The sequence below is a fragment of the Mesoplodon bidens genome (genome assembly GCF_964165515.1).
Source record: "Mesoplodon bidens genome assembly, chromosome: 11".
In the NCBI taxonomy this organism is placed as follows: Eukaryota; Metazoa; Chordata; class Mammalia; order Artiodactyla; family Ziphiidae; genus Mesoplodon; species Mesoplodon bidens.
The window spans coordinates 11,932,987-12,077,165 of NC_138167.1; the positions used below are offsets into that span (position 1 = coordinate 11,932,987).

At 39.8% G+C, this 144,179-nt stretch overlaps 1 protein-coding gene across 1 annotated transcript; it reads left to right on the forward strand.

The window, feature by feature from the left end:
- Positions 1 to 8,070: 8,070 nt before the first annotated feature.
- DERA (deoxyribose-phosphate aldolase) lies at positions 8,071 to 116,140 on the forward strand. Its single transcript, XM_081248833.1, has 9 exons — positions 8,071 to 8,177; positions 40,878 to 40,975; positions 42,105 to 42,252; positions 45,746 to 45,841; positions 48,063 to 48,197; positions 64,954 to 65,082; positions 110,190 to 110,302; positions 114,768 to 114,917; positions 115,224 to 116,140. Exons 1-9 carry the CDS (start codon positions 8,147 to 8,149, stop codon positions 115,278 to 115,280), a joined length of 957 nt encoding a protein of 318 aa, XP_081104959.1. The 5' UTR covers positions 8,071 to 8,146; the 3' UTR covers positions 115,281 to 116,140.
- Positions 116,141 to 144,179: the final 28,039 nt, after the last annotated feature.

Sequence of the window (144,179 nt, forward strand, 5' to 3'; positions counted from 1 at the left end):
TGTAAGGCAACATTAGCAGGTTCCAGGGATTAGGATATGGACATCTTTGGGGGGCCATTAGTCTGTTTACCAGACCTTCTAATGGTAGAATCCTATAGTAGAAATTTAACAAAAAGTTCAAGTATATACTTACGAAAATTGCATTTGTCAAAGTCTCAAGTGTCCTGCGTGTTTCTAACCCAGTGGTCACTTTTCTCATCTTACCAAACCTTCAGCAGCATCCAATAGTTGTCTACTTCCTTGTTTTTGAAATACTTTATTTTTTTCACTTCTCTGCAACTTCTATCACACTCCTGGTTTTACTTAAATCTTTGTGACTGCTTCTGAATTTGCCAGTTCCTCCTTTTCAGCTTCAGGTCTGGTCTATACTTTCTAGCTCTGCTCTCCAAAGGGAAAACTCACTGTGGGATTCATTGTTTTCTGAAATCTTTCAAATTCATAGATCCAGCCTGCTGCCCTGAGCACCAGAGTTTAATGGCATAGTTGATGTTCTACCTTAACCTTTAGTAAGCGTCTCAGACTTAGCTGTGGAAAACAGATCTTAATTTCTCAACCAAACCTATTTCCCCCTCAACTTGTTACCCATTCTGATGACGGGCACTGCCTAAACTGAAAGACCTAAAGTCCTTGAGTCTGTTCTCTTATCCCTATTTTTAGTCTATATGTAAGTCCTGTGGGTTCTCCTGAGTCTGTACTTGCCTCATGTCCACTGTTACCACCCTAGGCCAGGCTCCCTCTATTTCTCACGTCACGTAGACGGCTGCAGTGCCTTCCTAACTGTTCCCTCTTGCCCCTACTCCCTCACCCTGCCCTCATACCATCCATTTTCTACACAGTAGGAAAGGTAATTGCTTTAGGACTTGAAGAGGCTGGGTGACTCTTGTTTAAATCCATAGTGTCTTCCTATTATACCATGTTTTTACTGTTTTCTGACTCTTGCTGCCTTTATGACTTTTTATTTTTCCCTTGCTTGTACTGCTCTAGCCTCAGTGGCTTCATTTCACAAGGCCTTTTCACTTGGCTTGCTATTTCTGCTACTTGAGCCACTCTTACTTAAATATATGCATGGCTGACCCTTTCTTGGGATTCAGGTCTCAAGTCCTGTGACCCTCTTGTCACTTGCTATTTTGCCCTGTTTTATTCAGAGTTCTTACCAGTCTGAAATTACCTCGTATATTTTTTGTCTCCACCAATAATGCTTTGCTTAGAAAGGTGGCTGGTACATCATAAGTGCTCAGTAGATGTTGCAACAAGTCCCTAAAGGAGCACCAGATCTTACCAGACCAGTAAGATTATTTTTCAGTTATGCAGCAGACCATCCTCTCCACTGAAGACTCAGAGATGTGGCCGGAACCTACTCAAAGCACTTGCCTCTCCAGTGAATTCATGTACAGCTTCATCGGACTTGAGATCCAGTAACCTAGGAGGACTTCAGCTTGTGTGATGCAGTCTCCCCATCTCCACCCTGCTTCCCATTCCATTCTTGCTCTGGCGCTTCCTCTCTATGTCCTAACGTCATGGTAGCTCAAATCCTGCCTGAGTTTTAGTAATTTATCCTACGAATCATTGCATCTCTGTGTCATCCAGAGGTTTTTCTTCTGAGAAACCAGGATTGAGTGCAGTCAGTTCCCTTGAGAATTTTTCACGTCAGTAAAGTTCAACACATTCGTTTTAATGTCTACAAAATAGTAAAGATGTACCATAATAACTGAAAGGTTACATGTTTTCATACTTCAAATTCAGTGGAATTATTAATTTAGCTGCCTGTTTTTGAGACAAAGGTGGAGGCAGATGGATGTAACTGTTCAGGATGGAGCAACAGAATGGGGAATTGAAAATGCAGACCAAGGGAAAATATTTCTCTTGTAGGAACCTTATGTTTGACACCTGAATATTATCAGACAAACAGTGATTCTGTCGAGTTACATGTGGGTCTCACGCTAGGGGGATTCCTGAAGAAAAAGAATTACTGGAGCAAGAACATTCTCAGATAGGCTTAGCTTTGCTTAGCTATAGGGATGCACAATTGCCAGTGTGACAGTGTCAGCTAGATCAATGTGACTTTAAAATCAGCAGAGTTCTTGAAGAAACAAATGAGGCCTCTAACAAATTTACCTGTGGAAACAAGGCCGGAGTATGCATCTAAATGATAGCTAGTGAACAGTAACCATACTTTATAGGTTGAATCACTTTATATAATTAATGAGAGAATGGAACTTGGTCAAGTGGAAAATAACTGGTTAAAGTTTACAGATGTGTATAGAAATAGTATTTATTAAGTGCCTTATGTTAGATTTTCTGCTTGGTTTTAAAATACTGTTACTTTTTAATCTCTCCAATAACCCAGTGGAGATAGGTAGTATCTCCATTATACATATGGGAAACTATTTCAGAGGTTAAATGACTTGTCTAATGAGTTTGGCTTCAAAGAAATAGTTGGAACAGTAAGTGTGTGGTCTGTAGGTTATATTGCCTGGGTTTGAACAGATTTGGTGGGGAGGGATCAAATAATTGATGGAATGGGCTTAACTCATACGAAGCACTTATTAGCTAGTGTTATGTATTTATCAGTGATTCCCCAACTTTGGGATTTGGTGGAAAAATAGATTAAAAAGGCGGGGGGAGGGGTTAGGTGGGGGTCGGTGGCAAGACTGAGTAGTCTGCCTCTAATTTTGCCACGTGAGGCTATGGAAACATCTACCAGCACAATATTCATGAAAGCTCATTTTAAAATCCAAGTTTGTAGTGAAGGGCATAGTGTCAGGACTGTTCTTTAAATTGAATAAAACGTCATAAAAGACTCAGTATAATTCTTATTTTTCTTATTTCACCATGAAGTAGGAACTAGATGTTCTAGAAGTCTCTCTGCAGTTCTGAAATATTTTGATTCTAATATTCATACTCTCCCCTAGTCCTCCCTGTTTCTACACTTTACCCCATCCGATTTAGAAATACTGTCGACAGTCCATAATCTAAGTGAATTTTTACCTAAGGAACCTGTGAAGGACTGCTCTAAGAAATCATAAAGACTACAGTCGAATAAAATTGGACTTGTTAAAACAGTGGGCATTATAAGAAAGTAGCACAAACAGTAATATACGATCATTCATCTAACAAATACTGTAGTAGGCCCTGGGCGTATGACCAAGCGAACACAAGTATTGGGTTGGCCAAAAAGTGCCTTCGGTTTTTAAGTAAAAATAAAAGACACAGCCTTCATTTTCACCAAGAACTTCATTGAACAACGTATTCACCCTTTTGTTCTACTACCTTCTGCCATTTTCCAGGCAACTTTGTAATTCCATCTTCCCAAAACTTCTTATCTTTTTGAGCAAAGAACTGTTCCAGGTGCCTTTTACAGTCTTCCAGGGAATTGGAGTCTTTTCCATTAAGAGAATTTTGTAAAGACCAAAATAAATGGAAATCCGAAGATGTAACATCTGGTGAATACGGCAGATGAATCAGAACTTCTCAGCCTAGCTGTAACAGTTTTTGCCTGATCATCAAAGAAACATGCAGTCTTGCATTATCCTGATGGAAGATTATGCGTTTTCTGTTGACTAATTCTGGACGCTTTTTGTCGAGTGCTGCTTTAAGTTGGTCTAACTGGAAGCAGTACTTGTTGGAATTAATCGTTTGGTTTTCCGGAAGCAACTCATAATAGAGGGCTCCCTTCTAATCCCACCATATATGCAATATCACCTTCTTTGGATGAAGACCAGCCTTTGGTGTGGTTGGTGGTGTTTCATTTCACTTGCCCCACGAGCTCTTCCGTTCTACATAATTGTACAGTATCCACTTTTCATCGCCTGCACAATTTGTTTTAAAAATGGAACATTTTCATTACGTTTAAGTAGAGAATCGCGTGCAGAAATATGGTCAAGAGGTTTTTTTTTTTTTGCTTAACTTACGTGGAAACTAAGCATCAAAGCGATCGACATAACCAAGCTGGTGCAAATGATTTTCAGTGCTTGATATGGATATTTTGAGTATGCCAGCTATCTCCCACATGGTATAACGTTGATTGTTCTCAGTTAATGTCTCGATTTGATCACTATCAACTTCAACTGGTCTACCCGACTGTGGAACATAGACCAGGGAGAAATTCACAAACTACTTTTGACGCGTTCCATCAGTCACAGCACCTTCTCCACACACTGCACAAATCTTTTTTTTGCATTTCAGTTGCATTTTACCTTTCTTGAAATGATAAAGCATATTATGCCAAAAATGTTGCTTTTTTTCTTCCATCTTTAATATTAAAATAGGTATACAAAAATTCACCAATTTTGGAGCTTCCCTGGTGGCGTAGTGGTTGAGAATCTGCCTGCCAATGCAGGGGACACGGGTTCGAGCCCTGGTCTGGGAAGATCCCACATGCCGCGGAGCAACTAGGCCTATGAGCCACAACTACTGAGCCTGTGCATCTGGAGCTTGTGCTCCACAACAACAGAGGCCGCGACAGTGAGAGGCCCGCGCACCGCGATGAAGAGTGGTCTCCGCTTGCCACAACTAGGGGAAGCCCTTGTACAGAAATGAAGACCCAACACAGCAAAAATAAATACATTAATTAATAAAAATTCCTACCCCCAACATCTTTAAAAAAATATTCACCAATTTTGATGTCTTTTTTTAAATGCATGCTGATAGGACAGCTGTCACATACAATCTAAAATGTGTTTTTTTTAAATTAATTAATTAATTTTGGCTGCATTGGGTCTTTGTTGCTGTGCGCAGGCTTTCTCTAGTTATGGCGAGCGGGGGTTACTCTTCGTTGCAGCGTGCAGGCTCTAGATGCGCAGGCTTCAGTAGTTGTGGCTCACAGGCTCTAGAGCACAGGCTCAGTAGTTGTGGCGCACGGGCTTATTTGCTCCACGGCATGTGGGGTCTTCCTGGACCAGGGCTCGCACTCATGTCCCCTGCATTGGCAGGCGGATTCTTAACCACTGCGCCACCAGGGAAGTCCCACAAAATTGTATTGCATGAAGTTAAAGACAACTAAGTGCTACTAGAGCCATCTTATGGAAAAAACTGAATGAACATTTTGGCCAACCCAATAGTTCAGGCCCTTTGGCCTTTAACTTTTGGATTATTCCTGTCTCCCAGGCCAGGTATGTTCTTGAGGTTTCAAGATAAATATGACATATCCTTAGAGCTTTAGTTTTCACTGAAGGAGAAGCAGGGGTGGGAAGATAAGTAATTTATCCGGTAACTTTTTATTTAAAAACATACCCACAAAAAGGAATGGCATGCCAAATGGGTTAAAAGAATACAATAAAGACAATTTTACTCTTGTAAGAGCCAGTTTGGTCTTTAGCTCCAGATTGCATGCATAGTTTCTCTGCCTCTAGGTCGGTGATTCTTTGCATTTAGCTTGCATAAACATCATCTGAGGGAATCTGTTAAGAATACAGATTCCAAGGTCCTAGAGATTCTGATTCAGTAGGGCTGTGGTGAAGCCTAGAATCTGTTTCAGGAGAAAAACTTTTGGGTGATTCCAATGTAGTAGTGGTCCAAAGAGCTGAGAGGCCTTACCTTAAGGATGGCTACTTCAGAAGTTTCAGAAAGCAATAAATTTAAAAGGGAAGTCCACAAAGTGAAACTTAGCAACATTTCTTCATTAAAAAAAACCCCTCACTTTTTGCATTCCATCCCTAGTGTCTCTGAATGCTGCCAATTTGACATACGTTCAAACTGTAGAGATTAATTCCAGATTAGTACTGTGCAGCAGGCCAGTTTTAGAAAAAGTCCTTGAGAAATTCTTGTCAGATATATTGCAAAAATGTTTGCTAGAGGAGGCTGTCCTGATTCTGGTTTTCCAACTAAATTAGGATCTCACAGCTTTTTTTAGTTTGTTTTAATACATTTACATTATCCATGAATGCATAATGAATGGCTTGGAATCTGGCTTAGAGTTGTTATCTGCCTCTAAGAAATAGAATTCCATTTATTGTCTTTGTATCTTTTAGGGATTTCAGGCCTCTCCAGCCAAAGATCACCAGGAATAAATTTGGGTTTACTGACTTGCTGCAATAAGGAAGAATACTCACCAGGGGAACTGTGAGATGTCTCAGAGGGTGTCAGAAATGACATAGGATTTGGGCTTGTGTTTGGTGATTTGGGGAAAGTTCAAGGAGGTGGGCCATTGCTCTGCACTGATGCTGGCAGGAAGGGGTGATAATTCCGACAGGGCATTTTAATTCTTATCTAAAATACAAGAAGAATGGGGTGAGGCTAAAACTGACAAGTAAAGAGGTGACAGTCACTTATAACAGCCAGGATTAGGGGGCTGTTTGGTCATTTTTGTGGTTTGGACAATGTTCATTTTTTGTGTTCAGACGTGATTACAAGGGGGCTTGTTTTTGTTGATTTATCAGGGGCACAATGGCCTTGGCTGATGTTGGTGTTCTGTGAAATTGTTTTACGTTCTACTGGGGAACACGGTGGTCTAGCTGTGAATGCTAGGCCAGCTCGGGGCTTTCAGGGTGAAGACAGAAATAGGTAAAATGCTATTATATAAATGAATGGGATGTAGACACTTCCAAAATGTTTGGCAATGGCTTTGTGCTGACAAGGCTGAGAGGCAGCTACGTGTGGGGGGAAAAGACTGGGATTACCTTTCCTATGTAGCCTATAATTGCTGTGTGAAGCTGACAGTAACATTCGTAGCTTCCATTTGTTGAGCACCTACTATGTGCCATGATGTGTGTTGTACTAGATGCTTTACACATGTACAGCACCTTTGCAAGTCAAATCTATTTTGAACATCCCCATTTTACAGGCAGGAACATTCCTGGAACCAGCTAGTCATTAGGTGGAATTGCTGGTGTATTGAGTTGGACCCGTTTAGAGTCTGTTCCAGTACACCAGGATGCCTCTGTTCATAACTTTGGTGTCTGTAGGGAGAGCAATGGAGATACAGTACATACTTGGCAGGATTGTTCTGGGATTCGAATGCTATCATCTCTCTGAAAGTACCTAGCATAGTAACTGGCTCATGGTAAACAAGGCGTAACTAAGAGATTTCCTTCTTTCAGCAGAGTGGCGCTGTCTCTGACCGTGAGTACAGAGTTGATTAGTAGCCTGTGTTGAGTGACTCCAGACAACTTTAACCTCCTGCTCACAAAAAAAGTCAGGCTGAAAAAATTCTTAGTATCACAGAATCAGAATTTTAGAGCTCCAAGATGTTGTCAAGGGACTTCCCTGGTGGCGCAGTGGTTAAGAATCCGCCTGCCAACACAGGGGACACAGGTTCGAGCCCTGATCAGGGAAGATCCCACATGTCGCGGAGCAACTAAGCCCGTGAGCCATAACTACTGAGCCTGCGCTCTAGAGCCCGCGAGCCACAACTACTGAAGCACGCGCGCCTAGAGCCCGTGCTCCGCAACAAGAGAAGCCACCGCAACGAGAAGCCAGCGCACTGCAACGAAGCGCAGCTTGCCGGAACTAGAGAAAGCCCGCGCACAGCCACGAAGACCCAACGCAGCCAAAAATAAATAAATAATTAAAAAAAAAAATGTTGTCAAGGTGCTTGCTTACAGATAAGGAAAATGAAGCTTAGAAGGGCAGTTGATGGCCCAGTGTCACACTTAATCGCTGCCAGCGCAAAGCTGAGACCCCAGTTCTTCCCACTCCTAGGCCCCCTGGTTTTTCAGGCCACAGAGTCTTCAGGAAGCCAAGCGTAGAAGTCACAGGGCACCGGGCCCCAGTTTGCTGGTTGGCCGCCCTTACCAGGCTAAGGGATCACCGCTCCCGGTTCAGGTGTCGGGTCCTCGAGCTCTGGTCTCAGGCAGTAATTGGAAGGATCCTCTCCCTTCTTGTTCTGTAATCCTACTGTGAAAAGTCTCCAAATTCTTTTATTCAGTACAGTCAGCAACTTAAGGGTTTCACCACGAGTTCTGGCAGCATGATTTACGGGAGTTAGTATGCGAGCTCCGCACCTCGCGGAGAAGACCGAGGAATGCGCGTAACGGATTTTCCCGGCAGAGAAAAGGACCCGGGATCCCGCCTCCGCGGCCCGGCCGGGGGCTCCGCCCCCAGAGCGGAGAGGGCGGGGCGTGCGGCGCGCGCGTGCGCGCGGAAGCAGGAAGGGCAGAACTAAAGCGGGCGGGCGCGCGGGAGCCGGCGGTGCAGTGGTGGCTCTGCCATGTCGGCGCACCAGCGGGGCACGGAGCTCGGTAAGGGCCTGCGGTCGCTCCCTCCCCTCTCCGTTGCTCCCGGTCCCCTGTCTCTTCGAGCCTCGCGCCGCCCGGTGCCCTGGCCAGGGGTCCCCGGGGCGCGTGCTCCCCGGGGCGGGAGGCGCAGGCTTGGCGGCCGCACCTGGGAGACGCCGCACTTGGGAGACAGCCCCTGCGCACCTGGACCCCGCAAACCTTGACTCCCAAGCCTTATATTTATAAGCGGAAGGAATAGGAAAGGATTAGACTCTTATCTCCCAACTCATTGCGAAAACAAAAACAAACAAACAAACAAAAAACCCCCAAAGACCCCCGGACAAACCAGATGAAAACCTCCCTTCCACGCTCCTAATAGAATTATCTTGTGCGATTTAATGCCGGGTTTCCATAGGTAATTGTTAACACAGCCGTATCCCCAGAGTGAGCGTGCTGTTGGAAAAGTTGTCTCTGGACTATATAACTTAATGTAAATTGTATGATTTTTAGAAGTACAGCGACTTCTAAAAGTGCTTGGATTATTTCCTCATTTATTTCATTTCATTGATGTTCTAAAATATTTCTGGCAAGAAAACTTAGTTTTGATTTCCCAAAATGTGAAAAATTCGCAATTCAAACATAGCAAAAGCATGATGGAGCCAAAGGTTAAGGATCTCAGATTAAGTATTATAGCTTCCATATCGGTATCCTGGATCTTCAGTTTAGCTCTGTGACATCGGGCAAATAACTTAATCACTCTGTGCTTAAATTTCTTAATCTGTAAAATGATTATAATAGTAGCACTTACCTCATAAACTGGTTTGGAGATTAAATGAGAGGATGTTAATTGTTTGGCACATTGTGAGTACGTAGTAAGTATATAATAGTATTATATATATATATATATATATATATAGTAAGTATATAATAGTTTACTAGGTACTCACAATGTACCAGGTAAGTATGTACAGTAATAGTATTAAAAGGAGAATTCTGTTTTTAGGGGCCAGTTTTGAGAAAATTAGCTATAAATTGTATGTAAGTCATACGGGTACACTTTTTTCTTTAGAAGTGACTGTTCTAACTAGAAGTCTAGGCTTCATGAGATGGTCCAGAACTTTTGTCGAATGGTAAGAGCTTGTCTTTATACAGGCAGGTGATTTCCTCACCGAACTGATTCTCCTTTACTCACTGCCCTTTAGCAGGTTATATTTTAAACTCTAGTTCTATCTTTGGAATGTGGACTTTAGTAATAAAGGAGTTCCCTAGATTGGAAGATCCAGAAAGATGATGTATGGGGGATAGGGATGGGCTGTGAGTCTTAGTCACCTTGGTATCTTCAGGGTATGGCTGCGTGACTTTGTTTGCCATTTGATGCACTGTTATTTCCCCAAAACTTAGCAGTTTATTTTTCTTTCAAGAAACACAATTCTCTTTCTCTTTCTTATTGAGGTATAGTTGACATAGAACTTTTTAAACTTTATTTGCAAGAATTAGAATCACATCCATTCATTTGTTGAAAAGTAACAGTATAGACAAAAGTCAATTGCTATGTAGAATAATAGTAAATGTGATTTTTATGCAGCTATTTAAATGATCATAGTTTTGTTTTATTCTCTTTGTTTAAATAACATCAGATATATTTCAAGGGTGTTTTTCCTTCACTGGTATTAATCATTAATCCAGACAGAGATTTGGCCTAAAATAAATTATTTGAAATATTTATGTACTAGGAAAAAAAATCATTCAGTATTAATTTATGCAGTTTATTAGTTGATGCCTTTTATAGTTTTCTAATTAAAAGTTTTTTAAAATAAACACTTTTTTAAAGAAATAAACTTTTATTCCCTTATTACGAAGGAATTCATGTTTAATGTAAAAATTTTAGAAAATACAATTAGAACAAAAAACTAAAATTATTACTGATACAGTCACTAATTTATATTGTAGTGCATGTATATACTTCTAGTTAATAGACTTTTTTTTTAAATAAATAGGTTCATTTGAGACTGAATCTGACCCTCATGATAAAACCTTCAAGGAAAACATTCTTTTATGGACTCATTGGACCTGAGAAAGAAAGAACAGACCCTCTAATGTTCATTTTTATGTCAGTGTTTAGTGATCAATCCTATGTTTAAGATATTTTCTACTTAAAACATTAATTTCTCATTTTCTCCAACTTATACATAAAGCTAAGAACCTCTTTGGGCAGTGTTTGCCGTTAAGTGGGTAGGTGACAGCTGTGTCCTCCTATGGAGAAGGCTTGACCAGTTTGGAATCAGAAGGAAAAAGAACCCTAAATCTGGTCTAGCTCCAGCCTGTGGCTTTGGCCAGGCTACTCGCTTTCTTTGAACAGTAGATCAGCGGTTCTCAGAGTGTGGTTCTGGGACCTACAGCATTAACATTAGGTGACAGCTCATTAGAAATGCAAATTCTCAGGCCACATTGATCTCTTAATGAGTCAGAAACTGGGGGTGGGGCCTGGCATTCTGGTGGTTTTAAAGTGGTTCTGAAATGCACTCAGATTTGAGAACCACTGGCTTAAAGATCTTTATGGCTCTATGGAGTGCTTCTGGCCCTTTGCATTCTATTAAAATGGACCGATGATGTTCTTTTCCTTATTCTGCTAGATGCCTGTTAAGTTTTGCTAAAATGTAGGTGCAGCAGGGGCAGCGATCTTTCTTTTCTTTATTGATGTATCCCAGGCAGTTAGGATAGTGTCCGGTACACGGAAGGCCCACAAACATGCCTGCTGAATGCAGGAGTGAATTTAGAACTACTCCTTGCTTGGGAGCACTGGGGTGTCCACCTGGGCCCTTGTGTGTGGACAGGTGCTGTGCAGTCTCTACCTTCTCCCTCTTTTCTGAATAACGTTACAATTCAATTTTGTTACTTCTGTCTTGAAAGAGATCTCAAGAGGCTTACGAAGCATGTTGGCAGTGTGGCTTCCTTTCAAATGTGATTTTCTTTGGAGGCATCTGGAAAATGGGGGTGTTGTATTAGGTGACTTCTAAGGGTCTCTGCTCTGTATCTGTCTGTATATCTGTAAGGTCTTGTGTTCAGAAAGGAAATTTACAAAGATATCTGAAAAACAGAAAAAACCTAATTGAAAACTGATTTTTAACTGGGACGGGATGGGGACAATTCTACGAGTTTCCTGTGTTGCAGTAAAAAGAGATTGTTTTAGGCATATATCCACAATTGGAATGATCAGGGACCAGGATTACTGAGGATTGTTTTGCTCTGTAGGGGCATTTTTTGTAATCCAAGTCAGAACAAACAGAAAGGGCAGTTTATTTGCTTAAAATACAGATAAACGAGATCAGTTTTGGATTAGTTGCCAAACCAAGAAGCAAAACGGGGATTTTGTATTTTACGAAAGCACTGTTACGCATCCAAAAAGTAGTTATTGAGTACCGATTGTGAACTGGATAGTATTACCCTGGGCTCTGGGGATACAAGATGGACAAGGGTAGTCCCTGCCTTCACAGAGCTAGGTCCGATCCCTAGCTGGGCATCGAGCCAAAACTACAATTAAAATAAGTGCAAATGTGATATGCAGTTACTTTGCATTTAGTTTTGTCTATTTAAGAAATTAGATAGTTGTGCCTAAACTGTACCTTAAATGAGTTGCCATAACAGAGTTCTGGCCCTCTTGGCCTTATAACTTTTATTTTCCCTTTAAGAACTTAGATGAGAATCAAAATGTAAGTAGCTCATTTCTGCCACTTGTGCTAAGGCATAACTTTGGTGTAGAATGCTTCAGATTTTGGTGGTGGTGATTTTTCCACTGCAAAGTTATCTTAGAAAAGTTAAAAAAATTTTTTTTTTGACTGGAATCTTAAACTTTCAAGTTAGGCAAAGCATGGGTTGCTTGCACAATAATTCTTTATTTAACACTAGACACTATGCCTAGGTGCTGGGTATAATGATGGTGGTTACCATAGAGCTTTAGTTTTGTGCCAGGCACTATACTGAGTGCTTTTTGCATTATCTCATTTAGTCTTCACAACAGCCCTGTGAAGATTTTATTATGATCTCTGTTCTACAGATGTGCAAACTGAGGTATAGAGAGTTTGAAGTAACTTGCCAAAAGCCAGTTAGGCAGAGCTAATGTGGCAGAGCCAGAATTCACACCTAGATGGTTTGGTGCTAACACTACATGCTTCCCCACTGCAATTGGTCTATTGGTGCTGCCTGGGGCACTTGATCTGTGATGTAAGAGAAGGCAAGTCGATAGCTAGTGAGTAATTTTACTGTGACTTTCTTAGCTTTGATTTGCCTGTGTCTATGTGAAAGATTTTTGTTTTATTACCATAACCTATATCTTTTTTTAAATTTTTAATTTGATATTGGAGTATAGTTGGTTAACAATGTTGTGTTAGTTTCAGGTGTACAGCAAAGTGATTCAGTTACATATATATATATATATATATATATATATATATATATATATATATATATACATGTATCTATTCTTTTTCAAATTCTTTTCCCATTTAGGTTGTTACATAATATTGAGCAGAGTTCCCTGTGCTATACAGTAGGTCTTGTTGCATAACCCACATCTTAACCATTGCAATTTGTTTGGGGGAAGATGAAGTTTATCCTGAGGGAGAATGGAAATATCCAAACTTTGGTGGATTATGAGAGTAAGCTTAGATGTAACTGAATAAGAAATTTTCTGGGGTGGCATCTTAAAGCCAGCCTTCCTCTGGGATTTCTTCAGGTAGGTGCGCTGATGTGCCTCAGAGCATCATGGGGTGGGGACCTGGGAGTGAGCTCCAAGTGGTCAGGGTTTTTTTTTATTGGTTGGATTGTTTTCTTTTTCTTGTCTCTTTGTATTTTTGAAAACCCCAGCTCTCATACTTATGAAATGCCTGCATTAGTACCTGTTTTCACTAACGGAAAGAAATTCAAAAGAATTTTTGCTTTTACGAAAAGTTATTAGACCTACTAATATAGGTCTTCCATAAAAGCGAAATGGCATAATGAGAACTTTCGGAAAGTGGGTGATACTTTTCACTTTGTGCCAGTTCGGCTGACCGAAGTTTTCCTAGGAGCCTTCTACTTTCAGATAGTAGGGGAAACCTGTATTGATTATAAACCTGAATAACAAAACTTTTTTGCTGTACTTTTTTTTTTTTTTTTTGTCCATGGCTCATGGTCCTAACCGCTTCGTGGCATGTGGGATCTTCCCGGACCGGGGCACGAACCCGCGTCCCCTGCATCGGGAGGCGGACTCTCAACCACTGCGCCACCAGGGAAGCCCTTTTTTTTTTTTTTTAAACTTTAAAGCAATGTCAAACTTTTAGGAAAGTTGTAAGTGCAGTAGAAAGAACTTTTTCCTTTGAACCACCTGATGAACACGGTTGACTGACATGATGCATCACCACCCCTGGATACTTGAGTATTTCCTATGGGTAAGGACAGTTTCCTCAAAGGCTGCAACAACCCTGCAGTCCTCAAAGTGAGACCTTTAACATGGATACATTACTACCATCCAATCCACCAACTTCATTCACGTTTGGCCAGTTGTCCAAACAGGTTTTTATTTCAAAAAGATCCGTTTCACAATCATATGTTGCCTTTAATTGTCGTGTCTTTTTAGTCTTCAGGCTGAAATGATTGCTCAGTGTTTCACTGACTTTTGCAGCATACGGGCCAGTTATTTTATAGGATGTTCCTCCGTTTCTGTCTGCAGTGTTTTTTTCGTGGTTAGATTCAGATTATGCATCTCTGGCAGGAATTTCACAGAAATGCTGCTGTGTTCTTCTCATTGCATCCTGTTAGGTAGCACATGGTATTGATTTGTCTCATTATTGATGGTGTTCATTTTGATTATTCGATTAAGGTGCTGTCTCCTAGGCTTCACCACTGTAAAGTTACTTTTTAACCTTTGTAATTCACATGTATTTTGTGTGGTGGCACTTTGAAACTATTTAAGTACCCTGTTTCTCTGCAGATTTTCAATTTATTTATGTTTGTTTATATTAGTATATATTTGAGGTTTCCTATTTTTTCCAAATGGGTTGTTATTGTTACTATTATTATTTAATATTCAAATTGTTTAGATTTTGCTAAGGGGAGCCCGTTCAGCCTAGCTTCTCTCGCTGTCTGACGTGTACCATTATTTTTGAAGTACTTCATTCTTTTTTGGCTTAACAGGGTGTCCCAGGCTCATCTTATACTTTCCCTGCCCCAGCACTAGAGTCAGCTCTTTCTGCAAGGAAGGTTTCTTTCAGTGGATAATGGTATTTAGATGCCATGATCTGGGCGGTAGGTATGCGCATGGTGATTGGAATGTCTCTGCTCCGAATCCCCTTACTTGGTAGAGCTAGAGAATGTGTACACACACACACGCACACATGTTTACTTCTGTAACTGTCTACTTACCATCTATCTATATCTCTCTATATAGTGAAAACCAGGAGTTCAGACTGATTCCTCCAATTCCAGTAGAATACCACGGATATGTTCCATTTTTCTCTCTTTGCATATTTGAATCCCTTCACATGCTGGGCTGTACATACTCCATGGCCAGTAGACATTCTTCTGGACTTACTCAGGTTCTGACACTCTGAGCTGGCTACCTTCATCCAGCCTGGGCTCCAACTGCTTGCATCAGGCTGCTGCCCACACTGATACCCCCCAGCAGGTCTATGGCTCTCTGGGCCAGGCTGCCCATCCATGTAGATAGCCTCCTTTTCCTGCTTGTCTCGACTTCCATGTCTGGCTCCCCCTTCCCTTTGTGCAGACACCCTCTGTGTTGCGATTGGACTCTGACCTACCCCCCGTGCTTAAGTGCCCCCCTAGCTTGCTGGGCTCCCATAGCCCACTGTGGGCCATAGTGAGTCCCCCTCCTGACCTGGCTCAAATGACTCCCACCCTCCCGGGGTGGGGGGTTAGGACAGTTGTTTAGGAGGGGAGGGGACCAGAATGCATTTAAAAAATTTATTCTTATGTATTATAAACTTATACACATTTAAAAAAAAAAAACCCCAAACGAAGTAGGGTTCCTGCTATTCCTGGCACTGGTTACTTGTTGCTCATGGTAATGGCTGGGATACCAGAGTGACCATAGCCTGGTCTCTGCTTTCCTGAAGCTCACAGTCAGCGAAGGGACACTGTCATGTACATCATCACAGGAGGATACAGGTGACCATATAGAAGTAATCAGATTGGAAACTAATGGAGGAATTTACAGATAGTCCAGGGGAGGTTTTTGGAAAGGATGTTTTTGACAGGGAGTAGTTTCTGCAAAGGAACTTACCCAAAACAGCCTGGCATGTTTCATTAACTATAGGAACCCAATTTTCAGATTTCTGATGTAATCTCATTCTGTAATGGCTAACAGTGATATTTTAGTGAAGAAAGAAGAAAAAAACTCTTCGTATTCTATGTATGAAATTCATCCACAGAGTCAATATAACGATCGTCTACGCTTTTAGGTTTTAAATTGGGCATCCTTTTCTGAACTCAAACTTTGATTTTACCTTAGACGTCTTTTACCATTTGCTTATAAGCATGAGTGATGAGTCTGTGTTTTATTATTCTGATACTGTTTTGGTAAACAGAAAGAACTATAATCATTTGGGTTTGTTGTATAATTAAATAATTAAAAGTTTTCCATGGTGCTTGCTAATTAAAAAAAAAACAAACAAATTTTTTTTTTTTTAAAGCATCTGAGCTCTGTGGATTTTAATTGTTAGGAGGGAACACGAAGTTCAGGCGCTCATTTGAAATGGGATACCTCTGCCGGGAAAGAAAGATTAGTCAACGAGACGGCGGAGAGAGCCCTGGAGGATGCGATTTAGACGTGTCACTAGAAATTGTTTAAGTGGAGAGCGCTGACCCCTTTAAAACGCTGCCTGTCACTGGAGGATTGGGTCACCTTGAAATGTGTTCATCTTTGAGTTAAAGGCATAAAAAGGCACTTTGAAATTTTTCAGTTAACTTTGGTGTGTGGTGTGTGTGCATCTGTGGATGTACCTCTCCTCTGCCTGCCGCAGCCATGAATAGTCATTTCCCTGGAAACCGAAGTGGTCGCACAAGAAGGATAAATGTTTCATCTCCGCTCCAGCAAACTATACAGATTTGTAAGTGTTGAGACTCTCCCGGGCTGCAACTTCTGTCTTTGTAGAGTCAGGCCTACTTCCCCTAAAGCAAAGTCTGAGATAAGAGCAGCCTCTGGTAATTACTTCCTAAAAAGGTGCCACTTAAGTGGTGCTTTGGTTCTCCTGGAATGTGGTTAATAATGTCAAGATTGTGGTGTTTAATGTCTGGTAAAAATATTCAAATTAACCGCTCTTGTAATTCAGATTCAGGTAAGCTTTGCAACTGAACACCTAGTGGACACAACTCCTGCCCCATGGCCACAGCATAGAGGTGTGTTTGTGTGTGTGTAAGTGTGTGATTTCATTCAGTGTCTAACATTTGGCATTGAACTAGGTGTCTGGCATGTTTAAAGTCTACAGACTATTATCTCTGATGTAGAGATCCTTGTATAAACATTACTTAGGAATATGTCAAACACTGTTTCCTAGGGAAATAAATAGTGTCCGCATTTATAAAGCTACCTTTTTTTTTTTTTTTTTTTAAAACATGTCACAGTTTCACAGCAGGAAGACATCTTAGGTATCAGTCTCACAGATAATACCTTGTATTACAGACAAGTAAATGGGGACCTAAGGAAGGTAAAGCTATGGTCACAGGGCTGGTTAGAGGCAGTACTGGACTTGAGACTCAGTCTCTGTCTTTGCTGATTTATTCCAATACATTTGCGTTACCTCCATTTACCGTTAGCTTTGTAGGAGCTCGGCTGGGCTCTGGCCCTGAATCAGGATCACCTGAGACGCTTGTTAAAAATGCAGATTCCTGAGCTCCACAATAGCTTGCGTTACTCGTATGAGAGGAGGAGCCCAGGAATCTACATTTCACAAGCTCCCCAGATGGTTCTCATGAACACTGCAGATTGAGAACCCTGCAGTAAGCCAGAGTGACCCACATCAATTAGAGTTTCAGGGAATCTTCCGTTACTGTATTCAGTTGGCTTGTATCCGCGGGTTCCGCATCCCTAAAGGGCTGATTGTACTGTGCCATTTTCTGTAAGGTATTTGAGCATCTGTAGATTTTGGTATCCGTGGGACTCCCGGGACGAATCCTGTGGATACCGAGGGACGACTGGATTACTTTGTTGAGAAATCCTTTCTCTGTCACTTTCACCTTTACGTTAATATCTTTTATATGTCATAGTTTTTTATATTTCGTTACCAAAGCTTCTGCAAGCAAATTTGGGGACAATTTAGCCTTTTATTTTCTAGTCGAAATATGTCACCAAACGTGCAAAGCATATTGTGAAGGCATGTTGGAAAAATCAGGAGTGTAAGGCAGGTGTAGGTGTATATATCTGAAAAGTGCATTGTATCTGAAATGGAGCATATTTTATTCAAATAATGCCAGTGGCTAAATGGAAAAATATAGTCAAACAGTGGTCCTGATGATGATTTTGGAAACTTATCCGAGAGTATCTTCTCCATGGTCTCAGAGACTGGAGGGGGCAGACCCTGAAGATGCCAATGCCCGCAGATGTGATGTTGTCCACCAGAAAGAGTAATTTAGTTAGTTTTCTGGTGGGAGAAAACATATTCATATTTCCTTGGAGATTATTAAGTTTGTATTGTGGACTCAGGGAGGAAGGGGACAATCCTCTATATATTTGTATTTGGCAACGTAGCTCCAACTCTGTATATTTTGGCGTTTTGGGGGGAGAGTTTCTTTTTTCTTCAGTATTTAGGGAGAAACTGAAATGCTTCTGATAATTTTCCAAAGAAACAAGAAATGTATTTTAGTCTTGTATCTTTATAAGCAGAGTTTATTTTCCTTTTTCAAAAAGTTTTGACTCTCAGGAGGTAATTATTATTATACTCTCAAACCCTTCCATCCAGCACATATATGTAGAGTACCTAGTGCGTACTCGGCACTATCCAGACGAGGGCCACAGAAGTTGGGAGGCCCCGCCCTTGAGAAGCTTCTCTTCATCAAACTTTGAAGTGTCACTGGGAAAGCACAGAGCTTTACTCTTGCCAGGGAAAGCAGACTTTGCTCATCCTTGGGATATGCAGTTGCCCTGTTTCAAACAATGAACCCGTCAACATTGTATTGATATTTATTACTAACATTTAAAAATACTGTGGGGGGCTTCCCTGGTGGCGCAGTGGTTGAGAGTCCGCCTGCCGATGCAGGGGACACGGGTTCGTGCCCCGGTCCGGGAAGATCCCACATGCCGCGGAGTGGCTGGGCCCGTGAGCCATGGCCGCTGAGCCTGCGTGTCCGGCCGCAACGGGAGAGGCCACAACAGTGAGAGGCCTGCGTACCGCAAAAAAAAAAAAAAAAAAAAAAATACTGTGGGAAATCTCTTGCATGAGGCAGAGATCTCGTATGGGTTTTATCAGTGAAAACACCTCATGGATCTGGCTCCAGGAAGAAAAAAATCACAGTTTCATTCTGCAGATGAATATTGTTTGACTGGTTGTAATATTATGCCAGTAACTACATAAAATAGAGAAGCTGTGGGACTTAGTGATTAGCATGTAGAGTCTAGACATTAGGCATTGGTGCTGATAATATGGAAGATGCCTCAGAGAAAAAGCAGACTTCTCTCTGCTTCTGAAAGAGAGTTAAATTGTTTTGGTGCCGACAAGAGTACGTTTACAGGTCAAGTGAAGTCAGGCATCCTGTGTAGTGAATGTCAGGGGATCTGTACTTGGCCATGTATGCTTCACCCAGTGCATTGTGGTTTATCAGGAGAGGATACAGGATTGGGACCCAGGCATTTTGGTCCTTTCTCTGACAGCATCTGGCCATGTGACCTTGGGTAGGGGACTCCAGTGCCCTGGCTTGTGCTTTCCGAATTGGTGAAACAGACATATGACAATGTTCGTTGATCTGTTGTAACAGATGTGCCACTCTGGCGGGGGACATGGATAATGGGGAGGGTATGCCTGTGTGGGGCGGGGGGTAAATGGGAAGTCTCTGTACCTTCCACTCAGTTTTGCTGGGAACCTCAAACTTCTTCAAAGAATGAAGTCTATTGAGAAAACAAAACAAAATACAGGCACATGATCTCTGAGAGTCCTTCTGGTTCTGAAGTTCTTTGAGTCTTCTGGTCATTACTTAGAGTTACCATTCTGTGGAACTGTAGATCTGCGATGGTCTCTGTGCTTGGAATTCATACCTGTCCCCCCTTCTCTGGTCATCACAGTCCTCCCGGGCTTTCAAGGCTCTAAGTTCCAGTGATCAGTTTTTATACCCCACCCCCCACATTCTGTGATGATTAGACATAAAGAAATACATTATTATGTATTTTCTTTCTCTCTAGATGTTTCATGAATGTGCATCTGGACTTCACAAGTCTTTCATGCAAGCAGAGCCTTTTATTTTGTATTCATTCCTCTGCATGGCAGAGTATTGATCATAGTCTTAGTGTTTCATTCATAAAAAGTACCTTGTAGATTGACCTCTTCCTCTTTTCTTCTGTTCCTACACTTTGCTCATTCTATCGCATATCCAAGTCATGACAGTGGTCTTTCTCATCTGCCCCAGGAAAATCCATATTTGATTAAACTTTTCCTTATAGATTTTTGTTCAAATAGAACAAATTACGCTTATGTTCTCATATTTGCTATTTTGATGATTTGGCTCCTTTAAGATGTATTTCCATTTCATGAAAAATATAAAATCTGACTTAGTCAAATTAATGTAGTTGCAGTCTTTAGTAGAAAGGCGTATTTGAATTGGGGGGACAGTCAAATAGTCCTGTCACCTACTGTATGGCTCAGGGAACTCTGCTCAATATTATATAACAACGTAAATGGGAAAAGAATTGGAAAAAGAATAGATACATGTATATGTATAACTGAATCACTTTGCTGAAACTAACACAACATTGTTAATCAACTATACTCCAATATAAAATTTTTTTTTTTTTTTTTTTTTTTTTTTTTTTGCGGTATGCGGGCCTCTCACTGTTGTGGCCTCTCCCGTTGCGGAGCACAGGCTCCGGACGCGCAGGCTCAGCGCCATGGCTCACGGGCCCAGCTGCTCCGCGGCATGTGGGATCTTCCCGGACTGGGGCACGAACCCGTGTCCCCTGCATCGGCAGGCAGACTCTCAACCACTGCGCCACCAGGGAAGCCCCAATATAAAATTTAAAAAAAAGAATGAATCCTTTTAAGTAACTGAACCATATATTAAAAAAAAAAAATAGTGCTGTCAGGAGGTCATGAATGGGTTTAGCCACATAGGAATTCTTGCAAGACTGGAAGTGGAAATGTCTGTTAAAATCTGTTAAAGTTGCATGTCAAATAGTTGAATTAAGTAAATATGCTTTTCACTCTAAAGATTTTATATACAGCATCGTAGAAATAGCTTGAGTTTGGAATCATAGAGACCTGTTTGAATCTTAGCCCTGACATGTGCTGTGTGACCTTGGATAAGTACTTTAATCTCTAAGGTTCAGTTTCCTTATCTATAAAATGGACCTGATGTCTTCGTGGCAGAATTAGTGTGAATATTCAATGAGAAATATAGTTACCTCATGCTTAACTTGATGAGTGACCAATAAATGGTAGCCATTATTCCAGTAATCTTCCGAAAATACAGCTTTCATTATTTCACCTCCTCTGTTAAAGGCTTGCTTCATTTCCTCTGCTGTTCACTACTCATCTCCCGAGGTCCTTTGCCTTGTCTTACGGCACCTACTGATTTCTGTCCTGTGTTTGCATGTTGTAGTGATGCTTTATATAATAAGCTGCTTGAGGGTAGCATCTGTGTTTGTTGGGTCTCTGTGTCCCTCATATTACATAGAACAGTAGTTTTCATGGTGCCTGTAATTGTTTGTATTAGTGTTAAGTGAATGAATAAAGAAGCATTAGTGCCTTTTCTAGCAACTTACAATGCCTGTTGTGCGAAGCCCAGACATTTTGCTCTCTCTCTTTGAGGATCCTGGATCATTTGGCCTGTTCCTGTTACCCACACCTTCCCCCTTGGAGGTCAAGCTTAAATCCCTCCACTCTCCTGAAACCTTCTCTTATTCCTCTTGTTTAGTAGATGTCTTTTAAATTATTTAGATTTTCTTTTTTTCTCTGTAACTTTGCTTCTCACCATGTTGATTACTTGTTCCTTAACACCAAAGATGATAACTCCTACATAACAGGCATACCTACCTGAAAACTTTGGAAAATGAATCAGTATGGAGGTTTTACTCTTTCAAAGTATGAAATGTTTAAAATTTATGCCATTTAGGATGAAATTTTCCTAAACTTAAGTATCTTTAAAAAGATGTTTTTGCCTAATAGGTAGTATATAGGCATCATAGTAATTTAAAAAAAACGTATAAATAGAATGAAATTAAACTTGCCCACTATCATACCGTGGAGAAGCAGAACTCTGAAGGTTTAGCCTCTGTGTGAAGTAGAGTGCACTAGGTAAAATTTAATTGTTTTTTGGCGACTTGGAGGATCATCATTACAAGCATGTTAAGTCCTTGTAAGTACTCTGTATCGTAAGTACTCAGTAAATATTAGCTTTCAGTAATAAAAGGTATAAATGGACTCCTGAGGCTTTTAGAGCCACTTTTCTCTAAAGTGCCTGGGCTGCTCTGCTTTTTTGGTTCACTGAGTGTATTTTTATTTTATTTTTTTGTGGTACGCGGGCCTCTCACCGTTGTCGACTCTCCCGTTGTGGAGCACAGGCTCCGGACGCGCAGGCTCAGCGGCCATGGCTCATGGGCCCAGCCGCTCCGCGGCAGGTGGGATCCTCCCGGACCGGGGCACGAACGCGTGTCCCCTGCATCAGCAGGCGGACTCTCAACCACTGAGCCACCAGAGAAGCCCTGAGTGTATTTTTAATAAGTTTTTGATTCCTCTCGTGTGATCAGGATGTCACTCTTCTGCTATGGAGATCTCCACCTTCTGATTTGCTGTTTTGAATATGCACTAGGCTAGAAACAAGAGCATCGAAGTTTCTAGAATTGTGAGAAAACTAAGAGCAAGAGGGTTCTGAGTGGAGGTTCCAGCGGCCTTCCACAGTTGGGGTCTGCAAGAGAATTAAGCCTTAATGCCCTAAGGCATTAAGCCTTAATGCCTAAGGCATCATGTATAATGAAACAGTTTTTCTCTGGTGCATTTAGAAGGGTACTAGTTCTCTCCTGGGAGGAATGAGAAAGTCACTCAGATTTATTATTTGTTCTCTGGTTCAGATGAGGAACTGTGGTTAAGAAAGACTGAGGCTCTCCAGTAAGTCGGGTGCATAAACGCCATCTGTGATGCTGTGAAATCTCTATTCACAGATCAGAGCCCTTCTCTTTACTTAGCCTATGCTTCTTGGTGACATGCCAGAAAGGAACAGTTGCTGCTTGCCTGATTTTTTTTTTTTTAAACAATAGTTAGTTTGTCTCATGGCACCAGTTCTGTGTTGAGCTCCTGGAGTGTTCTTAATAAGTATCTGTTGACAAACCAATTGACTGTTTTTTACCTTTTTATTATGAAGGTTTTCAAACATTCATAGAGATGGAGAGATTGTGGTAATGAACCATATACCTATCCCCTAGATTCAACAGTCATAGTTTGCCGCACTTGCTTTACTAGTCCCCCTCTTTGCTATAGTATTTGAAAGTAAATCCAAACTGACGTCATACTATTTTGCCCCTACTACTTTGATATTTATCTCTAGAACACTGTATTGTTACAGAACTACTTGATCATTATCATGCTGACAAAGTTAAACTTGATTTGCTTAGAATATTTTGAAAGGGAGATGCTCTTGCTTTCATGAAGATGGTACTATGAATACCATTACAATAAAAGTTAATATTGATTGAGTCCTTAAAATACACAAAGTCATATAGCTAAGTACATGCATTAGCCTGTACTTTCTTCCTCCCAACAATTTTATATAGTCAATACCATTTTTATCCTGATTTTACAAAGTGAGGGGGCTGGGTTTTGAGAGGTAAGGCATCTTACCTATAATCGTATAGCTGGCAACAGTGGTGGGCTGGGACTCAGCCCTAGTCTGTGTGACTTGGGAGACTGCTCTTAACCTCAGAACTACCTTGCCTCTTTATATACTTATTTTTAATTTTTCATACTTACGTTTGTTATTCTTCATATAACCTCACATTCCATATATGACCAACTGCTAATTACCAGTCTTAATTGGAAACCAATGAAGGTAGACAGGAAATCTATAGATAATCTCCAAATGTTATTATTTATTTATTTATTTATTATTTTTGTTTTTGCGGACGCGGGCCTCTCACCATTGTGGCGTCTCCCGTTGCGGGGCCATGGCTCACGGGCCCAGCTGCTCCGCAGCATGTGGGATCTTCCCGGAGTGGGACACGAACCCATGTACCCTGCATCAGCAGGCGGACTCTCAACCACTGCGCCACCAGGGAAGCCCCGGGAAGCAGTGTTTTGAATCAGCACGTGGTGATTGCCACTCGAGTTCAGTTTTGAACAGAGGTTCCCAGGCATTGTTGGCAGTCACGGTGCTCCATAATGTGACGGGGTTGGTTTGTTGGTTTTGGAAGGCTGTGTCAACTGGAGTCCTGTCTGCTACAGCCAGGGTGTTTTATTTTATTTTTTTAACATCTTTATTGGAGTATAGTTGCTTTACAATGGTGTATTAGTTTCTGCTGTATAACAAAGTGAATCAGTTATACATATACATACATCCCCATATCTCCTCCCTCTTACGTCTCCCTCCCACCCTCCCTATCCCACACCTCTAGGTGGTCATAAAGCATTGAGCTGATCTCCCTGTGCTATGCGGCTGCTTCCCACTAGCTATCTGTTTTACATTTGGTAGTGTATATGTGCCCATACCACTCTCTCACTTCATCCCAGCTTACCCTTTCCCCTCCCCGTGTCCTCAAGTCCATTCTCTAGTAGGTCTGCATCTTTATTCCTGTCCTGCCCCTAGGTTCTTCAGAAGCTTTTTTTTTTTTTTCTTAAATTCCATATCTATGTGTTAGCATACGGTATTTGTTTTTCTCTTTCTGACTTACTTCACTCTGTATGACAGACTCTAGGTCCATCCACCTCACTACAAATAACTCAATTTCATTTCCTTTTATGACTGAGTAATATTCCGTTATATATATGTGCTACATCTTCTTTATCCATATTTTAGCCCATGTTAGATGCCTGCTGTTTTAGGGGTACACCTACATCCCAAGCTCCTCCTGCATGTGTTTAAATATATGTATTTAAACACAGATAAAGATATTATTGGAGAGCGGGCGACTGTGGTATGCAGGGATATGGAAAGCGTTTGATATTTTCTGTAAATAAGAAGGTAGTGAGAAGGTGATAGAAGGCATGTATGGTACGTACAGTAGCTATGCAATAAATGTTTATTTTTTATTTTTCTTTCAAAACTTAGTTCACTTTGGGTTCAAAGGTTGATCTCTTGTCCCAGTTTGAGAATTTGGGTATGTAGTTCGAGACCACCCAGATTAAACTTTTCTGCAAATAAATATATATGTTGTGAAGTATAGCTTTTTATTTATTTTTTAAATTTTTTTCTGTTTGCGCCGCATGACATGTGGGACCTTAGTTCCCCAACCAGTGATCAAACCTGGGCCCCCTGCAGTGGAAGTGTGGAGTCCTAACCACTGGACTGCTAGGGAAGTCCAGTATAGCCACTTTTTTGAAAGGAAATTGGCCTTTGAAGTCAGACTGCCTGGGATTCAAATCCTGATTCTTCTACCCGTGATGTTTGAGTTTTCACACCTAAAAAAACATGGTGAATAAAAGCTAGGCCACAGGGTGAAGATTAAATGAGTCATTACATGTAGAGCAGCAGGCATGGTGCCTGGAACGTTGTGAGCTACAATAAGGATTACTTACCCTTCTCTTTACACAGGATATAATAGGAATGTTGGAAAGTTCTGACCTCAGCGCCGAAGAATAACTGATTGTGAACAAGGATATTTGCCAACTGGAATATAATGCCGGAATGCCAGAATGTCAGAATGCCAGTGTATGCTAGAGTGTAATGGGGTTGAAGTTTGTACTCAGTACTACCTTTATAGTGATTTGCTTCCCTTCATATGGAAGTTTTAAAGGTAGTTATCATTAGGGGCTTTCCCCACCCAATGGGAATTTATCCATCCTAAGTTCTTTTATTTTTTAAATTTTTATTTATTTATTTATTTATTTTGGTGATCAGCGTTTTTGAAAACTGATAAATAGCCAGACTGTAGAGTGTTTATTGGATAAGTCTCATTGGTGCCATCCAATGACTATTTTAGGTAACTAATCACAGACAAGTGCTCATACACTATTACTTGAGAGCGGCGATATTTTTTGGTAAAAGTGGACATTGGTTTCAAAATTGAAATAAACAAATTTTAATAGCAAAATTGTAGTGATTCTCCAGAGGTCATTTAAAAAGTATTTGCCTAAAAGGTGAAGTGTCAGGAATAATATGAACTCATAAACTTCCATTAACATATTTATTCGTTCTTTTTTGGGGGGAGATTAACATACTTATTTAAATTTAAATGAAGTAGTTTTTATTATTATTTTTAGTTCTATCATGTAGCCTTTAAATTATGCTTATGATATTTTGATAGGATTAGTCATGTGCAGGTCTGTCCTAGCATGTAAGAATCCTTGCAGACTCTAGCTTGTGTGACTAGCACGATGTCCAGCATGGGTAGCAGCTTTATGAATAATGTTTTCTATTAAAAAAAAAATGCCCAGAGCGTTTTGGGATGCTTTCAGATTTTAATTTAGGAAAGTCTGTAATCAAGTCTGTCATCGAGAGGAAAGAGTTAAATAGGTTTTCTCTGAGGCTCTTAGCTCCTAGAGTAATTAATCAGATCTTCTCAAAGGACTGAGAGATGGATCTTTACCAATAGGGGGCCAAAGTTTTCCAGCTGCTTGATGAATTTCTCTGAGGTCTAACGATTGCTTCTGAACATTAGGCACACTTAGGGGCTTGGAGAAACTGTTTAGAAGTTTTCTCAGAGTACATTGAATTGAAAGGCTAAGTATTTGGAAATCCAAATGTGGTTTAGTAAGTTTTATGATGTGTCTTTACGAGAGTGTACAGTAGAGTGGTAAAACCAAGATCTTGGCAATGGAGTGTCTTGTATTATGGGAAACTATTAACAAATTTATTTAAGATGTTAATTTGTCTGAAAAACATGTGGTTTCCAAATTCGACAAGCATATATGAGCCCATGAAGCTTCCTAACTTGCTTTGCATGGAAAAGTAACAGGTATAGAGACTGAAGAACCAATGCTTGATTTAGGCTGATAGAGTGAATCTGTTTTATAAAGGCAAAAAATAGGCTAGGTAGAGTGTAAAAGAAAATGTAAAGGACTTTTTGTCTTCTTGCTTCTTAGATTTTTTTCTGCTGTCCTTACAAAGCAAAGCGTCTGGGATATGGTGAAATGTCAGTTATATTGTAAGTCCATATGTTAAGTCTGAGTCCAGAATGTAAGTTCTGGTGGTCTATAGAAGGGAGATGTTGTGCCTTTTAGGAGTATAATGGTATACTTTCTAATGACATTTCTGAAATAGAGGGAAAATGAAATATAGGAATGCCTTGTTTTATTGCACTTTAGTGTACTTGGCAGAAGTTGTGCTTTTTACAAATTGAAGGTTTGTGGCAACCCTGCGTCGAGCAAGTCTATCCCCATCATTTTCCAACAGCGTTTGCTCATTTCTTGTCTCTCTGTCACGTTTTGGTAACCCTTGCAATATTTCAAACTTTTTCATTGTTATTATATTTGTTATGGTAATCTGTGACTTGGGATCTTTGATGTTACTGTTGTAATTGTTTTGGGGCGCCACGAACCACACTCATATAAGATGGCAAACTTAATCAATAATCGTTGTGTGTGTTCTGACTGCTCTACCAACCTGCCGTTCCCCCATCTCTCTCCCTCTCCTCAGGCCTTCCTATTCCCTGTGGCTCAACAGTATTGAAATCAGGCCAATTAATAACTCTACAATGGCCTGTAAGCGTTCAAGTGAAAGGAAGAGTTGCACATCTCTCATTTTAAATCAAAAGCTAGAAATGATTAAGCTTAGTGAGAGAGGAATGCTGATAGGCCTCTTGCACCGAACAATCAAGTTGTGAATGCCAAAGAAAAGTTCTTGAAGGAACTTAAAAGTGCTACTCCAGTGAATACACAAACGATAAGACAGCGAAGCAGCCTTATTGCTGATATGGAGAAGATTGTAGTGATCTGGATAGAAGATCAAACCAGCCACAACATTGCCTTAAGTGAAATTCTAATCCAGAACTAGGCCCTAGCTCTCTTCAATTCTGTGAAGGCTGAGAGAGGTGAGGAAGCTGCAGAAGAGAAGTTTGAAGCTAGCAAAGGTTGGTTCATGAGGTTTAAGGAAAGAATCCATCTCCAAAACATCAAAGTGCAAGGTGAAGCAGCAAGTGCTGATGTAGAAGCTGCAGCAAGTTATCCAGAAGGTCTAGTTCAAAGAATGCAGGTGGCTACACTAAACAACAGATTTTCAGTGTAGATGAAATAGCTCTATTTTGGAAGAAGATGCTGTGTAGGACTTCCATAACTAGAGAGGAAAAGTCAGTGCCTGGCTTCAAAGTGTCAAAGGGCAGGCTAATTAACTGTCTTGTTAGGAGCTAATGCAGCTGGTGACTTTAGTTTGAAGCCAGTGCTCATTTACCATTCTGAAATCCTGAGAATTATGCAAAATCTACTTTGCCTGTGCTCTATAAATGAAACAACAAAGCCTGGATGACAGCACATCTGTTTATAATACGGTTTACTGACTATTTCAAATCCACAGTGAGACCTACCGCTCAGAAGAAGAAAATATTCCTTTCAAAATATTACTGCTCATTGACAATGCACCTGGTCACCCAAGGGCTCTGATGGAGGCGTACAATGAGATTAATGTTGTTTTCATGCCTGCTGACAACAACATCCATCCTGCAGCACATGGATTAAGGAGTAATTTTGATTTTCAATTCTTATTATTCAAGAAACACATTTTGTAAGGCTGCCATGTGATTCCTATGATGGATCTGGGCAAAGTAAATTGAAAACCTTCTGGAAAGTATTCACCATTCTAGATGTCACTAAGAACATTCATGATTCATGGGAAGAGGTCAAAATAGCAACATAAACAGGAGTTTGGAAGAAGATGATTCCAACCCCCATGGATGACTTTGAGGGGCCTAAGACTTCGGTGGGGGGGGAAGTAACTGCAGATGTGGTGGAAACAGCAAGAGAACTAGAAGTGGAGCCTGAAGATGTGACTGAATTGCTGCAGTCTCATGATAAAACTTGAACGAATGAGGAGTTGCTTCTTACGGATGAGCAAAGACAGTGGTTTCCTGAGATGGAATCTACTCCTGGTGAATATACTGTGAAGAGTCTTGAAATGACAACAGAAGATCTAGAATATTACATAAGCTTAGTTGATAAAGGCGCGGCAGGGTTTAAGAAGATTGAGTCCAATTTTGAAAGAAGTTCTTCTGTGGGTCAAATGCTGTCAAACAGCGTTGCATGCTACAGAGAAATTGTTGGTGAAAGGAAGAGTCAACTGATGTGGCAGACTTCACTGTGGTCTTATTTTAGGAAATTCCCACAGCCACTGCAACCTTCAGCAACCACGACCCTGATCAGTCAGCAGCCATCAGCTTCATGGCAGGACCCTTCACCAGCAAAAAACATTACGATTCACTAAAGGTTCAGATGATGGTTAGCATTTTTTAGCAATAGTTATTTTTTAATTAAGGCATATACATTTTTTTAGAAATAGTGCTATTGCACGCTTAATAGATTACAGTACAGTATAAGCATAACTTTTATATACACTGGGAAACCAAAAAATTGTTTGACTTTATCGCGATATTCACTTTATTGCAGTGGTCTGGAACTACACCTGTAGGATCTCTGAGGTCGGCCTGTAACAGGGTGGAACTTAGAGAATTACTAGAGAGAATTTAGTCTTATCTAAAGAGAGTTCTAGGGGCTTCCCTGGTGGCGCAGTGGTTGAGAGTCTGCCTGCCGATGCAGTGGACACGGGTTCATGCCCCGGTCCGGGAGGATCCCACATGCCGCGGAGCGGCTGGGCCCGTGAGCCATGGCTGCTGAGCCTGCGCGTCCGGAGCCTGTGCTCCGCAACGGGAGAGGCCACATCAGTGAGAGGCCCGTGTACCCGCAAAAAAAAAAAAAAAAAAAAAAAGAGAGAGTTCTAGTTTTTGCCTTTGGCTTTGGGAGGTAATATCGAAGTCCTTGAAACGTCCTGCCTGATAAGAGTGGTTTGGGGCCACACCAGATGACCTAACAATGTGGTTCATGGTGAATGCTTTGGGTCATGGGTATCAGGGCATGGTAACCATGTCTTTGTGACCAAACCCTCATAAAAACTCTGGATGCCGAGGCCCAGATGAGCTTCCTTTGTTGGCAGTACTCTGCATATTACCATGCATTGCTGCCAAGAGGAGTTAAAGCTGGTCATTATTCCACTGAGAGGGGACAGCTGGAATCTCTGTGTTTGGAACTCTCCTGGACTCTGCCTTGTATGTCTCTTCCTTGGCTGATTTTAATCCATATTCTTTTGCTGTGATAAACCGTAACTGTGAGTATAATATTGACAGCTTTTTAGCTTTCAGTGAGTTCTAGAAGTCCTTTTAGTAAATTATCAAACCCGACGGTGGTCTTGGGGGCCTCCCCACCCCACTACTTATAATTGATGTGAGAAATGAGTGCCGTCCTTGGAAAATTCCTCCAATTTTTGTGTCAGTAAAAAGCTCATTAGATGCTCTTTGGGCATGAGTGGGGCTTATCAACTATAGGATGATCCTGCTGGGACATTTCATGGAAAGACTCCCAGCTGTTCATTAACTTTGGGTCTTCCTTGGCCTGGTCCGTTTCTGCAGAGTTGAATCCTTCAGTCTTTTGCCTGGGGGAACAGAGGCTAGACTGCTAGTGTTCTGAGGGTAGAGGAAGGGAAGGGTGGTAGCTCTGGATTTCAACTTTCACTGTGTTTTCTCTATGATAATCTTGACCACAGAAGTAGTACAGGGTGTTGAGAGAGCATGTTATTAGAGGCACCTAATGTATACGGGGTGTCAGGGAAAGCTTCATAGAGAATGATTAAACTGATATCTGAAGGATGAGAAAGGAGCTTGCCAGGTGAGAATGAGGGAATAGTATTCTGGGCAGAGGGCTTATAAATTTGAGTAGATATATCAGTATTACTTGGGAAAGGGGAGCAAGTAAGTGGTCAATTTGTTAACAACCGTCTATATAATCAGAAAAATAGCACCAGGGATGTAATACCAAAGGCGATTTTTAGATTGAAGGGAATCCCTCTTTTGGTGGTTAGTTATATTAACTAATTAATACCATGTCTTTTTCAGATATGTAAATAAAGGCAGTGAGGTTCTAAATGAAATTCTTGCTTAGGAGTCAGGATTTAAACCTACCACATTGGGTGTGAGAAGTTGGACTTTGTGAAGAGCTGAATGTTTACATTAGTCCTAAGTTTTCTTGTTAATTTGTCTGAAGTTGCTTGTTGACTTTGTCTTCTAGATGTCACTTGAGGTTTGTTTGTTTTTTGTAGTGGTAATATGACCAATTAGAGTAGTTTTAAGTAGATGCTGAAATTTAGATTAACGATTACTTGTACCTAACTATTCAGATGGCAAACTAATGGTTTGCAAGAACTTTTGAATTTGCCTTTAGAATCCTAGGGCAGATTATAATGACACTTCCCAGGTTTAAAACTTTGAAATGTCTCCCGTTTTTCTGTTGAGTTAGATATAATTGTCTCAATCTTCATCTTTCAGGCTTTGTTTCTGTTTCTCTCTGATATGTACTTGATTCTTCAGAAAAGAAAGAAAAGTTTGATTTTTCCTGAACTAAATTTGAGTTCTTCCACCTTAGGGTCTTGCTTCAGATTCTGCTCTTTGCCTTCTCAGCTACCCGCCACCTCCATCGCTACCTCTTCATAGCCGTTGGTGCAGTTCTTCCAATGTGACTTTTTTTTTAGTTCCCCCACCAGCAAACCGTCACTTTTTCTTAAACTTCCATAGCACCGTGCCCCTTGTTTGCTCATTAAAAAGGCAGAATAAGACTTAAGGTCCTTATTTCTACTCTTATTTTCACATCTCTTGGTTGCAAGTTATCTAACTAATTTTGGCACCTGGTGTGATAAGACTTACTAAATCTGTTTATAGCTGACTTGAATTCAGATTCCTATTTATTTTCCCGATGATCTGTTTTCAAGTGTTCTCAGTCTGCTTTAGAGAATGCGTATGTGTTCTAAGTTATCCTTGTTCTGAGTATCTCTTCAGAATATCCCCATTTTATTTACATCTGTATTTGACATTGTAATTTGATATCAAAGGCAAAAGAGCCCACCCATTTGGCCCTGTTGTTTTTTTTCCTTTTAACTATTTCTTTCAACTGTTTTAAACTAACTTATTTTTTTCCTCCCAGGTTTTGAAAGAAGTAAATGTTCGTTATACAGAATTGGCAGAAACTGGGCTGTAGTTTTCCCCCCTTTCCATTCTGTCTTACATACCAGCTGGTCAAATCAATTAACAGGGGTTCTCCAGAATCTCACATGTGGGGTCCTCTGTCTAAATTTCAAGATTCTCTGTGACCTGCTACCACCTTATGCCACCTTATGCCACCATATCTTTACTCCCAAACACAACTTTGGTCATTGTTATTGTTCTGTGAACAGACCATCACCATTCCTATATTGGTCTTTATTCATATTATACCCATTTGAAATGTCTTCCCTCTCCTTGACTTGCAGTTAATTTCTGCTCATCTATCAGGGCAAGTAGGATTGTTGAAAGCTTCCCTGGCCGGCCTAGCCTTCTCAGAGTGACGGAGTTGGAGCCAGAACCCAGTGTCCTGCCCTTTTCTGTACTGTCATGCCCTCTGTTTACCACTCCTGCTCAGATCCATTGAATGATGACTGTCACACCAAGCTGGCTGGTTCTTTCCTCCTTGGCAATGATGGCTTTCTAACCTGGTGGGTAAGTTAATCAGCGAAGACCTATATCATCACACCAGCTGTACTATAAAAACATTGTAAAAGTGCCTAGCACAGTCAGTGCTCCATAAACAGCTGTCTGTGGTTTTCCAACTCCAAATCCAATAATGCCCATAGCACAGAACCAGAATCTGGAATTCCTTTCTTCCAGGGCAGTGCTGTGTATCCAGAGCTGGTGCCCGTCATGCTCCTCTGAAGCTCCTAACGTGGCAGCCTAGTACAAGGCCTCAGTAGATGGCCTGTGGGTTCAGTCATGTTACCACTGTGCTGTTAAAAGTTTTACAGTAAATTCACTTGGAACTCTAGTAAATTAAAAACAAAATGGGTGGGAACTATTGAATATTTTAACCGCCTCTGTCTTTTACTTTTTGGTTCAAGCCAAGAGTACATTTCTCAAACAGCTTTGATAAGTGGACTGCTGAGAAAAACTATACAGTCCCAACCTGGCAGGTTAACAGTTCTTTGAACTAGTTAATGAAATGCTTCCTACTGGAAACCTGGAGAAATACTTAGTTTCTGAAAAACCTTTTGATAATGCTTCCCCTAAGAGTTTAAGAAAAATGCCAACAGAGTAAAAAGTACTGCTTTTTTCATAGATTTCAACATGTTTAAACAATAGCAGAAAAGAATACAAGGGAAATAGCTGCTGTTTGTTCCCCAGGGAGGTCAGTCATTGGTTGACACCAGTTTTATAATGGCAAATAATATTTTCAGTGCTAACAGAACTCTTTGCAGGAGAGCTTAGAAAAATAACTGATGGACATCAAGTTAAAGGTAATTTTGAAAAGTGAAAAATATGTTAGCTTTGTAATAAATTGAGGTGAATTTAAAAACATGGGCACCCATTGCTATGCTATTTTAACCTACAGAGTTTCACTGTGTTTTTTAAAAACATTTAATTGAGGTATGTCTTAGTCTATTCAGGCTGCTGTAGCAGAAATATCATAGAATGTGCAGCTTATAAGAAACAGGAATTTATTTCTCACACTTCTGGAGGCTGGGAAGTCCAAGATCAAGGTGCCGGCAGATTCGATGTTTCATGAGGACCAGCTTCCTCGTTGGTGGCTGTGTTTTCACTGTAACCTGACAAGGGAAAGGGGCAGGGGACCTCTCTGGGGCCTTTTTTATAAGGGCAGTAATCCCATTCATGAGGGCTCCATCCTCATGACCTGTTCACCTCCTAGGGGCCCCAACCTCCAAATACAATTACTTGGGGAATTAGGTTTCAACATATGAATCGGGGCAGAGGGAGGGCACAAACATGCAGAGCTAGCAGGGCATAATGTATACAGTAAAGTGTTCTAATCATAAATGTATTGTTTAGTTTTTACATACCTATATAAGTGAGTTTCAGTGTAATTTGATTTACATATTTGTGTTAGTGGAATGTCAAATCTTTACATTTTAAAGTTTGAGAAGGAGAAAAATAGTTCTTAGTCTGCCATTTTGTACTTGTGAAGCAGTTTGCTATTACAAGCTTTTCATATTGGTTTCTGTATGTTATTTATCGCTATAAAGTAAATTACTGCAAAACTTAATGACCTAAAACAACAATAAACATTTATCATGTCACACAGTTTCTGTGGGTCAGAAATTTGGGAGTGGTTTAGCCGTGTGGTTCTGGTGTGGGGTCTCTCAGGAGGCTGCAGTCACCTGCAGGTTTGACTGGACCTGGGGATCCACTTCCAAAGCGTCTGCCTCCAGTGTTTGCAGTTAGTGTTGGCAACTGGTGAGAGCCCTCAGTTCTTGGCCATGTGGACCTCTCCTTAGGGCTGCTCGAGTGTCCTTATGACATGGCCTCTGACTTCTCCTAGATCCTAGATAGTAAGGCAAAAGCCTCAATGTGTTTTATTACCAATTGTTAGAAGTCACACACTGATATTTCTACAATATCTTATTGGTCGCAGAGGTCAGTCCTATTCATTGTGGAAGGAGCGTGAATATTGGGAGATAAGAATCACAGAGGGTGATTTTGGAGGCTGACTACATTGGTTTCCCTTATTCATTGTGTTATTTATTTAGCTTTTTTTTTTTTTTTTGCGGTACGCGGGCCTCTCACCATTGTGGAGCACAGGCTCTGGATGCGCAGGCTCAGCGGCCATGGCTCACGGGCCCAGCTGCTCCGCAGCATGTGGGATCTTCCCGGAGCGGGGCACGAACCCGCGTCCCCTGCATTGGCAGGTGGACTCTCACCCCCTGCGCCACCAGGGAAGCCCTTTAGCTTGTTTTTGTATATAGTTTCTTTCTTTTTTTTTTTTTTTAAGATTTCAAACATTCAAAAAAGCAGAAGGTCTAATATAAAGAACACCCATATATACCAATCACCTAGACTTAAGAGCTGCTAATAATTTGCTGTGTACTTCGGCAGTTTTTTTTCTGAAACATTTTAAATTAAAAGTACAGACATCGTGACATTTCACTTATAGTTTTTGCATCTTTAAGAAATAAAGGTATTTTCTTGCAATACCATAATACCATTGTGACAATAACCAAATTTTTTAAAAAATTATTTATTATTTATTTATTTTTATTTTTGGCTATGTTGGGTCTTCGTTGCTGCACCGGGCTTTCTCTGGTTGCGGCGAGTGGGGGCTACCCTTCGTTGTGGTGCCCGGGCTTCTCATTGCAGTGGCTTCTCTTGTTGTGGAGCACGGGCTCTAGGCGCGTGGGCTTCAGTAGTTGTGGCTCGCAGGCTCTAGGCACGTGGGCTTCAGTAGTTGTGGCTCGCAGGCTCTAGAGTGCAAGCTCGGTAGTTGTGGCGCACGGGCTTAGTTGCTCTGCGGCATGTGGGATATTCCCGGGCCGGGGGCACGAACCCGCGTCCCCTGCATTGGCAGGCGGACTCTCAACCACTGCGCCACCAGGGAAGCCCAGTTTTCATCATTTTTCAACTGAAAGATTCCTAACGGATGGAACCTGTGGGATCAGTTGGGAACCGCTGGTTGAAAGCATTGCTTTTTGCTCTCATGTGTGGGCTTACATTTTGTATTATTCACTTCCTTTCCTCCCCAAGCTTTTTCAGGAGAGGAACAACCTATTTACTGCCATTGCATTCCTCACACCGTTTAGCACAGTGCCTGTACTGAGGAAACGCTAAGTGGAGAGGCCGTAGGACTTGCATGGGGGCACTTCGTTCCACCAAGGATTTATGTTCATCTAGCTACGTAACTGCAGCCACCAACTGCTGCTAAGCTTTTGAGGCTGATAACCAAGTGATTATGGGCATCCTGGGAACAAGTGGAGCTGAAATAGCCAACTGAGGACTGGACCAAACAGTATTTTAGGTGCCACAATAAACGATTGGGTTCTCCTTTCAGTGTCCAGAGTAACCTGCTGACAATAGCTAACAGATCGAGGAGTATAATTGACAGAAATAGCAGCTGATTACTAAAGAGCAGCAATAGTTGAGAAATGGCTGATGTCTCAAGGAGGGATGAAGGATAAAAAGAAAGTGAGGAAGCTTTAAAATCCTGATGTGACACTGCTGTGCGAAGCCAGGTGCAGGAACGCACACACCTTGTCACATGAACCCGAACTATCTTCCTCTGTGATGATGTATTCTGAAAGAGTGTATAACCCATGTAACTGGGGATTCAAGACCGCCTGATGGAAGAGGAGTGTAAGCAGAGAATAGACAAGACTGGTGCAGAGGAAACCAACTGGCAGATCAAGTTGGCCTTCAACTTGGTGCCAGCAGTCTAACTGAAGTATTTCAGAGGGTGTAGTAAACTCATCACTCACCTGGGCTTGGATCGGTAACCTTAAGAATGGTCTGGTTGGTGAATGTATGTGGGTTGGGACTTAGAGATTTAGGAGCAGGGTTGCTGTGGGGAGATAACATAGTAGCAAGGCTTTGTGGGCTGTGGCAGTATAAGCTGCTAGGTTGCTGCTGTTTTAGTTTCTGGACTGTCCATCTGGATTCTAAGGACTGCGCTTACACAGTAGAATGTTAGAAGAGTTGGCTAATGTCCAGTGGGGACATGGATGCCCTGGAGGGCTCACCCAGGGTTTATTGGATGCTAGACTAGACCTTGGGAAGAAGACTCATTCCAGACCCCACCTGCTGGAAAAGATGAGGCTCCCAGCACAGTCTCTATCTTGTATCTTTATGGCTTAGGACCTGGGCAAGGCTGAGTCTCCTCACTTATGTAAATTGCGTATCTTCTTAGCTTGGCTGGATCTGGCATATACTGACCTTCAGGGTTCCTTTTTTTTTTTTTTTTTTTTTTTTTTAAACAAAGTTAACCAAGGCTAAGGTTGAAAGACTAGACATGATGAAGTTGATACTTCACCAGTTTCAGTGTCTGTGGTAAAAAATAAATTTCCTGTGATGCAAGGGGTTTATTGAGCACCTATTTCTGTGCTAGGCACTTGTAACTGATTCCTGGGAAGTTGCAAATTAGAATTGAAAATAAACAACACAGAAATAATAGACATCTGGGTGCCTACAATAGGAAGGGGTTCTCAGTAATAGACTCTGGGATTAAAAATGTACTGCACAAGAAAGGGGTGGGGTGGGAGGAATTGGGAGACTGGGATTGACACATATACATTATTGATACTATGTATAAAATAGACAACTGATGGGAACATACTGTATAGCACAGGGAACTCTACCTTATGCACTGTGGTAATCTAAATGGGAGGGAAGTCCAAAAGGGAGGTCGATATCTGTATGTTTATGGCTGATTCATTGTGTTGTGCGGTAGAGGCTAACACAGCCTTGTAAAGCAACCATACTCCAATAGAAATTAATTAAAAAAATGTACTGCACAAGTGCATATGAAGAAATGACTGGAGACAACACTAAGGCACAAATTTGGGTGGTACAATTAAATGTAAAAACCCAGAAAGAATGAGAAGTAAAAACATGGGAGGTTTAATTTTTCTTTTCCAAATTTGGGCAAGTCTTGATGAATTATCACAATTGATTTTTCTCCATTGAGAACAAAGGTGAAATCAAAGTACAACATAAACCTCCTATCATGGAGTTGTCATTGGTGTTACACATTTTAGGAATATTGTACAGAAGTACAGGAATGTCCCTGAAGACAAATGGAAGTGATGGAAAGGCTACGAAGTAGGTTTGCAGGGAAAATGATCTCTGTCCCCACTGAGACTTAAATAGGAAAAAAAATAATAATAAAAAATTGTGAGAGGAGTATTTGAGAACAAATTTATAACTGAAAGAAGGGCCTGAAAGCCACCAAAATGGCATACTAAGAGGAACACTGGGATTTTCTTCTTGGGAGAGTTTTCAGAAAGGAGTATCATCACCTTCCAATTGTGGCTTCACGTCTTTTCTCCCCAAAGGCCCGTGTACTTGAAACCCCTCCTGGCCCCATAAGAGAAGCTTCTATGATCCTGATGAGATTGTGTGCCTTAGAATCACTTCTCCTGGAAAAAAAGACGCTAAAGGGTACTCGAATAAAATATTAAAAATGGTGAAGGACATAACAAAGGCCAGTCAGTTCTTTCTTTTCCCCAGACCCCATAATAGGAGAACAAGGGTTATTTGGTGAAATTAAGGAGTAGCAAATTCAGTGCTAATAAAATGGGATAGTCCTTTATATAATTCATTACCATAGGAGATCACAGAGGCAAATTCTGTGGCTGGATTAACTATGGGGCTGGATGATTTTGTGACCACTAAAGATATTTTTAGCAGTGATACTGTCGAGAAGTAATCCTGTTACATTCTCCCAGAGATGGTTTGCAGGGACCTCTCTGTCACGTGGTGTCTGAAACGTGTGAGGGCAGGCCTTGTGGGCTCTAACCTTTGGTGAGGAGTTGTACTAAAAATTAGTTTTTAAGGGGAATGTCCTCAGGTATTCCATTCCTGTCTCAGTCCCACCTTCTCTTGTGGAGATCCAAAAGCCTTTAATCAGAAGCAATTGGGGTACAGAGTTTCATTATACAAGATGAGGAATTCCTGGAGATCTTTTGTATAGCAATGTGACTATAGTTAACAGTGCTCTGTTGTATACTTTAAATTTGCTAAGAGAGTAGATCTTAAATGTTCTCAGTGTACATAAAAAAACAAAAAGAAAAAAGGATACAGTAAATGTGTGAAGCAATAGATAATGTTAATTAGCTTGACTGTGGTGATTATTTCACCGTGTGTACATTTATCAGGACATACACCTTAGATATATACTATTTTTATTTGTCAGCTATACCTCAACCAGGCTGGGGGGGAAAAGTAAGCAGTAAAAAAAAACAAAAATAAGAAGAAGCAATTTGGAAAGACATCACCCAGATCATTTCTGGTCTTTGGGAACCCTTAGTTTATTTCTTGAATGCCACCCGTGTGTCAGGTACCTTGCTTGGAGTTTTAAAAATCTGTTGGGGGGCTTCCCTGGTGGCGCAGTGGTTGAGAGTCCGTGGAGCGGCTGGGCGTGTGAGCCATGGCCGCTGAGCCTGGGCGTCCGGAGCCTGTGTTCCACAATGGGAGAGGCCACAACAGTGAGAGGCCCGCGTACCGCAAAAAAAAAAAAAAAAAAAAAAAAAAAATCTGTTGGGAATACGAACATCTGGACAAATCAGTGCTATTCAGAATGCACTAAAGATGGACTGTAAGTATTGAAAGCATGGAAGCACAAAGAAGCAAAGGAATAGCTCAACCTGTGTAGTTCAGGGAAGGTTCACAGAGAAGGTGGCAAAGGAACTGTCAGGATAACAGAGGGCATTCCAGGCGGAGGGAGCAAACAGCACGCACAGGTCCAGAGACAGAACACGATGTGACGTGTCAGTGAACTCCCAGGAGTTTAGGAAGGCTGTGCCTCAGGGTTGGGGGTGGTGGAGAGGGAGAAAATGGCACGTGAGAGAGGATGGAGCCCGATGGTGAAGAGTCCGGGGGTGGCCTGAGACCTCCCTCCTGCAGCAGGGTCTGGGGATGGGGAGGGGAGCTTCTAGGAGGTGTCATGTGACTGATTAAGGACCACCCCTCAAAGCCTTGCCCTACCGCCTAGGCTTCCCTCTTTTGGCCACTGTCAGCAGTGGCTTGGCGGTCAGCCTTGTATTTCACGCCACTCCTTCAGTAATTTTGACTGTTGGCAGGGAAACAATCTTTACCAGGAACCTAATCACCATTATTAGTAGTTAAAAAAAAAAAGACCTCTCCAGCCTTTGGGTAGAGAGGGGTTGTTACAGGTCTTAGATAAATTGGGAAGAGTCTAGCGTGTCTGTCTGGTCTGACTCTCTTGGGCTCTACCTAGACGCAAATCAGTCTTTGGGTGGAGAAGCAGCAGATTTCATGTCCCTGACCATAGACTCCCATTTCCTCTGTGAAGCTGGGTCAGCAGACAAGCTGGAAAGCATACAGTGTCTTCAAGGAGCAGATGGATTGAAACATTAAAAACCTGTTTTGTTACAAGATTTTGACTAACAAAATAATTTAACCAGAAAAAAAAGCGCTCAAACTTTGTTCCTTCTTCAGTGATATTTATTTATTTAATTTTTAAAAATTCTTTTTTTTTGGCCCCACTGCCCAGCTTGTGGGATCTCAGTTCCTTGACCAGGGATTGAACCTGGGCCATGGCAGTGAAAGCTGGGAATCCTAACCACTAGGCCACCGGGGAACTCCCATTCTTCAGTGATACAAGAATATCATTATTAATCACTCAGACTCTAATTTGGAATTTCTATACTGTTAATATTGATAAGAAGAATTGAATGAAAATGAGAGAATGTCTTTGTAGAAACTGGTTTTCTTGGTGGTCTTATCTTTGAGGTGGATGCAAATACTTTATTACTATTATGATATGTGTTGTTACATAGTACAGTATGCATTCAGCAGTTTTCTCCATCACATTGTAAAGAACTGTGTAATTGTGACATGTTTCCTAATGAATCACCTTTCCCACAGCAGTCTTTTTTTTTCTTTTTTTTTAAATAAATAATTTATTTATTTTTGGCTGCATTGGGTCTTCGCTGTGGTGCATGGGCTTCTCATTGCAGTGGCTTCTCTTGTTGCAGAGCACGGGCTCTAGGCACGTGGTCTTCAGTAGCTGTGGCTCACGGGCTCTAGAGCGCACGCTCAGTAGTTGTGGCGCACGGGCTTAGTTGCTCCACGGCATGTGGGATCTTCCCGGACCAGGGTTTGAACCCGTGTCCTCTGCCTTGGCAGGTGGATTCTTAACCACTGTGCCACCAGGGAAGCCCCACCTGGAAGAATTCTCCTTTGAGGAAAGAATGGGCTGTGTCCTATCAGCATCTAGTAGTTATTAATTTTATCAGCAAGGAGGTAGTGATCAAGGATTCCTTTAAGCCCCAATATTAATTCACCTATGTGTTTATTAACCGTTCATTCTCCTGGACTGGACACTCACAAATAAGTCTCTGCTGGCAGAAGTGAGGCCCGTGGCATGAGTAGCACATTTTCCTCCACGGTTAGACGTATCTGTGTAATGAATCAGTACAGGTTCTTCTAGTTCCAAATGTACTTGATTGTACACGAAGTAGGCCTTTTCATGGCTGGGCTTCCTTCAACGAGGTTAGTTATTTGTAGTTCAGCAAAAAAGAAATAGAAGGCTTAAAAGAGCTTTGCTACTTAGTGATAAATCTATCCTTTCAAGGACCATGTAAAAGCAGGTGAATATGTTTAATAAAACTTTTAAAGTGTTCTTCTTTTGCCTTTAGACCTTAGCTGGATCTCCAAAATACAGGTGAATCAACCGGCAGTTCTGAGGCGTGCAGAACAAATCCAGGCCCGCAGACCCGTGAAAAAGGAGTGGCAAGTAAGGGCTCTTCCTGAGAATTCTCTCCCTGTAGTTTACAGCCCTGGTCCCTTCCCTTCCCTCAACGCCACGAGATTGAATTTTGCTCAAGATGCATCTAAACTTAAAAGATTGCAGCTGTCCATGACTTATTTTAATAATTCATATATGATGATGATGGGTTGGAGAAAGATAACACATTTATCCAAACAAGTTAAAAATCTTATCACTCTTGAGTGGCAAAGCCACAAATGAATTTGAGGCATCTTTATTCATGAGTGAATTAAATGGCATATTTTCTCAACGTATTTATTCAGTTTCTTAGACATACCTTCTTTGGTTGGCTTCTATTTTAATTTTAAAACCGTAACACCTAAACCTGGTGTGTCCGCTGTTGAGGCCCTGAGGTATGAGTTGACCTTCTTTGACCATCATGTTTACCATACTAATTAATTTTCCTAAATCATTTTTCAAAATTCGAAAAGTGATGTTTCATAGAGTACTTGTGGTCAGCATATTGTTCAGTGTGTACCAGCGAAAGACGTGCTATGCATCTCAGGACTAAAAGGAATTCAGAGTCTGTTTCACAAGTGATTGAATCCTTTAGGATGACAGGTCACATTTTGCTCATCCTTAGAAATAATCTGATTGAAAAGATAAAAGGCATTCATCAGAATGAGTTGTGAAATATGAATATTGTTTAAAAATTATAATTGGATTAAATTGAAAAAACACAAAAAACAAAGAAGATGGAGACTCTTTTTACAGTGTCTCATTCCAGACCCCAGGCTGGAGGTAAAATGTACGATAGAAAATCTTGTTCCCAAGTGCTCCCCTAGCGGGTGGCCCTCTGAGGCTCCTTGTGAATGAAATGGAAAAGTCACATGTGGGGAGACTTGATCTATTAGGGATTTCAATTTGGGTTATCTATGGGAGAAAAACATTTATAAGCTATTTTCTCCCCTTTTATTTTATTCTATGTAACATTCATTTTTTTGGTCACTCTTGAGCATATATCAGAGCATATGCCTTAGAACAGCATAGACAAGAGATTTTAGCACCCATATGTGCCTAATGGTTCTTTACTAACTAACTGGGTTGGAGATTAATTATTTTTTTAAACCTTGTTTTTAACTTTTCTTCAAACCAGGCTGCTTGGCTCCTGAAAGCTGTTACCTTTATAGATCTTACTACACTTTCGGGCGATGACACAGCTTCCAACATTCAAAGGCTCTGTTATAAAGCCAAGTATCCAATCCGGGAAGATCTCTTAAAAGCTTTAAATATGCACGATAAAGGTAATGTGTACAGTCTGTCTGGTGTTTACCTTTTTTACAATAACAGTCACTAAATCTAAGAGGGCTTAAGATTCAGCTGTTAAAATGATGGTAGCAATAAAATCCATGATAGAATTGTGTATATAGAGAAATAATTGAGATTCTTCTCTGAAAAGCAGCAGAGGAAGAATCTGAGTCTCATTTTTAGGTCAGTTCTTTCCCATCATGGGTTAAAGTTGCCAATATTGAGTTTCTTTATTTTTCTTTCTAGTTCTTCAGTTTTGGAAGTTTTCTATCTAGTGACTCTCAAGTACTGATTCTGATTCCCTAGCCACATATGAAAAACCAGGCTCATTACTTAATAATCACACCTCATACATAAAGTATTTTCTGTGGGTAAATGAAATGCTTTTGAGAATAAAATACAAATGGGAAATATTGCAAGCTTGTATATGAGGTTAGATCTTTTGAAAAAAAGTTACACTCACTCTCTTCGTTTACATGAAAGAAAAGACTTTCTAAAGTTGCCGTAAGTTTAGAACCTTAACATTTTAGAAATGGAGGAGATTTTAAGAGTCGATGCCCTTGTTTCTAAATGAGGAAACTTGAGACCTGGAGGGAGAAGTGGTATTTCCAGGACAATGTGTGTTGTTACTCAATGGGCTGGTTTTAGGAACCAGATCTAAACCATGAAGGGATCCTTCGTGGTTCCCAGGTGCCTGTCTATAATGAATGCAGCTAGAGATGCTGCATTGGCCCAATGCAGGTATTTTATCCCAAATAGTTTGTAGATAACTTATAGACCTAAACAAACCTACAGCTTTTGAAAAGTAGTATTTTTCTTTTGAGTTGACAATAAAACACCTACCATTTATACCACTTAAAAGCAACAGCTTTATATGAGTCTTATGCTATTGTTTTACAGTGGCTATTTGATTTTTCAATTTAAGATCTTATTCCTCAAAATGAGGGCTTCAGATCCAGATTTTATTATTTTCTGCAAAAGAGGGAATAGAATTAGTTAAATGTCATTTTGCTAAACAGGTGTAACTTGTTTTATTGCACTTTGCAGATACTATGTGTTTTACAAATTGAAGGTTTGTGGCACCCCTGCATTGAGCAAGTTTATCGGCGCTGTTTTTCCAACAGCATTTGCTCACTTCATGTCTCTGTCACATATTGATAATTCTTGCAGTATTTCAGACTTTTTTTTTTTTTTTTTGCTGTACGCGGGCCTCTCACTGTTGTGGCCTCTCCCGTTGCGGAGCACAGGCTCTGGATGCGCAGGCTCAGCGGCCATGGCCCACGGGCCCAGCCGCTCTGCGGCATGTGGGATCTTCCCAGACCGGGGCACGAACCCATATCCCCTGCATCGGCAGGCGGACTCCCAACCACTGTGCCACCAGGGAAGCCCCTCAGACTTTTTCATCATTGTTATATTTGTTATGGTGATCTGTGATCAGTGATGTTTGATGTTACCATTGTAATTCTTTGGCATTTTTTAGCAATAAAATATTTTTAAATTAAGGTATGTATGTTTTTTAGACATAATGCTATTGCACAGTTAATGGGCTACAGTATAGTATAAACGTAACTTTTATATGCACTAGGAAACCAAAAAATTCCCGTGACTCACTTTATTGTGATATTCGCTTTATTGCGGTGGTCTGGAACTGAACCTGCACTATCTCCAGGGTCTGCCTGTACTACCCTGTAAGGTTCACTTACATTTTTCTTCATCTGCTGTCCTGAATGCTGTAAAAACCTGGATTTTATTATCTGCATGAAATAAAACAGTTTCATTGGATCAAGGCCACCAAGTTTACTATTTAGGAATTTTTTTACAAACGGCACTATGTTAACCTCCAAGAACAATGTATCAAAAATATTTTATTCTAGTGCTTGCTTTGGCAGCACATATACTAAAATTGGAACGATACAGAGATTAGGATGGCCTCTGTGCAACGATGACACGCAAATTCGTGAAGCGTTGCATATTTTTTTTAAAAAAGAGTTAAACATAAAACATGACACCGTAAAACTCCTAGAAGAGAGCATAGGCAAAATATTTTCTGACATAAACTGTACCAATGTTTTCTTAGGGCAGTCTCCCAAGGCAATAGAAATAAAAACAAAAATAGACAAATGGGACCTGATCAAACTTGCAGGCTTTTGCACAGCAAAAGAAACCATAAAAACGACAACAACAACAAAAACAAAAACAAAAAGACAACGTATGGAATGAGAGAAAGTATTTTCAAATGATGTAACAGACAGGGGTTTAATCTCCAAGGTATACAAACAACTCATACAACCCAACAACAGAAAAACAAACAACCCAATTGAAAAATGGGCAGAAGACCTTAATAGACATTTCTCCAAAGAAGACATACAGATAGCCAGTAGGCAATGAAAAGATGCACACCATCACTAATTATTAGAGAAATGCAAATCAGAACTACAATGAGGTATCACCTCACACCAGTCAGAATGGCCTTCTTCAAAAAGTCTACACATAACAAATGCTAGAGAGAGTGTGGAGAAAAGGGAACACACCTACACTGTTGGTGGGAATGTAAGTTGGTGCAGCCACTATGGAAAACAGTGTGGAGGTTCCTCAGAAAACTAAAAATAGAATTATTGTATGATCCAGCAATCCCACCCCTGGGCATATACCCAGACAAAACTATAATTCAAAAAGGTACATGCATCCCTATGTTCATAGCAGCACTATTCACAATAACCAAAACATGGAAACAACCAAAATGTCCATTGACGGATGAATGGATAAAGAAGATGTGGTACATACATACAATGGAACACTACTCAGCCATAAAAAGAACAAAATAATGCCATTTGCAGCAACATGGATGCAACAAGAGATTATCATTCTAAGTTAGAAAGACAAGTATTACATGACATCACTTATATGTGGAATCTAAAATATGGTACAGATGAACCTATCTACAGAACAGAAACAGACTCATGGACATAGAGAACAGACTTGTGGTTGCCAAGGGGGAGGGGATGGGGGAGGGAAGGACTGGGAGTTTGGGATTAGCAGATGCAAACTATGAATATATAGGATGGATAAACAACAAGGTCCTACTTTATAACACAGGGAACTTTATTCAATATACTGTGATAAACCATAATGGAAAAGAATATTAAAAAAAGAATGTCTATATGTGTATAACTGAGTCACTTTGCTGTGCAGCAGAGATGGGCACAACATTGTAAGTCAACTATACTTCAATTAAAAAGTATAATAGAATTAAAAAATATATATATATTTTATTCTGTAACCGTGATGATGAGAAAATGATCCATGTTGTCAAGAGCCAGAAGGGAATGTGGAAAGTAAAAACCTTTTAATTTGTTGCAGCATCGTAGGGGAATTATTTTTTCTCTCATTTTGATTTCTGCCAATGTTGAAGTATAAATAATAATTAAAAGCATATTGTGTGACTTGAACTTCACATAAACTAGGCTGTTATGATTTCTTTCTTCATAGGCATTACTACAGCTGCCGTTTGTGTTTATCCTGCCCGGGTATGTGATGCAGTAAAAGCACTGAAGGCTGCAGGCTGTGATATCCCAGTGGCATCAGGTAAAATTTGTGGCTTCTGTTGTCGTTTTATCAACATGTTTCCAGTTCTTCAACTCAGACACTTCGGAGTATTATCTCTGTAGTTTTATACTATGATTTTAATTAGTTTTATATATTTAATTGGTTGTATTTATCTATTATTTTCAAATTTATTAATTGCCTGTATTAATTGCCTATATTGTATATGTATTATATATATATATTATATATGTATGCCTATATTATATATGTATTAATTCCTAAGAATATAGAACTGTATCTCTGTCCTTAAAGGAAACTTAGCTGTTTAGGAGGAATAGTCAAGTTTTAAAAAAAATTGTAACACAGGACATGTAATATTATTTATATGTAAAATATAACAATAAAGATATGCAGAAGGTAGAGTTGTAACTCTGAGTGGGTAGTGATTTATTCTGCAGAGGTTGATAACACTTAGTGGGTAGGGGGATGCTTCATAGAGGAGATGGTAAGACCCCTGCATTGGGTCTTAAGGTTAAGGACGAGTTTAGAGAGTTGATAAGCTAAGGAATGGCATTTTAGACAGAGGAACTAGCACATGTGAAGGTGCAGTAGCACAGTTCAGGGAACTGAAATGGGTTTGCAGTTGTTGGATCCTAAGGTAGCACAAAGGCGGAGCTTGGGGGTTGAAGCTGGAGAGGTAGATTGGGGCCAGATCCCATGGGGAAACCATACCAGGCCGTGGCATCTGGGTTTTATTTTGGTGACGGGGAAGATACCAAAAGATGTTAAGCAGAGACATACCATGATCCGCCTCGTGACGTAGTTAAGTTAGGGGATGGTAGTGGACAAATTATAGAGGGGTGAAATGGAGTTAGTTAGACTCATCACAGGCCACGTGGGAGATGATGAGAGCCACCCCCAAGCCTGAAAGATAAAGAAAAGAGAGTGTGTTCAAGAGTTTTTGACTTAAGATAGATGTAGGGACTTACCTGGTGGTCCAGTGCGTAAGAATCCGTGCTCCCAGTGCAGGGGGCCCGGGTTCGAACCCTGGTCATGGAACTAGATCCCACATGCTGCAACACAAGGCAGTAAAGATCCGGCGCAGCCAAATAAATAAATATTAAAAAGAAAGAAGAGTTACTGACTTAAGATAGATGCGGTAGGAGAACGAGGCATGAGGGAGGGAAAAGTCTTACTCAAAGCTTCCCTGTATGTGTGTGTGTGTATTTACATATGGATAGATACCTATAAAATTAGATTCTCCTTTTAAAAGGTATTAGAGGAATATCCTGGTGCTTTAAAGAAGGAAGCTAAGAAAATCATTATTTTATTAGGGATACATCAAAAGAAACAGACTATACAGTATTTATACACAACCTATTTGTGAAGATTCCCAGAGTATTTGGCAGCTAGCTACACCTTTATCAACCTTCATTTTTCATTAGCCTCAGTCAATTCAGCTTTTCCTTTATACAACAGGGAAACATGCTTTCCTCTAAGGTAACATACCCAAGGAATTTAATAACATCAAGGAAACATGAAAGGTTATCTTCAGACACAGGAATGGAATTAATGATGAGCATGTTAAAAATGTTAATACTTTTTCCAAAGTGTCATTGTGTGTTTATTTTCCTTTTGTTTATGCATGGCCCTGCTCTTCCCAGTTTACCCCTGCCCCAGTTTTGTGGACGAATTAGGTGCTTTTCCATCGTGCAACATCTCCCCTTTATTCTCATCTGCTTGGCTGTTCATTTTAAAATGGGCAGTGGGAGGAACCTATATTACAATTTGGATACAACAGCTCTAAATGTGAATGAGTAAATCATGACAGTGATAGCCAACTTGGTCATGAGTAGGATCCAGAATTAACGAGTGTCCATCAAGACAGGGCTGTAGCTACTATCTTATGACTTTCACTTTGACGATGACATATCTTCTTAATTGCTATTTACTTAAAGCACCCCCATGAGCATCTCTGTAGCAACTTAATTTCAGGTCTTCCAAAGGACATAATACTAATATTTATCCTAACGTCAGTACTATATAAAGTTGCATTCAGTTTCTTTACACTTTGCAAGGTAGGCATGAAGTTCTGAAGTGTCATTCATGCTTTGGTCTAAACGCTAATTTTTTTGGTCTGAAATTCTTTGATGAGATCCTGACCAATTGAAATTTGTCTCCCTCCCTCCCTCTCTCCCTCCCTCCCTCCCTCACTACCTTCCTTCCTTTCTTTTTTTTTTTTTTCTTCTTTCTCTACTAGTGGCCACTGGCTTTCCAGCTGGGCAGACTCATTTAAAAACACGATTAGAAGAGATCAGATTGGCTGTGGAAGATGGAGCTTCAGAAATTGACGTGGTAATTAACAGGACCTTGGTGCTGACAGGCCAGTGGGAAGGTAAGTGCACACACATCCTTACCCAAGAGGGAGACTTGGTTCTTCCCTGGTCAGTCAGATGGCAAGGATCTGATAAGAGGCAGCATGGTGTGGAAGTCACTGTTCTAGATTACAAGTCACTAGATCAGAGGGTGAATTGAGAAAACTCAACCAAGATTGCTCATCCTGCCCACCTGCATGAACTTTTTAGATCCCTTTAGGTGATTAGTTATTTCCATGCAGTGGATTATTAACTTTATTCTATTCTCTACTGTTTTGCTACTCAATACACAAATCACTCCAGGCAAGTCTTTTATGCAGAGTTTATTTTAATATGATGGAGGAAGCTTCCCTTTTTTATGTTAATCTTTGTGGATTTGGAGGATGTGGGATTATTAATTAGTCTGCTAAGTCTGTTTTTACTCCTGTTCTTGAACGTAGCTCCTCTGGGTATTATTACATATTCATCTTCGAGATTCATGATTTACTATCATGTCAATTACAATAGGACATTTCCCATTCCAGTAACAGGCTATTATTTTTTTGAAGGAATTGATTTTACCTCTGCCTTAAATGTATTTTGTATACTTAGAGATTGTTGATAGCTAAAATAAGTACAATTATGTATTTCAAAAAAATCATTGTAACAAGTAGTTTAACTAAAAATTTTTAACACAGTCATAGGATAAAGCCAGAATAATGTGTTGTCTCTTTAGATATGTGAATATCAAATAATTGGCATATTTGATTCTATTTACAAAGGTTATACCTTCTTGCTGTTAAAAACAAAAGTTCTAACCAGTAATAAAGAAGTGGATGTTCTACATCATCTCATCCCCTACAAATAACCCTTGATAACACTGCAGTGCACAACTTTCCAAACTTTTTTCTCTTCATATACACACATGCAACTCCCATCCTTCTGTTAAGTTTAAAATCAAAATTTTTTAAAAGTGAAAAAATTAAAAATAGGATTATATTTAATGTATTTTTTCTTAACTTACCTATTGGTCTTGCCAATATCTCATAGATATCTATGACTATCCATCAATCCATCTATCTCATCTTCTGTAAATTCTAATTCCATTGTTTATCCATTAAGAATTGCTTTTGGTTATAGAGCAACAAAGATTCAGTCAGTGGTTTAAACGCTCAAGGATTTACTCTCTCACATAAAGTTGGGAAGTAGGTATTTCAGGGGTTTTGTGAAATACAAAGTTCTTGGAGACCTGGGCTACTTTTATCTTCCACTTCCAAAGAGTGTGGCTTCTGTCCTCATACTCAAGGACACTCCATTGTCTGTGATGGCTTTTGAAGCTCCAGCTTTTACATTCATCTCCCAGACAACAGGAAATAGGGGCCTGTCCTGTCCCCAAATCTCACACACCATCTTTGCTTACACCTCATTGGCCCTAAGTGAGTTCCATGGCCAGGCTTGGCTGCAAGTGAAGCTGGAAAAGGTAGTCTTTTGGCTTGTAATGTTAGCTACATTCCCATACATTCTTTTTTTCTTTTTTTTTTTTTTAATTTATTTATTTTTGGCTGCTCTGGGTCTTTGTTGCTGCGTGCGGGCTCTCTCTAGTTGCTGCAAGCGGGGGCTACTCTTCATTGTGGTGCGCAAGCTTCTCACTGTGATGGCTTCTCTTGTTGCAGAGCACGGGCTCTAGGTGAGCGGGTTTCAGTAGTTGTGGCACACGGGCTCAGTAGTTGTGGCTCGTGGGCTCTAGAGTGCAGGCTCACTAGTTGTGGCACATGGACTTAGTTGCTTTGCAACATGTGGGATCTTCCCGGACCAGGGCTCAAACCCGTGTCCCCTGCATTGGCAGGCAGATTCTCGACCACTGTGCCTCCAGGGAAGTCCCCCCATACATACTTAATATGTTAGATGGTGCACATTTCTGTGCCTTAACGGAAAGGAGTTGGCAGGGAAAGAGAGTGGGCTGCGTGAGCCAAACAGGATGTGATCATAAAAAGCCTCACAGCAAAGGTTGAGGCAAAACAACAATAACAACAAGTGTTTAAATAAAAAGATTTATGAAGTCAAAAGGCACAGCTGTCTGGACCGTGAGCTATGAGGCAGGTCATCTCAGAGATTCCAGTAGCCCCTAGGAGCATCCCTGTATTCCAGGAGAATCCAGTCACTAGTACAGCAATTCTGAAGGATCTAGGAAAAAAAATGTCAGGCCATTCCCATTGCCTGATACTCCCATCTGTACTTACCAACATTTTTTAAGCCTTGCCAGGTTTAAATTCTTGACAGTTCACAAATATCTTTTTGTGCTTTTGATTTTTGGTCCTTTTCTTATAATTCATGTGTGCCTTGGGCAGTTGCAATCATTCTTAAATGGCTTATTTTAAGTAGATGTCCCTTGTCCCTGTGTATTAATTCTGCTTGTCAGTTCCTTGTCATAGATTTCAGTTAAGATTTAAGGCCTAGAGTAAGAAAAAAATGAGTAAGCATAATAACTTAAAACAAATCTAGAAATAAACGCTATGTCATTTAGTTGGATAAAAAACTATGTCCTTTGTCTTTTATTAAGTAGTTACAGACATAGAAGTGTAGTTTATATTATAACTTGTGCTCTTGTCTCTAGAATACTACTAATTGGAAAATAAAATACAATAGGAGATGAGATTTGATGTAACTGCCTTTCCCTTAATGAACTAGGAATGGTTGTTTTTAAGAACTGATAATTTCCCAATAACAGACATTCATGCAAAATATAATAATACATCTTTGTCCCAGACCATACTTTTCTATTAACTCTTTTTATGGTGTTAATAACCTCTTGACCCAAAACAAATTGAAAAGGAACATTTAATACTAGAATTTAATTCTAACTAGAAACCTGCAAATGTCTTAGGCCTTTTTTCACTGCAGTGTTTTATCTTAATTTCAGTTCTCAATTTGATTACATATTGTATTTTTCGGTGTCGTGTTTTAATATTAGCTGTTTACTAAAATATGAGCCTAACATTGATTTCTTGGAATTTACTGATGGAAGTATCTGTGAGGCTGTTACACCTTCTAATCCAGGATCCTCTGTGCACTGAGGTATGTAGGACACTGGTTAAAGCACAAAAGAAAGAATCTTGTTTTCTAAACCTGGCCATTCAGAGTGTATCTTCACCATTTCTCATGGTCACAAGGGTCCACAGTTTAGGGTATGAACTCAAAGGGGAGACTGGAGAGGGCTCGTATTCCTCTTCTTGGATTCTCCTTGACGACCATTTAAAATCTGCTTCCTCAAACTTCTAACTTTTTCACCCACCTTGAAGCTCCTTAAGTACTGGCAGACAACCTACCTGCTGCTTCTCGGGAAAAATAGAATCTGTTACGCAGGAACTTCTCACTGTCCTCGCATCAGATCTACTTCCCTTGCTCCTCCTCTTCTCCTTCCTCCTGAACCCAGTCCCTGGGCCGTGCTGTAGCTCCCACCTCCTCCCATAGTTTCACAGCCTTGGGCCTTTTTTTTTTTTTTTTTTGTGGTATGCGGGCCCCTCACTGCTGTGGCCTCTCCCGTTGCGGAGCACAGGCTCCGGACGCGCAAGCTCAGCGGCCATGGCTCACGGGCCCAGCCGCTCCGCGGCATGTGGGGTCTTCCCGGACCGGGGCACGAACCGGTGTCCCCTGCATCGGCAGGCGGACTCTCAACCACTGCGCCACCAGGGAAGCCCACTCTAGGTGATTTTAATTCCACCCCTTCTTCCCCTGCCATCTCATAGTCCTAAGGAGAAGCACTAACTTGGAGCATCTTTTTTTGTTGTTTGTTTTTAATATACTTCTAGTTTTTTTTTTTTTTTTTGGCTCTGCCAAGTGGCATGCGGGATCTTAGTTCCCTGACCAGGATTGAACCTGTGTCCCCTGCATTGGAAGTGTGGAATCTTAACCACTGGACTGCCAGGGAAGTCCCCCAAAGCTTCTAGTTCTTGATTCTACATAGTTTAGGTGCCGTATAATCAAAGCATTGCTGGATTTACATATTGATTAATTAGTACAAATCGTATCCTCACGTGTTGCCATTTATTTAACCTGGCTCTGCAGTTAGCCGTGAACAGGAGGCTTAAGGAACAGTGTTACTCTTGTGCATTTAGCCCGAAAGACATCTACTTCTGTGCTCTTGGGCGGATAGTTCTCCTCTCCCTGGGAAGACTGTGCTCTGAGATGAAGAGAGCAGCTCTCCTGTGCTGTACCGGGACGGGGTGGGTACCTAGCCGTCCAGATGGGTCAACTGTCATTGGAGTCACAGACCCAGAACGTACCCAGAAGGGATACATTGTGGAGGAAGAAGTGGGGGTCACTCTAGGAGATCCGAAACAGTTGGTCTGTGCAGGGTCTTTGCATTAGACAGAACTTGGTTGGAATCCTGGTGCTGTCGTCAGTAGCTGTTTGCTCTTAGACAAGTTACTTAACTTCCCTGTACCTTCTGTTCCTTCTCTGTAAAATAGGAATAGCGGTATCTACTTCATGGGGTCATCATACGGATTAAATTAGATAATGTGCGTAAGTTGGTGATCCTGTTGCTTGGCCCAGATGAATCCCTCCTTGCCAACTGCGGTTTCTTCTCTTTCCCCCTCTTCCTCCTGATGAGGATAGTATGTTGTCAAGGGAAGTATCGACACAGCACATGCATTGAGTTAATGAAGAGGAACCCGCACGGGTTTTAGTATTTATAATTTTGCCAATTTACACTGAGTCCTGGGGCAAATACTTCACTTCTCTCTGCCTCCATTTAAATAAGCTACCAGTGAGGGGATAAGACGTAAGGGCTTCTGCAGTCTTTTAGAGCTACAACGGCCTGTGATTTTATATTTGGTGTTTTCATTGTCTGTGTGTATTATTCCAACAATAAGGACTTGTAATACGGTGTTTTTTAATGATGATATTGAAGTTGACACCTCAGTTGCATTTCATAAACAGTTCTTTGAAGAAAGAATTCACCAGAAGAGGTTCATCATCTTATAAACCTTATTGAGGAGGTTTTGAAAATTAAATTCATTCCATGTTCCGTAAATGCACAAAGGTGTTCATTTCTTACTTTTTTATGACCTCTCTCTGTCTGCTGCATATATTTACCTAATACATTACCAGTGACATGGAAATGCTATCAGATTCAGGAATCTTCCAGGACCTTGAGCTTATTATCAGGACCCAGACTGGCTTTACTAGTTTTTGGAAACCCATTCCACACTGGAGTACCACACATGACTCCAGAGGTGGCTACTTCTGTGACATTTTTCCAGCATTGTGTATTCAGAATCACAACTGGAAATATTGTTTGTCTTCTGTATCCAGAGCCTCACGTACTTTTTTTTACCCCATTCAGTTCTTCAGCTTTGACTTGCTTTCCCAAATTTGGTTTGTGGAGTACATGTCTCATGACTCTGAAGAGCTTTAGGGTGAGAGAATGAAATATTCCAGCCAAAGCCACAGTATCGATCATTGTGTTGCATGCAAGTAGATCTTGAAAATCTTGACTCTGGGCAACAATTTACTTTTCTTATTCGCTTATTTTTACAAAAGAAGGGTGGTAGAAAGAACATCTCTTAAAAGAAGTTAGGATTTTTCTTTGTTTTAGAGAGCTGTTAATCATAGTATCTTATGAGAAAAGCAATCTCTAAATCTATAGACACTTTTGGGGAGGAATCACATAACCCATAATCTGTGCTTTCTGTTTTGAGGGTTGTTTATAAAAGAAAAAATCTGGAGATACTTACGGCAGCTGTATGCTTTTATTTTATTATTATTATTTTTTAATGCTATGATTCTTCAGAACTTCAAATACTATTGACAAAAATGTGTGTGTTTTATCTCTTGCAGGTTATTTGACTACCTCATGTTTTAGCTCATCTCTGTTTTAGTCTTACAAGATTAATTAATTGCCTTAGTGGATGAAAACTGTTCTTGAACATTTTGTGGCTTTTTTAGATTAAAAGGTTGCTGTATAATTTTATATTAAGTGTTTGACTGTACATATAATTATCTTAAGAGTTATTTTCAGGCCACTCATGTGCAGTGTTGAACATCTTTCCGGTACTCAAAAAATAATTGCTTAGATATGTTCGTTAACAATTATTTTTTAAGTGCCTTTGAATAGCATGAAATATAAAGGGAAATCTACTTCATGGCTTTTAGATAGGAGATATTGTCTTTAAACACTTGGATTCTTACTCAGTTCATAATTCCTATACATGAAAGCTTCACTAACATAGTTTTCTATGTCTACAGCAGTGCTTTTTCCGGAAAACTTAACAAGTTGCCAGCAGCCACAAAATTAGGAATCTGTTTTCCTTTTAGGTGGGAGCTGGAAAGAAAGAGGATAATTTAGGTAGAGAAAAGTAGAATGCTTTAGATGAGAGTTCCTACTAACACGGGGAGGCAGAAGGTAGAGCCAGTGGTCACCCTGTTTTGGATGCTGTTTAAAACTGATGCAGTGTGAACCCCTCCACCCCTTGGATCAGCATCCTCATGCACACAGGCCTTTCCCAGAGTGGCTGAGTTCTCTGAGTTCTACCAGGGACCCCTCCACCAGCACAGCCCGGCTTGTTGTTCCTACTGGCAGTGACAAGCTGAAGGTCAGGCTGTGACCTCCGTTTCTCTTCCTCAGTGTAACTCCGGTAGGAGGGATGAGACGGGACAGACAGGAGAGACCACATCTCTGCTGGTTGTGCCGTTGTATTGATTAAGCATCTACAATGTAATCCATCCTGGGTTTCTCGTATAACCACTCTCACTACTCCTGAAAACCTCGTTACAAGTCAAAACATTTATTATCAGGTTTTTTAATGTGACATCACTGTGCCAGCCACTTCTCTGCTGTGTGTGTTTTGTTAAATTTTGCATTATTCTGACTGATTTGCAGTCGTGGTATTTGAATTCCATTTTCATTTGTCAGTTATCTTTTATAATAGTCTTCCAAATTATTATTTTTCTGGTACGTGAAAGAATTGTTCTTTCTTTTTTTTTTTAAGTGGGGAATTTTCTGTTTCTGTAATGTTTGAATTTTTTTTTTTTTTTTTTTTTTTTTTTTTGCGGTACACGGGCCTCTCACCATTGTGGCCTCTCCCGTTGCGGAGCACAGGCTCCGGACGCGCAAGCTCAGCAGCCATGGCTCACGGGCCCAGCTGTTCCGCGGCATGTGGGGTCTTCCCGGACCGGGGCACGAACCCGTGTCCCCTGCATCGGCAGGCGGACTCTCAACCACTGCGCCACCAGGGAAGCCCTGAATTTTTAACAATGAATATGTATTATGAGTATGTGAGCAGAAAAATTAATAAATGCTCTAAGGAATATGTCATGATGTATGCAAAGACTTAACTATAAGGGTGTTTGCTTAAGTATTGTTTATAAGAGCAAAAAATCTTAAACCTTAAATACCCAATAATAGAAAGATGATTGAATACATTATTTACGACCATGCAATGGAAGATTGTACAGCCATTAAAAATTGTGCTACAGACCTGTATTTATTAATTTGGAAAGATGTCTATGATATATCAAAGGGAAAAAAAGCAGGTTATAAAATAATACGTGCCACATATAATCACACATTTTTTTTTTTTTTTACAAAACAGTAGAATGGTTGATAGTTTCAAAAGCCCTCCCATGAGAAAAATACCTGGATGCTAAATAAATTACAACAGCATTTGTTGTAACTTTTTAACTTTTGTTTTTGAATAATTTAAAACTTACAGAAATAGTACACAAAACTCCTGTTTACTCTTCACTCAGATTCCCCAATTATAAAATTCTACCCCGTTTATCTTTTTGCCTTCCCTCTCTCTCTCTCTGTCTCTCTCTTTGTGTGTATGCAGATAGATATCAATAGATAGATAGATAGATTGATAGAGATATAGATATAATTTTTCTTCGAATTATTTGAGATTAAGTTGCAGAGCTCTTGATCCATTACTATTAAATACTTCAGTGTGTATTTCCTAAAAACAAGGACGCTCTTATATGAAGCCACAGTACACCATCAAAGTCCAGAAATTAGCACTATCATACTACAATTAAATCCACTGACTTTGTTCAGGTTTTTCAGATTATCCTAGTAATGTTTTAATTAGGTCCAAATTCAATTGTTACATGTCTCTTTAGGCTTCTTCAATCTGGAATAGTCCTCCATCTTTCCTTGTGTTTGAAGAATAGAGGTCTATTATTTTGTAAAGTGTACCTCAGTTCGGGTGTGTTGCATGTTTTCTCATGATTAGATTCAAGTTAGGTATTTTTGACAGGAATAACACTGAACGTTTGCTCTGTTCTTCTCAGTGCATTATTTCAGGAGTCCCAACATGTTGAGTTGTCCCATTATTGATGATGGCTAATATGGTTTCTGCCGAGTTTCTCCATTGTAAAATTAATAAGTATTTTGTATTTTAATAGGTAATTAACATCCATTATGAATGGAGATATTTTGAGACTATGTTAATGTCCTGTTCCTTATCTAACTTTTGCTCAGTTGTTTTAGTGTTCATTGATAATTTTTCAGTTATTGCTCCTATAGTTGCCAAATGGTGATTTTCTAATTCCATCATTTCTTCTATACTTATTAGTTAGCATTGCCTTCTCCTCCCTCCCTTTCTTCCTCTCTGTAAGAACTCATGGATGCCTGTTTTACTCAGTTGGTTATAATCCATTACTGTCATTATTTATTTTGGTACTCAAATTGCCCCAGATTTGGCAAGTGGCAGCTGCTTCAGACTGGCTCCTCTGTCCTCTTGACATGTTTCCGTTTTTCTCTAAGACCTTCCTTGTAATTCTTATACAAGATATTTCCTGCTTATGTTCAGCTTTCTCTGCCCCAGGCTTGGAATCAGCCATTTTCCCAAGGAGCTCTGCTTCCTTTTATTGAAGGCTGGTATTTAGAAACCAAGATCTGGGTGCTAGGTGTACTCATTGCTACAGGGTTGTTGTTTCTAGGCCTTCTCAGTGGAAAGCTCTACAAAATATGTGAATGTATACAGTACACATACAAACACGCATACATCTGTCTGTATCTCTCTATCTATCTATCTGTCTTAGAAACATGAGTTCACGTGGATAACTTCCATTACAAGCCAACAGCACATGGTTTATTCTTGCCCTCTCCTTTTCTAGATTTGTGCCTCTTTTTCTTGTCAGTGAGAAATTTTCCTCCCATTTTCATCAGTATAGTTACTTATTTGCTCAGTTCCCTTGTATGCAACAATCTCTTGACCGTGCAGGCTGTCTCCCTGGCCCAGTACTGCGAACTCAGGCTGGCTGTGCTTACCAAGTTTTCCAGAATTCCCAACCCTCACTGGTAAGAGCGTCCCTCAATGTGTAGAAAACACTTTGAGAATTTTTGAAGGAAGTTGCTTTGAAAACTTGGAGGATTTTTAATTCTTTTGGGTAATGATTCCTAATGAGGAATTTTTTGGAAGGAGGATCTCTTGAACTTATTACTTCACTTGTAATTTCCTCCACATATATAGTCCTGTAGCAATTATATAAATCTACATCCTGCTGCTGTCCTTTCCTGCAGATGTAGGAGGAAACCCACCCATTAGTTTTTCCATTGTTTTGCTTATTCATATTGAAAGGAAAGTGAAAGTTGAGTATGGTAAAGGACATTATGATTTGAGATTGACTAGGTTACATTTCAGCCATCAAGTTGCTTTGATTTGCATATGGCATTTATCTAGTTTCCAGGGTGACTATTACTGCAATGCCAGGTGTTCAAAACTACCTGTGCTTCTTGTGGCTTCCATGGTGTGTGTTGGAGTGAAATGGTTTATTTATTTATTTATTTTGTAAGTAAGATCTGTAAATTCTCAGTATATTTTTACAAGTATTAGGACAGTACTTGCTTTGGTTTGTTTTTTAAAGTTATTTTTGGATTTCAGAAACTACATAAGGAAAAATATAGAAAACTAGTATGGATAATTAAATGCTTAGCAAATGCCTGGTACTCTTCTAGCTACATGTATTCTTCTATTTAATCTTACCCAAAATATGTGAGCAAACTGAAGCCCCCTAAGTAATTTGGGCTTAGAAAAATTGTAATTCCTACAAGTTTACATGACTAGCAAGTAGCCAAAACTGTCATATACCAGCAGTCTCTGCTATCCAAAGGAGCATGGGCTCTGAGTTAAAACAAACAAAGCTAAAAGAAGTTTGTGATATAGTAAACTAGACTTCTGTTCTAGTGCCCCAAAGAGGTCGTATTAGGAAACGTAGATCATGGTGTCCTCTGCTTTTATCAGTCCCTTTGTGCTCTGAACGTGATAAGCACTCAGCAGAAACTGTAACAGCATCACCTCCACTACCAGCAGCAGGAGAACAAGTGACTGACATTCCCTGATTGTTAACCAGGTGCTGGATACTGTCCTTAGAACTTTTAATGTATAGTAACCTATTTAATGCTCGAAATAACTCCACAAAATATGTGAACCTCTATTATCCCCATTTTACAGATGAGAAAACCAAGGCAACGGTTAAGTAATTTTGTGCAGATCAAACAACAAATTAGTTTAGAACTAGGATCTGAATCCAGGCCGGCAGAGCACCCACACTGTTGCCCACTACACCATACTTCCCCAGTCTTCTGTATGTGTTATATTGGAGTTGTGGGTTGAAAACTAATGAAAACAATTCTGATTAAGCTGAAAAGGGATTTATTAGGAGGATGTAGAGTAGCTCACTGAATCAGTGGGAAGCCTGGAGAACCGCTTACAAAACAAGCAGGACCATGAAAGAGTGGGGAGCTGAGAATAAGCCAGCTGTGCCATAGGAAGAGTCTGCTTACAGGGCCACTGCTGGTGTTGCTTCCATCGGCCAGCATGGGCACCATGCTGCTGGCTGGTGGCCACTGGACTCTTGGATCTGCTGCCATTGCTGATGCTGCAGTACTGATGAAAATCCCTAACTGTTCTTCATCTTTGCATCACTCAGTAAGATTCAAAGGACCAAGGAGAAGCATTCATTTGATGGAGCCCAGGCAATGCTTTAATAAGGCCAGACTTGGTGTGTGCTTCTTGATGTAATTGTCCTGGTATACTCTGGGCAAAATGGTAACAGAAACAAATAACAACTTTCCCAATGTTGATCTTTAAAGATTTAAGTTATTTGCTCAGAAAACCTTGATCCTGTTATTTGGTGAAATAGGTCAGTAAAATGATTTGAGGAGTTGGCAGTTAAAGAATCAGAAGGCACTAGTTCCATATTTGTTAAATCCAATTAAGCTTGAAGTGACCATTTTTGGTTCATTCTGTTTGGATCATGGATTAAAAAGCGTAAACTCCAGGTGGCTGATAATTGAGTCATAAAATACATCTGGTTTTTCTGGTTAATTTTAACTGTAGGTGAAGAAATTCACTGGGTCAAAAGGTAATATGAAAAAAAAAAAAAAAAAAAAAAAAGGTAATATGTTTCAGAAAAAGGCTGGTGGTAATTTTGTTCATAAACATGCTCAGGATCAATGTTTTAAGAATTTCGCGGGGGCTTCCCTGATGGCGCAGTGGTTGAGAGTCCGCCTGCCGATGCAGGGGACACGGGTTCGTGCCCCGGTCCGGGAGGATACCACGTGCCGCGGAGCGGCTGGGCCCGTGGGCCGTGGCCGCTGGGCCTGCGCGTCCGGAGCCTGTGCTGTGCGGTGGTTGAGGCCGCGACAGTGAGAGGCCCGCGTACCACAAAAAAAAAAAAAAAAAAAGAATTCCGCTATACAGGCCAAAGTTCACTTTAACAAATGCTGTGATAAAATATTTTCAAGCCTTATCTGATGGCTCACTGGTTGTAAGCACTAATCCGTATAACAAAATTTCGGTGCAGTACAAAGAGTTGGCTGGGTCAGGCCATGCAGCACAAATTGACTTTTATCACAGAACACTTAGTGAAAATTCATTTTACTAGAATTCTGAGCTTAATGATTAAACTTTTTGAGCGCTTACAGTAAGACAGGCAATGTGTGAAGTACTGTATATATATCTTCTCTTTTAATCCTCATATAACCCTATAAAATAAATATTGTTATTGACACTTTAAGGATGGAGGTGAGGCTGAGAGAAATAACTTGCCTGAGGTCACACAGGAAGTGACGGAGTTGGGTTTTAAATCCACATTTGTTTCACTCTTAAGCTTGCTTTTGATGGCAACATTGTACTAGGAAGAAAAATCATTAATTAAATCATAAGTTAACTGCACATTAGCCTTCTTTTTTTAAATTTTTGAATTTTATTTTATTTTTTGTACAGCAGGTTCTTATTAGTCATCAATTTTATACACATCAGTGTATACATGTCAATCCCAATCGCCCAGTTCATCATACCACCACCCCCATCCCCCTGCCGCTTTCCCCCCTTGGTGTCCGTACGTTATTCTCTACATCTGTGTCTCAATTTCTGCCCTGCAAACCGGTTCATCTGTACGATTTTTCTAGTTTCCACATATATGCGTTAATATACGTTATTTGTTTTTCTCTTTCTGACTTAACTTCACTCTGTCTGACAGTCTCTAGATTCATCCACGTCTCAACAAATGACCCTATTTCGTTCCTTTTTATGGCTGAGTAATATTCCATTGTATATATGTACCACATCTTCTTTATCCATTCGTCTGTCTATGGGCATTTAGGTTGCTTCCATGACCTGGCTATTGTAAATAGTGCTGCAGTGAACATTGGGGTACATGTGACTTTTTGAATTATGGTTTTCTCTGGGTATATGCCCAGTAGTGGGATTGCTGGATCATATGATAATTCTATTTTTAGTTTTTTAAGGAACCTCCATACTGTTCTCCATAGTGGCTGTATCAATTTACATTCCCACCAACAGTGCAAGAGGGTTCCCTTTTCTCCACACCCTCTCCAGCATTTGTTGTTTGTAGATTTTCCGATGAAGCCCATTCTAACTGGTGTGAGGTGATACCTCACTGTAGTTTTGATTCTCATTTCTCTAATAATTAGTGATGTTGAGCAGCTTTTCATGTGCTTGTTGGCCATCTGTATGTCTTCTTTGGAGAAGTGTCTATTTAGGTCTTCTGCCCATTTTTGGATTGGGTTGTTTGTTTTTTTAATATTGAGCTTCATGAGCTATTTATATATTTTGGAGATTAATTCTTTGTCCGTTGATTCATTTGCAAATATTTTCTCCCATTCTGAGGGTTGTCTTTTCATCTTGTTTATGGTTTCCTTTGCTGTGCAAAAGCTTTTAAGTTTCATTAGGTCCCATTTGTTTATTTTTGTTTTTATTTCCATTACTCTAGCAGGTGGATCAAAAAAGATCTTGCTGTGATTAATGTCAAAGAGTGTTCTTCCTATATTTTCCTCTAAGAGTTTTATAGTGTCTGGTTTTACATTTAGGTCTCTAATCCAGTTTGAGTTTATTTTTGTGTATGGTGTTAGGGAGTGTTCTAGTTTCATTCTTTTACATGTAGCTGTCCAGTTTTCCCAGCACCACTTATTGAAGATACTGTCTTTTCTCCATTGTATATCCTTGGCTCCTTTGTCATAGATTAGTTGACCATAAGTGCGTGGGTTTACCTCTGGGCTTTCTGTCTTGTTCCATTGATCTATGTTTCTGTTTTTGTGCCAGTACCATATTGTCTTGATTACTGTAGCTTTGTAATATAGTCTGAAGTCAGGGGTCTGATTCATCCAAGTCTGTTTTTTATCCTCAAGACTGCTTTGGCTATTCGGGGTCTTTTGTGTCTCCATACAAATTTTAAGATTTTTTGTTCTAGTTCCGTAAAAAAATGCCATTGGTACTTTGATAGAGATTGCATTGAATCTGTAGATTGCTTTGGGTAGTATACTCATTTTCACAATATTGATTCTTCCAATCCAAGAACATGGTATATCTCTCCATCTCTTGGTATCATCTTTAATTTCTTTCATCAGTGTCTTATAGATTTCTGCATAGAGGTCTTTTGTCTCCCTAGTAGGTTTATTCCTAGGTATTTTATTCTTTTTGTTGCCATGGCAAATGGGAGTGTTTCCTTAATTTCTCTTTCAGGTTTTTCATCATGAGTGTATAGGAATGCAAGAGATTTCTGTGTATTAATTTTGTATCCTTCAACTTTACCAAATTCATTGATTAGCTCTAGTAATTTTCTGGGGGCATCTTTAGGATTCTCTATGTAAAGTATCATGTCATCTGCAAACAGTGACAGTTTTCCTTCTTCTTTTCCAATTTGTATTCCTTTTATTTCTTTTTCTTCTCTGATTGCTGTGGCTAGGACTTCCAAAAATATGTAGAATATTAGTGGCAAGAGTGGACATCCTTGTCTCGTTCCTGATCTTAGAGGAAATGCTTTCAGTTTTTCACCATTGAGAATGATGTTGGCTGTGGGTTTGTCATATATGGCCTTTACTGTGTTGAGGTAGGTCCCTCTATGCCCACTTTCTGGAGAGTTTTTATCATAAATGGGTGTTGAATTTTGTCAAAAGCTTTTTCTGCATCTGTTGAGGTGATCATATGGTTTTTCTTCTTCAGTTTGTTAATACGGTGTATCACATTGATTGATTTTCCATATATTGAAGAATCCTTGCATCCCTGGGATAAATCCCACTTGATCATGGTGTATGATCCTTTTAATGTGTTGTTGGATTCTGTTTGCTAGTATTTTGTTGAGGATTTTTACATCTATATTCATCAGTGATATTGGTCTGTAATTTTCTTTTTTTTTTAGTATCTTTGTCTGGTTTTGGTATCAGCGTGATGGTGGCCTCATAGAATGAGTTTGGGAGTGTTCTTTCCTCTGCAGTTTTTTGGAAGAGCTTGAGAAGGTTGGGTGTTAGCTCTTCTCTAAATGTTTGATAGAATTCACCTGTGAAGCCATCTGGTCCTGGACTTTGGTTTGTTGGAAGATTTTTAATCACAGTTTCAATTTCATTACTTGTGATTGGTCTGTTCATATTTTCTATTTCTTCCTGGTTCAGTCTTGGAAGGTTATACCTTTGTACGAATTTGTCCATTTCTTCCAGGTTGTCCATTTTATTGGCATAGAGTTGCTTGTAGTAGTCTCTTAGGATGCTTTGTATTTCTGTGGTGTCTGTTGTAACTTCTCCTTTTTCATTTCTAATTTATCAATTTGAGTCCTCTCCCTCTTTTTCTTGATGAGCCTGGCTAATGGTTTATCAATTTTGTTTATCTTCTCAAAGAACCAGCTTTTAGTTTTATTGATCTTTGCTATTGTTTTCTTTGTTTCTATTTCATTTATTTCTGCTCTCATCTTTATGATTTCTTTCCTTCTGATAACTTTGGGTTTTGTTTGTTCTTCTTTCTCTAGTTCCTTTAGGTGTAAGGTTAGATTGTTTATTTGAGATTTTTCTTGTTTCTTGAGGTAGGCTTTTATAGCTATAAACTTCCATCTTAGAACTGCTTTTGCTGCATCCCATAGGTTTTGGGTCATCGAGTTTTCATTGTCATTTGTTTCTAGTTACGTTTTGATTTCCTTGATTTTTTTTTTTTTTCTTTTGACCACAAAGCACAGCATGTGGGATCTTAGTTCCCGGACCAGGGATCAAACCACTGTACGCTGACGTGGAGGCACAGAGGCTTAACCATTGGACCACCAGTGAAGTCCCTAGCCTTCGAAGTTTTAGATCAAGAGATTTCCTTGTCATTAGTTCTTAGAGGACAACTTTCTCTTTTTAGATTTGGTAACTCAGTAAATGTCATTCCATCCAAGATTCATACTCTGAGTTAAAAGAATATAAATTGTTATTGCCACATAGTCTTTGGCTGTTTATACCATTCTCACATGTTGTCATATTGGATGTGTGAGTAAGATGATTTTCTCATAATTTATGTGGGACGCACAGGGTAAGGTGGGAGGTGTGGCATCTCAGATGGTCTCTAATACTCAAAACTACTGATTATTAGGGATTTGTGAAAATATTCAATTCTTTCTTAAAAAGCCTGTGGGTACTTCTTGGAGGCAACGAACACTGGACTTTACTGTGCATCTTGTGATAGAATCCTTGCCTTTATTTTTGTTCAGTTTTCACTGTCGAGGTTCAGGTTAAGTTCAAGTTTTCTAGGATTGAGAAGACAAGTTTTGTTTATCTTGTTATAACTTTCATGGTTTGACTGAGTTTGCTGACTTGAGACTAATTTTTTTTTTTTTTTATCCAGCCACTTTCAGAGTGCTATATGGAGTTCTAGAAAGCCAAATGTGCTATTGGCGTCAGAGGTTAATAGATTCAAAGCTGCATCTCTGAATTCCTCTACAGCTGGATTTGTGTACATACATCCATCACTACCTGGCCAGGCTCAACACTTTTTAGTCCAATATATAGACACATACCCTGGCAGATAGTGGGGCAAGCTCTTATGTCTTTATTACAATTAGCCGAGCTCTCAGGAAAGGCCTGCTTTATATTCCAACAAGAGAACTTATTTTGTGTGAATGTGAGAATTAATAAGGACCTGAGGATTTTTTTCTTTAGTTTGCAAAGTAGCATACCCCTGTGTATCTGGTAGATGGATTTCTTTTTTATTCTAAGTAACCATCATATGGAAGCAGCAAAAACTATTTGTAATTTCCATGTCATTATAATATTTTAAAAGCTCCATGGCTCAGGACCTTGGGCCAGGGCATAGAAAGAGTTTCATGATAGCAAACTAAGCATTCCTTGTAACAGGATGTGAACTGCAACAGAATGCTTGAGGCAATATTAAATTGGGGTGATTTTTAGAAAGTGACAAATGGTTTATGTTTCCTAAATCTGAGATGGGTTCTACCAGCTCTGAAGGGCTGCCAAGTTATGTTATCACTTGCCTGCTTTGTAACTGCCTCAATTATTTCCTTCCCCAGCCCTATATGATGAGATTCGTCAGTTTCGCAAGGCCTGTGGGGAGGCTCATCTCAAAACCATCTTAGCAACAGGAGAACTTGGATCTCTTACGAATGTCTATAAAGCCAGCATGATAGCAATGATGGCAGGTAAGCCAGGTTTTATATTGAAATGATGGTATATATTGAATTGATGTTTTTAGAAGAAATAAGTGAGTCAGAGCATTTGGCTATTAGCTGCAAGTGCTAACCACTTGGAGTTTGTTTTGGTGGGGCGTCAGATACTTTATGAATACATGTGCAGTGGGAAATGTTCGCAAACTTGGCTTTCTTCCACATTTTTTGGTGGCATTTTATCACTGCACTATCCTTGTAAGGCAGTAGATGGCTCTCTTGTTAGTGAATTGCCTTCTGTGTTATTCTTTGATTATTCAGTCATCAACATATGTTAGACAGAAATTTCTTTAACTGACTTATTCCTCTGTGTGAATTTAAGGTTTGATTTTTCTCAGAGATCCACATCCATACTGTCTAAGGCAGCCTGTGCTTTGTTTGTGTTCATTTTTTCTTCTTAAATTTAGGGCAGTGTCATTGTTTTTTATATTTTGAAATGTAGCTTGACTTATTCTTTATCTTTACAAACAGCATGTCTAGCCAGTCAGTCATACGCCCAAGCTTGAAACTTGGGAGTCATGCTGGATTGCTTTTTCTCACCTTCATGTGAATCAGTGAACAAGTCTTGAGAGTTGTACTTTTTTACCGTATCTAATATGTCCTCGCTCCATTCTGTGTGCTGCTCTCTTAGACCACTGTCATTCCCCACATGGATCACTTCAGCGGTCTCCTAACTAGTTTTCCCTGTCTCTACTTTTGTCCCCTTTCAATCTGTTCTCCACACTGTTGCCAGAATGATCTCTTTAAAATGCCAATTTGGTTGTGGTACTGCTTGCTGAAAATCCTTCAGTGGCTCCTCTTCATTTTCAAGATACAATATAAATTCCTTCAGCCTGACTTTAAAAAAGGATCTTCCCAGGGAATTCCCTGGTGGTCCAGTGGTTAGCACTCCACACTTCCACTGCAAGGGGCCCAGGTTTGATCCCTGATCGGGGAACTAAGATCCTGCAAGCCGTGTGGCACGGCCACAAAAAGAAAGAAAAAAAAGAAAAAAGGTCTTTCTCAAGACCCTGCCTGTGCCTCTGCCATCACCTCATTTTCACTGCATACCATATGCTCCAGCTCTATGGAATTACCCGCTGTGCTCTGCACATGGCACCGTCCAATCCTCTGGAGTCTTTGTACCTGCTGTGTCCCTGCCTGGAATGCCTTTTGCCCAAATAACTCTTGAACATCTTTAGATACAGCATAGTTGTCACTCTTTTCGAGGATATTTCCCCAATACTGCTTCCTCCCCCACCACTTGGTTTATTATCCCCTCTGCATGCCCTCAGAGTGTTCTGTTAAAACCTCTATCAGATAACTTATCATACTATACTGTGACTCAGTATTGGATTTTTAGGTGCCCTACTACTGGCTCCATGTTTGGAAGATACATGACTTCTCAGGTCTTAAATCTGGGCCTTTGTTGTGGTCACCCTCTAGATTTTTCTGCTCGTGTGCTTTTTGAAGACTCAGACGAAGCATCGTTCCCTGGAACTCTACTGAAAATCAGCCAACTAGGCATTAATGAAGCTGTTACTCTGGTCACTGCTGCTGTATCCAAAAGATCTCTGCTCTGCTTGTTTTATTTAGAGCGAAATCTCTGAAAACCCAAGGATAGGGAAGAGTGGAACACTTTAAAGGGTGGGTCATTAGTTATGTTGGCGTTTCAAAGGCCCCCAGTAATAGAAGATGCTGCAACTCTCAGGAACCTGGGCAAAGCCCATGGGAGTCTCAGGTAGACAAGTAGCCTCCCTTTTCATGCTCCTCACCAGAACAAGGGAGTTAGCCCAGAATGCCGGGATCCAGGTCACAGTGAAAGTATACTCATTCTGGGCCGGCAGCCAACCCTCTCCTACTCCCTGCACCTACTGCATAGGATAGGAACATGGTATTAGGTCCTCATGCTTGGACACTTCTGTTCCATCCTCCATCCCACCCATCGCAGCCACAGACAGAAATGTGACTAGAAACACACTCTCCCCTGTTCCTGTTGGCTTGTATCCATGTCCACGTCATTGTTTATCTCCTTCATTTCTTCATCTATTACTGTGAGTAATATGACTTTGTCTGTGAGGTGTTTTTACTAGATACTTTAGAATAATATTTCTTCACCTTCACACCAGCCCTGTAGTTGATGAAGAAACTTAAGATGGAGAGACTTGCCTAAGGTTCAAAGCTAATTGATCACATAAGTCATTATTTGAACCCAGGTCTTCTGGCTTCAGGTGTATTGCTTTTTCAGTTGTAACCCAGCTGTCTCCCAAGGCACTGTGCTAGATCTTACCATGAATTAAAGGCACATCTTTGTGAAGTATCATGCACTTCCTGGCCCACAGTTTATGCTTTCTATTTTGTTAAGAAGGTATATAGCATAAATGAAGTATGTTTTGAAAGATTTTTTAAATTAAAAAAATTTATGGACTAAACTCATGTTTCATCCTATTTCTGTAGTATTTTTGAAAACTGTTTTTGTTTTCTTCAAAATCAACTTCACTGAGGTAAATTTACATTCAGTAAAGTTCAAGTGTTAAGTGTACGATATGATGAGTTTTGACAGTTTGTATATTCCATCATACCAGAAATATCCTTTGTTCCCCTTTGCAGTCAGTTCCACTCTTTTTACCTTCTGCTCCAGGTGCAATAACTGATCTGATTTTATCACCATAGATTAGCTTTGCCAGTTTTAGAACATTATACTTATATAGTATGTACTCTTTTGTGCTTGTTCCCCCTCCCCTACCCCTGAGGTAATAGCTGTGAGATCTGTCACGTTGTTCTATGTATAAGGAGTTTGCTTAGTGGCTTTTCATTGTACACATATATGAGTTGCTAAATTTTTGGTCTGAAGTGTTCGTAATATTCTCTTATTAGTCTGATGTCTGTATTGTCTATGGTTATGTCTCCTTTTTTATTCCCGATATGGGTCATTTCTGTTTTCTGTTGTCGTTATTGTTGTTGTTCTTTGTTTCATTTTGGTAGAAAATAGAGTCTTTCTAGGGGTCTGCCAGTTTTATTAGTCTTTTCAAAGAGCTCAAGTTGGTTGATCACACTTTTTAGATCTGATTTGCTTGGTTTCACTTTGGTATACTTTTTCTATTAATTGCTGAGAGGGCTGTTAAAATTTCCAGATATGATTGTGGACTTGTATACTTATCCTTTTAGTTTTGTCAGCTTTTTCTAACTTTATTGTGGAGCTCTGTTGTTAAATATAGACACTTTTAGGATTGATATGTTTACCTGTTGAATTAGCATATTCATCATTATGACATGTCCCTTGTTATCTCTGGTACTAGACCTTTGTCTGAATGTCCACTTTGTCTAATATATATATATATTTTTTGCAGTACGCGGGCCTCTTACTGTTGTGGCCTCTCCCGTTGCGGAGCACAGGCTCCGGACGTGCAGGCTCAGCGGCCATGGCTCACGGGCCCAGCTGCTCCGCGGCATGTGGGATCTTCCCAGACTGGGGCATGAACCCGTGTCCCCTGCATCGGCAGGAGGACTCCCAACCACTGTGCCACCAGGGAAGCCCCCACTTTGTCTAATATTAATCTAGCCACACCGGCTTTCTTGTGCTTACCATTTGCATGGTATATCTTTTTCCCATCCTTTTATTTTCAACCCATCTGTGGTTATATATTTAAAGTTATCCCTTAGAGACAGATTTTTAAAAAATTCATTGTGGTGATCTCTGCTTTTTAATTGAAATGTTTTGTCCATATACACTTCACATATTTATTGATATGATAAGATTTAACTCTATCATCTTGCCATTTGCTTCCTCCTTGTTCTGATCTATTTTTGTTCCTCTTTTCCTGCCACCTTTTGGCTTCATCAGATATAGCACTTCATTTTTATTTTTTCTATTGGCTTTTTTTTTTTTTTTTTTTTTTTTGCTGTATGCGGGCCTCTCACTGTTGTGGCCTCTCCCGTTGCGGAGCACAGGCTCCGGACGCGCAGGCTCAACGGCCATGGCTCACAGGCCCAACCGCTCCGCGGCATGTGGGATCTTCCCAGACCGGGGCACGAACCCGTGTCCCCTGCATCGGCAGGCGGACTCTCAACCACTGCGCCACCAGGGAAGCCCTTTCTATTGGCTTTTTATCTTCAACCTCTTTGTATTTTTCTAGTAGTTGCTCTAGCAAATTACAGTATGCATTCTTAACTTATCACAGTCTACTTAAAATTAACATTACAGATGTACCATAGAGATAGTGCAAGTTTGGGTCCAGACCACTGCAATGAAGCGAATATTGCAATAAAGCAAATCACATGAATTTTTTGGTTTCCCAGTTCATATAAAAGTTACGTTTAGGGCTTCCCTGGTGGCGCAGTGGTTGAGAGTCTGCCTGCCGATGCAGGGGACACAGGTTCGTGCCCTGGTCCGGGAAGATTCCACATGCCGAGGAGCGGCTGGGCCCGTGAGCCATGGCCGCTGAGCCTGCGCGTCCGGAGCCTGTGCTCCACAACGGGAGAGGCCCGCGTACCGCCAAAAAAAAAAAAAAAAAAGTTATGTTTACACTGTACTATAATCTATTAAGTGTACTATAGCATTATATCTAAAAAAACAATATACATACCTTAGTTAAAAAATACTTTATTGCAAAAAATGCTAACCATCATCTGTGCCTTCAAAGAGTTGTAATGTTTTTTGCAGTAGTAACATCAAAGATTTCTGATCACAGATCACTATAACAAATACAATAGTAATGAAAATTTTTGAAATATTTCAGGAATTACCAAAATGTGGCACAGAGACACAGAGTGAGCAACTGCGGTTGGAAAAATGGTGCCAATAGACTTGCTTGATGCAGGGTTGCCACACACCTTCAATTTGTAGAAAATGCAATATCTGTAAAGTGTAATAATGCAAAGCGCAATAAAATAAGGTATGCCTGTATTCCACTTTACACTTCAAATGGCAGAAATGTAAAAACCTTACAGCAGTTCCATTTACACCCTCATGAGTCCTTTGAATTATTTTAATGTACTTCTTCTTCCAACTGTTTATAAACTATTCCTCAAAATGATGTGATTTTTGTTTTGACAGTCATTTGTCTTTTAAGGAAATTAAAAGGAAAAAAAACTAAGTAAAACTAGTCTTTTACATGTCATTTCCATCTTTTATCCTTCCTGTAGTCTGCTGGTGATTAATTCTCTCAGATTTTGTTCATTGGAAAATGTCTTTATTTCACTCCCATTTTTCAAGGATGGTTTGCTGAATATAGAGTTTCAGGTTACAGTGTTATTTTTACTTCGGCACTTAACCATATCATTCCATTTCTTGGAATTCTATTTCTTCTTGTTTTCCTATAAGTAATGTTTTATCAAATACCCAGTCAGTATTTTCTCTTTATCTTTGTTTTTCACTAATTTGACTGTGAGGTGTCTAAGTGTGGGTTTCTTTGTATTCATCCTGCTTGTAGTTTGCTGAGCTTCTTGGATTTGTAGGTTGTTGTTTTAAGACTTCTCTGCCCCACTCTCTTTCCTTCTAGGACCCAAGCACCTGAGTGTTAGATATTGTCTCACAGCTTACTGGCGCCTATTCATTTTAATTTTAATCTTTCTCCCCCGCCTCTGTTTTTCTGCTTGGCTAATATACGTGGATCTTTCTTCAAGTTCACTGACCCTTACTTTCCACCTTAAATTTACTTTTATGCCCATCCATTGAGATTTATGCTCCTGAACATTATTAGTTTTAGAATCCATTTATTCTTTTTTAGAATTTTAATTTTTCTGCTATTTCCCATTTTTTCACTCATTGAGATCATTCTTTCTTTAAAATCCTTGAACATATTTGTAACAGCTGATTAAAGTCCTTGTCTGCTTATTTGTATATCTTAATTATCTTAAGGTCTGTATCTTGAGCTGCCAATTTCCCAATGCCTAAAAATAGTTGCCTTATATATTTTGCTCAGTTATATAGTTATTTATAGCAGGAGGGCAAGTCTGGTAACATTTCTTCTCTCATGTCTGGAATTCTTCATGGCTTTTGTTTTCCCATTAATTTAGCATCATAAATCTCAAAAGGAAAGGGGTTTGTCATTTACATTCATAATAATTTTCATCTTACAATTTTGATAGCCATTTCGATTATTCTCTCAAACACAATTCTCTAAAGAGAGAAAGGTGGAAATACATAACTACGTTAGTCTAGTATCATACATCATTGTAAGTAAAAACTTAGCCAGGGTGTGTTTACATTTTTGCTCAAATAAGTGATTCATAGCCTACTTTTGGTTTAATCTTGTTTAGGAATCTCTCAAAATGTTTTAGGGGAAGGAGCCATGTTCATAGGAGTTAGAAGACCTGGACTCTTGTTCTATCTTGCAGAATTTGTGACCTTGAACAAATAAATTAATCTGATTATAACTTCAAATGAAGTAATGTATATGACCTTTGGTGTAACTGTAGGAGATAAAAGCTATTGAGCTGGATTACATTCTGTACTGATCCCAAAGCTTACTGTATTAGTAGGATTGTTCAATGAATCTTACGTATGAACTTGTTTTGCTGGCTTTTGACTCTGTCTTAAAAAAGAAAGGTGCAAAAAATATCTGATTCGTTAAGAATCACAAATAGATGTGGCCCAGTTTATTTTTCTTATGGTACAGTTCTTAGCTGTGGTTGTCATTGCTCCTGATTCTTTTACAATGGAAGCTGTAGCAGCCACCTCAGCTCTTCAGACATGTATAAGATCACTTATTCAGCAGCCACAATGATCCAGAACCAAGCCAGGAACCAGAAAAAAATAAGTAAATAAATAAAATATTTTGAATAGATGAAATATATGTGATATAATCTATAATACAACAGTAATAATAGGTAACATTTCTTGAGCATTTACTGTGTGACAGGTACTATTTTACGGGCTTTATATATATTTACATTTAACCTTCACAACAACTCTACGAGGTAGGTACTCTTCTATGTTAAAATAAGAACATCAGTTAAAAGGATATCTTTGCTGCTATTCTGTATGGTCATTTTTGCTATTTGTAAACATTCCAGGTATTTCTGTGTTTGTTATATCATTTTCTGTGTCTGTTGTAGCCTTCTCCCCTCCTGTTAGCTGTTTTTAAAGATTTAAGTGAAATTTTCATACTCTGTCAAATCTATGATCCTTTAAAGGCAGAATTAATTGTTCATACTGTCCTTCTCTTAGGTATGTAATACCAGGAGAATTAATACTGGTGTATAAATACCAGTAGCATTTGTCATGTAGTATCACCATCAGTTGTTTTACCTCTTAGTTTTTTTTATAAAACTATGAACCTCCTTGAGGCCAAGAATTATCTTACTTATCTGTATTCCCCTGTGATTGCTACCCTGCCTGACATCTAGGAGAGCCTAAGGAAATATTTCAGAATACACCAATGAGTCAGTGAAAATGACAGACAGAGGTAAGGAAGAGTGAAAATAGGCAAAGTGAAATTAGATTAGATTAGGTCTAGATTCATCTTCCCAGATGTGCCACCACCTTGTAGAGTTTGGACATGTTATTTTGAGAGTTTTTATTTTAATTGAACAAAAAGAAAATGTATACCTTTGACAAGGAGATTATATATACAAAGTATGGCTTAGGCAATCCAAGCAGTGGTATGATGTATAAAAGTTTTGTTAGGATTTTCAGAATGTTCTAGAAGCAAGGAAAAGACCAAGGAGAACTTTTTGCCTTGGCTTTTTGGTCATTGAAAATGGATCTTACTTTTACATTAGTGGAAATGTGGTGAGAGAAATATAAATAAAGGAGAAGGTGAGGTGGGAATAAATAGTTTGAAGGGAAAATAATCAGGGAAGAGAAACGAGAGCCATATTTTTTTCATCAAACAAGCCAAGAACAAGGTGATAGGAAGTAAGATAGAAAGGGAAACATGCTTATAGAAAAGAGAAGTCAAAAGCTGACCTGCTAAGGGATTTCAGCCCAGCAATGCACACATTAAGAATAATGCTGGAATGTAGAAAAGTGGCTTTATCTTTCAGTAGCCTGGACTGTTTGCACACATGCAACAGCTAACAAGCTCTGCTCTGAAGTTATGCTAGACCTTATCTTTGGAAATAATGCAGGCATGATAAATAAGGTTGGAGTAGAAAAGCACTAAAGATGCAATCATAATGTCATCAGGTTTGAATTGCTGATGAAGATCTGTGGGAAGAGTACTAACATAAAAATATGGGGCTTGAGAAAAGCAGACCTTGAAGGGAATGCAAAATGAGTTTTGAACTTGGCTGGGATTTTGTAACATATAGGAAATGAAAAATGAAAAAAGTAGGAAGCAGGGGAGGGAATACTCGAAATTCAGCCCAATAAGATCAAAGTAGTACAGAAACAATGAGATGAAGCAAAGAAATAGACAAAAATAGGAGGGAAGCCATTAAGTAAATAAAAGGGAAAAATAGTGGGAAACTTGCTATGACTAAAGGAAACCAAAATCCTAAAAGAATGCTGTGATTAATAGCAAATTAACATCTAAGATTATTTTAAAAACATTTTAAAAATTTAAAAATATGAATCAAATAGTAGAATAAAAGACCGTGTAGATTTATTTTTCTAAAGATTGTCAGAAGTCATACTGAGTCCTTCATCTTAGGCTGCAAATCTTTGTATTCTCAAGGAGTATTGATCCAGATGGCACATACAGACCCCTGGGGTGTTCCAGCTTGTTTTTTTGGTTTGTTTGTTTGTTTTTTTGTTTTTTAAGTAAGATCTTTCCTTTCATAGGAAAGCATTTAATTTATGAGAAAGTATGCTTCAGTTGAAAGTTTATCACTGGGGAAAGCATAAGAATATAGATGTGCATTAGGTTAAGAGGTAAAGAATTTAAAGTGTAAATTTATTTACAGTTCCTTAAACTAGCCCTGAAAATTAAACCACTTACAGGGTAAAAACTAATTAACTTGCCATCTCATTCAAGGAGTCAATTTAAATTCAAGGCCCCAAGCAAAAATATCAGGAAGTTTACCTTCACTCACCCATGCCCTCCCCATCCTTTCTTGAGTGCAAAATAAAAAACTGCAGAAGAGAGGAGTTATCATGTTTTCTGGCCTCCCAGCAGTACAGGAACTACTGATGGTGCATTTTGGTCTATGAATGTCATTTTTATAAAAGGTTAAGTCTATACATTTAAGCATAAAGCATTTTCTGTGGCTCTTCATGGATGGGCTTCTGGAGGGGGGGAAAAAAAAGGGAAAGCTTGAAAGCTTAGTTTTTTTGTGTTGTATACGCCTGTGTAAAATTTTACTGTGTGAAATTTTTTTTTAAATGTAACCCACCTTATTCCAAAAGCACATAACTGCCTTCTACAGACCTGGCTTGCCTAGAGAAATTCCCAGCACAAAGGCTTGCAAATAACAAGTGCCTAGAAAATGCTCATTGATGGGTTAGGTTATCAGGTACAAGGACATCAATAGATATATTTGTAAACAACATGCATAAAATTCATTTTTTTAAAAGAAATTTGTATTTTCTCAGCAAAAGAATAAGTAAGGGATTTTTCTTAATGAAATTCTGGTATACGATATAGAGAGGTGAGATCTATAGTTAGTTGCTCATGTCTCTGAGATTCTGTTATTCATTTGTCTTTAATTCCTAACACGTTAACTTTTGTTACTTTTTAATGTCTGTGCCAGGTAGTTACTGATCTTTTAGCAAACTCTTAAATGCTGGGAAATTGGAATCTTTGAATGGGTCCCTCAGTACTTTGTACCACGTAGATACTTGATAAACATATTTGTTGAATGATTTTGTGAATAAAGGTTAGTAAATCATGTGAAGTTAGTAGTTTACTGAATTCTTTTTGCAGTTGTTTTAAGAGGGAAGTAGGGGAGGTACCTTATCAGCGTTGAGTGGCTGGAGACCTGAAGCTCGGAAGTTAAGTGACTAGACCAAGACCACGCATTTAGGATGTGGCAGAATTCTGAAGGACTCTTTTTTTTTTTTTTTTTTTTAAATTTATTTATTTAATTTTATTTATTTTTTGCTGCATTGGGTCTTCGTCACCACACACAGGCTTTCTCTAGTTGCGGTGAGCAGGGGCTACTCTTCGTTGCTGTGCACAGGCTTATTGCTGTGGCTTCTCTTGTTGTGGAGCACGGGCTCGAGACGCACGGGCTTCAGTAGTTGTGGCATGCAGGCTCAGCAGTTGTGGCGCACGGGCTTAGTTGCTCCGCGGCATGTGGGATCTTCCCAGACCAGGGCTCGAACCTGTGTCCCCTGCATTGGCAGGCGGATTCTTAACCACTGTGCCACCAGGGAAGCCCTGAAGGACTCTTGACTCCAAATTCCATGCTTTAGTTATCGTGCAGTTCTGCTCTCCACCCTGCAATTGATCTGAATTATGTAAGATATGTTTAAGCTGTGTTTAACCTTTGGAGGCACAGATGTCTTTCTAGAGTCACTGAATGAGATTTATATATTGAGCTGTACTTTTCTATTGAGGACAAGAAAAATAAGACAATAGACTGTTTGGAGAAAAACTCTAGGGGGTGGTGGACATGAAGTACACATGAAAGAGCAAGTTGAAAGCAAGCCTAGAGCCCCGCCTATGATAGGCCCACAGCAAATCCTCGTTGAAATGAAAGGGAAGGTTGCAAGGGGACCCTGACCTCAGGCAGCTTCCACTGTAATTTTGTGTCCACCTGCGCTGCTGATGGTTCCATGATGATACACTTGGCATGTGAGCAGGGTCATGCTTATCAACTGCTACTTGAGTTCTGTACTGAGGTTCTTGTTTGTTTTCAGATTCCCCTCCCTGGGGTGCCCATGGAACAGCTAGGGAGGGACAGTGGAAGTGGACCTTTTTCTTGTCCACCTGAGGAAGGAGAAGGAGAGAGGTCAAGGCTGAGGACAGTGTAAGAATGAAGGAGCATAGGGATGAGGTGGAAGGGTGCGGAGGACGGGAATGGTATTGGAGCATGTGTAGAGGGATGTCCCAGCGTGGGATGAGGGAAGTTGAAACCTTCCCATGAAGAGTGATGGAAAAGACAGGGGGCGTCTTATTTAGGATAAGCACGATCACTGGGGCTGTGGTATTGTGTTCAAATACTTGTACACACATATATACACAAAAAATGATGAAAAAGCATGATTGTTGTCTATTACTCCAAGGTAGGAGGGCTGGGATCATCTTTTAGAAGTTATAGGAAGATGGATTTTGGCCTGGTATAAAGCAGAGTTTTGTTAAAGTTCAAATATTCTGGAACTTGGACGGGCCACGTCAGGAGGTAGGAGGTGTTCAAAGCACAGGCTGGGTGACAGCCCGATGGAGCCAGTGTTAGATACATGATACTCAGCAACCATTGGGGTGCTTTCTGCTTTGGAGTTAAGTGTGATCCTAGAAGAAGGAACGTTTTATGTGAATCTTTGGACCTAAACATTAAATGTGATCCTTTGGAGTTGAGTCTGATCCTAGAGGAGAAAAAATATTTAACACGCACGCACACACACAGGTTGTGTGTGTGTGTGAAATTTCTGGGTAGATTTCAAGCCAGGATAGACAGGGCCCCCAAATATGGAATTAATGGGAAAAGAGGGAGGGTGTTGGTTTTCTAGGATTGCCATAACAAAGTACCTCAAACTCGGTGGCTTAAAACAACAGACATTTATTCTCATGGTTCTGGAGGGTAGACGTCCAAAATCAAGGTGTCCACAGGGTCGTGCTGCCTCTGAAATCTGTAGCGGAGAATCCTTTCTTGCTAGAAAGCTTCTGGTGTTGGCTGGCAATACTTGGCATTCCTTGGCTTATAGATGCATCACTCCAATCCCTGTTTCCATCATCACATGGTCATCTTCTCCCTGTGTATTTCTGCATCTCTTCTCTTCTTATAAGGACACCCATCATGTAATGGCCTACCTTACTTAGTAAGACCTTACCTTTACTTAAGTAATTGTGTTTGCAATGATGCTATTTTCAAATAGGTCACTTTCTGAGGTACTGGGGTTTGGAACTTCAGCATATATTTTTAGGGGGCACAGTTCAACCCATAACAAGGGAAGTGGGGTTCTTGCACTGTGATTCTATTATTTCCTGTAAAGACCTGAAGAAGTTCGAGAAAAATACTTTGAGTCAAACCAGCAAACTTAAATTCAGGTACAAAAGATTGATTTTTCCCTCTAAGCAATGTTGGATGGCTTTGTGGATAGGGGAAATCTAGTAGATATTAAATATTTTTATCTGCAAAAAGCATTTGGTAAGGTTCTCAATGGGAGATTAATGGCTAAAATAAAGAATGAGGCATTAGGAGATAAATTTGCTTATGAGCAAGAGACAGAGACTAACAGTAGAAGGAAATACTTTTTAGATTGGAAAGGAGTGACATACAGCACAAGCCAGGAATCAGTTTTGGGACCTATGGGCTTTTCACTTTATTTTTATTGGACTTTGTAATAAAAATACAGATCTTCAAACAGTCCAAGACACAGAGTGAATAATACTACAAGCATCAGTAATCAAAAGTTATTCTCTATCATAAACTAAATGACTGATAATAAATACTGACACAAGACTACACAATGTGCCGTAATATTATAAAATGGAGCAAGCAATTCTCCTGTGTTCTCTTTTCTTCTGCATTTCTTTATTTGTTTTTCAAAAAATATTTGCAAGTTTCTAGGTTTACTTTATAAGCCAAATCAATGAAAAAAATATATTTTAAACTTGGAAAGATGTGTTAACTAAGAGAAAAATTGGTTGAAGCAGGACAAAGGTTATAATGCCATCCCTAGAATAAAGAAATTAGGGACCCTGTATGTTAAATTGCTCAGTGAGCTATTGAATAAAAAGATTTCAGGAGTGAGGGGGCGTTATTGAAATCATCAGCTTATTCTGCAGTCATGGCTTTAATGGAAGCATGTGCAAAAATGTCATTGTTAGAATGATAAAACTACATATCTGAGGGAGTGAAATATTATAGTATGGAAACTTTTTTCTTTTCTTTTCCTTTTTAAAAATTTGAACATAATGGCTCTAAAAAAATCTATAATATCGAGTGATTGTATATGTAACTTTTGTCCTCCCAGGAACTAGTTGAGTATGTGGGAAACATACTTTTCAAATTGGAATTTTGCCTGCAACTCCTTCTGTCTCAGTCACTAAAAGGTCTTTGCAGATTCTTGTCTGTTTTTTTCTTGACTTGTACATTGTCAGATAAGCCAAGAGAAATAGAGCAACTAAACATTAAAAAATTAACTCATAAAAGTTCTAAATGCTTTGAAAACTGGAAAGGATTATAAAGAATCTTGTTCATCTCAAAGCTTTCATTTTGTAGGTGAGAAAACCGAGATCCAGAAAAGTCAGATTCAGAAGGAATTTACTCCAGAACAAATAAGTCAAAACACAGTCTAGAACGAGGTTCTCAACCTGGACTGCAAATTAGAATATCCTTGAAGAGCTTCTTCCATAAACTGTTGAAAAGATCCTACCACCCAGAGAATCTGATTTTAATGGTCTTGAATGAAACCAAGAGAATCAGTACTTTTTAAAAACTTCTCCTGGTGTGTCTACTGTGCAGGCAGGAATGAGAGACTCTGATCTGGAATCTAGGTTTCCTGGTGTTAAGAATTTTTTCCACTCACCCTGATAGTTTAGAAATTATTCAGAGAGAGAATTTCAAATTCAAGGGGAAAAACCTTTAACAAAGATACTCCATGATGAACAGGCTGATTGTCCCTGTAGTTACAGATGGCTCGTTGGGAACTCTGAACCTATATTCCCATAGAAACAAGATCATAAGTGATTATTTGGTCTCTCTGCCAGGCCTGAGTTTAACAGACAGAATAACTGAAGTTTAGCTCTGCAGGAGTAGTTCTGTAGGTCCTAACTGACAAGTGACAATGTTTTTTTTTTTGGAAAGACATGAATTTGTATTTCTAATTAGGTCTCTAAGAACATTTTTCATCTTCTGCCGCCTTGATAGTATTGAGGTCTCTCCTTCCATCTGCAAGTTATTAGGTTTAGGGTTTCAATGGGGACTCCCCACAGTTCCAGGCTGTTCTGGGGGGATGGAAGGAAATGAGGGAGTGAGGGGTGGTAACAGCTGTGGTGAAGACGGAGGGGCTGGGGGAAAGGCTAGTTGGGAAGAGAAGGGCTAGGTTTTCTGTCATCCTAATACCTAGGGTGTTTGTTTCCCTCAAATGGGCTCATCCGGCAGGTATTTCATGAACATCTAATGTTCATCAATGCTATTCTGGGCATTGGAGAAGGATGAGACGAGAGAGAAGGGAGAGAAAAATAAGTAAGCTGTAGCTCCTTCCGTTTAAACACTGACAATCTTTTAGTCTGGTGAGAGGTGAAAATGGGGTTTATGGTTTGCCCCGTTGGGAACCCAGGGGCCAAAGGGACACTTGCGCTGGGGCTGCAGGAACCTGGTGAACCCTCCGGAGGACTCATGGATGGGTTTACAAAGCAAGTGGCCTTTGTGGAGGAGTCATTAGGTGCAGAGGTAGAGGAAGGGCATTTCAGGCAGAGAAGCACATGCCCTTTTATACCCGTGAAGAGCATGTCATGGTGAGAACGCTGGTATGATTGGGCTGGAGAAGTGGTGGGAGAAGCGGAGGAGGAAGCAGGTAAGCTGTCTGGGGCTTATGGCCATGCTATAGAGTTTGTGTTCCCATCTGTGGGTGTGGAAAGTTTTTAGCCTTTGAAAGTTTATAGCCAGGAAATGAGCAATCGCTTAATTCATTCATCCATTTATTCCTCCACTATGTGCCATGCACGAGGGATAAAGATCAATAAGACATCCTTACTCCAGACTCCTCTTCCTCCCTTACTGCTCTCTGTGGTGATGGAGCAGTGATCAGATTTCCACTTTAGGGGCAGTGGATTTGGACTGGAGACGGGGAACCTGTGAGGAAGCTGTTGTAGCAGTCTGGCCGACCAGGATGAGGAGCTGAACCAGGGCAGTACGGTGGGGATGGAGAGGAGTGGACGGCCGTGGGGGGTATTAAGGGGGCAGAATGAATAGTACTTGGTGAATGGTTGTCTGCTGAGCAGGGAAGGGAGAGGACAAAACAACTCATAATGGTGCAATTTATCAGGTTAGGGAATTCAAGAGAAACAAGGCTTTTTCCAGCCCAGGAAGCTGAGCCTCTGCTTCCCATTCTCCACCTGTTCATTCTGTTGTCGGCTTGTTGCAGAACCCACCGTAGTCTCACCACTTTTTCCCTACCCTTCTGTTCTTGTAACAAGGAAAAGAATTTTTAAGGAAATCTGAGTAAGACTATGAAGATAAAAGAGAGGCTATTTTTCTGTTTAAAAACATTAGCAAGACAAAGCACATAAAGCAAAATGGAGAATGAATATAGTAATTTTAGTGATTTAGGAGGAAAAGGAAATTCATGTTTTTACTTGAATTATCAGGATGATGCTTTGCTTTCCTAGTGACCCAAGATTGAGTGTTATAATATGCTTTTTGTAAAAAATTTATCATTAACTGGGGCATCGAAAGTTAAGTTTCCTATGTTACAAAGCTGCTAAGTTGGGCAGGGACAACGGGGGAGGCACAGAACAGTCAATGAAATGGGAAAGAACTTAAATCATCCGTGTCACATGAAGCCAGCAAAAGGCTGTTTGTAGAATGTTAGCTGCTATCACACTGGTTTTATGTTAACATTCTAGTGAATAATTAAAATTTTCCTGTTTATTTTTTAATAAAAAGGAAAAGCACGTAAATTACCTCAGAGTTTATAATATTATCTATAGTCGCATTCACAGATGTAGAGGTCTCTGAGTAGGATTGCAGATTAGATAATTTAGACAGTTAAAAAGCAGATTTTCTTCTGCCATTCCGGGTGTTCTCATCTCACTGTGTTCATTATTATAAAGCCTTTCAAAAATATAAAATGAAAATCCTTAAAACTACTACTTTGAGACATTTTCATTAGAGGTGGTATCTTCTAAATTGAGTGGTTATTAAATATATTTTTTCTGCTGAAATTATTTTTGAAGTACATTTTTCATTTTCGTCTTCTGTCCATAAGCACATACCCAGGCATGGTGGATTCTCTCTTCCCACTTTGCTTTTAACATCCGGACTCTCATGAGGTGATCAGGGACTCCCTTATAATTCATATAGTTAAATCCACCCTTCTCCACTACTGTTTTCCTTGGTTATTCCTTCAGGGCTAGACTGGAAAAGCTCGGGATTTTTATTCAAGCAATTGACTCAGAGAAAAAGCAGCTCACACAGAGATGGGGAAGAGATTCAGCCTCAGAAACAAAGAGAAGGAGACAGACGTTGAGAAGTCACAGTCTTATGGTCTTGGTTGATGCTGTATTTGATGCTTTTAAGGATGTATTCACGGTCCCAGAAGAAGAAGAGAAAGAGAAAGGGACTGAAAAAATATTTGAAGAAATTATAGTTGAAAACCTCCCTAATATAGGAAAGAAAATAGTCAGTCAAGTCCAGGAAGCACACAGAGGCCCATACAGGATAAATCCAAGGAGAAACATGCCAAGACACATATTAATCAAACTATCAAAAATTAAATACAAAGAAAAATTATTAAAAGCAGCAAGGGAAAAGCAACAAATTACATACAAGGGAATCCCCATAAGGTTAACAGCTGATCTTTCAGCAGAAACTCTGCAAGCCAGAAGGGAGTGACAGGACATATTTAAAGTGATGAAAGGGAAAAACCTACAACTAAGATTACTCTACCCAGCAAGGATCTCATTCAGATTCGATGGAGAAATTAAAACCTTTACAGACAAGGAGAAGCTAAGAGAATTCAGCACCACCAAACCAGCTTTACAGCACATGCTAAAGGAACTTCTCTAGGCAGGAAACACAAGAGGAGGAAAAGACCTACAATAACAAACCCAAAACAATTAAGAAAATGGGAATAGGAACATACATATTGGTAATTAGCTTAAATGTAAATGGTTTAAATGCTCCAACCAAAAGACATAGACTGGCTGAATGGATACAAAAACAAGACCCGTATATATGCTGTCTACAAGAGACCCACTTCAGACCTAGGGACACATACAGACTGAAAGTGAAGGGATAGAAAAAGATATTCCATGCAAATGGAAATCAAAAGAAAGCTGGAGTAGCAATTCTCATATCAGACAAAATAGACGTTAAAATAAAGACTATTACAAGAGACAAGGAAGGACACTACATAATGATCAAAGGATCAATCCAAGAAGAAGATACAACAATTGTAAATAGTTATGCACCCACATAGGAGCACCTCAATACATAAGACAAATGCTAACAGCCATAAAAGGGGAAATCGACAGTAACACACTCATAGTAGGGGACTTTAACACCCCACTTTCACCAATGGACAGATCATCCAAAATGAAAATAAATAATATAGGACATTCCATCCAAAAACAACAGAATACACTTTCTTCTCAAGTGCTCATGGAACGTTCTCCAGGATAGGTCATATCTTGGGTCACAAATCAAGCCTTGGTGAATTTAAGAAAATTGAAATCATATCAAGTATCTTTCCCAACCACAATGCTATGAGACTAGATATCAGTTACAGAAAAAAAAAAACTGTAAAAAATACAAACACATGGAGGCTAAACCATATGTTACTAAATAACCAAGAGATCACTAAAGAAATCAAAGAGGAAATAAAAAAATACCTAGAAACAAATGACAATGAAAAGAGGATGACCCAAAACCCATGGGATGCAGCAAAATCAGTTCTAAGAGAGGTTTATAGCAATACAGTCCTACCTCAAGAAACAAGAAACATCTCAAATAAACAACCTAATCTTACACCTAAAGCAAATAGAGAAAGAACAAAAATCCCCCCAAAGTTAGCAGAAGGAAAGAAATCATAAAGATCAGATCAGAAATAAATGAAGGAAATGATAGCAAAAATCAGTAAAGCTAAAAGCTGGTTCTTTGAGAAGATAAATTGATAAACCATTAGCCAGACTAATCAAGAAAAAAAAGGGAGAAGACTCAAATCAACAGAATTAGAAATGAAAAAGGAGAAGTAACAACTGACACTGCAGAAATACAAAGGATCATGAGAGATTACTACAAGCAACTAACTCTATGCCAATAAAATAGACAACCTGGAAGAAATGGACAAATTCTTGGAAAAGCACAACCTTCCGAGACTGAACCAGGAAAAAATAGAAAATATAAACAGACCAATCACAAGCTGAAATTGACACCTTGGTTAAAAATCTTCCAACAGGGGGCTTCCCTGGTGGCGCAGTGGTTGAGAGTCCGCCTGCCAATGCAGGGGACACGGGTACGTGCCCCGGTCCGGGAAGATCCTGCATGCCGTGGAGCGGCTGAGCCCGTGAGTCATGGCCGCTGAGCCTGCACGTCTGGAGCCTGTGCTCCGCAGTGGGAGAGGCCACAACGGTGGGGGGGCCCACATACCGCCAAAAAAAAAAAAAAATCTTCCAACAAACCAAAGCCCAGGACCAGATGGTTTCACAGGTGAATTCTATCAAACATTTAGAGAAGAGCTAACACCTATCCTTCTCAAACTCTTCCAAAATATAGCAAAGGGAGGAACACTCAAAAACTCATTCTACAAGGCCACCATCACTCTGGTACCAAAACCAGACAAAGATGTCACAAAGAAAGAAAACTGCAGGCCAATATCACTGATGAGCATAGATGCAAATATCCTCAACAAGATACTAGCAAATAGAAAACAACAGCACATTAAAAGGATCATACACCATGATCAAGTGGCGTTTATCCCAGGAATGCAAGGATTCATCAATGTATGCAAATCAGTCAATGTGATAAACCATATTAACAAATTGAAGGATAAAAACCATATGATAATCTCAGTATATGCAGAAAAAGCTTTCGACAAAATTCAACATGCATTTATGATAAAAACCCTCCAGGAACTTGGCATAGAGGGAACTTACCTCAACATAATAAAGGCCATATATGACAAATCCACAGCCAGCATTGTTCTCAGTGGTGAAAAACTAAAACCATTTCCACTAAGATCAGGAACAAGGCAAGGTTGCCTACTCTCACCGCTGTTAATCAACATAGTTTTGGAAGTTGTAGCCACAGCAGTCAGAGAAGAAAAAGAAATAAAAGGAATCCAAATTGAAAAAGAAGAAGTAAAACTGTCACTGTTTGCAGATGACATGATACTATACATAAAGAATCCTAAAGATGCTACCAGAAAACTACTAGAGCTAATCAATGGATTTGGTAAAGTAGCAGGATACAAAATTAATGCACAGAAATTTCCTGCATTCCTATACACTAATGATGAAAAATCTGAAAGAGAAATTAAGGAAACACTCCCATTTACCATGTCAACAAAAAGAATAAAATACTTAGGAAGAAACCTACCTAAGGAGACAAAAGACCTGTATGCAGAAAACTATAGGACACTGATGAAAGAAATTTAAGATGATACAAACAGATGGAGAGATATACCATGTTTTTGGATTGGAAGAATCAACCTTGTGAAAATGACTCTACTACCCAAAGCAATCTACAGATTCAGTGCAATCCCTATCAAACTACCACTGGCATTTTTCACAGAACTAGAACAAAAAATTTCACAATTTGTATGGAAACACAGAAGACCCTGAATAGCCAAAGCAATCTTGAGAACGAAAAACAGAGCTGGAGGAATAAGACTCCCTGACTTCAGACTATACTACAAAGCTACAGTAATCAAGACAGTATGGTACTGGCACAAAAATGGAAATATAGATCAGTGGAACAGGATAGAAAGCCCAGAGGTAAACCCATGCACATATGGTCACCTTATATTTGATAAAGGAGTCAAGAATATACAATGGAGAAAAGACAGCCTCTTCAATAAGTGGTGCTGGGAAAACTGGACAGCTACATGTAAAAGAATGAAACTAGAACACTCCCTAACACCATACAGAAAAATAAACTCAAAATGGATTACAGACCTAAATGTAAGGCCAGACACTATAAAACTCTTAGAGGAAAACATAAGCAGAACACTCTATGACATAAATCACAGCAAGGTCCTTTTTGACCTACCTCCTAGAGAAATGCAAATAAAAACAAAAATAAACAAATGGGACCTAATGAAACTTAAAAGCTTTTGCAAAGCAAAGGAAACCATAAACAAGACGAAAAGACAACCCTCAGAATGGGAGAAAATATTTGCAAATGAAGTAACAGACAAAGGATTAATCTCCAAAATATACAAGCAGCTGATGCAGCTTGATATCAAAAAAACAAGCCAGTCCAAAAATGGGCAGAAGACCTAAATAGACATTTCTCCAAAGAAGATATACAGATTGCCAACAAACACATGAAAGGATGCTCAACATCACTAATCATTAGAGAAATGCAAATCAAAACCTCAATGAGGTATCACCTCACACTGGTCAGAATGGCCGTCTTCAAGAAAATCTACAAACAATAAATGGTGGAGAGGGTGTGGAGAAAAGGGAACCCTCTTGCACCGTTGGTGGGAATGTAAATTGATACAGCCACTATGGAGAACAGTATGGAGGTTCCTTAAAAATGAAGAATAGAGCTACCATATGACCCAGCAATCCCACTCCTGGGCATATACCCTGAGACAACCATAATTCAAAAAGAGTCATGTACCACAATGTTCATTGCAGCACTATTTACGATAGCCAGGACATGGAGGCAACCTAAGTGTCCATCGACAGATGAATGGATAAAGAAGATATGGCACATATATACAATGGAATATTACTTAGGCATAAAAAGAAATGAAATTGAGTTATTTGTAGTGAGGTGGATGGACCTAGAGTCTATCATACAGAGTGAAGTAAGTCAGAAAGAGAATAACAAATACCGTATGCTAACACATATATATGGTATCTATAAAAAAAATGGTTCTGAAGAACCTAGGGGCAGGACAGGAATAAAATCGCAGATGTAGAAAATAGACTTGAGGACACGGGGAGGGGGAAAGGTAAGCTGGGACGAAGTGAGAGAGTGGCATGGACACATATACACTACCAAATGTAAAACAGATAGCTAGTGGGAAGCAGCCGCATAGCACAGGGAGATCAGCTCAATGCTTTGTGACCACCTAGAGGTGTGGGATAGGGAGGGTGGGAAGGAGATGCAAGAGGGAGGGTACATGGGGATATATATATATATATGTATAGCTGCTTTACTTTGTTATACAGCAGAAACTAACACAATGTAAAGCAATTATACTCCACTAAAGTTGTTTAAAAAAACAAGGATGTATTCAATCATTGTTTGGGTAATTGTACACCCATATGGGATTACTGGACACCAATTTCCAGAGGATTTGCCTGAATTTAGGTCTGTTTGAATGGTGTTTGTAGGTAGGAAGAGGGAAAATGCAGCTGAGGAAGGAGAAGAGCTGAGTAAATGGTGATAGAGGAAGAGTCTTCTGAAGAGGACGAGATAGTGAGTAGGAGAATAGTAACACTGAATGCTGTGTCTAGTGCTCCCCAGGGTCAGAAATGGGGGGAGGAGGCATTTGGCTGGAGACTTGTGAAGAGTTCAGGTGCCTTGGGAGCTTAGAAAGGATATCCCAGTGTGGACTTTTCAGACAAAACATTCCTTTCCTTAGTGCCCCAAATAGGTCCAATCAAATAAAAGTAGGATCATTGTTACTGGGCACTTTGTAACAGCAAGGTTATGAACTCTGAATTATTTGCTAGAGAGATTCCAGTTGGAGGAGGAAATACCAGGTAGGACCCAGTGTATATAACCTTGACTTCAGTGTGGCTGTTCTGCACAACCAGGAACTAGCAAGCACAATGGCAGGGGACATGGGGACACCCTGGCTCTTCTTTTGACAAAATTCAACACGCATTTATGATAAAAACCCTCCAGGAACTTGGAGCCCGCTGCCCTCTGGGAGTGGCCTTTTTCTCCCCTTCTCCTACCTCCTTAGCTACTCCCTGCCTGTGACTATTTCCTTGTCCTCTCCTGCAATTCCTGAAATTCCACCTTGTCTTGGGCAGGACAGCCCATCCTTCTCTTCTCTTCCTCTGCATCTGATGCTCTGCACAGCCCAGTGCTGCTTTGTTGGCTGTGCCATCCTTTCTCATCTCTTTATTTGTCTCCTACCTCGCCCTGGTGAAACACCCTGGAGACTTGTTTGGATTTGTTCTGAAACATAAGTGACCTAATCTTAGTCTTTGAACTGTTCAAGACCCACTTCTTATCACCTGTGCATGTGATGTCTTTTTTTTTTTTTTTAATGGATTCTGATATCAGTTTCCTAGGGTTGCTGTAATAGTACCACACACTGAGTGGTTTAAACAGTAGAAATCTATTGTCTCACAGTTCTGGAGGCCAGAAGCTTGAGCGCAGGGTCTTGGCAGAGTTGTTTCCTCCTGAGGGTGAAGAGGGAGAATCAGTTCCATGCCTCCCTCTAGCTCCTGGTGGTCTGAGGGAGTTCCTTGGCTTGTAGAAACATGCCCCCAGTCTCTGCCTTCATGTTCACATGGCATTTTCCAAGTGTGTCTTCACATGGCATTCTTTTTACAAGGTCGCTAGTCTTATTGGATTAGGGGTCCACCCTACTGCAGTTACTGATTATTGATACATCTGCAGTGATTCTGTTTCCAAATTAAGTCACATTCCAGTATGCTGGGCTAGGTTAGGACTTTGACATATGAATTTGGGGAAGACACAATAAATCCCTAACAAATGAGTTCTAAATAAGGAAAGCAAAGCTAAAATTTAGGGAGATACACTATTTCATTGAACACTACTCTGATGAAGGGGTCTCATGGTCAGACAGCTTTGGGGACATTGCATTATATGTACCCTGTAAGCCATTCACAGTGCACACGTGCTTAGCAAAGACCTCGAAAGTTCACCAAAAGGACAGATTTGCATTTTTGTTTAAACCCATCATACAAAACTTGTGTGACAAAGTTTTTCTTGTGTATCATTATTAATATTGAACCAAAGAATAGAGTCAGTGAATGCTTACTAGGTTCTGTGAGATCCTGTAGACACAGAAGATTATACTCTGTGGCACTGGGAAAAGATTTCAGTGCACATTAACTGCGGGAGCGTAAACATTGCAGTGTAAGTGGTCCAGTTTTAGAAAACTTCCCTTGCAGTCTCTTTAAACATCGCCCCCCTCCCTGCTTATGTGGCTAATGTCTGAAATCCCCCTCTTAGAGCCTCATATTTTAGTTTAAGCCTATGAAAATTTAAATCCATTTGCAGAAGGCCACAGGTTCAGTAACTGTGTACATTACTTGTGCCAAACTAGTCAGTAGAAGAGCGCTGGATGTGGACTTTTTGAAAATATTTGACTTAAAAAAAAATCCACTGAGTTGAAACCTGAGGTTACAGTCCCCAATCCCTTCTTCACTGTGCGCGTGCACGTGTGTGTGTGTGTGTGTGTGTGTGTGTGTGTGTGTGTGGTGGGACCTCCCACTGAAGAGATGTCAGGACATTTGTCCAACCAAAATCAGAAACTCTTCAAGAAAAGAGAAAATTTCTCCTTAGGCTGCAACAGTGTTGCCAATCAAGATATTTTACGTTAATGCTCTGACTAAATAAAAAGCTTAGAAACGGAGAGCAGAAAAAAAAATTTAATATAAATTTGCTTAGTTAAACTGAATGAAACGAGGACTAAAATCAGAAAAACAACATGCAAATTTCACCAGTGAGTTAGTGGAAAGCCCTAATGTAGAATGTGCTGGAACTAACTGGCTCTCTCCCCATCCACTGCTCCTCTGACTTCACCACCGGCCGAGGACAGAAACCTCAGCCATTCACTTCCTCACGTTATAGCCACTGTGGATGGCAAATCTGCTGCCGCACCCTGATTGCACCTGTTGACTGCTCTGTGCTCCCCAGCACTGTTTACACACCACCCAGTACATATGCCTGCCTGTTTCTCAGAAAGGAGGGTATTAATCATCGCTGAGCACAGCCTAGAACACAGCAGTCATTCACAAGTACTTGTGCTGGGACAGACTAGGTCAAGGCAAGTTCCTTGGAACCAGAAGCAGAAGCTTTGTGCTGCCGCCAAGGATTTCTCAAGATTTCTTCTTGGATGCTTTAGCTTTACAAATATGTCTCCTCCTTTGACTCCTGAACTTCCTCAGCAAGATAGCTTCAGTTGAAGGTTGAAGTGTCAAATAACTGATTTATTTTTCAGGATATGTCAGGTGACTTATAAAGCTTTTAGGACGATGCCCAGCACATGGTAAGTGCTGTCCAAGTGTTTATTAAGGAGATGAAAGAAATAAAAACCCATTTATTTATACAAGTAGGCAGCTGTTGAAGAGTTTAGTTACGTTCAGTATAGACATTATGCTTTATTAAAGCTTGCCTAGCACTGAATTCATTTAGCTTTTGTATTTATTAAATTTATGACTTGACCGCTGTGCCACCGAGATGTGGTCAATATCATGATGATGGGTGGGTGTGTAGTTCACTCGGATGGGGAGTGAGGGGAAGGCCCATAGAGAAATTTCTCAGCTTATTCACTTCCAGCATCTTCTCCAGTTAGATTTAAAGACTTGAATTTTAGTTCCTTCCTCCATATTTTAGTCTTGCTCAAGCGCCTTGTATTTTCTCTTTGTTAATAAAACAGTTCCTTTCTGTCTGTTTCTTCAGTAACTTGTTCAGACGGATTGGTGTATAGAGGCTTTGTTCACGAGTCTCTTAGGTGGTTGCTTCTCCACCAGAAATCTCTGCTGTTCTGTGACTTTGTCCTTTTAGCTTTTCTTAGTAATTCCTGACAGCTTTCTTGGATCCCTGTTTACCTGCTACTTTTCCTTCCTTTTATTCAGCTGGACTCTGACTCCTTCTGTCTGATTTGCCCGTGTGGATAGAGTGGAGAGTTAGGGGCCCGGATAGGCATAGGTGGTAGTTTCCTAGAGGTCTCAGCCCCACAGAGCAGAGCATGTGTAGGGGGTGATACTTTGTGTCCTTGGCTGCAGAGAGTGATTGCAGAGAGAGTGACATTAACAGATGTAAGATGTAGTGCACCATTGAATTTCTAGGTCAGCAGAGTGAAAGTAAATAGTCTAGAGACTGCATCAGTTAGGATGGAGTGTTACAAATAGCACAGAACTTGACAACGATGGCTCAAATAAATAAGGAATTATTTTTCTCATGTAACAAGAAGTCTGGAGGTGTAGCCAGCCACTGCTGTTGGTTCATCATCATTGTCAAGATTGGCGCCTCTCTTATTCTCTTGGCTTTTCCCTCATGGTTGAAAGATGGCTGCCACAGCTCCAGTCATCACATTTACATTCAAAATGGGATGAAAGCAGTATCAGTGCCATTTCATATTGAAGGAAACAGTTGAACTGGGCCAGGTAGGATTTTGATGGAGAGAAAATATGGAGAGTAGAAAGTTGATAAGGTAGAGGGTGTTTCTGCAAAACAATAATGAGTCTGATTTAGGAGGTAGAAGTGTGTAGTGGTGAAACGCTTGGACTTTGAGTTAGAAAAAGCTGCGTTACTCCATTTATGAGACTTAAAAAAAATAAATTTATTTATTTATTTATTTATTTATGGCTGCGTTGGGTCTTCGTTGCTGCGCGTGGGCTTTCTCTAGTTGCAGCGAGCAGGGGCTACTCTTTGTTGTGGTATATGGGCTTCTCATTGCGGTGGCTTCTCTTGTTGCGGAGCATGGACTCTAAGTGTGGGCTCAGTAGTTGTGGCTCATGGGCTCTAGAGCTCAGGCTCAGTAGTTGTGGCGCACGGGCTTAGTTGCTCTGCGGCATGTGGGATCTTCCCAGACCAGGGCTTGAAGCCATGTCATCTGTATTGGCAGGCGGATTCTTAACCACTGTGCTGCTAAGGAAGTCCCCATTTATGAGACTTAAAAACTGTTGTCTTAGACAGTTTCTTCAATATCTATATCCCCTGGTTTCATCATTTGTAAATGGAGATAGTAAGAGTACCTGTCTTTCAAGTTATTGTGGAGATTAGATGAGAATAGATACATAAATCCAAGCACATAGTAAGTTCTCAGGAAAAAAAAAAGACCTCCTCCTCCTCCTCTTGTTATATTATCATCATCAGAATTAGCTGGAGTTCAAGATACTTTAGGGCGAGCAGCAGAAGGAAACAGTGGACTATTAGGCTAAATTCAGATCCTGGAGAGTAGAAATTCTAGGATTTTACTCTTTAAGCAGTTGAAGGTTTTGAAATGAAAAATGCCACAATTAAACCCGTCTTACCTGTTCATTCCATATTTCAACACTTTTTAGCTCCTCATACTTAAAATTTTTTGTGCTCTTTTGTTTCCATGTATTAAATATAAAAACCTGGGCCAAGTCAACCCAGAGAACCTTATTCTTTCTCAAGAATAAATTCATGATATTTGTGACAGAAGCACATGTAAATGGATCTCCAGCATAAGCTGACATTGTTAGCTGTCTCTAACCCAATTTTCTAAATGCCTTTTTCCCTTATAGGTTATCATTGTGAATCCCATTTCCCATTTTTGGTAATCAACTTAACAGCTGAAATGTTTTCTTCACTGAGGTTTTACATTTTAAAGTTACCTATATATTCACTTTGAATTTTGACATTTAATAACTCCCCTGAAATACCTGGGAGAAATTACATCTATGATAAAACGTACTTTACAGGGAGGAAATAAATGCTACACTAGAGGCAATTATACAAGCAGTATTAAAAACATTAAATGTGTCAAAAATTTTAAATATAGGTCTAAAAGGAATGTAGATGAAGACCTAACATATACATATGAAGAAACTATTAATGTTCTGCTTTTTGGGGGAGGAGATCTCCTAAAAAAGGAGCAGCCTTAAATCAGACTTATTAGTTTTGTAATAGGAAGTTTTGTGAAAGACAGATAAAGCCCCTGTATTTAGTGTGTAGTGTAAACTATTTGTCTGAAATACACATTCTTACCATGTGGTTATATGCAATTTCTATTTGAGAGTTTTGGAAAAGGAAACCGTAGCCCTTCTGCTATGAGGGGAATACAGGATATGAGCATATAGATTTATTTATTCCCTGTCAAAGCAGTGCCTTGCGGGGGAAAAAAACGTGTGGCATGCAGGGAGGTCTTACATGAGTTCTGGTTAATATGTAAGATGGATCCAGCATGCAGACACGTTGTATTAACTCATGACTTTCACACAGTCTAGGTCAGAACTATTCTTCCTGCCCAGTTCACAGACTTCTTCTTCCTCCTTTTCACTGCCTGGTGTGTTTTCAGGAATTTGTGAATGACCCTAATATCCTGATGGTGCATATGACTTGGCAAAAGTTTATGGTGACCGGTTCCGATTAGACCCTCACCCACAGATGAGATCTGCTGGGCTCTGTCACTTTTTCTTTTACCAGCATATCTGTCTTTTGTTGACAACTCAAGGTCTCTGGTGGTGGCTGAGTGAAAGGGAATAAAGATAAAAATGAAGGTGTGACTCGTTGAAAAATAGCGAGAATTTAAACTTGAAAACGATTTGTGAACAGAGGCGGCATTGTCTTTGTAAGTGGTTGGTAAGTGCTAACTGCATAACCCGGGTGGTTGGCCAGAGAGCTCCAGTGGTAAATACTTCCCATTCAGAGCTTTTCAACGTTCACCCATCTATGAATCTGCTAATGGGAAGCAGATGAATCTCCAGGTACAGTGAAACAGTCACCTAGAGATAACACTCCTTAGAAAAATTAACACAACTTCTTTTATGAAAGACAGGTCACTGTAAAAAGTCACTCTAGGGCTTCCCTGGTGGCGCAGTGGTTGAGAGTCCGCCTGCCGATGCAGGGGACACGGGTTTGTGCCCCGGTCTGGGAGGATCCCACATGCCGCGGAGCGGCTGGGCCCGTGAGCCATGGCCGCTGGGCCTGCGCGTCCGGAGCCTGTGCTCCGCAACGGGAGAGGCCACGGCAGTGAGAGGCCTGCGTACCGCAAAAAAAAAAAAAAAAAAAAAAAAAAAAAAAGTCACTCTACATACTTATCATCAATTGTTGGAAAAAAAAAAGATTTATGACAACATTGAGGTATGATAATCTCAAATATGCTCTGCATTGTTTTTTTTGTTTTGTTTTTGCGTTACGCGGGCCTCTCACTGTTGTGGCCTCTCCCGTTGCGGAGCACAGGCTCTGGATGCGCAGGCTCAGTGGCCATGGCTCACGGGCCCAGCCGCTCTGCGGCATGTGGAATCTTCCCGGACCGGGGCACGAACCCGTGTCCCCTGCATCGGCAGGGGTACTCTCAACCACTGCGCCACCAGGGAAGCCCTCTGCATTGTTTTTAAAAGCTTTGTGTTTAAAATTCATAGCACTTTCTAATCCTGATAAAGTAGCCTAATTTTCTAGCTTGCTTTTGTTCAGTAAAATGTATTTCTGAGTCCATTTTAAGCAGCCATTTCTTCAGTTTGAGTAATTTTCTCTCGAGTTAATAGATTCCACACAAGCATTTCTGACTTTTAATGTTAATATATATTCTATATATTCCAAACTTGTTAGTGACAATAGAAAGCGCAATCAGAATGAAATTCAGCTGTTATTTTGTTAAAACACCTCTTCGTTTTACTCTTCTTTGCCAAAGTATAGTGATACCAAATCACATTTTACCCTGTATTCAGGTTCCATCTGCCTCTTGCCTCCCAGCAGATGGGAAGGAGAAAAAGATGTGTTAGGTATGGTTGTGTCATTTTAAGATAAGATGGCTTTAAAACTACTATATCAGTAGGGGACATTTACTTACCATAATAAATCCCTACATCATAAGTTCAGCTGTAGCTGGCCCAAAAGGAAAGCATTTTGATTTTGAGGCATTTGGCATTGGTAACTTGATCTATAGATTGATGTTTTCATCTTATATTGACTCTAAAACATTTTACTATTTTATCCAAACTATTATACCTCTACAGTGACAATGCCTGTGCATATTTTTGGTGTCTCCTTTTGACCATAGATAGGCTACTGGCCTAATGTCATGAATCTCTTTTTTTTCTTTTTTTTTTTTTCTTCTCACAATGCCACCAGCTTTCTGAAAAAGAGGGTAATGTGATGGAGACAGATAAAACATTTTTTTAGGTAGCCAGACCAAGAGAAAGAGAAAAACAGGTATAACTTATATAACTAAGTCGTTGTTGCCACTAATGGTGCAGAGCCCCATAAAGGAAAGCCTTGTCTTGTACTCTGCTGTGTCCCCCATTTTACAACAGTACTAGCACATAGTAGGTGCTCAGTAAATATTAGTTGGATTCCTATCGAAGGGTTGGGATAGAGTGGTTGGACTGAGCACTGTCATGAGTTTGTAAGTGTAGTTTTAGAGTTACTCCCGTATGTTTGAAAACTAAAAACAAGGCCAGTTTCAGACAAGATTAAGGGACTAGTCACCTGGCCAGTTTCCCGGGGTGCTAATCCATAAAAGGCATTTATAACACTGAAAACATTCAAGACAGAGAAAATAGAGTTTACTAGAATTCCTCTACAATGTGTGATTGGGATTGGGCCTAAGACATTCTAGGGACATGCTCTTTTGTTCTCTAAACAGATCTTCTCTGTTTTCTAAGGAGGATGGGTCCAGTTAATTACAGAGTTTTTGTTTGGCTGAGTGAAGTATTCAAATCGGGAGGGGCAGAACCAAAGTTTTTGGACAAGAGAGAATGTAGTTAAATGCTGTTACCAGGGATCTTCTTATTCTACTTTTAGGCAGAATTAAGCCTTTTTTTCTAAATGAATTTAAAGCAACATTTAAAGAATATTAGTTTAAAAGGATATCAAATTGTAGCCTACACAAGGTGATTACAAATTTTGGTGTCTTGTTGAAGCTCTGGACTAGTGCTGTCTTATAGAGATAAATATTTTTTAAGAAATTTGATAGCTACACTAATAAAGTAAAATGAAACAGGTAAAAGTAATTATAAAAATATATTTTATTTAACCCAATAAATCCACAATATATCATTTTAGTGTATAATCAATGTGAAAATTATTAGTGAGATATTTTACATTTTATTTTTTGTATTAACTCTTCAAAAACCCATGAGTATTTTTGGACTTAACTCATGGCACATCCCAGTTTGGACTTAACCACTTTTCTGGTGCTCAGTAGCCACATTGGTTAGTGATTACTATATTGGACAAAGCAGTCCTAGACTATGTCCAGGATAAGAGTCAGTGACACCAGTAGGTATCACTGAGCTGGTCGTAAAAGGTCTTTTAAACAAAATTCTCTCTTTGGCCCACATGAAATTCTCGGTGGTACCATTCTTTAAAAAAATTTTTTAAGGAACTATAATGATAAGTGTGTTGAAGTATTTTCCTTCATTCATGATGCTGTAGGTTGTTTAATGCTTCAATAAAATGAATGTCGTTCATTTGGTTAACCTCATCTACAGAGTAAAGCATTACCAATTGATAACTACATCTGTTTAGACCAGTGATGGCTAAATGTTATGTTACAGTAATTAATGGCGATGAGAGAGGAGGCCTGGTTTATGGATGTCATACTTGGGAGCTAGTGGGAAACTACTTACGGAGATGACTGGGAGTAGCCTTTAGATGTGAGTTCAGGAAAGGGGTGAGGGTACAAATGATTATATGTACTCAATTTGTCAACTGATTGATAATTTTACCTAGAGTTTAGTTGTACTAGTTTTCCTTTTTCTCCTCCTTTCTCCGTCATTATCACACATCCTTTGTTTTCTTTTTTTGTTTTAAATTGAGATGTAATTCCTATAAGATGAAATTCACCTTGAAAGGGTGCAGTTCAGGGGTTTTTAGTGTATTCACAAAGTTGTGCAACCCACCTCCACTATCTAATTTCAGAACCTTTTGTTTTAACAACATAACCTTCTAGGGTTTACTTTCCCAACTCTCCTTCCTTGGTAACTTTACTCAAAGGAGGGAGAAGGAAAGAGAGAGGTGAAAACTAGGAAGGACAGCATGATTTTAGGAAGCCCATTTCTGAACTCTTGACTGTATGTGGAAACATCCTCAGGAGCATTAATACAATGGTAGAATTGGAGGAGGTTTAGAGGTTGGTTTAGGAGATATTCTGCTGTTTCCCATTTCCCATCTTGGCCCAAAATGCTGACAATATGGTCTTATAAACATTTGAGTTAAATAATCCTTTGATCAAATTGGAAAAAAAACTATTTAGAGTTGTTTGAAAAATTACACAATTTAAATCCACTATAAAATAGATGTTATTTGCATTGATTGGTTACTCATCCTAGCATTATTCTAGTTCTAAAACTCATTTTAAGTAACCTAAGTTTTAGAAGTGAAAGGAAACTTCTGGCATATTAGACGTAACTCAAGGACTCTTGTTTGTGTCAAGCCATTCTACCATATATCTTTGTATGGTTACCATAATTGTTTAGAATATTCTCCTAGGGACATTATTGTCAATTACCAAGGATTATATAGTCAGTTCCCACCTTGCATTTCATTTGAATCATACTGTTCTGCATTGTTTTAAATGGCCACATTTTTATTTTTATTGAGGGGAAGGCAACTGCAAGGAATGTGGTTATCATGAGCAAATCTTACCTTTAGGGTATTTGAGATATTTTCCAACTCTGAGATTGTGGTTGCTTTCTGATTGCCATTCTGCTTGAACATGCCTTACTGCTTAACTGTGATGCTCTGTTGCTTTTTTCACATGATGGACTGGACCAAATGAGAAGTATTTCCAGAGCTCACTCTTCAGATTGAGGGAAAGAACTGAGAGAGCTTGTGTTTCTATTTTTTTCTTTCCTTCTTAGGCTTTCGTCTTTCTTCTGGAAAACATTTCCGCCACTTTTCACAAGATTAGCCAGTATCCCTGGATCACATAAGGATGGCTTTGTAGTATACTTCCAGACTGAGCAGGAGCACCATGTTGATATCTCCACAGGGGCCTTCTGCTTCCATCCTTACTCTGGCCAGTTCTTCAGCCATAGTCTGGATCTTTATATCTCACCCCAAGTTATTTTCAAGCCTATGATGAGTGAAAGAATACAATATCTAAGAATATGGTTTTAATTGGGTGCTTCATATTTTTGTACAGTACATTTGTTTTTTTTTTAAGTGTCCCATTTCAGATTGAAAGTATAAATTACTGTCAGAATTACCATACAAAACTCACTTGCTAACTTGAATCGGTGGTTTCTTACAGAGCAATAGAAAACATGGTGCTAATGAATAATGTGCCCAGAAACTCTTATTATAGGGTTGGCATGAATTCCACTTAATGACAAGCTTTCTCAAGCGACAGTTGATTTTAAATCCTATTTTTCATTAGTGAGGAATAAAATGTTCATAATACCTTCCTTTGTGCTGTTCTTTTGTAGCCTAGTAGCATATATCTTCCATGTTCACCAAGACGCCCTTTAAGATCCTACCAGTAACTTCCTATTCATAAGTAAGATTTGTTCAGGAAATAAAAATGTATGTTTTCCCATTGTTAGCTGTATGTTTTTCTAATAATCACATCTGAAGGCTATTATGCAGTAATAGCCTTAAGATATTATTTTTTTAAATGTACTACTTTGGTCTTAATACTAGTTTTTAATCTCTTCTTGTTTCTATGAAGTCTGAATGAGATTTTCAAAATTGAATAATAATTTGATCCGTTAATCTTTTGAAGCTAGTAATTTTATTTTCTTCTCTTTGCAGTCTCTGAGGTTCGCAAATGAATAGAGCTTCATTACTGCAGTCTGCATTTAATAACCATTATCCATTATCTTGTAATTAAGACTCCCTGTAACGAATCATGAGGACAATGCAAAAATACATAGTACATTTCTTTAATGAACTGGAAAATGTTCATCTTGTTCTATTTAGTAATGAGTTGCTGAATAGTCATTAAATCCACTGGAGAATAGAGCTAGATGGATTTTGAAGACTGTCTTGAGTTTGTGGTTAATCTATTAGAATTAGAATTTCATCTTCTATTTTTATCAACAGCTGATTAGAAGTCATTCTGTTTGACCGAATTGATTAGAAGACCGTATACAAGGGCAGCTGTTGCTTAATGAAAGTTTTTAATGAAACTGTACCATGGAGACTTGCAATTATAGGCCTTAGAAAAGCTTTGAGTTGCTTTAGACCACGAAAAAAGTCTTGTGCTAGAGATTTCAAATTAGGAAAATAAAAAAATACAATATAATATCATACTATAAATTTGTTATTAATTTTAATTTCAACCAATCACATTTGAATACTAGTCTATTTAATGTGTTACTTTTGACTTTTCAGGCCTTTCATCTCCTAGTTTAGTTATTTCATTGAAATTACGGGCACTGATGAAAGAACATTTATACGGACAGCTATTTTAATTGTGAGATATTTTCTCATATTCTCATAAGGTTTTTTTCCACAAGCTGAGCAGAGGTGAGCTTGGTTAATGTTGGATTTACATGAGCTCTGAGGAGAATCTGTGGTGCTCTGTGGTGTTGGTAATTCGAAATCTAGCATTTATTTCTCTAAGGTAATTTTGTTTTAGCAGAGGGGGCAAGGGAAGCAATATTAAAGTAAGTAAAACAAAGTGTGTGCCTACCTAGTCCCACTGGAAAATCCATTGTTCTTTTGACAGCTGTAAAATACGAGTGTACTTTCTAAAGTATTTTGTGTAATTAAAGCTCGGCCTTATTCCTGGATTTAAAGAGATAGCCAGGGGTGCCTACCTCCCTGCTTTTTGAATCTCTTATGTGGTCTCTGATTCTCAATTGTCCTTCCTCAACCTCTCCAGCACAGACACCCAATTTAGTATCTTAAACACTGATCTCAGGTGATCAACGGATTTTTACAGTCAGTTTTTAAAACACGCATTGACACACGCGCCCCAAATATCACCACTCCCTGTCTCTCTGCTCCCTGTCCCTCACAGAGATTCCTTAGATGCATCCATTTATTATTGTTGGGATGTGTCTTGCACTTTCTATGCTTTTGGCGTTTCTTCTAATGGTGGTTTTCTTCCATCTGCCCTCTCATCTTCACATTTTATCTCTCCTTCAAGGTCTCTCCCAAATTCCCCATTCTATGAAACCTTCCCTTGTTTTTGCTAAGTGAATCTGAACCTTCCCATTTCTTGTTGACTATAATACTTACTTGGCATCTGTCCAAAACACTGTAAATGCTGTATATAATTTGTATCTTTATCCATATGTGATTTCCAGGCAATAAAGTCTTGCATTAAAATTTAAGGACTTCTGGTGTCAGCTTTGACATGTGAAGAGCTTGGAAACTCTCATAACTGTCCTTGAAGCAAGGAAAAGCCAAGTATACTGAAAATCACTGACTTTTCTCAGACCCATTAAGGAGTTTAAGTCCCAGGGCAAAATGCCACCTTGAAATCTGTAGAGACAGGAAGACCCTGAGAGTCACAGCTGAGATCTGCTTACCCGCTAGAGCCATAAACTGGTAGGAACACTTACACGGTAATTTTGACAAAGTGCTGGAGGCTGCATGTGGCCCCCACACTTTTGTGGCTTTTCCCTCCAGGAACCCCAGGTTCTCACAGTGAAGAGCCAAGAAAGATCCTCTCTTGACTGTGGCAGGGGAAGGGGAAGATAATCATTATAAAATATGCCCAGAGCATTCTCCCTGTCAAAGGTCCACCTTCCAGGGCAGAAGACTTTATTAGAACCTTATCCTACTGGGAGGGCATTTCACTCTAGTCTTCCTACCTCACCAAAGTAGGGGAGAAAAGCCAAGACATACTTATGAAGGTTACAGCCCAAGGACAAAGGCCCCCTTAAAAACTGAAATTTAATAAGACTATAAAATACTTCCCCTCTCCCATACACTATCATCACAGCAATAGGGCTCCAGTAATCCAGTGGATTACGGCTGACAGAGCTAAAAGACATAGCCTGTCTCTAAGTAGGAAGACTTAGGAAGCCTGAAGTAAACATGAGAGACAAAAACCAGGATGTTATAGGACTTGAAGTCTCCAATACCTGTGGCTACAACAGACATTAAACACAGCCCAACTCTTAGCCAGATTAACATAAAATCTCACACTGAAGTCCTATCTATCTCAATTCCTATTAGCTAAAGTCACTACTGGCATTCAACAGAAAATTACAAGAGAGGGACTTCCGTAGCAGCACAGTGGTTAAGAATCTGCCTACCAATGCAGGGGACACTGGTTAGAGCCCTGGTCCGGGAAGGTCCAACATGCTGTGGAGCAGCTAAGCCCATGCACCACAACTACTGAGCCTGCATTCTAGAGCCCACGAGCCACAACTACTGAGCCCACGTGCCACAACCACTGAAGCCCGCGTGCCTAGAGCCCGTGCTCCACAACAAGAGAAGCCACCGCAATGAGAAGCCAGCACACTGAGACAAAGAGTAGCCCCTGCTCACCGCAACTAGAGAAAGCCTGCATGCATCAACGAAGACCCAGTGTGGCCAAAAATAAATCATTAATTAATTAATTAAAAAATATTAAAAAGAAAATTACAAGAGATGCTAAAAGGCAAGAAAAAATCTATAGAGACAAACAGAACCAGTCAAATATGACAGATATGTTAGAATTATCAGAAAGAGAAATTTAAAATAACTATGACTAATATGTTAATGATTTGAATGGGAAAAGTAGACAACATGAAGGAATGATACGTAATATAAACAGAGAAATGGAAACCCTAAGAAAAACTCAAAAGGAAATGCTAGAAATCAAAAACACTGAAACAGAAGTGAAGAATGCCTTATCAGTAGACTGGATAGGGCTGTGGAAAGAATCAGTGACTATGAAGATAGGTCAAAAGAAATCTCCTAAATTGCAATGTGAAGAGAAGAATGGATGAAAAAAACCAGAACATTCAAAAACTGTGGAACAACTTCAAAAGGTGTGTCACATGTAACCGAAATACTTGAAGAAAGAGAAAATTGAGTAGACAGCATATTTGAAGTAATAATAGCCAAGAATTTTCCAAAATTAATGACAGATACCAAGCTGCAGATCCAGGAAGCTCAAACACTTAGCAGAATAAATATCAAAAACAAACAGACAAACACAAACAAAAAACACTACATCTAGATATATAATGTTCAAACTGAAGAAAACCAAAGACAAATAGAAAATTTCAGAAAAAAGCCAGAGAAAAGGAAAAGGAAACAATTCCAGTGGACTTCTCATTGGAAACCGTGTCTGCAAGAAGCAAGTAGAGTGAAATAATTACAGTATCGAAGGAAAAAAACCCGCCAACCTAAAAATCTATATTCAGTGAAATTACCCTTCAAAAGTGAAGGGCTTAGACATATTAAAAACTGAGGGAAATCATTGCCAGCAGATCTGCCCTATAAGAAATGTTAAAATGTTCTTCTGGAAGGAGGAGAATTATATAGGTCAGAAACTCTGATTTACATTAAAAAGGAAGGCTGTCAGAGAAAGGATAAGTGAAGAACAAAAAGAAATTATGTTTCTTTCTCAGTTGATCTAAAAGATAACTGTTTAAAGATTATACCATATGGATAAGTGAAGATGAATTACAGCAGTGGTATAGGGGATAGGAGGGAGAAATTAGGAATACTTGGTTGAAAGGTAACTGCAGTACTTGTGTAGCAATATAGTGTTATTTGAAGGTAGATTAGTTAAAAATGTATATTGAAAGCTCTAGGGCAGCCACTAAAAAAATATACAAAAGAAGTATAATTGATATGCTGAGAGGAGATAAAATGGAATCATATAAAATGCTCAGTTAAAACCAGGGAAGGTAGAAAAAGGTGTAACAATTAATAAAAAATACAACAAATAGAAAAAGGTATAATTAATTATAAAAAATAAAACCCTATTATATGTCATCTGTAAGAAAGCCACTTTAAATATAAAGACTTTGGGGCTTCCCTGGTGGCGCAGTGGTTGAGAGTCCGCCTGCCGATGCAGGGGACACGGGTTCGTGCCCCGGTCTGGGAAGATCCCACATGCCGCAGAGCGGCTGGGCCCGTGAGCCATGGCCGCTGAGCCTGTGCGTCCGGAGCCTGTGCTCCGCAAGGGGAGAGGCCACAACAGTGAGAGGCCCGCCTACCGCAAAAAAAAAAAAAAAAAAAAAAAAAAATATAAAGACTTTGAAGGTTCAGAGTAAAGGGATGGAGAAAGATATACCGTGCTAACATCAGAGTAAAGCAGAAGTAGGGGTATTAATTTCAGACAAAGCAGACTTCAGAAAAAGGAACATTTTCAGGGGTTGGACAAAGAAGGACATTGCATAATAATAAAGGTGTCATTTCTCCAAGAAGACATCCTAAACAATCCTAAACATGTATGCACCTAACAACAGAGCATCAAAATATGAGGCAAAATCTGGTAGAACTGAAAAGAGAAATAGACAAATCTGCTATTATAGTTGGACTTCAAGACCCCTCTTTCAGTAGTTGATAGCTCAAGAAAGCAGAAGTATCAGCTAGGATGTAGTTGACCTGAGTAGCCTTATTAATCAACATAATCAAATTGATGTTTATAGAGAACTCCGTCCAACAGCAGCAGAATACATATTTTCGAGTTCACATGGAACATTCACCAAGAAAGGACACATCCTGGCTCTTAAAACACACTTTATGTTTAAAAGAATAGACACCATACAAAGTATGTTCTTGAACTGCAGTGGAACTAAACTAGGAATCAATAACAGAAAGACAGCTGAAAATCTCCCAAATAGTTGGAAATTAAACAACATACTTCTAAATAATATATAGTTCAAGACATTCTCAAGAAAAATTTAAAAAATTTCTTTTGAATTAAATGAAAATTAAAATACAACTCATCAAAATTTGTGAAATGGTGCAAAAGCAGAGCTTAGAAGGAAATTTATAACAGATGCATATATTAGAAAAGAAGAATGATCAAAAATCAATAATCTCAGCTTCTACCTTAGGACATAGAGAAAGAACCATAATTTATGTCTCAGGCAAGCAGAACAACAGAAATAAAAATTAGAGCAGAAATGAAAAAAAATGGAAAACAAAAACAATAGAGAAAATTTTAAAACCCTAAAATCTGGTTCTTTGAAAAGATCAATCAAATTGATAAACCTCTAGTCAGAATAACCAAGAATCAAAGAGAGAATACTAATATCAGAAACAAGAGTTCATAACTGTTCCTATGATCATTAAAAGAACAATAAAGGAATACTATGAACAACTCTTTGCCCACAGTTTGATAATGTAGGTTACAGGGATCAATTTCCTGAAAGATAGGAACAACCAAAACTCCCACAGAGAGAAATAGTCTGAATAGGCCTATGCCTATTAATGATGTTATTTTAATTTTATTTATTTTTATAAAATGTTTTAATTATAGAGTGTTATAAAATAATAAATTTGCTTACTTATTTAATAATATAATGATATTTAATACTTTAATAATTATTAAAGAAAAATAATTAAAACCTTCCAAAAAGGAAAGTACTAGCTCTAGATGGTTTAGCTGATGAATTCTACCAAACATTTAAGGAAGGAAATAATACCAGTTCTCCACAGTCTCTTCCAGAAAATAGAAGAGAGAACACTCACTCTGTGAGACCATCATTATCCTAGTACTAAAACTAGATAAAGACATTACAAGAAAGAAAAACTATAGATAATTGTCACTCATGAACATAGATGTGAAAATCCTCAATAACATAGTAGCAAAATGAGCCCAGTGTATAAAAAGAATAATATACCACAGCCAACTGGGATTTACTCCAGATATGCAAGTCTGGCTCAATGTAATGTAATCCACCATATCAAGCTAAAAAAAGAAAAAAATGTATGCCAATATCAATTGGTACAATTTTGGCATTTGACAGATTCCAACACCTATTCATAATAAAATCTCTCAGCAAACTAGGAATAGAGGGAACCGCCTCAGCTTGATAAAACATATCTACAAACAGACTTTAGCTAATATGCTGGGAAACTGGATGCTTTTCCCCTAAGACCCCTCTAAGAACAGGGAAGGGTATTCTTTCTCACCACTCCTACTCAACATTTTACTGGAAGTCCTAGCTGGTGCAATAAGACAAGAAAAGGAAATACAATGTATAAAGATTGGGAAGTGTGGTAGACTGATAATGGCTCCCAAAGATAGGTTTACATCCTAATCCCCAGAACCTGTGAATATTACCTTTTTTGAGGGGGAAAAAAAGAGCCTTTGCAGATGTGTTTAAATTAAGGCTTTTGAAATGAAGTTATTATTCCGGCTTATCCAAGTAGACTCAAAATGCCATCACATACGTCCTTATAAGAGAGAGGCAAAGGAATATTAAGCTCACACACAGAAGGGAAGGCAATGTGCAGGTGGAGACAGAGATTAGAGTGATGCAGCCAAGGAATGCTGGCAGCCATAAGAAGTTGCAGAGACAAGGAACATGTTCTCCTGAGAGCCTCCACAGGGAGGGCAGCCATGCTCACACCTTGATTTTGGACTTCTGGCCTCCAGAATGGTGAGAGAATAAATTTCTTTTTCTCTAAGCTACCAAGTTTGTTACAATAGCCACAAGATATTAATACAGAAAGAAAGATATAAAACTGTTTTTCTCTGTAGATGACCTCCCTGTCTATGGAGAAAACCTCTCCAAAACAACCAACTCCTGAATCTACGAAGTGAGTTTACCAAGGTTTCGTGATAGAAGATTAATATACAAAAGTCTGTTTCTTTCCTGTTTACTGTAATGGGCAAACAGAATTTGAAATTTAAGAAAACTACCATTTACAAGAGTAATTCATAATTGACATACTTAGGTATAATCTAATCTAACAACATACAATCTGTACTTGACCTGTATGCATACCCATTAGATTGCCTAAAGTTCAAAAATTGACACCACCAATTGCTACTGAGGATGTAGAGCAACAGGAACTCTCATTCGTTACTGTTGGGAATGCAAAATGGTGTAGCTACATTGGAAGATAATTTGGTAGCTTTTTTCAAAGCTAAATATGGTCTTACTGTAAAATCGAGCAATTTCCCCCCTAGTTATTTACCCAACTGATTTGAAAATTTATGCCCACACGAAAACCTGCATATGAATATTTATAGCAACTTGATTCATATTTGCCAAAAACTGAAGCAACCAAGATAGCCTTTAATAGGTGAATGGATTAACAAATGGTGGAACAGTTATGCAATGGAATACTATTTATCAATAAAAAGAAATGAGCCAGGAAAAGACAGAAGTGAATGTGAAGTGCATGTTGCTAAGTGAAAGAAGCCAGTCTGAAAGGCTGCGTGATTCCAATTATATAACATTCTGGAAAAGGCAAAACTTTTGAGTTAGTAAAAAGTTCAGTGATTGTTGGAGTAAGGGGGAAATGAAAATGTGAAGCATAGGGGATTTTTTAGAGTGGTGGAAGTATTCTGTATGGTACTGTAAAGATGGAAAAAAACACTATACATTTTTCAAAACCACTAGAAGATTCACGACGAGTGAACCTTAATGTATGCAAATGAACACAGCCATTTAGGGGGTCAGGGGATTCCAGGATGGAATGCACACTGTGGCCAAAGAATCAAACTGTATTACAAATGTACAAAACAGCCTCACTGAAGGAGGTGGGAGAAAAGGTGCTGAGCTACATATCTTTATAAATGAATTTAGTCGGTAAAGCTTAGAGGCCAGTGAAACTGCACATTAGCACTAGACAGTCGTTGATGCAGTGGTTTTCCATAATGGTGTGGTTAACAATTCAGAGAACACAATACATGCATACTGGATGTGCACAATTAAATAAATGGATCATGGATGGTGGGTACCAGGTTCTCACTGTTGGGGTGGGAGTTTACAGATAAGCAAGGGGAGAGGGCTAGAACAATCCTTGTAATGCGTCAGAGTTGGAGGCATCAGTATAACTTGTCTTTAGTTTAATATAAACGTAGATAGTTAAATATGGAATTGTAAATATATATGTGTATATAAATGGGTTAGAATATACACACACATTTTTCTTTGCTCAGTCAGCTGAGAAGGCCTAAAAGCAAGATCCTTACAATAGCAATGAGTACACCCACCACCAAGATCTTAGTTTCTAACACTGTTTTCTAATAAAAGGAACCAGGGCTCTTTGGAGAAATGACTTATTCTTGGACTGGGGTGGAAAACATATATGACGAGCCTGGAGCATCTGGTAGTACCAGAAAGTAAGTGCTTAAAAAAACAAAAAATTCACATTATGGTGGTGTGTCAAAGGAAAACAGGAAGCAACTGAAAAGAACTCCCAATGGCCAAACCTAGAGCCATTGGAGCAACAAAATAAATTAATATTGGATTATAAACCCAAGTAAAGGATCAATATCTTTGAGTCTATACTCATATAAATAAATGAATAAATGGAGAAGAGACAAGTCTCCCATGCAAAAACATCCAAAGAATGTATGTAACTGCTCCTCCCTGAAGGAAGTGGCTTGCAGCTCCCATTCCTAAAGTGTGGGATACACACTAAGGACTTCTTTCCAAAGAGTACAGCATGGAAAATAGGAGGAAAGGAGTGACTTTTCACTGGAGAAACCTAGCAAATACCACCTCCACCAGTGTTCAAGGTCAACTTCAACAGTGGGAAGTGATATTGTTAATATGTACCCTTGATGTGATGTGATGAAAATGGCACATTACCTCTGTGGTTTTCTTCCCCAAAAAACATGTAACCCCAGTGTAATCATGAGAAAAATGTCAGACAATACCAGTTGACAGAAATTTTATGAAATACCTGACAAGTACTCCTTAAAATTGTCAAGGTCATCAAAATAAGGAAAGTCTAAGAAGCTGTCACAGCCAGGAGGAAAACCTATGGGGACATGACAAATGTATTATAGTACCCTGGATGTAATTGGATTCTGAGTAAAACTAAGGAAATCTAAATAAAGTATTATTTATCTAAATAAAGTATTATTTTGGTTATAATAATACATCAATATTGGTTCATTAATTATAACAAATGTACCTTACTGATATAAGTTGCTAATAATAGGGGAAACTGAGTGTGGGGTATGTGGGAACTCTCTGTAATGTCCTCGTAATGTTGCTGTAGATCTAAATCTGTTCTGAACTTAAAATAAATAAATAAAATGATATTTTCTTCTAAGCCACCTGCCCAATTTTGTTACTGGGACTGGAGTGAAACCCCAAACTGTCTTCCTTTCCCCATTAGTCAGTTAAACATGGAAAATATTATAATTTGCTTTTTCTTGGTAACTATGGCTACCCACCCATCCACCCATCCGAAATTTATTAAGCTTCTCATGTGTGTCACACTCTGGGGATACAGAAGTGCACAAGAAAGGTATAGCACCTGTCTTCAGACAATACAGTCAAGAAAGGGGCACAAACAATGTGTAGGCCACCATTACAGCTCCTGGGCTGCTATTGCTACCATGGTAGGTGTTTTCTTCTAGGTGTATTAGGAAGACAGTCTCCTCCACAAGGGAGTTTGGCTCTTTTGGTTAACTTTAGATGGTGTGATTTTTAAGTGACCGTACCTTTTTTTTAGGCCTCTAAATATGGCCTTGGTCTTTTGTCTTAATGATCTTCTCTTCTGAGATGCTTACAAGAATTCAGATAGATCCAGTGTTGTACCCAAAAGCCTTCTAGTGAATCAGAAGACAGTGTCACCTATTAGGAAAACACATCATGGTTTCAGTGTGAATTGTTTAGTAATGTTCCTCTCACCTCTTACATCTATTTGCGGGCTTTCATTTCTTCTCTTTGCTTGTTATTTCTGATGTTGTAGGGACCAGGCATTGGTTGTGGAGTCCCATTTATTCACTCATTCATCAACTTAGCACATGCCTACTTCAGGGCCTTTGCACTTGCTGTTTCCCTGCTTGTGGTGCTCTTTTCACAGATTCCCTTCATCAGTCTCTGAATTTTACTCATCAGAGATGCCTTTATGATAACTATTTAAATACAGCTAGCTCTCCCCAAATCCATCGCTCTCTTTCTCATTATGTTGCATTATTTTTCTTCACCACACTTCACTCCACCTGGCCTTTGTTATATAGTTCTTTGCTTATTGTCTTTTTCTTCTAGAGAATCTAGTCACAAGGGCAAGAACTTTGTTTTGTGTCATGATCTGTTCCCAGCATGTAGTACAGAATCCAGCACATAGTAAGCACTCAGTAAATACTTCTTGAATGAATGCAGGCATGACAGGCACATCTCCATTTCCCCAAATGGGCCTGCAGGCCCAAAGGAAAGAAGGCTTCCAGTGACGTGCTTGGATAGGTCAGAATTCCTGTGGTTCTTACACAGATTGCAACCCTACCTAGGTCCTTGCTCCATTTCTGTCTGTATAACACTTGACAGTTTTCAGTCTTTTCACAGAGATTGTCTCTTTTGATTCTTCATATAACACTATGAAGCAAGTAAGAATTTCCAGACATGTTTTATAAATGAGAAAGGTTAGGCGATGGAATTTGCAAGGTAAATACAGTATCTGGCAGAGCTGGAAACCAGATCTCCTGACTTCTGGCACATCAAGTGATTACCCAGGATTTATGTTTCCTCTATACCTGCTCATAGCTTTTGAGGGAAAGGGCTTGAATGATTTGTGTTTATATTTCCCACTGTGCCTTTCACACAGTGTGCTTGCTGAAGGCGTGTTGATTTGAACCTTTCTATCCACAGGGTAGTCCTGGGCGTGTCTTTTGCAGTTGAAACCAGAGGGGAAAGTTTTGGCCACTTCTTGTCTCCACTTCTTTTGACCATTTCTTTGACAGACCTGGGAGAATCTCAGAGATTAGCCTTACATAGAGTTCCACAGAGTTCCTTGCGCGAGGGCCATTCACTGGCCCAGGAATCACCTAAGAACCTTGTTTCTATTAAGATTATGATTCTGTTGGTCTGGTGTAGGGCCTGAGAGTCTACATTTTATTTTATTTTTTATTTTTTAAACAAACTTTAAAAAAAATTTATTTAATTTAATTTACTTATTAATTTTTGGCTGCGATGGGTCTTCGTTGCTGTGCGCAGGCTTTCTCTAGTTGCAGCGAGCGAGGGCTACTCGTCGATGCAGTGCACGGGCTTCTCATAGCAGTGCCTTCTCGTTGCCGAGCATGGGCTCTAGGCACGTGGGCTTCAGTAGTTGTGGCACGTGGGTTCAGTAGTTGTGGCGCACGGGCTTAGTTGCTCTGCGGCACGTGGGATCTTCCTGGACCAGGGATTGAACCTGTGTCCCCTGCATTGGCAGGTGGATTCTTAACCACTGTGCCACCAGGGAAGTCCGAGAGTCTACCTTTTAAACACGTTCCCTGGTAGTGCCTGTGCTGCTGATCTGTGGTCTGCATGGAGCATTGCGAGGATGGTTCACCACCTGAAGGATGGAGTCTGTGTTTGGCTGTCTGACTGTGTGACCCTCAGTAAGTTTCTTAGAGACTCTATAGCACATGGGTTAAGCTATATTGCTTTGGTTAGAATTCTGCCTACCCCCTGCCCTTACTGTGTGACCTCAAGCAAGTTACTTTATATTTCTGTGCCTTCATTTCCTCTTTAAAAATGGGGATCATGTTAGTACTTATACAGTTATTGTGAGGATCGATTGAGTCAGTACTTATAAAGCACCTAGATTAGTGCATAGTGCACAGCACTCAGTGACTCTTAACTATCATTATCCTCTCTTTGTCTCATTGTGCTATTTTGTTTTGGGTTTCTATTCAGCAGAAACCTACATCTATAGGTTTAAGATACATTTGAGAGACAGGAAGTGTTTAAGATATTTGCAAGTTGAAAATGCATGGTGTCTTTCATGAAAATCACAATCTGGTTGGAAGACAGAGCTTTCGTTAACGAACAATGCAATAGGAATCAGCTAATGGTGGTTCTCCTTGTGTTGTCACAGCTGTACTGTGAACTTTCTATCACACGTAAGAATATGAGGAGGCCCTCCGGTTTTGTTGTAAAATGTTATGATATATGATGCTTAGCACAGGGCATGAAATTGTTTCTATTCCTCTCAGTTTTGCATTAAAGAAACCAACTTGGTTTTAATTGCTGATATGGAAATATAGAGACGAGATCCAGGGATCAGTGAGAATCCATTTGGTGCCTAATTTAATCCATCGTATGGTCAGGGGGAAAAAAGTGTGGACAGAATGATTTTAAAGAGAGATTTGGTTTTAGTTTTTCAAATAATTGATGAAAAATAAAGTCGTGTTCCTCAGGAAAAAGAATTTACACAACTCGTTTCTTCCACCGACTCAAAAGTGTAAAAAATAAGTTTTTTAATTAACATGGAGTTTTTTCTTCCTTTTGTTTTAGGATCAGATTTTATTAAGACCTCTACTGGAAAAGAAACAGTAAATGCCACCTTCCCAGTAGCTATAGTCATGCTACGGGCCATTAGGGATTTCTTCTGGAAAACTGGAAACAAGGTATATTATTGCCAGCAAATCTTTCTTTGGAGTAAAGATAATTTTATTTACAATACTTGTCACAGCCATGATAACTGTCTTGATAGGCATTATAGGCAGATGGTGTGAGTGTGTTACCTGTATTAAGATAAACGTTTAATTTACCTTTCACTACAAAAGAATACATTTGGGGGGAAACTGTGTGATTCACAGAAAGTGAGTATGAGTGTGGGTGTTAGGATGTGTGATCAAGGTGTAAACTCACTTTGTGTCCTTTTATTAACCGAAGACAGTTTTATCACTGACGAGAGATTCCTAAATGGGTTCCTTAACGAACTAATTCTGCTGCAACACAGAAGCTTTCTGGTAAGGCGTTGGCCAGAGAAAACAGGTTAATGCAGAAATTAAACTTTCTGAGGAATGGAAAGAATTGCAGAGTAACATTTATTGAATGATAAGCTGTGGTGGTGATATGAAAAGTATGCAATATAATGGGAAATAATCTTTTCCTGTCATTATTGAAGGACACACATAAATTGGTTTTTCTGTTGGGAAACCCCCGGTCCAGAAAAACTTATTACTTTTAATAATATGAGGTGAAGAGAAAATTCTCGAGGAGATGAACTTATTAAACAAAATAATGAAATGCTGTGAAACAGCAGGGAAAAGGTAGCTAGACGTTATATAGCTCTTGAATTAAATATCCATTTTTGCGTTTTATGGCAGCTGGAGGTGCTCTTTGGAAGACTGTTAAGCTGAGGAGGGTATATGCTCGCTTTTGTCAGCTTTTCGAAAAATAATACATATTTTTTGAAACATGAATTTAAAAGGAAAAATGCGTATGAGGTGTTTTTTTTTAAATGAGTTTGGATTTTCCTTTTCACTTCAAGTTGCTTGTTTAGCTGCAAATTATCTCAAAGGATTTTTTTTTTAACATCATTGGCGAGAAAGGTAATTTTTATTTTTAAATGAGACTTTCCCTTCCTGAAAGGCATCTTTTAAAACCAATCTCTTGATTTCTGCTGAATAGAAACCCAAAAAAGAACTTTAGTCCTTTGCCAGCTGGTTGTGATGACTTTATATGTGACAGTATTTCAGTTTATTTTGGAATCGGAGACCTTTTTAAGAAGGTACCTGGGTTTGAGAGGAAATGAACTCCTTGCAGCATTTGCTCCTTCAGAATACCTTCATATCTTAGAAGAGTACAAATAGGATAAATATCTACACGGTGACCTACATATGAAAGTTAACCCAACTTGAGTAACCTCTACTTGGTAGCCTTTCTGCAGTGGTCCAAATTAAAAAAAAAATATATATATATATATATATATATATATAAGAAAAGCTGTAAAAATGAGAACTCCAGCTTTGGCCCCCCACATGAGACCACCACCACTCCCTAGATCAGTGGTTCTTATTCTCAGCCAAAGAACATCACAATAGATGTGAAGCTTCTTATACTTCCAGATGCCTGGGTCCTCACCCTGGCAATCCTGGATCAGTCTTCAGGCATCTCTGCGTTTCATGAGCTCCACAGTTGGGGCTAAAATTCTCCAGTGGGGACCCAGTCCTGTTTTGTTTTCAGTAAACATTCATTGAGTCGTTACCTGTGTGCTATGTTAACCTATACAAAAGTGAACATGCCCCTTCTCAAAAGAGCCCTTACACAAGAATCTCAATAAAAGTTTTAAGTGTTCACTGTTCTAGATCAGGGTAGTGAGGGAGGAACATTTTGCTGTCTTTCATTACTTTCGTTTTAATTGTATCCCCCCTTTCCTCAGCTAATAAATAAAGTTCATCCTGGTTTTATTGAGAAACAGGTACAACTCAATTCATATTCATCTTGATCACATTTGGTTTCACATAGGACCTGTGTGTGTGTATCTGCAAATCAGGGGCATTTTTTTGGATTGTTGACAAGCTGCCCGGGCAGCCCTTAGACTGTGAAGCTTCCACATCATTGATTTAAGGGGTGTTTTAAAATGTGACAGGCCGCCTTCCAGACCATGATTAGTGTCACTCTTGAGAAGCAGAGGCTTGATATTTCATAGCTGATTTCACTGCAGATTTATGTTTTCCATATTCTCTCCCTTAAAAAAAAAGGATAAACTTACGTTAGAAACTGTCTTTCGAAACATTGCCAAATAGATTTGCTGACACAACTGAATTGTATAGAAAAATCTATATGCAGCACTGCCTAATTGACAGAAAATGCTCCTGTGATTAACATGTATGCTAATATGAGCTAAAATTTATTCTTTTTTTTTTGCCTCATCTCAATAAATAACCTGACTCTACCTATCTCCCCCTACTCCCCACACCTCCCCTCACTCTTTTTTTTTAATTGTTCTTTTGAAGAAATTCCATTTTATTTTATTTTATTATTTATTTAATTTTTGGCTGCGTTGGGTCTTCGTTGCTGCATGCAGGCTTTCTCTAGTTGCGGCTAGCGGGGGCTACTCTTTGCTGAGGTGCATGAGATTCTCATGGCGGTGGTTTCTCTTGTTGCAGAGCACAGGCTCCAGGCGCGCAGGCTTCAGTAGTTGTGGCTCGCTGGCTCTAGAGCGCAGGCTCAGTAGTTGTGGCGCATGGGCTTAGTTGCTCTGCAGCATGTGGGATCTTCCCGGACCAGGGCTTGAACCCATGTCCCCTGCATTGGCAGGCAGATTCTTAACAACTGCACCACCAGGGAAGTCCCTCCCGTCACTCTTACAGGGTCACTTGGGCTCCAGAGCGATAGGCAGATATGGTTAGAATCTCTGCATGGCTGTTGCTTAGCTGTGTGATGTGTGACCGAGGCAGGGAAACCAGTTAGGAGGCTTCTCCCGATGTTCCAGTGAGGGCTGACGAGGGTCTAAACTAAAACAGTGGAAGGGAGAGTAGAGAGGAAGGTACGTGTGGAGATAGACGAGGTCAGAGGGTGGTATCGGTGAGATTTGACTTGGTGGGTCACTGGATGTGATGTGAGGGAGGTGGTGGAGTCCAGGTTATCTAGGAGTTTCGGGGTTGGGTTTGCTGACCTAAAGCAAGTAGACTGCTAGCTATTTCTCCGCCACAGATAGGCTTATTTTGGATCAGCCACCATGGCGAGCCACATGCGAGTCCCTGCAGGGCAAGGAAAGAAACGTGCTTTATAAAGAGGAAAAGGAAGACAGCGTATACTAAGCAAGGAGTCCGGGGCTTTTCACTGGCTGAGTCCTTTGCAGAAAAGGAGTCTTTCTTCTTCCTGTCAGGCTCTGTTATCCAGGAGTAAGAACCCCCCGCTTCTGGTCTCCCGACTCTATTTAATCAAGGTTTCTGCTTAATCATTTTTTACAAGTTGATAATGGGACCATTTATTTATCGTGTCGCTTCTCTGGCATTCTGTTAGCAATCACCCCCTGCTGGTACCACCTGTCAGAGCAGCCAGACTCTGAGTGGTCGAAGGCCTGAGCTTTAGTTCTTGGGCTTTGGGTGTTTACTGTACCGGATAGTCAAGTTCTTGAGACAAGTATATCCAAAGAAGCAGGTTTTACTGTATATAGGACACGTTTATCATTTTCGAATGGACCCAGGGACATCATCTGTAAACATCAGATATTGGCCGAATTGTGCTGTTTTGTGGTCACCTTCAGAGACTACTGAAGTGTAAAGGTCCCCTACACCGTCTTTTTCACCTGTGCTTTTTTAACTGTTCGGCTGCTTTATGTAACTTGGTCTACTTACAACTTAGAAAGAGAGTCCCTGCAGTTAAGTTGATTAAAGCAACTGTCACCCCTCCTTGCTGGTTTCTGCTAGTTTGTTCAGTGTGGCCTCACTGAGTCTCTCCTCTTGTTTTAAATCCACATATGTCTCTTTTGCAGCTCAGGATGGAGGGCTGAAAGGTGTACATTTCTTCTGGCCTCCTGGTAGAAACGGAGAATGAATGGGCTTTTGTGATATGTTTTCCTGTTTATTGACACCTCTCTTGTTTATCCCAGGTTCACAGCTATGGTCTAGATGGTTGAGGTTTATGACTTTCCAGTAAGTGAAATGTTAATGAGGGTTATTAACTCTCATTAGTGTCTCAGAGGCAGTGACATTCTTCCCATTAATCTTGGAAAGGTCGTTTTATAGTGTAAATGGGCATGAGTCAGTGCTCTAAGGTCTTTTGCGGGGCCGGGGGACACGCAAAATAGGCTTTAGAAAAGAGAGGATGGAGACCCCGTATTAACACAGGACCAGTTTTTTTTGTGTGTGTGTGTGGTATGCGGGCCTCTCACTGTTGTGGCCTCTCCTGTTGCGGAGCACAGGCTCTGGACGTGCAGGCTCAGCGGCCATGGCTCACGGGCCCGGCCGCTCCGGGGCATGTGGGATCCTCCCGGACCGGGACACAAACCCGTGACCCCTGCATCGGCAGGCGGACCCTCAACCACTGCACCACCAGGGAAGCCCAACACAGGACCAGTTTTTAAAGCAACCCAATAACAATGCTAAGCATTGCTCTCTTTCCCACCTCCCCTTTTAGATAGGCTTTAAGCCGGCAGGAGGCATCCGCAGCGCGAAGGACTCCCTTGCATGGCTCTCTCTTATAAAGGAGGAGCTAGGGGATGAGTGGCTGAAGCCAGAACTCTTTCGAATAGGTGCCAGCACTCTGCTCGCGGACATCGAGAGGCAGGTGAGGAGCAACCCGTGGTCCTTGGAACAAACTGACAAGTATTTTTGAGAAAGAAATAAAAAGGCACTTATTGGGTTGTGAGAACTGGAGATGAAAACTCATCTGATGACCTCATTGTACACAGCCTCTGCCTTCTTCCAAGCAAACCTCTACCTCAATAGGTTGGATGGAGATTCTGCTGAGTGCATAACAGTGGGGCTTTATAATGAAATGTTAACTAAAATTATTATGTAATACTGTAATTATTAATTGATATGTATAGTAATACAATAATTAATGACTAGTTAAACTCTGCTTTCCCCACAGATATACCATCACGTGACTGGAAGATATGCAGCTTATCATGATCTTCCCATGTCTTAAATCAGTGACGAACTCCAGAAAAGTCCTTTACTATTTTTCTGCGTGATTGCTAAAATTATTTCATTAAAAAAATGAGGGAATAGGTAACTGACTTTTTTCCCTTAAAATTTCCATTGAATTTAACTCAAAGAATGAAAGGGAAAAGCCAGGTATACACACATGGTCCCCGTTTCAGGCATGTCTGAAATGGTCTTGATTACTAGAAGATCTCCATTGTTAATTTTGTGAAGGTTTTCTCTTAAGAACTCTGAGTAAATTTTTTTTTTTTTTTTTTTTTTTTTTTTTTTTTGCGGTATGCGGGCCTCTCACCGTTGTGGCCTCTCGCGTTGCGAAGCACAGGCTCCAGACGCGCAGGCTCAGCGGCCATGGCTCACGGGCCCAGCCGCTCCGCGGCATGTGGGATCTTCCCGGACTGGGGCACGAACCTGTGCCCCCTGCATCAGCAGGTGGACTCTCAACCACTGCGCCACCAGGGAAGCCCTGAGTAAATTGTTAATGATAGCTCTGACAACATTAAATTCTAAGGAAGCAAAATGTTGACTTGCCCAAGAACCATGCTGTAGCAAAAGAAAATGCAGCACCCCTGAACCGCTCTTGTTCTCCCACTGACTTCAGGATTCACTTACTCAGCACTAATTTCCTGCCCTGAAAATCCGTCTTTAATTTTTGCAGCATATACGCCCTTTTACTAATTGTTTTGCTAATGAAATTTCTGTCATTGTTATGTGAAACTATGGATATCACTGAATTTTTTAATTAAAAAAATTCCTGTAGTTGTTTATTTTTAAAAAACCTTTCCATTGTAATAACACATATTGAAAAGTTAATCCATTAAACATATAAAGAGGTTTTATCAATGACGTTCTAGTGGAGTCCTTGGGTATTTATCTCAGATAAAGCATCTCAGTACATTATTAATAAATACAACTTATGCCTATATTCTGAAACTTTCTCTGATAGAGTGAATAGGGGAGAAACAGCAGACACTAACAGCACTTAGTATGTGCCAAGCTCCTTATGTATATCAATTTATTTCACCCTTATTTAATCTCTGTTACAGTAAGGTTAATACAGTAAGGTTTTTAATCCTCACAGCAGTCAGTACTGATGTTATCATCCTTTTATACAGATGAGGGACTGAGGCACAGAGAGCTTAAGCAACTTGCCAAAGGTCACAGAGCTCAGAATTAGCAGAGTCAAGAATCAAGCTGAGGCAGGCAGTCTGGCTCCTGAGTCTGTGCAGTCACCCCAGGTACGTAAAACTCTCCCCCGGCACCCAAAGACACGTAGACGGAGCCCCCGGTCAGCTATGGGGAATGGTCATCTGCTTTGTGGGCTACCGGTTCCTTTACTGTCTCTCTCAACTGCCCACCTCCACCTTTTTGGCTTGCTAGCACCTCTCCCACATTATAGGACTTAAGTGTTCTTAAATGGTGATTTTCACGGAGAGCATCTTTTTTTTCCTCCCTGAATAAGTCTCCAGCTACTCATAAATGGAAAACTCTGGACTGAGGAGTTGGTTTTGGTTTCATCTTCTCGTCTGCTGAATTCTAGCCCAGCCTCTTCCTCTTTCTAGCTTTGTGACATTAGTCCAGTCTATTCACATCTCTGGACCTCAGTTTCTTCATCTGTAAAATAAAGGGGTTGATGCAGGTGATATCAAGATTCACTCAGAGTTCAATTTTTTTTACCCTAAAGATAATGATAACACATCCAAGAAAATGGTACATGGCTCTAAAGAGAAAACACCTTTGCAGCAATCTAAATTAGAATTTGCTTCTCAGTAGTCAATTAGGCACATCCCTCAAAGCACCTCTCTAACTGTGAGTGAAATGATTAAAAATAAGAGCAGAAAAGAAATTCTGCTTTCCCCTAACACCCTAGCAGAAAGCGAACTTTTGACTTAGGCCTTTGGATGTGGTCAGTGGCTCTGAATGCCATTTCCACCTTCATAACATGCTGGTCCACGTGCCCACCAGCACAATGGCCAGTCACCTTTGGAGAAGAAACTTTTCAGAACAGTAATTACATTCCATCACCTTTGAAGCTATTCCAATTTCACAGGGGTTTCTGTTTTCCTCCCTTTAAACCCAGCTGGTCATTTCAGTTGATCAAGTGAATAGGCATCATTATCTTCAGTTCTAATTTATATGAGGCATCCACTGAAATTGACCTCTGCGGACAATTATAGATTCACATAGGAAATTAAGACCAGTGAGCCCCTCAAACCTATTAGAGGCTGATGAACATGGCCTGATCTAAAGGTAAGTAATCATATATTTGGGAGGACAGTTTATTCCAAGGACTATCAGACACTTCATAGGAATGTCTGCCCCTTACCTGGCTCTTGAAATCAAGTGTAACACAGATGACTTCAATAGGAAGACAGTAGTAAATGTTGGTTGCTATGAAAACATAAGAGGAAGAGGTCATTTCTGAGGTGACCATGATTTACTACAAGCCGATTTGGATACTTCAGGACACGGGGACCAGATGCCTTATACAATCAGGAGATGAGTCACCCTATTCTGTGTTTAAAGTTTCTAAGTTAATGAAAGCAACCCCCAGCCCTTCTCACAGAAATCACTGCAGTTGTTCAATAAGGCATATTTAAGCCTTAAAGATGTTTTTAAACAACCAATTATATAGTTTAGGGGTCTAAAGAGACTTTAGAGAATATCTAGTTCTATGTTTTCATGAGAAAAGAAACTCAAAGTGGGGATGTCGCTTATGCAACGTCACACAGAAAGAGCCGAGCCCAGAACCTAGATCCACCTCATGCCATGACATATTTTACAAGACAGAGCCAGGGCTTTGGAATTAAAAGTGTCTTACTTGTTCATACACTGTGCCATACCAAATATTATGTTTGTTGTCATGTGAATTTCAGACTTTCAAGACTCAACTTTTGTCTCTAGTCATCTTCTAAATGGTGTCTTGGAGAAGACCAACAATCTAAATCTAACCGATAGTGTGGTTAATCTGTTAGACTTTCACAATTTTGGGTGATCTCAAGAATTGACTTTTTTTTTTTTTAAAGAGAGTTGAATGTTGCTTTGTGAGTTATTATTTTTTAAATTTTATTTATTTTTGGCTGCGTTGGGTCTTTGTTGCTGCGCGCGGGCTTTCTCTAGTTGCAGTGAGTGAGGGCTAATCTTCGTTGCGGCGCGTGTGCTTCTCATTGCGGTGGCTTCTCTTGTTGCGGAGCTCAGGCTCTAGGTGCATGGGCTCAGTAGCCGTGGCTCACGGGCTCCAGAGCTCAAGCCCAGTAGTCGTGTTGCACGGGCTTAGTTGCTCCACGGCATGTGGGATCTTCCCGGACCAGGGCTCGAACCTGTGTCCCCTGCAATGGCAGGCAGATTCCTAACTACTGTGCCACCAAGGAAGTCCCTTTGTGGGTTATTTTTGTTTGTTTTGTTTTTAAGAAAAAATAGGGAGCACTTATTTGAATTCTAGTTGGTCTACCAATGGAGAGAAAATGACTAGTGTAATCACAAAACAATTTTGTAATTACAGTATCTTTGCCTCTTTCTGGATTGTTTCAGCACTAATGGGAAATATAGGCAAATTAGTTTGCATGAACTATAGCTCCTAAGGAGACCTGTGCAAAAGCAGGAACTGTTATAATATCTATCTGGACGGGCAGCCTCACAGTGACACAATGGAGTCTCCATCCTAATTGAGCAGAACAGTGGCTATGTCACACACATATGTCTTAAACCAAATCAGTTTCTTTGGAAAAGTCAACTTACACTTCTAGTACAGACAAAACCAACACTAATTTTTCTTCCATCCACTTGATCCTTTTTTAACACAACATAAATAGGACCAGGATGCAGAGTTAGAGGAAGAAAGAATTTGAATAGATCCTACTTTCAAAGGAAATGAAATGTTATGCCCATTTTGGTACTAGGGAAAAGGTGTGAGGTGAAATCCATTTCTACATTTGTTTTCCTGATCGTGCTCAAGAGTCTTGCTTCCCAAAGGAAAATATATATTTTATAACCGCCACCAAATGATCCTTTCCAGAAATGACCGCAGGTAACATCTGGCTGATATATAAAATACATAGTAAAAATAATCATTTTTAATTAACTAAACCCTGCTCAGGAGAGAGAGAGGAATGTCCATCTGGTCAGTTCTTATTTAATGGGGCAAATGAGGATTAGAATGTTTAATCCAATATATATGAAATACTTAGTGACCTTACGATGAACTAAAACTTTTTTTAAGAGGAACGGGGTGAAGAGGAGGAATCAGAATATGTAGAAAGGACAGACCTAAAATTAGATATTTTATCTTAAGAAGTACATCTCATACTGTAAAACATAGGTAGAATATGAGAAACCTAGGTTTTTTGGCATTAATTTCTATGGTTCCGTGATAGAAAATTGTTTCAATTAAACTGAACAGTGAAATGAGGTTATGTTTTACTCTAGGTTGACAAGGATGATGAGTTTTTAAAAAGGTAAAAGGGACTGAGGTTATTTAGCCTGAGGAGAAGACTGAAGGGTACTTGATGTCTAACAGTCCCCGGGAAAAGAAACTTCCCTATGGGATCTTAGTAAGCAAGAGTGCTGTATCCCCTCAATGAAGAAGAAATGAGTTTATGCTACATGTGAAGTTAAGCTAGTTCTAGGGAAGAACTTTAGTGCTCTGAAATGTGTAATTGAGAAGGTACATCTTGCTATTCCATCCTCAGAAGTAAGTTCTCCTTTGATTGGAGTGGTTTAGTTGTGCTGCCAAAGAAAGTGGTTCTTAAACTTCAGCGTAGAAAAGAAATACCAGGAGAGTTTATAACACAGAATTTTGGACGCCACCCCCAGAGCTTCCAATTCAGTAAAATTTTCATTTCCAAGAAATTCCCAGGTGATGTCGATGCTCTGATTCAGGAACCCCACTTTGAGAACCACTGTATGCAGCTCCTAGATTCCAAAGTAACTGTATCCGTTCAGTGGTGAAGTCCACCAGCAGCAGCCCTTCTTTACCATGAAACTCCAGGATAAATGTGTATATTTTATTGCTTTTCGTAGCCAAGAACAAGAGAGGGAACAATGGAAGTAACATTATCCCTTAATCCTTTCACAGTAGGCAGTGAACTTGATCCGCACTTTGGGCTTAAAAGCAAGCTTTGGAGATTAGTATTAAACATTTTAGATGAGTTTAGAATCATCATCCATGAAATCTTCCAAAGGATTTCAGCAAGTCTAGATAGTAAGATTCAGCGGTATTTGATTTTACCTCTTCGGAATACTTTAACTTTTGATGCTTTTCGTATAACTGCACTTAAAACCAAGACCTATTTTAACAGAGCCCATTCTTTAACTTATATTTAAAACAGATATAATGTTCTAGGAGAGGGACATATCACAGATACTTGGTATCTTAGTGTGAACTTACTGTGTATACATGATCTCTAGACTGGGAGCTAATGAAAACATTAGGTCCTTGGTCTTTTCAAGGTTAATGGGTGTTTTAAATTTTTTTGGTTTTGGGTTTTTCTTGTTTGTTTTGTTTTTCAAATGTGTGTTCTGCCAGTACTATACATAGTCAGGCATGGTTCTTAGTTGTAAATAACAACTCCCTGCTACCTAGATTGAGCAGAAAGTAAGTTTTTTAAAAAAATTGTATTTATTTATTTTATTTATGTTATTTTTGGCTGCGTTGGGTCTTTGTTGCTGCGTGCAGGCTTTTCTCTAGTTGCGGCGAGCGGGGGCTACTCTTCGTGGCAGTGTGTGGGTTTCTCACTGCGGTGGCTTCTCTTGTTGCAGAGCACGGGCTCTAAGCGCGTGGGCTTCAGCAGTTGTGACTGACAGGCTCTAGAGTGCAGGCTCAGCAGTTGTGGCACATGGGCTTAGTCACTCCGCAATATGTGGGATCTTCCCGGACCAGGGCTCAAACCCATGTTCCCTGCATTGGAAGGTGGATTCTTAACCACTGTGCCACCAGGGAAGCCCAGAAAGTAAGTATTTTTAAAGCATGCTGAGTACCTTACAGAATATCTAGGAAGGCCAGATAGGCACAGAGACAGCCAGCTTGGAATAACACCCAAGACATTCTTTAGAACTGCTCCAGTGGAGGCTCACTCCTACCACCTCTGGGCACTTGAACCCAGAACCTCTGCCTTTGCCACCCCTGAAAGCTGAGACCCTCATTTATCCCAGTGGCCAAAGATGCACTCTTGGTTGTCAGACTCCGGTGTGGTTGTGTCTGATGGTTGGAGCCTCAGTCACATGCCTGTTCTACCTGTAAAGGAAACTGGGAAAGCAACTTTGGCCTTTTTGTGGAGAAGTGGCACATAGTATTCAAAAGATGTTGGATGGTCACTAGTCATAATAGTTGTCAACTACAGTATAACAAGTTGGTACTGGAGAGATGGTTTGTGGTAGGGAAGGACTCATTCTCCTCAACTGTATTTTCACTTCCAGTCAGTCCCTAAAGCTAAACCCTGCAAAGGTGCCCCTTATCTGTTGGGCCCATACAACAGGTCTAGAGATGTCCTATCATGTCCTTTTCACACTCTTTCTCACCAGCAATAAATATATGACAGTGCCCTTCCCCCCAAATACTTAAACTTGTATTTCTTTAGACAGCTGTCTGTTGACTTCCTGACATGAGTAATGGTAAAATTAGTTTTTTCCACTTTCTCCCAAAGTCACCTGATTCTTGATGATTACATAATCTTTCATATCATATTCTTTAGACTTTGAGATGTACGTACGTGATCTATTACGTGATTTATCAGCTTCAATAATCTTTCAATCCCCTGCTTTACCAGACGAGAAAATCATCACGTTGACATTACTACCCACCATCTGTCCTCTTCCCCTCCAGACCTTTGCTGTATTATTTCTACATCATTAGCGTTTATAACATTTAAACTCTGTCTGTGACCATAATTGCCAAAATTGTTTTAGTTTTAGTCCTACAGTTAAATGAGGTCAATACTTAGGACCAGTATTCCATTTACCTCTGTTCTTCAAAGTTTGGCTTGTAGTAGTTTCTTCAGGAAGGGTTTGGGGTATATTCCCTGAGTTTTGCAAGTTCAAAAATGTTCATTTTCATTACTCTTTGATGACTATTTGACTGTGCACAGTTCTTAAATCATGTACTTTATATCCCCGAGGACTTTGTACCACTGCTCCAATGTCTTCTGGCATTAAACGTTGCTGTGGAAAGTAACGTTCTGACTCAAACTTTTTGCCTCAGTGCATAACAGTTTTTTTTTTTTTCTTTCAATTCCAGTAACTTTACTAAAATGTGATTCAGTGTTGAATGTTTTGTGTCAATTTTTCCTAGGGTTCAGCATGCCCTCTCAGTCTGTAGATCTGTGACATATTTCTGGAAAGTTACTCTGAAGTATATCTTTAACTTTTTTCCTGCTTTGTGATGTTTTTACCTATTCTTCAGGATACCAGTTATTGCATATGTTAAGACCTTTTTAATAGTCCTGTCTCACTATTACTTTTTTCTAATTCTTTTGGATTCCTTTTTTTCTACTTCTTTGAATTTTCTACTTCTTCTTTTTCCATTTCTGACATTCTTGTTTCTTTCCATGTTTTTAGCAGCATCTGGTTGCTGCCAGTGAAATATTTGTTTCTTGGGCTCTGCCAAATCACATTTCACTTCCTGTCATCTTGCCGCATCTTCCCTGAGCTCTTGTATATTTGATATGATCTCTTGCTTTGTAGATATGGTAGCTTTATTTTGGTCTTTTTCTTTGTTTTAAAGTTTATGGCAATATGTTTGGCCCAAATTTTTATCTGCTGTATGGAAACATTTTTTCCTGGTACTTACCTGTCTTACATTTTTTTTTTTTTTTTTTTTTGTGGTACGTGGGCCTCTCACTGTTGTGGCCTCTCCCGTTGCGGAGCACAGGCTCCGGATGCGCAGGCTCAGTGGCCATGGCTCACGGGCCCAGCCGCTCCGCGGCATGTGGGATCTTCCCGGACTGGGACACGAACCTGTGTCCCCTGCATTGGCAGGCGGACTCTCAACCACTGCGCCACCAGGGAAGCCCCTGTCTTCCACTTTTTCTGGTTTTCTTCTCTTATTTTCTTGTAGTAGCTATGCAGAGATGCTCATTTTTGAATGAGATGAGGTTTTTTCTGGACCAGCTACTGGCAAGAGATTTGTGTGGGAGAGATGTCATGTCCAGGTTCTTCACAGACACATAAGTTCTTCATGACACAAGATTGTGGTTTTGATTGAATTCTTTTGGCCTGAACTCTCCCTAGCCACCAGAGATCAATGACTTCCGGGCTACTCACATTGCATTCTTGTTCTCTGGCACTGCTTCAACAACAGACTGCTTCCTGCAAATATGGGGATGCTATGTGATTTTTCTTTTAGCCCTATCTCCTCTGCTTTCTTTATGCCAAACTGGGTCCAGGAAAACTCCTGCTGACAGTTTGTGCACCTACCCCTGTTGATCCATAGAAGTTATGGATGGATATGCCACCTTCTTTGATCTGCTGCCTTTGTCTGAGGCCAAAGATTTGAAATTTATATATGACTATTACATTTGAAGAGGAAGAGTTGTTAATTGTGTTTGGGATGAATACACATTCTGGTTCACTTTAAAATCTGCACTCTAAAACTGAAAGTGCTAGGAAATGGGAGTTGAAGTTGTAGCACCTGAGGCATCTAGTATTATTCACTATCTCACCCTTAGATAAAACATCTTCCCCATCAGAAGATGGAGGGGAATAATAAAACCAAACTTGGAAAGTGCCTGGCATGTAGAAGCCGTTCAAAAAGTTCTAGTTCTCTGTTACCATGATGACACTACAAAAAAAGGTGGAAGATCACATGTGTGAAAATATGCTATTTTGGTAAATACAAATCTGATCTTTTTTGAGTATAAACATGCCCCTTCTGCTCCAGTTCCTCCTACTGGGATCCTTGAAAACCATCACTAAGCAACGTCAGAAGATTCAAAATCAGAAGCCATGTCTCACTCCTATAACCTACTGTAATGGCTGGTTCCTGTCATTCTTATAATAAAATTATTGCCTTGTGTCTTTTTATTTTTCCTTTTATGGCAGGCAGGTTTTGCAGGGAGGGAGAAGTAAGGGGTGGGGAGGGGTCTAGGCTGGTACAGTTGGTCCTCTGGGTCCAGGGGCTCTGCCTCCCTGCATTCAACCAACTGTGGGTCAAAAATGTTAGGAAAAAAAGGACCAGAAAGTTCCAAAAAGCAAAACTTGGATTTGCCATGCACTGGCAACTACAGGCGTACCTTGTTTTATTACACTTCACTTTATTGTGCTTCAAAGATACTGTGTTTTTTACAAATTGAAGGTTTGTGGCAACTCTGTATCAAGAGAGTCTTTCGGCACCATTTTTCCAACAACCTTTGCTCACTTTGGGTCTCTGTGTCACATTTTGGTAATTCTTGCAATATTTCAAACCCTCCACTAGAGAAAGATTAAGATTCGCTGAAGGCTCAGATGATGGTTAGCATTGTTTGGCAATAAAGTATTTTTTAATTAAGGCATGTACTTTGTTTATTTATTTATTTATAAACATCTTTATTGGAGTACAATTGCTTCACAGTGGTGTGTTAGTTTCTGCTTTATAACAAAGTGAATCAGCTATACATATCATATATCCCCATATTAGACTTAATGCTATTATCGCACACTTAATATATGGTGTGGTGTAAATATAACTTACATGCAGTGGGAAACCAAAAATGTTTGTGATCCACTTTACCGCAGTGGTTGCTTTATTGTGGTGGTCTGGAACTGAACACACGGTACCTGAGGTATACCTGTATTTATATAGCATTTACATTGTATTCAGTATTATAAGTAGTCTAGGGCTGATTTAAAGTATACGGGAGGATGTGTGTAGGTTATATGCAAACACGACACCATTTTACATAAGGGACTTGAATATCCTCGGATTTTGGTATTCTGCGGGGTCTGGGAACCAATCCTCTGTAGATACCAAGGGAAAAAGCAGAACTGGCGGTCTCTTACCTGGAGTTTTGCAAATCTGGGACTTGAGAGTGGAGAGAAACCTGAGCGAAGAGGCTCTAAATGTGTGTGTCACCAAACACACAAGCCTAGGGTGAGTATAGGGAGCCAGATTTTAAAGTAGGAAGTCACGGAATAAGAAATTGGGGGTATGTGGCAAACAGGTCAAGCAGGGATGGTCTAGGACAGAAGTGTGGTTAGCCTGTGGGTTCTCCCTTCCTCATGGTGACCCATGGCCTGGAACTTGTAAAGTGACGGGGACAGAGCAGATTGTCTTGAATTCAGTCTATTTGTCAGCATTGCCTTTCTGCCCACCCTGAGTGGGAACCCTCAGGGGTAACACTGTTGCAGCCAGCTTTAAACCCCGTACAGTATCCAACAAAGTACCTTACACAGAGTAGGTGCTCCAGATTTATTTGTTACATTAATTTATTTTATTTATTTTTTTGTAGATTTTTTTTAGTAAGTGTATTTCATTTATTTATTTGTTTATTTATTTATTTAGGCTTTGTGTCGTGTTCTGTTTGTGTTCTCTTTGTGTTCTGTTGTGTCTTCGTTGCTGCATGGGCTTTCTCTAGTTGCAGCGAGCGGGGGCTACTCTTTGTTGCGGTGCATGTGTTTCTCATTGCAGTGGCTTCTCTTGTTGCAGAGCTCGGGCTCTAGAGCGCAGGCTCAGTAGTTGTGGCGCACAGGCTTAGTTGCCCCACGGCATGTGGGATCTTCCCAGACCAGGGATCGAACCTGTGTCCCCTGCATTGGCAGGCAGATTCTTAACCACTGTGCCACCAGGGAAACCCTGTTAAATTAACTTAAAAGACAGTTATCACTTTGGATAAATACAGGGAAGGTATGATTATAAAATAAGGCTTATCCACAAGATAAAAAAAATCAGTACCATTAGGTAGACAAAAGTACAGCTTGGCTAGTGACTGAAATTCCAAAGTAAATGCATGATACATATTTTTAGGGGAGTTTTTCATAGAATAACCACACCTTGAGTTTAATGTATTTTAATTTTTTGTAACAATGATCCATTTTACCAATGGTTTCTGTAATTTCAGACTTAAAACTGGCTGGATGAGTTGCAAATGTATGAAAAGTGGTTTGGGAAAGCAATTTTTATTCAAAGTTGTTTGTTTTGATGGGTTAAAAAAGCACGTATCTTTTTAAAGCAATGTTTATTTCATGTTTTGAGTGGCAGCAAAAATAATTGCATGTTTGAAATCTTTGAAATATGTTTTAATGCTTTTAAAATGACTTAAGAGCAAACGTGCCAGGTTTACCCACTGCTTTAGCCATTCCGTGGTTGAAAGTTAGCTTCACTTTCCATGTTTTATGGAACTATTTAACATGCTCTTCGATTATGTCTTTTAAACTGCAGTCAGTGTCTGTACCTGGTGGACTGATTAGAACATTTGATACACCTACAGCAAGATTTTGTGAAGAAGAGATAGTACAGTTTTGTAGATGCTTGATTCTACTGTAAAAAAATGGATATGTGTATTTTTAATATAATATAAAAGAATTATGCAAACATGGTCTTATAATAGGATTTTATTGGTAGATTCAGTACGTATATGCCTGGTATATATGCTGAGAATTCGTTTTCAAAAAAGACTAACTGCCTTTCTAATTTAAAACCTTTTCATTTTAATGAGACAGGCATTTAGAAGGATTTGGATAAATCTATAAAATTCAGACCCAAGATCGCTCTCCAGCATTTCCCGAGTGCCTAATAAATGTATATTTTAAGTTACTGGGAATTCATGGAATTGTAGAATTCTTTGAACACATATTCGCTGGTACGGACTAGTAATTGACAGTTGATTATACACTTAGTATGTGGTAGGCACTATTCTAAAGTGCTTTACATGTATTAACTATTTGATCCTCACAATATGCCTATGCGATAGGTGTGGTTATATTCATCATTGTGTCGATGAGTTAGCTGATGGAGGCATAGAGAAATGAAGTGATTTGTTTTAAGGGCGCACACAGAGCTGGAATGGGAGGCCAGTTACTCTTGGCTCCAGCATCCGTACTTTTTTTTTTAACATCTTTATTGGAGTATAATTGCTTTACAATGGTGTGTTAGTTTCTGCTTTGTACTTTTAACTACAGTGACAGAGTATGTGCCAGGCACTTTGGTAAAACGCTAACTTTGTGCCGTACTTCCAAGGAAAGGAAACTCACTAGAATTACAGAATTTCAGGGGATAAATACAGACCCCCAAAGGTCATTTAATCTAACCATCCAGCCAATGACAGTGCTCTCAAGCAGTCTGCAAGCTGCCATGGGGATGGGGAGGAATAGTAAGGCAGTAGAATCTCTATAATGAGCTGTTTAGGGACAGAAACAGTGCCCTCCTTATAGGTTAAACATGTTATATCAGGCTTTTATTATATTTACTGCTGGGTCTTAGATCTGGAATGTGGCCCATGTTGTTTCCGAATTCTTATATAACGAGCTGTGTTACTGCAGGTTTCTACCATTATAGCTATAAATTCAAAACCCACAAACACACAAAGGCATCCATCCAAGTATAAAATTACTAGGGAAATGGGAAGGACAAAAAATGAATTGTTAGGTTTGGGGGATAATTACTGGTGGCACTGGTGTGGCTTGATCTTGATAGGAAATGAAAGTAGTTTGGAAAGATTTCAGGGGCATCGTGAAAGTCAAGTACAGATTCGTGAGGGTCAAATGATGTAGACAGATTTCAGATGCTGCGATGACATGCCTAAATTATTCCATAGAAAAAGGGTGCCTGTGTGTTTTGTGCTTCCAAATTTGTCAACAGAATGAACGTAGGGGATAAAAATCTGAGAGTATATTGGAGCTGCTCTTGTAGATATTGTTTCCCCAAGTTTTTGAAAGCAGAAATAGTAACTTGTTTGTATTTGTATCCTTTGTCCCTTGCCTGTTATGGTCTTAATATCACTTGTTGAATTTATTTATATGTACAAAATGTTATGTAAGCAGAAGGGAGACTATGTCAGGAAGTTACATAAAGCTTCATACAGTAATGTTTGAGTATGACTAGGGATTTTATAGGTAGAGAATGTTTTTGTGGTGTGTGTGTGTGTGTGTGTGTGTGTGTGTAGGTGGAGTGGGAGATACTCTTCATCCCCATTCCTGTTTTCTTTTGTATAAACGTAAGCCACTAGCCTACCACTTGTTGTTTCTCATCTGAGTCATCCCTCTTGAGCAAACATGGAAGTGATTCACCTGATTGTTCGTTATTGGATAAGGAACTGGGGATTTGACTGTAGCTCCAGTCATTCCTCCTCTCCTCTTGGGAGTGAGCCCTTTCTCCATTCTCAGAATATAATAATGGAGCAGGGGGCTCTATATGGGAAGAGCTGCTGTTGTCCAGCACCGTGTGTCTCTGGCTGGTGGGTCTGTAAAGTTCTGGGGGTGGAATATGGGAAAGCCCACTGTTGCCATCTAGTAAATTACACTCTTCAAAATCAGCTGCATTGGTAATAAAGGTGGTAACTTGGTTCTCTCTGTTTGCTTTTTTGTTTTGTCTCTCAGTTTATTCAGAACTTGGATAAGGTTATAATTTATTGAGCTCCCTCAAATCCCAATATAGCCACCAGAGACAGGCATTCTTGGAAGAGAATAATACATGTGAAAGCATATAGAACTGAAAATGCATAATGTCAGAATTCTGTCTGGCTGCAGGAATGAGCACAACAGAGGATAATCGAGGAAGGGTTGAGGTTGAATGAAGAAAGGACTCACATGGCACTCTGAAGAGTTAGCCTTTATCCTTTGCATTTTATGGTCCTCAAAGTATGGTCTGGAGACCGCTGAGGTCTCTAAGAACATTTCAAGGGGGGCCCAAAACTACATTCATAATAACACGAAGACATTGTTTACTTTTTTCACTCTCATTTTCTCATGAGTGTACAGGGGAGTTTTCCAGAGGCTACAGGATGTGCAATATTGCCACAAATTGAATAGTTATGGGACTAAAGTAGATATGAGTTTTAAAGTAGATATGAGACTTCAGCTTCTACTATAATAGAACATCTTCTTTTAAGCCAGTAATTAAAGAGATTTGCAAAAATGTAAAGCAATGCCACGTATCTCACTAGCGTTTTTTAAAAAAATACTTACTTTTGGGCTTCCCTGGTGGTGCAGTGGTTGAGAGTCCACCTGCCGATGCAGGGGACACGGGTTCGTGCCCTGGTCTGGGAGGATCCCGCGTGCCGCGGAGCGGCTGGGCCCGTGAGCCATGGCCGTTGAGCCTGTGCGTCCGGAGCCTGTGCTCCACAACGGGAGAGACCACAACAGTGAGAGGCCCGCATACCACACACAAAAACAAACAAACAAACAAAAAACTTACTTTCATTAAAATGTTATGTTAACATGTGATGGATTTATCATTTTTAATGAATTAAATAAAAAAATTAAAATTTTTGTTTATATTAACTTACAATAATATATCAATTTATAATACAGCAAATATTAATAAACATAATTCACACAAACAAAAGCTGTATGGGGCCCTCAATAATTTTTAAGACCAAGTTTGAGAATGTGTCCTATGCACGAAAGAGAACCTTTGGAGGTTTTAAAGTAGGGGATCGACATGGTCTGGTTCATAGCAGATATTTAATTCTTCAAAAGTTACAAAGAGTGGCCATGCCCAGTGTTGGTAAAGGTGTAGGAAATGAGTATTCCACTGGTAGGAATATGAATTAGTATGGCCTTTAAATAGGGTGTTTTGGCAATATGTACCAAAAGACTGTAAATAAGCATACTTTTTGGCTTAGGAATCCCACTTTCAGCAATTTATCCTTAAGGAAATAACTGAACAAATATTAAAGATATAAACTCTATATTTTAATATTTGTTGTAGTATTGCTTACAGTACTTTAAAAAAAATAGAAAATGACCTAAATGCTCATGTTTTAGGTCCTACAAGTTTTGGAAATCACTCCACTTGCCGGGCCACACTGAGCCTTGATTATTTTAATTACAATGAGATCGAGAGTTCAGCATTTCAAGAGGTAGAGGCTGATTAAAGGATCTCATGTACCCTTTGTTCTCCATCAGATTCAGCACCCAAATAATATCCCAAACTTACTTGCACTGTGTTCAGCCGTCTCCCTGAAGGTGAGAGATTTTAAAGTCCAAAGGGTCCAGACACTCAGAGCGGACATTTTTCCCCCAGAGGCTGAGAGAACATAGCAGTGAATGAGAATCATCAATGGCCCCACAGCTGTACATTTGCAGATTTGACTGGGCTACCTTTCCTGTGATTAAATAAAATTCTACAATAAAATTCTTTTACATCTTCCTGTTGCCATATTAAGGATATAAAAATGTGAGTTTCTCATAAAACTTCATATATATATATGTTTAAAAAAGAAACATAGTTCATAAGGTACACAGTTTCTAATCAAAGGATTCACAGCAGTGACTCATTTTCCAACAGTGCAAACCTACAGATTTCTTAGTGTAAGAGCATAGTGATCCTTGACAATTATTAGATTTTTTCCCAAAAGAAGAAAAGAAAGCTCGCATGTTTGGCACCAGAATTTTCAAGCACATTTAGTATTTCCCCAAGAATCTCCAACAATAATCCAACAATAAGGAATTCATAAAGTTACAGTACATAAATATAATGGGCTACTAGTAACCTCAAGAATGAAGAAAGATGTAATTTTTATCTTTGTGCCTCTATAAGTAAGTTTTTTTTTCCCTTTGGTTTCTTTCAGGATTTTTTATCTTTGATTTCCCATAGTTTGGAAATGATATGCCTAGATGTAGTCTTTCTGGCATTTATCCTGTTTGGTGTTTTCAGAGCTCCCTGGATCTATGGTTTGGTGCCTGATAATAATTTGAGGAAATTCTCGGTCATTGTTTAAAATATTTCTTCTGTTTCTTTCTTCTCTGGCATTTCCATTATGAATATGGTACACATTTATAGTTGTCCCGCAGTCCTTGGATATTTTATTCTGTTTTATTCAGATTTTGTTTTCTTTGCTTTTTGGTTTTCAAGGATAGTATTGATATGTCATTTAACTCACAGGTTCCTTATTCAGTCACGTCCAGTCTATTAATAAGTCCATCAAAAGCATTCTTTATTTCTGTTACAGTGTTTTTTTGTATCTAGCACTTCATTTTGGTTCTTTCTTAGGATTTCCATCTCTCTGCTTACATCACCTATCTGTTGTTGCATGCTCTCTGCTTTATCTACAGTGCGCTTACCATATTAATCACAGCTGTTTTAAATTCCTCGTCTGATAATTCCAGTATCCCTGCCATGTCTGGTTCTGATGTTTCATCTGTCTCTTCAAATTGTGTTTTTTTGCATTTTGGTATGCCTTGTCATTTTTCTTGATAACTAGACGTGCTGTACCAGGTAAAGGGAACTGTTGTAAATAGACCTTTAGTTGTGTGGTGAAGTGTGGGTAGGGGAAGCGTTCTGTAGTCCTGTGGATGGGTCTCAGTCTTTTAGTGCCTCTGGACTGTGAACTTCACAAGTGTTTCTCAGGTTTTATTCCCCTCCACCCCACCTGAGGTGGCATAGGGTGGCTAGGGTGGGCTGGAAATTTCCCTTCCCCAGGTCAGTTAGGCTCTGATGATACCTGAGTAAGTTAGGCTTTTGTTAACCAATTTCCCTTGAAGGCAGGTCTTGTTAAAAACAAGGTGCTCTGAGGTATTTCAAAATGGTTCCTCCCCCTCCCACCCCCCTGCAGAAGCCCAAGGGGATTTGTCTTCAGTATTTACTGTGGGAATCTGGTTGAGCTCCTGGGGGTAAATCTCACAATATGGTTGGGGCCTCCCATGACTGGGTCCCTTAGGAATTTTTAATTCTCAGACTTGTCTGCACTGAGACTCCAGCAATTCATTGATTACAATTCAGGTTTTCCTACCCCAGCACTGGTTCCCACAGTGGCTTCTGCTTGTGAGTCTTGATTCTTTTAAGCCACAACTCTTTGTATTCGCCTGTCTCCAGTCTTGGTGGCAACAGTTGGCCTGTTAACTGCTCTCTCTTATGGATCCAAGAATAGTTGTTGACTTTCAGTATCTTCAGTATTTTACTTGTTGTTAAGAGGCAGTGGCAACTTCCAAGCTTCTGTCATGCGGAACCAGAAATGGGAGTGTAAAGAATGAATGCATTAAAATTTATGATTCAAATTTCCATTAATAGATTTTAAAACAAATGAAGAAATCCATATAAGTCTATAGTCTGTTTAACTGTTCTGTACCAATGTTAAGTCTGTTTAACTGTTTTGCACCAGTGTTAATTTCTTGGTTTTGGTAATGTACTACAGTTAATGTAAGATGTTATCAATGCAGGAAACTTGGTGAAGGGTTCACAGGAACTCTGTACTATATTTTACAACTTCTTGAGTATCTATAACTATTTAAAAATAAAGTTCTTTTAAGTAAATGAAACTAGAGAAAACATTTGCAACACAAGAAGGAAAAAAGAATCAAAGCTTTGATATATAAAAAGCTTACCAATCAATAAAAAATACATCCTAGCAGAAAAGTAGGCAAAAGGCATAAATAGGTATTTTGCAAATCATGGGTGGCTAAATTTATGAAAAGTTGTTCAAACTCACTCAGCCAAGAAACAGCAAACAGAAGACATATCGCTTTCTATTTATCAGCCTGTTAATGATGAGCAATGAACATAATAATACCAAACACTACCAAGCATGTAGGTAATTGGGCGCGCCATCTACTGCTAGTAGAAGGGTAAGTTGGCACAATTTCATAGGAAGCCAATTTGATAACACGAAGTCACAAAGAGTTGCAATTTCATATACAGGAGTTTATTTTTAGGAAAATAGGATGTACACAAATATATATATAAAAATGTTCATCAAGCACTATTTATAATAGAAATCTTAACAATAATAGGAAAATGATTAGATAACTATAGCAGAATATCATCATTGTAGGAGAATATTAAATGGCATGGGGAAATGATGCCAAGTATAAAAAATCCAATTAAAAAACAATATGAAAGGATATGTATAGTATGATGCCAATTATACTTCCAAAGTTTATACGTAATGAAAAAAACATGGAAATAACAAAATAGCAATAATTGGATATCCTGGGGTAGTGGGATCCTGTATGATTTATTTTCTTCTTTGTGATTGTATTAGGTTTTCATCTTTTAATGTTGATCATGTATTACTTTTATAAACAAACCAATAAATAAAACAGATCATAATAAAATCTGTTAACCAAATTTATTAAACTCCCATTATTCTAGGTGATACAGGAACAATACTCTTTTATACTTTTAAAACTTATAATCTAAAGGATAAGCTAATAGAAGATGGCAGGAACACCTAAACACATATATAATCTAGTAGAGTTATTATAGGAGAGCTAAGAGGAAGTTTGTGTAAAGAAAAGAATGTGAACTTGGCAGTCAGTCAGATCTGACCTTAAATCCTACCTTTAAAGATTTTTTAAAAATATTAATTTATTGATTTGGCTGTGTCAGGTCTTAGTTGCAGTACGCGGGATCTTTTAGTTGCAGCATGCGAGATCTTTTTTTGTTGCGGCATGTGGGATCTAGTTCCCTGACCAGGGATCGAACCCGGGCCCCTGGCATTGGGAGCATGGAGTCTTAACCACTGGACCACCAGGGAAGTCCCCTACCTTTAAAGATTAAAAAGAAGTTCAGTTTTCTCATCTAAGAATGGGGGTAATAATACTTACATCATCTGTCCTATGATGAGAATTAAGTGAAATAAGGTACAGAAGTGCCTGGTATACAGAATATGTTCAATAATTGTTAGTTTCCTTTCCTAAAGAGAGTTTTGGCAATAAAAGAAACATATCTTGAAAAGTTTGGAAAGAGAAAAATAAAAACACAGTGAAGAGGAAAGAGGTCATAAGTTATCCAGACTGGAGTCAGATAGGGTGGAATGGATGTTGTGGGAGGGAGAAAGGAGGAAACTAACAAAGACTGAAATGAAATGTAAGAGAGCTGCCCCCTGAGCTCACTAGAGCTTCTCTGGTTAGGAGGGGAGGGAGGGGGATTATAGTAGAAAAGGAAAAGGGAAACTTGCTGAAATATTTATTGCTGTTCCACTGGAATTAAGCTTCTTGAGAGCAGGTACCTGTCTGTCTGGTTCACTCTTTTTTTTTTCTTCCAGTTTTATTGAGATATAATTGACATACAGCACTAAGTGTAAGGTGTGCAGCCTAATGATTTGACTTACCTACATCATGAAATGATTACCACAGTAAATTTAGTGAACACCCGTAATCTCATATAGATACAAAATTAAAGAAATAGGAAAAAAAATTTTTTTCTTGTGATGGGAACTCAGAATTTACTATCTTGACAATTTTCATATATAACATACAACAATGTTAATTATATTTATTATGTACGTTACATCCCTAGCAGTTTATTTATCTTATAGCTGGAAATTTGCACCTTTTGACCACCTTCATCCAGTTCCCCCTCATCCTGCCACCCACCTTTGGTAACCACAACTGTGATCTCTTTTTCTGTGAGTTTGTTTGTTTGTTTTTGAAGAATAATTGACCTACAACACTGTGTCAATTCCTATTACACAACGTAGTGATGCGACATTTCTATACATTTCAAAATGATCACCACAGTGAGTCTAGTTACCATATGTCACCATACAAAGATATGACATAGTCATGACCACATTCCCCACAATGTACGTATCTATCTATCTATCTGATTATTTTAAGTTACTGATTTCTTAAGTTCAAACGATTTTAATAACCCTGCATTTTTACTCCTTCCCCACCAACTTTACTGTTTTGATGTCGTATTTTAAATCTTTCTGTTCTGTGTATCTCTCAGCTACTTATTCTGGATACAGATGATTTTTTTACTTTTGTCTTTTAACCCTCCTATTACCTTTATACATGGGTGATTTATTACCTTTACTAGTAATATATTTGCCTTCACCAATGAGATTTCTCCTTTCATAATTTTCATGTTCATAGGTGTGGCCTTTTTTTTTTTTCTGCTTAGACAAGTCCCTTTAACATTTCTTGTAATGCTGGTTTGGTGATACTGAACTCTTTTAGCTTTTTCTTGTCTATAAAACTTCTGATCTCTCCATCAAATCTGAATGAAAGCCTTGCAGGGTATTCTAGGTCTTTCCCTTTCATCACTTTAAATATATCATGACACTCCCTTCTGGCCTGAGGATTTTCTGTTGAAAAGTCAGCGGATAGCCTTATGGGAGTGCCCTTGTATGTAACTTGTTTCTTTTCCCTTGCTGCTTTTGATATTCTCTCTTTATCCTTCATTTTTGCCACTTTAATTACACCGTGTCTTGGTTTGTTTCTCTTTGGATTGATCCTGTTTAGGACTCTCTGTGCTTTCTGGACCTGGATGTCTGTTTCCTTTCCTAGGTTTGGGAAGTTTTCAGTTATTATGCCTTCGAATATGTTCTCTGCCCCCTTTCTCTCTTCTCCTTCTGGGACTCCTTTAATGCAAATGTTAGTATGCTTGATGTTGTCTCAGAGGTCTCAAACTCTCCTCATTTCTTTCTATTCTTTTTTTCTTTTTTCTGTTCAATGATTTGCACTGCTTTGTCTTCCAGCTCATTGATCTGTTCCTCTGTATCATCTCGTCTACTGTTAATTCCTTCTTGTGCATTTTTCATTTCAGTTATTGTATTCTTCATTGCTGTTTTTATTTCTATGTACCTGGTAGCTTGGTTACATTTACTTGGAGAAGTGGCCTTTTGGAGGAGATGTCATTTATATCCCAGCAGCACAGTCCCCTCTGGTCACGAGAGCTGTATATTCTAGGGATGCCCATTATTTGGGTTGAGTGGGTCCTTCTGTATGACATCCTGACTACTGTGGGCAGTCTGGTAGGTGTAGCTGATGTCCCGGTTTGGTTGGTTGCCAGGCACTACCTTGTGTAGAGGCTGCCAGCCTGTCCGACCCTGGTGGACAGGGTTGGGTCATAAGGCTACTGGCTGTGGCATCCGGCACGTCCCGAAGCTGGTATCAGCCTGCTGGTGAGTGCGGCCAGATCCCAGCGTGACTGGCTGAGGGGTCGTGTTGTCCTGTAGCTGGTGCCGGCCTGCTGGTGTGTGCGCTGGGTCCCGGTGTGGCAGGCTGCAGGGCTGTGGTGGTCCTGGAGCTGGTGCCCACCCACTGGTGGGTGAGGCCAGATTCTTGGGCTTGTGCTGGCTCACTGGTATGTCCTGGGGTCTCTGGCTTCAGGGCCATACAGGTCCTGGAGTTGGTGTTTTGACCCTCTTGTGGGTGGTGCTTGGGCCGGGGGTGACTTGAGGCTGGTGCATCCCTATTCGTGGGAGAGGCTGGTCCCGGGGCTAGTGCTGGCCCACTGAAGTACAGGTCTGGGTTCTGGGCCTTCTGGTGGACAGGGCCAGGTCCCAGGGTGACTGTGGGCTCAGAGGGCCTTACGGCAGCAGACCTGCTGGTAGGTGGGGCTGTGTCTCCACCCAGCTAGTTGCTTGGCCTGAGTCATCCCAGTACTAGTGCCAATAGGCTGGTGGACAGGGCCAGCTTCCAGTGCTCATAAACCAGAGGAAGGTTTCCAAAGTGGTGCTTGCCAGCACTAGTGTCCCCGTGGTAGAATGAGCTCCCAAAATGGCTATTGCCAGTGTCTGTGTTCCCAGGGGGAGCTACAGTCACCTCCTGCCTCTCCAGGAGGCTCTCCAAGATCAGCAGGTGGATCTGACCTAGAATCCTTTCAAATTCCTGCTTCTGCCCTGAGCCCCAGAGCATGTGAGATTTTGTGTGCACCCTTTAAGAATGGAGTCTCTATTTCCCACAGCCCTCGTGTTCTCTCAAAAGAAAGCCCTGCTGGCCTTCAAAGCCAAATGTTGTGGCAGCTTGTCTTCCCAGTGTAGGACGCGTAGGCTGGGGAGCTGATGTGGGGCCCAGACCCCTCACTCCCTGGGGAGAACCTCTGCAATTGTAATTATCCTCTCATGTGTAGGTTGCCCACCTGGGAGTAGGGGTCTTGATTATACTGCAACTCCGCCCCTCCTACCTGTCTAGCTGTGGTTCCTTCTTTATGTCTTTAGTTGTAGAAGATCTTTTCTGCTAGTCTTCTGGGTTTTCTCATCAGTAGTTCCTCTGTAAATGGTTGTAATTTGGGTGTGCCCACGGGAGCAGGTGAGCTCAGGTTCTTTCTGCTCTGCCATCTTGGCCACTCCCTGTCTTGTTCACTCTTGCCACCCCAGCTTCTAGAACAGTGTAAGGCACATGGTAGCTACTCACTGAATATTTATGGAGGGAGTAAATGTTCAGTTGTAATACTTATTTATGTGAAATGTTTATTAATACAACTTCCAAAGAGCATACCAAACAGAAGCCTCCTTTTAGTGTGTTAGAAGTTTATTCCTTTAATTCTTTGATTGTAATAGGTTTACCAAATGCCTACATGTGCCCTAATGTAGGACTTAACAGTAACGAGTAACAGGGGGACCCGTGTCCTCAAGCAGTGGTGTGCTGGAGCCAGTTAGCATTTCCTTGTGAGAGTCAATTGTTTAAATTTCAGGAGTTTTTTGAAAGCCGGTTGTTAAGCAGAGCCATTGTAAAAAAAATAAATTATATGACCTTACCAAAACCAATAAATTATATTGTAAATAAAGTTAATAAACCCTCAATACTTATTACTTCCCAGTTTATTTACAGCATTTTACTATCACTGATAATTCTGAGATTCTTTATTCTGTTGTATCTGAATAGTAGAAATGCTGTATATTAAGTGCTGCTCTTTATTTCATCCCAACTTTATGATAACTGAGGCCATGTTGGTGGCTTGAATTTGTTCATGGTGGAAGTATTTATACCACAGGAGTTGATAAACACTACAAATCAGGGTGTTTTCCTAGGAGAATCCATTTTAAAACATTACCAGAACACCACTGCTCTCAAAAAAAGAGTACATTCCATGCATAGAGACCCATAGAAGGGAACCTAGTTTGTGGGGTTTTATGGCCAGGTGGGCAGAAAAACGTGGCTAATTAGGGGTTCCCCATGTATAGAAAGGCTTGAACCACTATATGAGGCTAAGAGATAAGGCTTTAGTTGCCAAAGAAGGGGGGCCAGGAAGAGCAGAAGGAAGCGGGGGGAATCAAAGTGGCAACTGAGACCTGATACATAGGGCAAGGGGAGCTTCTCCCAAGGCTGTACGGTAGATGCTAGTGGTTGCCCCTGGGCCACCAGATCCTAGGATATGGGGTTCAGCCAAGGGACTTGGGAAGTCCCATTGGTCAGCATCAGAGTACGTGGAAGAATGTCTAATATGAAGCCCCTCTAAGTATACATGTACTTGTGTCCATATGTGTGTACGTACATATATATATGTATATATGCATGTATGTATGCATTTGTATGTATGTTGTGGGAAGAATGGAGGTGAGGCTATTTAAATGCTTCTTGTACCTTGCCTTAATTCCTAGAGAAACTGAAGTCTGAGTCTTTGAACGCCATGTGGGAACAAAGATGATTTGACTCAGCTGTGTGGTGTGAGAATGAAGATGAGTTGATGTAGCTGTGACCTCTGCGAGGCAGAAGGTGAGGAACTAAGGTAGGTGGACGCAACCTAGAAACCGGCAGCGCATGGGTGGAATCCAGTTCCTGTATTCGACTCCCACAGTCACTTCTCTTATGCCATCACTTTCAGAACCTTTTCTTGCCAGTGACCTGTGTTCTTTGTTTCCAGATTGGGTGGGACTTTCTCTTTCTTTGTGACTAGTACATCCTGATAAATGTACAAATTTATCAGTAGACAGTCTACATTTCATGACTCATTTTCTCTCTCTCACAACATGATAAATCACCATGCTTAATAAGGGCTGATAGACTAGGTTCTGTATTTCTGTAAATACAAGGCTAGTACTAAACAGTGGAGAACCAGCTGATGGCACTGGTTTTTCTACAGGTTTTGGACTCAGATTGATGTGATTTTGAGTCCCAGCTCTTCATTTTTATCGTGTGACTTCATTTCCCTCTCTAAGCCGCAGTTTCCTTGTCTATAAAATGGTGATAATAGTACCTTACCCATTAAATGATACAATGCATGTTAAACAACTACCATAGTGCCTGGCATATAGAAAGCACTCAAAATTTTTAAAACTATTTTTATGGATTTAATCTTAATGTAATGATTCTACATTGTTACATACTACAGTCTGTATGTGTGTGTGTGACAATAAATATGTTTTATGACTGGAAATGGGAAAGAATGTTTGTGGATGTAATAGCAGGATAGTTATTGCCAAGCTGACACATTCCAATATCTGGTTTCTTTCACATGAGATAATATCTATGAGATGTATCCATATCGTTGCCCTATCAGTTTCTCCTTTTTATCTGCTGAGTAGTATTCAATTGTATAACCATACCACAGTTTATTCACCTGTGCAGAGACGTTTGGGTTATTCCAAGTTTAGGACTATTATGAGTCAATTTGCTATGAACATCCTTGTATAAGTCCTTTTGTGCATATATGTTTTCATTTTTATTGGGTAAATACCTAAGAAATGGAATTGTGGGGCCATTGTGTAGATTATGTTTAACTTTTTAAGAAACTGCCGCACCCATTTCCAAAGGAGTCATACCACTTAACACCCCACCAGCAACTTATTTGTGTTCTGATAGCTTCACGTCTTTACCAACTTTGGTAATGTTATCTTTTTGCTTTTATCCATTCTACTGGGTGTGTAGTTACCTCATGGTGGTTTAATTTACGTTTCTCTGGTGACTAATGATGTTAAGTATTTTGTCAGATTTTTGTCCTCTGCACTAATTTGATGTCCTCAAATGAGAATGACAGTAATGTAAAATCAAACACATCAACTACAAATACCTCCTACAAGCAGTTTGCTTATCGATCCACTTTTATTCCCACCCCAGTTAAAGTGTTATTGTATATACACCTTGAGGACATATGTAGGTTTCTGTCTCTTCCATGCATTATTTTTCCATTATTTAGCTAGATTTAGTACAAAGTAACTGTTCTCTTGGTAAAATCCCCCGATTATTTATATGATAATCATGAAATGGTGCTTTTCAGATTACTTATTGCTCCATATTTGGAGGCATTCCTTTCTTTAGGAGAATTCAAAGTCTTTTGATGTTGATATTCACAAAATCTTTGTGAAATGGATGGGAAGCACTGGGAGAAGAAACCAAAATTCCAGAAGGCGAAGTGACTTAGCCCAAATCTCAAAGCGAACTGGTGAAATGCAGACTGTAACTTGAATCACAATCATCAGATATGTCATTAGACATACCACAACCTAGCAAACCAAGGTACCTCCCCTCAGGGGGTCAGACTGATAAAGGTTTCAAATAAAGTCAAATTGCTTCATCTGCTTATGTAAAGTTAATATCGTTTCCCCTAAATCTTTCAGAACTAGAAAGTTATGATGTGTGCCATGTAGAGTCCCCATGGATTTGTAAAGAAAAACAGAATCATTCTGCCCCATGGAAAAAGATATGTGAGAATGCAGTAATGCAGGAAACAAAAGTTTCAAGGAACAGTACGCAGAAATCTCTTATTCTCTTGTATACACATAAATATTTTCAAATACGAAGACTCTGTGTTTTGAGAAAAACAACAAAGAAAAGGATAGGACGTCTAGCAATAAAAAAATAAAACATACCAGTGTTCCATGTTGGTTTTTCCTGTATCTGAAAATACTGCATATTTAAACAGTCACTCTGAAGGAATATGTCTGATGTTTAACAAATATGCCAGAATTCACACACCCAAATATGGTGCTTTTTTCCCTCAAAGTAGGCATCTCGGGATATTTATACACTTATTTCAATGTCACTTTGTCACTGATAAAATCATTTTTGGAATTGCTATTTTGGAATTGACTTCAAAGCCTTAGGAGCATTGTTTTGAATGTCTTCAGGATCCTGTGGCTCCTTAAGAAAGTATGCTTCAAATACTCTCGCCATTTGACTGCTTTAAGTCTCAGACTCCTTATTCTGGTCTCTTCTAACTCCACATCCTCACCCAATTCTGATCCTCCTAGTTTTTGAATTTATTACTTAATCTCACATTTGCATCTCATTTTGTAATTTAGACACGACAGCGAGCTCACAGTCTTAGCTGTAACCTTCCCTCCTTTCCCTGACCACGCTCTTGACCTGTCGTCTGCCTAAGGTGCTATGGGCAGCTCTAGATGGAAACCCTCTTTGTCCACCCTAACTCCAGGAACAATTCTCTCGCCTACCCCTAGGAAACATGACTACACACCCAACGCATCCATCATTCCTGGAACGGTGGCTAAAGACTCGGTGGCAGTGACCCTCATCATCTAAGGGAAAAAGTAATTTGTTAAAATGGCCTACGGTCATTTGGTACCAACGACAGATATGTAGGGAATGATGTGTCAGCTCAAGCTGCATAAGGAAAATAAAGTTTGAAAAGTGGCTATAAAGTGGAGAGACTGGAGTTGTCCCATGGCTCTGAGTGCTGCATTGAACCCCTCCCCATAGCCTAGGGGATGCTGCCTGCATGGCAGCGTGGGCTCATCTGCTGCTCCCACTACAGTTGGGTCAGCTCAGGCTCTGCTCCACATCTTCTTCTTCCTGGGACCCACGCTGCTGGTTCTTATCTCTTGATGGAGGAAAATGTGACATAGCGAACCACACACTCACAAATATTTTGGTACCGACGTAGAGTTGGAATAAACACATGGCTTGCCATAGTTGGTTGAAGGGAAAACTCATTTAGGTTTATTTCAGAAGGCTAAATTTTTATTGGTTTTGTTTTAAATATCTTTATTGCGTGGAGGGCACTTCTGTTCCTATCTCCAGCAACTTTGAGATATTTACACTATAGAAGGAAAAGTTATGTAACAGTAAATAAAAACGCTGACAATAAAAATACATTAATGTTTTCTTTAGGATAGTACATTTTTATAGTGGCATTTATCACCTTATATTCCTCATTGCATTTTACCTGAATTGATAGGAACACAAGTTATATTTTCCAAGTGCAGGAAAACAAATTATCCCAAATATAGAAATGAGGAAACTGACTATGTCTGTGTGTCGGTTCACAATCTTAGGAGTCTCCTGGGAGGAAATCTGAACCTGGACATGGAGGGCAAGGAGAGAACAAAGAAAGAGACAGACCCCTCCAGACTGGTAGGTGGCCGCTTTCACAAGCAAGGGCACTTACAACCAGGCTTGTCTTGGGCAGCTGCAAGATGAGTAGATCTCTGCCCTCACCAGCCAGAATCTTAGGAGTTTACATAGAGGCCTTAGTGGGGTTCAGTCACATGTACTGTCCAGATGGTCTCAACACCACTTCACTCTCTCAAGGTTGTGTCCTTGAAACGGCGCCAGCTATAGGAACGAGGAGCAGAATGTACTGAATACATTCCCAGGACAGGAGGGTGAGAAGCTCCTGATTGCCTGAGTCCCTCCAGCTCATAGGTCAGCCACCAGTCACATCCTCTTCCTGACTTGTTTTCAACACTGTGGTCACTGCTCATGTGCAAAGATGACCTCTTTGTGGGATCCTGGATCCTATGTTGGGGTAAATCAAAATCCAGTGCATGGTTTGCAATATTTCTCACGCCAGCTTCCCCTGAAGAAGCTGACATAAAACCAAAAGAAAACCACCTAATTAATAAAAGCACTAAGATCCTAGTGCCAGGATTTCAGCTAATGCCTCAGAAAATCAGATAGTTCTCCGAGCATGTGTGGGAAAGGGGCAACCCTGAGGATTTATGGGGAGGGCAGGGCAGGGAAGCCTAGGCAGGAGAGGGTCGGGGAGCCCGGGCAGCAGGGGCCTTGTCTTCATCAGCAAGCCTGCCACAGACCCACAAGGAGGGAGAGAACAGTGAAGGCAGGAAGTTGTATTGCATTCTGTTTTCTCTCTACACACTGAGCTCGGGGTTCCTGACATGCAGGGGAGAGGATGGAAAGGGCACGCTGTCAAAGCTCCATCATTTTAAAAGCCGTGAGAAGGATTTATGACTTCAGGGACGTTTGTGAGTCCTTTTATTAGCCTAGTACATCACTCTCCTCCCATCTTTATGCTGACAACACTCCTTAGCCCTTCCCTGGATTTCTTGTCAAACTGGGCAAGTATATAAAATGAACAGACCAGAGCTGCAGGAAAGGGCTGATTGATTCCTGTGTGTGCCTGCACATTAAGAAGCAACTGTATTCTGCTAAGAGGTTCTCTTATGCAGGCTTCCAGTGAGGGAATCTCGGATTGTTTCTGACAACTATGTGTTTTTAAAGCGTTTTATTTTTTCTTACAAGGGTCTTCCTGAGAGCATAAATCAACATGTAAAGAGAAGAGCATGCTAGCCTAAACAGTTTCACAGAAGTTATTTGAAAGTTTTGAGAGGGCTCTGATGAATGTGGCTGGCCCATCACAGTGAGTGAATGGTGCAGGCCCTTCCTTTCAAGCCATCTATGTAGCTGGCTTTGCATTTCTACTCTTTATGAACGTGAAGTTCACAAGGGACAGCTCAAATGTTATCTCCTCTATAAAGCCTTTTTTTTTTAATTGAAGTATAGTCGATTTATAATATTGTGTGAGTTTCAGGTGTACAGCAAAGTGATTCAGTTATACATATATATGTATATATTTCTTTTTTCAATTCTTTTCCATTATTGTTTATTACAAGACATTGAATATAGTTCCCTATGCTATACAGTATATCCTTGTTGCTTATCTATTTTATATAAAGTAGCATGCATCTGTTTATCCCATACTCCCAATTTATCCCTCCCCCCACCCTTTCCCCTTTGGTAACTATTAGTTTGTTTTCCATGTCCATGAGTCAGTTTCCATTTTGTAAAGAAGTTCAGTTGTACTGTTTTTTAGATTCCACATATAAGTGATATCATATGATATTTGTCTTTGTGTGACTTACTTCACCTAGTATGATAATCTCTAGGTCCA

Coding starts and splice junctions, on each gene's coding strand:
- DERA (XM_081248833.1), top strand. CDS start 8,147: ATGTCGGCGCACCAGCGGGGCACGGAGCTCG. Junction 8,178..40,877: donor CCAGCGGGGCACGGAGCTCG/GTAAGGGCCTGC, acceptor TTTTGCCTTTAG/ACCTTAGCTGGATCTCCAAA. Junction 114,918..115,223: donor TCGCGGACATCGAGAGGCAG/GTGAGGAGCAAC, acceptor CTTTCCCCACAG/ATATACCATCACGTGACTGG.